General features: G+C 50.5%; 4 protein-coding genes, 1 long non-coding RNA gene and 1 pseudogene across 9 annotated transcripts in view; 5 read left to right on the plus strand and 1 right to left on the minus strand.

Annotated features, from left to right (window-relative positions):
• The first annotated feature begins 8,737 nt into the window (after positions 1-8,737).
• Ss18l2 (SS18 like 2) lies at positions 8,738-98,609 on the plus strand. The gene is made up of 4 exons (XM_051140306.1): positions 8,738-8,741; positions 95,302-95,373; positions 95,502-95,578; positions 98,238-98,609. The coding sequence occupies exons 2-4, from the start codon at positions 95,305-95,307 to the stop codon at positions 98,323-98,325; spliced, it is 234 nt and encodes a 77-aa protein (XP_050996263.1). The 5' UTR covers positions 8,738-8,741; positions 95,302-95,304; the 3' UTR covers positions 98,326-98,609.
• Vipr1 (vasoactive intestinal peptide receptor 1) lies at positions 31,475-57,792 on the plus strand. Its single transcript, XM_051140313.1, has 13 exons — positions 31,475-31,653; positions 42,314-42,422; positions 46,288-46,395; positions 48,416-48,522; positions 49,253-49,356; positions 49,628-49,760; positions 52,945-53,098; positions 53,562-53,622; positions 53,837-53,903; positions 54,178-54,269; positions 56,624-56,753; positions 56,959-57,000; positions 57,541-57,792. The coding sequence occupies exons 1-13, from the start codon at positions 31,573-31,575 to the stop codon at positions 57,730-57,732; spliced, it is 1,380 nt and encodes a 459-aa protein (XP_050996270.1). The 5' UTR covers positions 31,475-31,572; the 3' UTR covers positions 57,733-57,792.
• Sec22c (SEC22 homolog C, vesicle trafficking protein) lies at positions 74,013-84,501 on the minus strand. The gene is made up of 6 exons (XM_051140314.1): positions 84,272-84,501; positions 81,792-81,955; positions 79,261-79,440; positions 77,174-77,292; positions 74,744-74,809; positions 74,013-74,232 (listed from the first exon to the last, which is right to left on the minus strand). Exons 1-6 carry the CDS (start codon positions 84,451-84,453, stop codon positions 74,032-74,034), a joined length of 912 nt encoding a protein of 303 aa, XP_050996271.1. The 5' UTR covers positions 84,454-84,501; the 3' UTR covers positions 74,013-74,031.
• On the plus strand, positions 96,086-96,823 carry LOC127184078 (protein canopy homolog 2-like; annotated as a pseudogene).
• A 4,030-nt stretch (positions 98,610-102,639) lies between the features above and the next one.
• Positions 102,640-103,314, plus strand: LOC127184096 (uncharacterized). The gene is made up of 3 exons (XR_007830098.1): positions 102,640-102,730; positions 102,770-102,872; positions 103,025-103,314. It is a non-coding gene; the product is annotated as an uncharacterized LOC127184096 (long non-coding RNA).
• A 631-nt stretch (positions 103,315-103,945) lies between these two features.
• Nktr (natural killer cell triggering receptor) overlaps positions 103,946-140,257 on the plus strand; it is a 36,535-nt gene continuing 223 nt past the window's right edge. The window contains exons 1-16 of one of the 5 annotated variants that reach the window (XM_051140695.1): positions 112,295-112,335; positions 113,220-113,327; positions 114,226-114,270; positions 116,065-116,152; positions 116,667-116,711; positions 123,253-123,280; positions 125,918-125,947; positions 126,422-126,567; positions 127,624-127,846; positions 128,845-129,000; positions 131,103-131,190; positions 131,793-131,938; positions 133,916-136,762; positions 137,570-137,671; positions 138,282-138,338; positions 138,883-138,981. In XM_051140695.1, the coding sequence (XP_050996652.1) occupies positions 114,229-114,270; positions 116,065-116,152; positions 116,667-116,711; positions 123,253-123,280; positions 125,918-125,947; positions 126,422-126,567; positions 127,624-127,846; positions 128,845-129,000; positions 131,103-131,190; positions 131,793-131,938; positions 133,916-136,762; positions 137,570-137,671; positions 138,282-138,338; positions 138,883-138,981 (4,097 nt within the window). In that variant the 5' untranslated portion in view covers positions 112,295-112,335; positions 113,220-113,327; positions 114,226-114,228. Of the gene's footprint in view, positions 104,035-112,260; positions 112,336-113,219; positions 113,328-114,225; positions 114,271-114,587; positions 114,616-116,064; positions 116,153-116,666; positions 116,712-123,252; positions 123,281-125,917; positions 125,948-126,421; positions 126,568-127,623; positions 127,847-128,844; positions 129,001-131,102; positions 131,191-131,792; positions 131,939-133,915; positions 136,763-137,569; positions 137,672-138,281; positions 138,339-138,882; positions 138,982-140,257 lie in introns of those variants that run through there. The other 4 variants (XM_051140696.1, XM_051140693.1, XM_051140694.1 and 1 more) reach the window with 4 other exon arrangements.

Consider the following 140,257-nt stretch of genomic DNA (forward strand, 5'->3'; position numbering starts at 1 on the left):
ACAGCCTCAATCACACTGTCCTGTGGGCATTTCCTTAATTGCTAATGGATGGGAGAAGGCCCAGCCCACTGTGTTTCCCCTGGAGAAGTCACACAACAAACACACATAAGTTGTCACTCTCAACAGGACAGAGGCAAATTTGTAGAGCAAAACTCACCAGGACAGTGTGGGCGTGGAGTGTTGACTTTTCTTTTGAGGTTGGACGGTTGGCTGAAAATACTCAAGGGAGCCATGTGTCTATGCGAAACTGGCAGAGGCAGTGAAGGCTGACGGGTTCTCTGTGAGGTGTCTGAGAGGACCTGAGACCTCTGCTGTGGCATTCATAGGACCTCTGTCACGGTGATGGAGGCGTCCACTCACTGAGGCCTCTGCCACTGGTCATCTCCTCTTGCTGCTCAGTCTGCCTGTGGTCACGCTGAGTTCTTCATGGGGCCACACTAGGGTGATGAGGTGCGACCCAGGCGTGTGACAAAAACAACAAGAATAGATGTGATTGTCCTGTGGGTGTGTGTGTGGTTTTGTATGTTTGGTTTGGGGGTGGGTTTTTTTTTTTTTTTTTTTTTGTCTTTGTTTTTTTTTTTTTTTTTTGCTTTGGTTTTTGTTTGTTTGTTTGTCAACCTGACTAAGCTACAGTTATTTGGGAAGAGGAAGGAACCTCAGTTGTGAAAATACCAGTTCAAGGCCAGCCCAGTCTACAAAGCGAGTCCAGGAGACAGAGAAACTTTGTCTCAAAAAATAAAAAATAAAAAAAATTTTTTAAAAAGGGAAAGAAAGTACCTCCATCAGATTTCTTGTAGCCAAATCTGTGGGGGATTTTCCTTTTTTTTTTTTTTTTTTTTTCTTTTTTTGGCATTTTCTTGATTAATGATTGATGTGTGATGTGGAAAGGTCCAGGCAACTCCAGGCACTGTCACTTCTGGGAAGGTGGTCCTAGGGATAAGAAAGAAAGCTGAACAAGCTTTGGGTAGCAACCCAGTAGCCATATCCTCTGCTTCCGCTCTGGCCTCCACAGCTCCTTTTCCACACGGTGCCAATGTCAGCCTGGGATAATAGCTGAGTGGACATATGTCAGCACCAGATCAGACAGAGTCAGGCAAGACAGAAGACACTTGGCAAACACATGAGAAAAAAAAATGACACCCACTTCCTTGTTGAGTGCATTTGCGGTGCTGTTTTTTCATCTGGGGCTGCTGCTCATGTCACTGTGTTGGACGGTGAGTTGGGCATTAGGTGTGATTTGAGCTTGCCATGATGCACAACCAGCCAACCAGAGGATGCTATACACTCTTGGACAACAGCTTAGTGTTACACGTGACCATGAGCAACCGAGAAGGAAACAATTTATTTCATGAGGTTAATCAAAGAAGTCAGGTCAGGACACTGGAGGCAGGAGCCTGTGAGGGACTTGCTGGCTTGCTCCTTACTGCTTGTTCAGCGCACGTTCCTACAGTAAGCTGGGCCCTCCCACATCAGCCATCAGTCAGGCCAACCTACCATAGGCTAACCCTCAAGCCAATCTGTTAGGGACATTTTCTCAATTGAAGTTCCCTGTTCCCAGATGACACCGGCTTAGGTCGAGCTGGCATACAACTAACCAGCACAAAAAATAAGGGCCAACCTTGCCCAAAGAAATAGCTGGCCCTCTGCCTCTGGCTTTCTCCTGCGACTTGAAAGCCTTTGCCTAGTGTCTTTGTTCACCCTGGTATCTTTCGATCACCCAGTTGTCCAGCTGGCCCACTGACTAACTTGGGGCACCTTGGGTCACATGGTACCAGCTGGTTGAGTGAGGTCAAACATCGGTGCAGGGTGCAAGCGGCCTTACGGAAGTTGGCAGTTGCCATTGCTTCTTGTGCATTGTCACAAGTTGTTGTTAGACATGAGCAGTGTCCTCATGACTCTCCTGAAAGAGAACAGCTGGAGTTCTGCCTCCCCATCCCGCCTGGCTTTTCCTGGACTTTTCCTCTCTGTGCCTCTTCGTGCTCCTCACTGTAACCTGTATCTTTTCCTTGTGGCAAAAGCAGCCGTGAGTGCAACAGCTCCGTGGATGCTTCCATCAAACGACTGAACCTGGGCCATGTAGCTTGATCTCCCTGCAAGTCCCTCCTCCCACTGTCCCCCAGGAGCCACCGGCATGCCCCACCTCCTACCATCATCTGCAACCCCGTGTTCTAGTCAGTGCTGCCTGTGAGAAGTCGACTGGTCTTGTTGCTGTGTCCTGGTGCAGGTGACCACAGCTGCCTGTGAGTTCACGAGAGCGAGAGCCATGCCAGGTCCAGAACATAGCATGTCATGGCCCTGTTCCCCATCCTCCGACTCGCACATTCTTTCTGCCACACCCTCCTGTGTTTGCTGAGCCTTGGAGGCGTTTTCCTCTTTGGCCAGTTCTGAGTCTCTGCAGAGAGAAGCTTCCCTGGCCAACGTGGAGGAAGATGCTTCATGTAAAACACACACACACACACACACACACACACACACACACACACACACAACCATGCAGCTTTCTAAAGATGGAGCCACCGTCTCCTCCCCAGTCTGTCATGAGTGTTTTGACTGCATGTATGTCTGTGTCCCACATGTGTGCCTGGTACCCAGGGACGCCACAAGAAGGTGTCAGATACCCCTGGGGTTGGTGTTAGAGACAGCTGTAAACCACCATATGGATGCAGAGATTGAACAGTGGTCCGCTGGAAGAGCAGCTGAGACAGGCCTCCCGCCCTCCAGCCCTCCAGCCTTCCATCTTCTCTTTAATGACAGAAACACTGAACAGATTGAAAGACTAGGGAGAATCTGAAAGGTGAACTTGAGGAACGCAGCCCACAGTGAGTCCACTGGCCTGTCTCATTGGCTCTTGGATCTCCTGGACTGGGTGCTACAAACATTTCCAACCCAGAACCGTCAGCAGCACAGGCACACAGTTCTAAGAAACACCCTGTTGTCTGTAGCCCGAGGACCAGGGGCTAAAAGTGGCTTCACAATAGGACACTTTGGCAATACTTCCCTTACTGCAGCCAAACGCAACCTGCCCTTGGCAGTTTCTGCAGAATTGCTCAGGGAGGAGGGGGAGTGCCACCCACCCTCTCCTTTCACGGAAGTCAGGCACAATTGGGTCATCGTGTTAGGTGACATTAGTAAGAATGAACAGGGAGCTAATAGTCCCCTCTCAACTGGCAGAAGCAGGCAGCACTCCAACTCCCCTAAAAGGTAGCATCCAGCCGGAACAGAACCTCAGCTGCCACACAGCCGCGAGACTTAATGAGATGGTGCAAAATAAGACTCGACACCAGGAGCTTTCACTTCCTCCCTTGGTGTCAGCCAGGTCCTGGTGGGCACTGAACCACCAGCCCTACCCTGTGTCGGTCAAACCCATAGAGGCATTGCAAGATGGAAGTCGACACCATTCCGTTTCCCTCCCATCTCTGGTGGCAGTGAGGCCTCACTGAGAGTGGAGCCTCCACTTGTGCCCAGCAGCAAAGAGCCTGAAGAAGGCTGTGTGAGGGAAAGCTAGAAACCCACATCACCACTGTACGCCTCATCAGAACCGAGTGGAGAGTGAGCTCGCCCAGCCCCTGCAGCAGGGACTAGTTCAGTGACAGAATGGACACATGTGCAAGTTCCTTGGTTCAGTTCCCAGCATGAAGAGAGGTGAGGGAAAGAGAGACAGGGGAAGAGGGAGAGAGAGAGCTGGCCTGCTCTGATGTCAGTGGGGATCTGAGTTCAAACTCTGGCTCACAGCAAGACAGCCTGAGTTGGTGCCTATATTACTGTACCACTGCTGTGATAAGACACCATGACCGTGTGTTTGTTTCAGCTTTTAAGGATTCGTGAAGGTGAGGTGTGGCAGCAGGCAGAGCTGGCCAATGAGAGCTCACTCCCCTTTCCCAGAGCGTGAGGTGAAGAAGAGAGAAAGCCCCTGGGAATGGCAGGAAAGGCTTCTTTTCCCAGTGACAGCTTTCCTCCAGCAAGGCCACGCCTACACATCTCCTGAAACCACACTCACTATCTGACTCACTCTTCTATCGCTGTGAAGAGACACCATGACCAAGGAAACTCTTATAAGAGAAAGCATGTAACAGGGGGCTTGCTACAGTTTCAGAGGGCTGGTCCATAATCATTATGGTGGGGAAACAGACAGGCATGGGGCTACAGCAGTAGCTGAGAACTTTACATCCTGATCCACAGGCAGCAGGCAGAGAGACCTTAGGCTTTAAACCTCCAAAGCTCACCCCAGTGACACACCTCCAACAAGGCCACACCTCCTCCCATGAGGCCACACCTCCTCCCATGAGGCCACACCTCCTCCCATGAGGCCACACCTCCTCATCCTGCCTCAAAAGTTCCCCTAACTGGGGGAGCAAGCATGCAAACATACGAGCCTATGGGAGCCATTCTCCTTTAAACCACCAGCAATAACTGGAGACCAAGCACTTAAATGCGTGAGCTATGGGGGACACTGCCATTCAGGTCATCGCAATACCAAACTTTCCGTTGGTCAGGTGTCAGTGGGCCAAATCTTACACCACCCATGGCTAGGGTGGGCATGTGCTTCATGTATGTGTCACCCAAAGATTCATGCACTAGGAAGTTGGTCCTCAATATGGCAATAATGAGGGGAGGAGGGGCGTTAAGAAGTAGGACACGGGGAAGGGTGACTGATGGGTCATGGAAGCGCTGTCTCTAGGGATTGAGAAAGTACTCTTGAGCCTGGGTTAGCCCTCACAAGAATATTTATACCAAGTGAGGCCACTCACAGGCGTGGACCATCCTGCATGCTGCTGTTCCCATAGCCCCCTCCCCCTGCCCCCACCTCCCTCCCCCCTCCCCATGTTATACCAATGCTAGTCCCAGGCTGTTTGGCACCTCAAGCCAACAGAATTATGAACTAACTGAACTTCTTTTCTTTATAAATAACTTAGCCCTGGAAGTTTGTTATGGCAAAACAAAACCAACTACAACGCCATCTCTCTATAAAAAGTCAGTGTTCTGCTTTAGCCAGAATGGTATACTGAAAGCGGGTCCGACCTAAATAGACGAGCTCACGCTGGTCTGAAGCTACATCCAAGCACAGCGAATGCCTCCTGAGAAGCGGGAGCTCAGATTAAAGATCTTACCGCCAAGCCTCAAGGTCTGGGTTCTGTAGGAAGCTGGAGAGACAGATCCGCAGTGAAACGCACTGGCTGTTCCCGGCACAGAATCCACACAGCAGCTCAGTTTGTTCTGAGCCAAAAATGAGTGGCCGCAGCCTGAGAACACGGTCTAGGATTGCCCAAAACGACATAGTCCAGCATGGAATGGGTCACATTAGCTTTTATAGTCCCAAAAGTAAGTCATAAATCTGACAGTTAAACTGGTGGGGACAGGAAGTAGATGAGCTGCAACACAGTGGGGAAATCTCTGTCACAGGTGTCAGGCGCGCTCTGTTGACAGTCTAAGCTTTTGGGCTAGCTGCCTACTGAGAATATACTCAGTTTTACATGGTAGTCATAGGCATGTCAGGTTCCCCTGCCTTGCCTGCGGGGCTTCTGGCTTGCAAAGGTGCCGGAACTCCCAGCCGTAGGAGCCCCCAGCCATGGTAGGCTGCTGACACCATGCAGTCCCTGGCAGCAAATGGCGCTCCAGACTGACTCCATCTGGTTTCAAAGCTATGCTGACACTCTTGATGACTTTGGCATCTTTATAGTCTCTTCTTTATAACATTATAACGAGCACACACACTTGCACAATGTCACTGTCCTGGCTAAAGCAAAGATAATGTAAAGAAAAATATTTATGCCACTGCTTTTGGCTTTCAGACTTTAGAGACATGGATCTCAAGAAATTATAATCTATTCAAGACTGTTATGCTCGGGTAGAGAAAGCCTGGGAGCCAAGAGCTATCCAGAGGAGAGCTTGTGTCCCGGGAAGAGATCTCACACAGTTTTGAGGTTTGCAGCCTAGAACCCGGATAATGATGTGTCATATGCTTAGTGGTGCATATTTCTGGCCTTCTATTTAAACCTGGACCTCCTGTCAGGACCCCAGATTTTGACTTATGGGGGAGGGGCATCTTCTGAACCTCTTCTCAATGTGGCCACATTTTCCCAGCATAATATTTTTATTGACTATTTGGGAATTTCACAGCATGTACCCTGATCACACTCACTCCCCAGTCCTCCCAGAACCATTTCCTCCATTCCTGTGAGCTACACCCTCCACAAAGAGAAGAGGAGGAAGAAGGAGGAGGAGAGGAGAAGAAGAAGAAGAAGAAGAAGAAGAAGAAGAAGAGGAAGAAGAAGAGGAAGAAGAAGAGGAAGAAGAAGAGGAAGAACTATAAGTCTATTTTGTGTTGTCCATATACTCATGCCCACTGGAGCACGGTCGAACTCCCAGTAGCCTGCTCCTTAAGAAGAGCTGAGTCCTTCCCCACGCACACAGCACCAGCAGCCATCAGCTGTGGAGAGCCACACTTCAGCACCCTTATCACATTTTTTTTAAAGAGTTCCCTTCCATGATTTCCTGTCTAGGCTGTGGCTTTTTTTGGTGGGTGAAGGGTGGGGCAGGGGTTGTCACAGAAGCCTACCCTGTCCCTTTTTCTCAACTGTGAGTCTGCAGTCATCGGTACCACTGCAAATTACAGTCAGCGGCATCATCAGGAACTTGGTCACTTTAATAACTTCCTTCCCCTGCTTTCACTGCTGTTTGTTTAACGACAGTGTTGAGGAAGGTGGCTGAGCCTGGCGTGTTTGGGCTGCCAGGGTCCAGGCTCCGACTCTGACATCTGCGGTAACACCAGTGGTGCCGTAATAGAGACAACCATGATCAAATCAGGAAAGACAGAGGCAGCTTCTGGTGATGCCTACTGCACAGCACAACCAAACATGATCCAGCCCCAGGCCTGCTGGGCAGACGATGTGTCTCAAGAGTGAGACCCAGTTCTCTACTACTTGGCCCTTGAATAAAATCTCCCACCTGCTCCCCAAACTGGCTGGCTATTGGGAATACTGCAGCACGCCCTGAACTGCCTCAGATTCCAGGAGATCAACACTCCAGGGGCCTCATCTACTAATATGTACCCCAAGCCTCAGAACAAAGCTCCACCCCCTCTGTTCCTAGACAAGCCAGTGCCATCTAGTTTCTACAAGGAACCTGTTAGGAGCAGGTGTCCAGGGGCAGCTGTCCGTCCCAGGCATCCTTCTCTCTCACTATGGAATACAAAGAGGCTGCTTTGGTGGTGAGGAGCACTCTGACCTTGGGAGGAGACTTCTGGGAGGGTGGACCTGTCTCTCCCTCCTCCCAGTTGGGCCTTTGGCAGCAAGGCACAGTCCCTCACCCCATGACACACCTGACTCACACCTGCTACTTCCAGCCACTTCAGGCTCCAAGGAAAGCCCACTATGCAATTGCAAGTACTGTGTTCCTTTGCAGGTGACAAGCCAGAGAACACTGCTCAGCAAGGCCACATGTGGGTGTCCATTGTCCAGGTCAGATGACCTGGGCCTCAGCCCACAGCCCGAGGGCTTAGGGTCTGCCTCTGCTCCAACATGCCAGCCAGATGTCACACCTCAGTGTGGGATCCCAGTTGTCATGGGGACCCCCACCATCTCACAGGAAGTCCAGCCCTCCTCCAGGGCCACAGGATGGTGATGAGGGGGAGAGGCTTTAAGTCCAGCTATAACTTCAGCATAGTTCCCTGTTAACCAGAGAAGAACACCCTCTGGCTTTGCTGGGAAGATGGGTTTGAAGGTGTGTCCTGCAGTCCTACACTTCTGGAGAAGCTGTCCACAGACCAGTCGCACTCTGAGTGCTGTCTGGCTTTCGAAGATCTGAAGGTCAGCAGAGGTGGGCCGACAGACTCTCCCAGCAGCTGAGGTGTTGACGGAAGATATTCTAGAGACACCTGAGTCCCTCCTCCTGGCTGTCAGACTATAGAGACACAAGGTTGCACTTTCTCCAGGAGCCTTATGCTGGGAGGAGGAAGGGGCTACATCTCTGGGACCAGACTTCATGGGGCCATGACAACTTCTCAGACTGCCTCGTAGGACAGATCAGAGCCAGGATTGATAGGTCAGCTGCTTAGCTGGGCACACCGCTGGCCTTCTATGTAAACTCTACACCCCATGTCAGGACCCTGAAGATGAACTTGTGAGGCTCACTAGAGACCTTGATTTGTTCCTCTTTGGGACGCACCCACATAGACTACATCTTTCTCAGCTGTTAACTCCTCTCTCAGCTGGCCTATGGAAGACAACGGGCTGAGCATAGCTGCCTTAAGAGGGCTCCTGCACCCAGACTCAGACCCAAACCATAACGTAGGGACTGACACTTTTCATTTCTGACTAGATTGTCACCTGCCTGTCCCCCTGCATCGTCCCACTCTACGCTCACATCTGTGGGCAGGCGTGCAAGGCTAACCCACTCTCCACTAGACACTAAGGTCTCAACCTGCTCCCAAGCACAGCCCTCTAGAAGCTCCAGAAGGCTACTGAACTAAGCCCTGCCCCCATCTCTCCGTGTCATTTCCCAAGGAGGATGTGGAACCAGAAAAAGACGGCCAGACAACCACACAAGAGAGAACCAGGCTCTGAAGACCACCTGCCCCGATTTACCACCTGATCTTCCCTGTGTCCCGTTGCTTCTTCCAGATGTGATTTTCCCATCAACATAATGGACGCATATGTGGGCCCAGAAGAGTCCAGACCTAGCACTCACTTGGGTCTGGCCCCTGCCGGCAGATCACACCTCTGTTGCCTCTGCACTTACTGTCATGCTGCAAGAAAGCCCCAGCCCACCAGCATTCCTCTTGAGTTATACAAGACCTGTCTGCCCCGTCACCCTACTGTAGGTGAGTGGCGATCAGGCGCAGCCCAGCTGGTGGAGGTCAGGACACTCCCCTCTGGGCCCAAAGGGAAGTGGCGGTGCTGAGCAGCTGCAGGTGGCAGGCCCTACTTTTATCCTCCACAGGCAGAGCATCATCTCTGAGTGGGAACATACAGATGTGCTGTCAGCTGTTGCTTCCTGCGTATCACAGAGAGAACCAGGGCCCGGTCACTCTGCATTCATGAGGCTCTGGAAAGATCTATGCTGCTTCTGAACACAATCTGATCATTTCTCACTGATGAACCTGAAAAAAAAAAACAGAACAAAAGAAAAAAATTTAAAAACAAAAACAAAAAACAAAAAAACAAAAAACAAAAAACCCAAAAGCATTCTCAGTTCCAACCCAAGGAATCAGAGCTCCACACTCAGGCTTAGACTCAAAGCAAGTGTTGACCTTGACCCAGACTTGTCCTGGCACTGTGGAGGCTGGGATCCATTGAGACAGTATTTATACAAGCAGTGCTATTGTGGGGACAACAGAACGAGGTGTCATATTTTACAGAGATGCAAAGACTCTTGAGCAGTGCTGAGGAGCGCTTTGGAAACGGTGACTCAGTGGACTGGACTGTATGGCCCCAGCGGCCAACACAAGACTCGGGTGCAGAGCATCAGGCTGTGCAAAATGGAACTAGAATGCTGGGCATGTAATCCCAGTACTTGGGAGGCAGAACCTGGAAGATGGAAAATTATAGTCTAGCCCAGGCTACACAGTGTTTCCAAGACACAACGGGAGAAAAGAGGCTGCGAAGGGAGAAGGAGATGGAAGAGGAAGAAGAGAGAGAGCAGAGGAAGAGAGGGAGAAAGGGAGGAGAAGAAACAGGAGGAAGTAGGAAGAGAGGAAAAGGAAGAGGAAAAGGAAGAGGAGATGGAGAAAGGAAATGAGGGCGAGGAGAGAAGGAGGAGGAAGTGGCGGTGGGAGATCTTGTAACACAGCACCCGCCAGGCAAACATAGAGAGCTGGGGCAGACTGAACCAGGCTTCGCAAGTGCTGCACCTGGACTGTCCTATATCTGTCCTGTGTCTGACGATTTACAAGCCCTTAGGTTTTGTAGCACCAGGACCCTGAGCCTCAGAGTGGCCAATCCCACTGGAATAAGAGAGGACAATGGCTTCTTGCTGGAGTGCCAGTAAGATGCCCCAGAGCCAAGACTGCTGGCTGGACCGGCTCTCCCGGTGGCCTCCACAGGAGGAAATGCCCCAGGCTTCAGTAGGGCAGAGCTGGGGCCCAGCCAGCCTGCCAAAATCTAAGCCTCTACTTTTGTCTCAATGCTGCCCTGTCCTCCTCCTCCTCCTCCCTCCCTCCCTCCTTCCCTCCCTCCCTCCCATCGTGTCCTGCCTGCCCCGTGCAGCCTCAATGCCTCCCCTGTTCCGGTGCCACCTATGGGACGTCCTACTGCCTCCTCCACCCCACTCAGGCTAGCTCCCTTCTGTCCTGCCCCTCTGCACTCCAGCCCCTTCAGATGCTGCCCACAGCAGGCTACCTCAGTTTCCCTTCTTCCTTGAGTGAGCCACCTGTGTCCAGGGCTAACCTGTGTCCTGTCCCCTGACCTGCCCACAAAGATGTACTTGGGGACCCCCCAAAAGCATAGACATGAAAACACCAGAAGAGACTATTGGAAAAGGATGAGGGTGTGCCCCCACCTGGATCTCCTATGCACCCCCTCCCCCATCAAGACAGCCCTGTAACTTTTTACAGTCAGCTACCTGCACTTCTTCTCGGCCCCAGAGTATGCAAACATCCCCCACAGAACAGACCTGGGAGCTAGGGAGCTTCCTTCGGGATTAGCCCTCAAGAAGACAGGAGACCATGGAGAAATGACCCCCCCCCCCAGCTTCTTAAACCTGCATATGAAACCCAACGTGGGCAGAAGGACAAGGCCATGAGTCCCAGGAGCCACGGGGCAGAGGGTCTGTCCCCACACTTAGCTGTAAAGATGTGAGAGGAGGCTGGGGAGGGGGTGCATGTGCAACAGCCGTGCCCAGGAACTCTACAGAGATGAAGGGACAAAGCAGGAGAGAACCCCACAACTGAAGGAGGGTTGGAACCCCCTGCTCCATTCCATTGTATGAATTCTTGGTGGGACCTCGTTGTCTACTTGCCCCAGTTAGAGAGGGTTAGCAAAGAAACAATCCTCTCCAGTCCAGCTTGGAATGCCTGGTGGGTTTCTGGGGTTACTTACAAGCATCTGGGACAGCTGTGTGTCCACCTCAGCATGAAAGACAATTCCCAAATGCTGAATCAGTGGACTTCCCATCAGTGCCAGAACATTTGAGCACCTCCCAGTGTAGGTGCGGGTAGCGAGGGTTGCTTGCCTGGTGGATGGACGGTGGAGCTGCAATTGCCAACTACGCTCTGATGGCTCTCCCACTTTCTACAAGGCAATTCTTTTTGCTTGCTTGATTTTTTTTTTTTTTTAGGGTTTTATTAATTTTATTTTACATGCATGAGTGTTTGGCATGCTTGTATACAGATGCACCACATGTGTGCCTCACGTCTACAGAGAGCAGAGGAGGGCACTGGACCCCCCCGGAACTTGAATTACAGATGGTTACTGCTGGGTCCAAAGCAGACTCCATTTCCTGAAATTCTGGCAGTGAGACAGAAGCCAGCATTCCTCAGGAGCTTGAGAAGCTGGTTCCCCTCTACCAAAATCTCCCATCATTGGCAGAAGAAACAAATGGCTCGCTGTGGTGCCTATTAGCACGCCATAGCGCGTGTGCTGACTGTCTGGCTCCCTCAGCACCACAAGTTCCTGTCACGCATTTCAAGCCCATGCTGGCCTCCTGGTCTCCCCTACCTCCTCCCAAATGTTCTGTCTGTCTGTCTGTCTGTCTGTCTGTCTGTCTGTATCTCTCTCTCTCTCTCTCTCTCTTTCTCTCTCTCTCTCTCTCTCTCTCTCTCTCTCTCTCTCTCTCTCTTTCTCCTTAGCCCTGTTCCTTCTTCTCTCACGGCTAGGTCCATATTTAGTCTACTACTTTTTCTCTCTACTCTGGACTCTCCCAGATGCCTCTGGTTGTTCTCTCTCTTACATCTACAATAAAAACTTTCCCCTAGACCACACCATAGCAGTCATGTTGTCAGTTTATACAGTTGTGAGCTGCCATGTGTGTGCTGGGAAGTGAATCCAGGTCTTCTGCAAGAGCCGACAGTGCTTTTAATGACTGGGCCATCATCTCACACTAGCCTCTACTTCTTGGTTTTATAGATAGAGTTTCACGTAGGCCCGGCTGGTCTTGAACTCAATATGCATCTGAGGATAATCCTTAATGCCTGACCCTCCTGCCTCCACCTGTGCAGACTTAGAATTGCAAGCACTCACCATCATGCCTCTGCCTGTGCAGATTTGGGATTACATCATGCCGAGTTTGTGAGTCCTAAGGACCAAACCCGAGCTTCAAGCATGCTAGGCAAGCACTCTAGCAACCGAGCCCCACCCGCAGCCCCCAAGGGAATAAATGCTAATAGTCACAGTTATGTGAGGGCTCCTTGGCTAAGCCCTGCAGCTCTCTCTTTCAAACAGCAATGCCATGTCATTCCTGGAGGTCAGAGTTCAGAACACCCTCCATGCCTGGCATTGGCTCTCAGGCCTGTGGTCAGTCCATCATAAGCACTGGGCTTGGGAAGCCACTAGGAATGCATATTCTGCAGTTGGAACAAAGGCCCAGAATAGACAGTGCAGATTACGGAAGCAACTTCCTGGGCAGCTGAGCGTAAGGGCTGGTGCAGCTACTGAACGCACAGCCCTTGCTCCTTAATGTCATTCCAGGCTGCCTAGGACTGAGGAGGGAGAACAGGCAGAGTGATCCGGAGACCTTCCATGGGTGACTTGCAAAGTTAGCAAAGGTGGAAAGCAGGTTGGCCAAGAGAGAGAGTGGACCAGCCCCCTTGACACGCTTCTACCGGCACTGCAGTGGGAGCTTCCTCGGAGGGCTCTGACATCAGCTGATATCAGGGGCTGTCTTAGCTCCATGGCTTCTGCCTGGGTGACCCCCCCACCTTCAATCAGTACAAAGAGCTCTGCCGCACAAAGTTCCCCCACCATTTCTTCTCCATTTGGGGTGCAGAGCTTCCACCAAACCATCCAGGAAGAGGCCCCTGCTCTTGGTCTCTCAGGGTCCTGTTTGCAGGGCTCCTCTGTCCCAGCCCCACCCTGCCTCTCCCCTAAAGCCGCAGCACCTCTATATGTTAAGGCTGGAGCCTCTTGTTCTTCTCCAAGGTCTCCCATGGAGCATCTGTGGACCAGCTCCATGTGCTGGCAGGTCCTCAACCCTCTCGGCTCACCAGCAGCCAGCCTGGGCAGGGCAAGGGTCTCTAATGGAGCCTTGAGGCCCGAGAAAGCGTCCAACCTTCGAGCAGATTCTCATGGATATGATCTTAGCCCTGGCACCACCAACCTCCTGAAAGACCCAAATGAAACGCAGAGGGTTCCCATATTTGACTGAGAAACCGGCCACTTTATTTAGCATTTTCTCCTACATGAAAGGAGATGACCACGAGCCACAGCTGCGGCTTTGTCCCCACTGGAGACTTCTTCATCACCGGTCCAGAAGAAGCCCTGTTCTACAGAGGCTCTGCTGTCCAGGGCTCCTCATGGATGCCTGAAACTTCACACAGAACCAAACACACTGTAGTGAGCACGCTGTGCCACAGACATTCCGCAGTGTCAGAATTCAGTGAATAACAAATGCGCAAATTACATTTGATTTCACTGCCTGAAACTGACCTAATCATCCAGATTCCCCTTGATGGCCGCCACTGGCGATCACATTTGCTTTTATTTCCATCTTAATTGCTAATATTATCTCTTAGATCATACCTTAACACAACAGTGTGTGTATGGGCTGGAAAATAACTGTGAACGGATTAAAGAGGGCTTGCTGGAGGCCAAGGCAAAGCTGGTATAGATAAGAGAGTCATCGCAGGTGTTTGGATGAGAGAGTGGGGAAGCCAGGGGGAGAACTGTGAGAACAGAACCAAGCTGCGGGCTTGAGTTGAGCAAGAAAGCTGCAGGAGCAGTTGGGAAATTCTCTGCCGGTTGGTCCCTTGACATGCACACTGTGAGGTCAGATGATGGGCCACGGGACCATCCCACAGGTAGGCATCCTTCTCTTTATGGGGCACAGGTGAGTGTTCGACTCCTGATGGTCTGCTGTGTTGGATGAAGTCTCAGGCCTTGTTTTTCTGGTAGGTATTTAAGCCGTCCGTGTGTTCACAATATCCCAATCCATTTTGATCGATGTATAGGTGTCACTTTTTACTTCTAGGAATAAGTTATTAGTCTGTGCGTCCTGGGTACTGGCTGGACAGGTGGTGGTGGTGTCAACATGCACAGGAGAGTGCAAAGTCATCTGCCTCTGCAATGACACTCAACTCAAGTAGGGGGGCGCAAATGGAGTCCCTCAGGGCAAGGCGCAGCCTGGAAGCGGATATTTTACACAATATGGATTGGCTTAGAGCCAGCGCACCCGGTCTCACATTCCTATGGCAAGGTTTAACTTATAAGTCAAGCACAGTAGTGAGACGTTACCAATAAGAGAACAACACACGCAGTAAAACATTATCTGACTTTCCGTCTGCCTCATCCCCCCACCCCACCCAATACCCTGGCTCTTTCTTCGTCTCAGGTGGTGTGAGGTGGCAACATGCCTTCCAAAAGGTGAAACCAAGTGAATGACTTGGACACTGTGACACAGCCTTGAGCAGAGGTTGGCCCCATGCTGAGTCAGAGGAGGCACCACGCTGAGCCTGAGGCACCATGCTGCCAAGTCACTGAAAGCACAGAAAGCAAAAGTAGGGGCCGCTCGTCTGGAAATCCCTGAGTTCTTACCCACCACTGGGTCCTGCTCTGTGTCACATGGACAAGAAACACATAAATAACCAAATGTTTAATGACATTGTTTGGGAATTTCATACATGTATACAATGTTTAGATAAAATCCCTCCCCACATTTTCCTCTCCTCCAACTCCTTACCTGTAACCCCACACACACACACACACACACACTTTTCTGTTTTGTTTTTTTAAACTCACTGAGCCAACATAGCGCTGCCTGTATGTGCATGGGTGGAGGATTATATTTGTTGAGGCTTGCTTTGAGCTCTAATATGTGGTCAATTTAGGAGAAAGTTCCGCAGGCTGCTGGAAGGATGTGAATTCTTTGGCGTTTGGATGGAATGTTATGTAGATGCTGTGATGGTTTGAGTGAGAATGGCCCCATTGGCTCAGATGCTTGATTGCTTGGTCCCCTGTTGGTGGAACTGCTTGGCAAGGATTAGGGGGTGTGGCCTTGTTGGAGGAGGTGTGTCACGGGGAGGGTGCTTTGCGCTCTCTCTCTCTCTCTCTCTCTCTCTCTCTCTCCTCTCCTCCTCTCCTCTCTCCTCCTCATCTCCTCTCTCTCTCTCTGTCCTCACTCCGTCATCATGGATTCTTTCTAACCACAACCATAAGCCAAATTAAGCGCTTTCTTTTATAAATTTCCCGGTCATGGTGTTTTACCACAGCAATAGAAAAGTAGCAGAAAGACGTCTGTTAAGTCCATTTGGTTTATTATGTCATTTACTTGCAATGTTTCTCTGCTTAGCTTCTGTCCAGGTGACCTCTCTACTGGCGAGAGTAGGGTATTGCACACATCCATCACCGCTGCGTTGGGAGCAGTCTGTGTTGGGTGGTGTTGGATTTGACAGTGTCCCCTGTGTTTGGTGTATACGTGTTTAGTATTGTAATCTCACATTGGTGGACTTTTCCTTTAATGAGTTTGAAATGCCCTCCTTATCTCTCCTATTGTGTCAGACTTTGGAATGGCCCCGCCTGCCTCTTTCTTGCTTCCGTTTGCCTGGAACACGTTTTGCCATCCTTCACTCTACGGTGGTGTCTGCCATTGGTCATGAGCTGTGTGTTTCTTGGAGGCAGCAAACCAATGAGTCTTGTTCTCTAATCCATTCTGCTAGTCTGCGTCTCTTCATTGAGGAACTGAGACTACTAATATTAAGTCATTACCGAAATGTTCATACTAATGCCTGCTGTCTTGTGGTGTTTTCTTTGATCTCCTTTGATAGACTATTCTGGCCTTGTTGATTTATTCCCTGTGACTTCTTTGACATTTTTGTTATCTTCAGGCTGAATATTCCTGTAGGATCCTCTGTAGAGCTGGGACACTGGTTGTAAATTCCTTTAACTGATTTTTATCACAAGAAGGTTTTATTTCTCCTCCTCCTTCTTCCTCCCTCTCTCTCTCTCTCTCTCTCTCTCTCTCTCTCTCTCTTTCTCTCTCTTTGGTTTTTTTTTTTCAAGATTGGGTTTCTCTGTTTTGGCCCTGGCTGCCCTGGACTCATTTTGTAGACCAGGCTGGCCTGGAACTCACAGAGATCTGCCTGCCTCGCGTGCCACCATGCCCAGTGATCTCCTTCAATTTTAATAAATAATCTTGCTGGGTATAATAGTCTAGCTTGGCAGTTATAATCTTCTAGAACTTGGAACACATTTTTCTAGGCCCTTTCAGTTTTAAAAGTTTGTGTCAGGTGATCACATGGTGGTCTGACAGGACAACCTTTATAAGTGGCTTGACCTCTCTATTGAAGAATTAATTTTTTTATTTAATCTTACTATGTAAGTATTGCCTGTATGCATGTATGTACATCGCAGGCCTGCAGTGCCTGCAGAGGAAGGCACCAGACCTCCCTGAACTTGGTTGTAAAGCACCATGTTGATGCTAGGAATTGATCCCAGTCTTCTACAAGAGCAGCCAGTGCTGTTAACAGCGCAGCCATCACTCCACCCTCTCTGCCTCCTTTCTTTACTGTGTGTTTTTAATGTTTTGACTGTGCCATGCTCTTTTCCATTTGGTGTGATTATAGACCTCTTCCACTTAGGTTTTGGAAATTTTCTTCTACAATTTTACTGAAAGTAGTTTTGAAGCCTTTGCTGTGGCTTTCTTCTTGTTCTGCACCCGTAACCTAAAGCTCTTCCTGGTATCCTAATTTCTGTTCATATTTCTTTAAATGTATCTTTGGTTTAATTTAAGATTGGTCATTTAGCTGGGCATGGTGGCACATGCCCTCTAATCCCAGCACTCAGGGAGGCTGAGGCAGGCAGATCAAGTGAGTTCAGGACAGCCAAGGCTGTCTCGAAAAAATAAAAACAAAAACCCAAAAGATCATTCATCTTTACAGAGGAATCCAGCCCCATTCCTGGTTCTATTTTCTTCACGACCCGTTCTCTTGGTGTGGCTTTCCGCTTTATTTATCTCGTTGAATTTTTTGCTTCCAGCATCTTTTCACTTTGCGTTTCCTTCAGCAAGTCTATATCAAATTGTCAAATTATATTTTCATATCTGGGGTTGATTCTTTATTTCATTCTTCTTCTTCTTCTTCTTCTTCTTCTTCTTCTTCTTCTTCTTCTTCTTCTTCTTCTTCTTCTTCTTCTTCATTCACTTGGAGTTTATTTGTGGCTTTTTCGACTCGCCTGATCATACAATTTGGTCTTTTGAATTCTTTGTCTGATAGCTTTTCCAGGTCACTTTCATAGGTGTGGCTATCAGGGGTGGTTGTTTGAGGAGGAGATAGGTTTTGGTTTTTTTCACGTTGTTTATATCTCTGTGCTGAGCCTTGCTTATCTGAACGTATATCTGAAGTTAGTTGGTTGCATTTTTCTTTTAAACTTTGTATTTTTAAAGTTCAGTTCCCCTTTTCCTTTCAATGTGGTTTGGTTTTTTTGTTTTGTTTTGTTGTTGTTGTTGTTGTTATTATTATTATTATTATTATTATTATTATTATTATTATTATTATTATTATTTTGCCACCTTAGTGTAAGATTGAAGTACGTCTCCCCCTGAGGGGCTGGTTTTTAGGGCCTGAGGCTCTGTCTGCAGTTTTCATCTGTAGGACAGGTACTGTCTCATTAGTGGGAGCCTCCTGCTTGGATCTGCAGCTTTCTGTTGTAGAACTCTGCGTGCTGTGACCTTACCCAGAGCTGGAGCCAGTCCCCACCCTATGTCTGCAGTGCTCCTGAAGCTGTGCAGGATGTGACCCCTTGCCCAGGCTGAGGTTCCAGCCTAGACTCACAGCTCCGCCTGAAGTCACTGTAAGGTGTGAAATGCCCTCTGCTCCTGGGCTTAATCCAGACTTGAATTTGGTCACCACCCTGGGCCCACAGCTTCTGAAGAAGCCACTTGGGGTGAGGATTCCCCCAAACATTCACTATGACCAAATTTCAACTTTCTTTTTTAAATTAAAAACAAAACTGTTATTTTATAGTTTGTGTATGAGTGTTTTGCTTCCATGTATATCTGTGCGCTGCATGTGTACAGAGCCCATGGAAGCCAGAAGATGGCATGAGATCCCCTGGAACTAGAGTTGCAGACAGCTGTGAACTACCATGTGGGTACTGGGAACTGAGCCAGGTCCGCCATGAGAACGGCTAGTGCTGTTACTGCTGAGCAGACTCTAAGGCCCACTTTTAATGTTTTCATTAGCTATCTTTCAATTGACAGTCATCCTTTATGTTTGTGTTTCAAAACATGCTGGGCTGGGAATGGAGCTCAGGGGTGGAGCACCTGCCCAACTTGTGCAAGCCCCAAAGGTTGATTCCTGACGGCAGAGATAAGAAATTGTAATATGAATTCTAGGCTCTAGAAGATCCATGGTCAAGTCCACAGGTCAAAGCCTCTGCTATGGGCAGACAACCCCTCTACAGAAAATGGATGGGGACACCTTGCAGCTAAGACGGATCCTCACTCAGAGGTGGCTACAGGGCTGGGGCAAGCCTAGGTGGACAGCCTGGAAACAGGCTTTATTCCGTTCTGGATTCTAACTCCTTTTCTAAGGAGCCTGTGTGAATGGCTTCAAGTTTTGCATGTTTCCTGTCTGCCTGGCATTCAGCTGAGCAGAGGAAGGGCTCCTGGCATGAGGGTCGCAGGAGAGGGAGCTTGGTAGGCACAAGCTGTTCTCGCTCTCTGGACTAGGTCTGGTGGTGGCTAGGGACCACACAGCAGCCCTCAGCCTCCCGGGAGGCCCGGTAGTGATAAGTGTGGAGTGCAACCGTTGTGATTGTCCTTCAGGCTGGTGAACACAATGAGGAACTGGCCTCTGGCACCCACTAAGGTACCTGCTCCAGAAAGGCGGTGGATGGCACATCCCGAATCCCAAATCCCCATACAGGTGGGAAAGAAGTGGTCAACTCCATGTCAGGGCTGCCAGGTGGCCACTGAAGAAGCCGGGGTGCTTCTGCACGTTCTTTTGGGGTCCTGTTTAAGAGCAATGCTGTTCTTTCTTTATCCAGCTCACGTAGTCATCTGGCAGAGGTGTGCTGTGACCAGGAAGCGCAGGGGTGTCACAGCTTCTAGCTCTTTCTGGGAGATGTCTGCAGCCTGGGCTCTACTTATTCTCAGCGGTTTGACCAGTTGTGTGTTGTTCATGTCCACCCCCAAGCTGCTGCCATGGAGGCTTCTCTGAGGAAGCTGACAGGCACCAACCCAGGGGCGTGAGCACAGGGGTTTGAGAGGCAATTTGACCAGCACATCCTGTCTATTTAGTGACACAACAGCAGTAGCTATGCCAGGAGCAGGAGGGCCTGTGACTTCCTCAGGCAGGGGATTTTTAAAATATTTTATTTATTTATTTATTTGTTTGTTTGTTTGTTTGTTTGTGTGGGGTTTTTTTGGGGGGGGGTTGTTTTGTTTTGTTTTGTTTTGTTGGTTTTTCGAGACAGGGTTTCTCTGTGTAGCCTTGGCCATCCTGGACTCACTTTGTAGACCAGGCTGGCCTCGAACTCACAGCGATCCGCCTGCCTCTGCCTCCCGAGTGCTGGGATTAAAGGCATGCGTCACCACGCCCGGCTCTTAAAATATTTTATTAATTTATTCATATTACATCTAAATTGTATCCTCCCATTCCTCCCTCCCTCCCGCTTTCCCCCTACTCCGCTCCTCTATGACTGTGACTGAGGGAGACCTCCTCCCCCTGTACTATGCCATAGCCAAGGACAATACGTGCAGTAAACTTCGAACCCCTACCTAGATCTAGCCAATGGACAGGACATTCTCCACAGTTGAGTGGAGAGCGGGGACTGACTTTCACACGCACTCTGGTGCCCCATATTTGACCACGTCCCCTGGAAGGGGAGGCCTGGTGGCACTCAGAGGAAGGATAGCAAGCTACCAGGAACAGGCAGGGGATTTTTAAGTCCCTGATGAAGGCTGTGTTTCCCAGCTGTGATTTCATCCCTACACAGCCCCGTGAACACTCACAAGTGAGACACAAAAAGAGATGACTGTGAACGTTCAAGCCATCTTGTTTCTGGAGAAGGCATGTCCTCTCCTTTCCCCGACCTTTCCCTACTGACTGGAAAGCAGAGGTGGTGGCCAGCTGAGGCCATGGGGACAAGGGGACAAGTGTCTTGTCCTGGCATTCACACCCTTTGGTGCCTCCTCTGTGAGAACGGAGGCCTTCGGTCAACAGCCACGTGAGTGAGTCACTCTGGAAATGGATCCTCTGCCCAGGCTCGCCCCCAGAGGGCCACAGCCATACACCTGAGGAATGAGGCAGGGGAGTGTCTAGCTGACGTTGCTGGAAGTCACTCTGGTCCACAGACGCGGATAAGGACAACACCAAGTTGTCAGAACCACTCAGTCTTAGGGGCGTTTGCTAAATCAGGTAGCTATTGTGAGTTGGAATGCTGAAGCCTTGCTCGGCACCCCCAGGCCCTCTGAATGTGGTGGCGTTTGGAAATCTTTAGTGAGGTGACCAAGTTCAAACGAGATTGTAGGGTGAGCCTCAATCCAACACAACCTTATAAAAAGGGTGTTGTTAAACTAGGGCGATGGCTCCGTCACAAAAGGGCTGGCTGCACAAGGATAAGGGCACGAGTTTGATCCCCAGAACCCAGAGAAAAAACAGTCAAGTATGCTGCTGAGCACTGGAGACCCTGGTGGCAGGCGGCCACTCAGGCCTTAGCAACCAGCTAGCCTGGCTAAATCAGTGAGAGAAGCAGAGCCTGTCAGAAAAAAAGGATGAACAAGATGGCAGTGATGAGTGCTCTCTTTCTCTCTCTCTCTCTGTCTGTCTGTCTGTCTGTCTCTGTCTGTCTCTGTCTCTGTCTCTGTCTGTCTGTCTGTCTGTCTCTCTCTCTCTCTCTCTCTCTCTCTCTCTCTCTCTCTCTCTCTCTCTCTCTCTCTCTCTCTCTCACACACACACACACACACACACACACACACACACACACACACACACACACGGGAAGAACATGAAAAAATTAAATTACAGCAGGGGGAATGTGTTGTACCTCCTCACACCCACAGTACGGCCTGTCTGTTTGCCTGGGGGACATCTTTACGCGCTGCATGTGGTAGAGACCAACACATACCTCATAGGAAGCTAAGCCTCCGTTCCTTTATTCCTGAGCTAGCAGGGGGCTCCTGCCAGGATGCTGAGGGTCCAGGGTGCTCCTGTCTCCACTGTAATGACCACCTCGTGGGTGTCACATGAATCAGCCATCATGGTGAGTTTCTAGGTTTAGCATGATGGGGGATCACAAAGGCAGAAAGGCTGGAACAGCAGGAATTAACCTCTGACATGTAGATGCCTGAGATCCAGATTGTGGTAGAGGGGCTCTAACAAGCCTGCAGGGGCCCACTGCCCTCTGGCCTGCCCTCTGGGAACTGTCCTGCTCCGGCAAAAAGAAGCCTGGGGGTGGCGGGGGGGGGGGGAGTCGGCGGGAAATGGGAGCAGCTGGCAAGTGTCTTGGGTCTGGGGCACCATCCAGGTCACAGAGGAAATGGCAGAGGTGCGTACATGAGGCTATTTTTACCAAGACCTGTGCAAACAGAGGTGCAGCTGGCCCAGCCACATTCTCCCTCTCCTGGCATCTGGCCTACAGGGCCATTACCAGGCAGGCAGTGCCCGCTTGGTTGGGAGCCACAAAGGCAGAAAGGACAGGTAGAGAAAAGGCAGTTAGGAGTGCCTGTAGGTGCCCCCAGGGACTTTCTATCTGAAGGAGCTATTCCCTCTAGGCGAGGTGGGCTCAGCCTCACTAATGTCTGCCGGGGACCACCTGAACCCTCTGAGGTCCCATATCAGGCATATGGGCTTGGCTGCAGTCAGGGTGCAGGGGTCAGAAGTCAGGGTGGGTAGGGAAATCATAGTCCGGTGTGGTTCATGGGTCAATGTGGACTGAAGGGCTCACTACCAAGATCAGGGCTCCATCTGAATTGGAGCTTGTCATCAGGTCAAGGGTCAGGCTGGGGTCAGAAGTGAACTCAGAGTCATGGGTGGCTGGGTGGAGGCCTGGAACTGGCACTGGGGATTAGCCTGCAGTCGTGAGAGAGGCTTGGCTGTGGGCCAGTCAGAGGGAGAACGAGGCTGAGAAAAACTTCCAGCCCGACTTCTTGGCACTCCTTCACTCCATGCTGACAGCCCCCTGGGCCTGGCATCTGCAGTGGAAGACCCTCAGTCTCCTCATAGGCATGGCTGACACAGCCCAGCTCAGAACTGGGAAGCCGGGGTGTAAGTGTGGGGTCCCCAGGTCCCCAGAAGGACCTGAACTAGGGTGAGAGCGTGAGCCCCCTCATTGGAGGTCCTGGTCCTTAGGACCCAGGTAAGAAAGGGCACTGAAGGCCAGAAGGGAGGGCTGAGCAGGGAACCTGGGGCAACTTTAGAACCCTGCAGACAAAGGGAGGGTGTAGTCAGCACTGGGTCCGCACCACGATTGGCTAGGGTATGGTAGCAATCCAGGAACTCAGGCTGTACTCCTGAATCCTGCCCCCATGGTGCTGATGTTCCAGAAATGGAGCAAAATGAAAAAACGTCCTGATTGGGAATCTTGGAGTTCGAGGCCAGCCTGGTCTACAGGGCGAGTTCCAGGACAGCCAGGGCTACACAGAGAGACCCTGTCTGAAAAAAAAGCAAACAACAAAAACAGAAAGATGTTAACACCAGAGAGAGGCAGTCAGCCAGCTTCCGGGCAGCTGATGCTTGAGATGAAGGCAGCGTCCAGGGCTCTGTCTAATGTGTGCAGCTGGTTCAAATCACCGAGCCACTTCTAAAGGCATTGTGAGGCCTTTAGGAAAATTATAAATTAAATGATGGCTGTAGCTCTAGAGCCAGGAGGGATTCCCAGTGTTTCTCCAGGACAGAAAGAGGGGTGCTGCCTGGTGCAGCTTGGTGACAGCCTCTTCCCAGCTCTCATCCTTCAGAGCAAAGCTCCTTTAAATGTGGGTGGGTCACCCCACATGGGTCACAAATGGACTGTGATGGGTAGAAAATTATGTGTCAAACACAAAGGGCTCTGAGCTACAGTGACCAAGCATCATTTCAAAAATCAAACGTGTCAGGAATCTGAGGTGTTTCTGGCTCACCATGTTGCACGACATGACTTCACTGCAGCCTTGGTTCTGAACATACACACACACACACACAGAGAGACACAAACACACACACACACAGAGACACACACACACACACACACACACACACACACACTTTGCTGTCATGCAGGCAATGACAAAGAATGCTAAATATGTACACAAATGCACACACTCAAATCAATATGAATATTCAACCCAGTACTGTGACTACAGAGTTGGGCACCAGGGAGAAGCTAAAAGTCCTCAGGAGAGCAGAGGGCCAGGCAAGGGAGACAAAGGCTGCCTGATCAGGATGCAGAGTGGGAAGGAGGGGACAGAAAAGTCACCCCTTGCTCCTGGCTTCAGCATCCAGCTTCTTCCTCCTTCCCAGATGCCTGTTGCTTTTTTTTCCTTCTGAGCTTCCGTCCTCTGCTCACTAGTCTCCTCTCCATCGCTCCCTCCCCATCTCTCTTCCTTCACGTCTCTCCAAATTCCAGGCCTGCCTCCCAGCCCTGGACAGGGCGTCGCACCCAACAGCATGGTTGTCAGGCAGCTCCACTGTGAGTCCTCTGATCCCCCCGGCTTTGGGCCCCCCAGATCTGCTCTCTCCCTGCTGGAGATAGTTCCTTCAGATCTCTCCCTGCTGGAGATAGTTCCTTCAGGACAACCTAGGAGATCTGGATAGGGCACTCAGGAGTGGCTCATAGGGCCCAGCTTTGCAGCCACAGGTGATGATTCCTGTCATGGATAGACAGTATGCTACCACGGAGGAAAACGGCAGCTGGAGAAAGGCCGAAAGACATTTCTTGCCCAGGCATTTGTTGTGGAGTGCCAAGCCCAGGAATACAAGAGCAGTGGTGGCTTCTCTGTGACCCCTCAGGCTGCCTCCCATGAGCAGCTCAGGACTTCCTTCCTTCTCCTGTCCCCAGAAGTCAGCAGCAGGGTACATAGGACACCAGCCCTCAACCTCACCACGGTCCTCAGGCCCTAGAGTGTCCATCTCTGCCCTTACTAGGATCCTGCAGCAGCCATGGAAGGGGCAGGCAGGAGGTTTGCTTTCCCATGCAAACCACCCAGGGACCAGGAAAGGCTGGAGTTGGGTTTTTTGTAACGTATGGAGAAGATGAAGTCAAACAAACGTGAACTCTAGGAAACGAAGGCCAGCCTGCTCTCAGGTTCCCTCCACAGGGAGGGACTGGCGCCTCCAGACTCAGACTGCAGGCCGCAGGCAGGGAGCTTTCAGACTTTGAGCACTGGGCTGGGATGGCTGAGACATTCAGCCTCCAGGATGAGGAGCTACAGTCCTTGACCTCTGCAGCTTGAGGACCAACCGCCATTGCTAGGTCACCCAGCCCCTGTGGTGTAAGCCGTTGTATTGGCTGCCTCTTACTGTGTATGCACACTTCACCAGCTCTTCCACAGAGCTCTCTGCAATACACAGAGCTCTCTCTTTGTGCTTTTAGAGTCCCCTTTCATGTTAAATTCTCACTCGTTCACGTTGTCCATGAGAAACTATTCCTAATCTGTGATATAGTGTGTCTGTAGACGGTAGAGTCTTGGTTTAAATCTTCCGCAGTGCAGTATCTTATTGAACGGTTAGAATCACTCGGCTTTTTTCTCCCTGTCTTCTTTCTTCTTCTCCTCCTCCTTCCTCCTCCCCTTCTTTCTGCCCTTCCTCCTCCTCCTCCTCCTCTCTTCTCTTCCCCCTTCTCCTGGTTGTCTAGGGATTATATGAGAATTTCTATTTCCCCAGTGGATAGCCATAAGGTTTTGGGTTTTTTTGTTTTTTGTTTTTTGTTTTGTTTTGTTTTGTTTTATTTTTTTGAGACAGAATTTCTCTGTGTAGCCCTGGCTATCCTGGACTCCCTTTGTAGACCAGGCTGGCCTCGAACTCACAGTGATCTGCCTGCCTCTGCCTCCCGACTCCTGGGATTAAAGGCGTGTGCCACCAAGTCCGGCGTTTAGCTATAAGCTTTAATGCTCTTAACATTCTGGTGACATTAATTATGTTGAAACTCCATGTGTGTTTTGTCCCACCCACTCTACACTCCTCTTCCAGAATCTCTGCCCAGGTCACCTGTACAGTAGCTTGCAAGAGCGCAGGGCTGGCGAGGCAAGGCGAGTGTAACTCTGAGCTCTGCTGGGCTGGGGAACTAAAGAGGGGGCCGTTGCCGCAGAAATGAGCACTGAAAGACAGCCTACTTCTGTCTGCTCTGAGCACACTCCTCTAACCCCTGGCTCTTACTCCTAGCTCTCTCATCTCCTGACACACAACCTCTCTCTCAGAGCTTAGTATCACTTGAGCAGGGGACAGAGGGACCATGTGCCCCCACTTAGAAACAAAGCATATGGAACCTGGGGCAGAGGAGATCTTGCGATGACTCGTGGGCGTGGCCGGGAAGCTCAGGGCCCAGTGATGAAAACAGGCACCCTTGGTCCTAGAAGCTGGGGCCCTCTGGGAGGACTGGAGCATGGACACATGATCTTACAGAAACTAGATTCATATTCACTGTACTGGCTAGTCTTATGTCAATTTGACTCAAGCTGAGAGGAGGGAGCCTCAATTGAGAAGATGCCTCCATAAGATCTGGCTGTGGGGCTTTGTCCTAATTAGTGATCGATGGGGGCGGGCCAAGCCTTTTGTGGGTGGGGCCATCCCTGTGCTGGCGGTCCTGGGTTCTATAAGAAGGCAGGCTGAGCAGGCTATGATGGGCAAGTCAGTAAGCAGCACTCCTGCACCGTCTCTGCACCAGCTCCTGCCACGGGTTCCTGCCATGCTTGAGTTCCTGTCCTGACTTCCTTCAGTGATGAACAGTGCTGTGGAAGTGTGAGCCATATCTATCCTTTCCCCCAACTTGCTTTTGGTCACGGTGTCTCCTCACAGCAATTGAAGCCCTAGTGGGCAGCACAGACAGACACATGTGAGTGTCTGCACACATTCGACACTGCCACTGGAGAGTAAGTGTGAGGGGGCAGCCCCTCTCTCCAGACTTCTACACCATGAACCTCATGCCAAGGGGACTGGAGATGGACTTCTGACCCCTGAGTTTTGGGGGAGGGGAGTTCTCAAGCAATCCTTCTGTTCAGATTGGGAGCAGGGCCTCTTCCTCAGTCCCTCGGAGCAGGACTGAACCTCTCCCACTCCCTCCACTTTCCAGGCCTCAGTTTTCTATGGACATACAGGTCAGTCATGTGGGCCTCCTTGGAGGAAGAATTTGTAGGGCTGGGGATGTGTCCTAGTCAGCAGAGTGATTGCAGAGAGCGCATAAAGCACTGGGGTCAGTGCCCAGCACTGTAGAATCCAGGCGTGCCGTAACATGAGCGGTCAGGAAGTGGAAGGAGAAGGAAGCTAACAGCTGTACTCAGCTACGCAGCAAGTTCAAGACCAGCCTGGGCTATGCGGGGGTGGGGGTGGGGGTTAGGGGGCTCTGTTGAAGAAAGAGTGGGGGAAGTGGAGATCTTTGAGTCTCCTGTAGCACACACTGAAAACCTCTCCCAGCTTTGCTTCCTTCTCCTTTACCACACACAAGGCAACAGACGTCCATTCTCCAAGACCCAGCTCAGTCTGTGCTCCCTCAAGCACCTGGAATGACCCGACACGTGTCTGTGTACCAGCCCTCCCCAGAGCTCTAGGCTCCAGCCTCCAGGACCAAGGGTGCCTGTTTCACGGCTACACCCTGAGTGCCAATGCTACGTCCACCAGTCATTACAAGGTCTCCCCTACCCTAAGTTCCATGAACTTTGGCTCCTCGGTGGGCTTCAAGACCCCTCTGGCTCCTGCTCAAGTCACGCTAGGGTCCTTGGAAGGTACAGTCCATGTTTCCATCAGTGACAAGCCTGGTCCCATCACAGGGCCAGACACGGTGATATGTGGTGAGAGGTGGGTGAGTGGACAGACAGACAAATACCCATGTTACAGAAGACACACAAGGGATATCCTTTAAGCGTCTGTTCAGGCCTCCCTGCTCCCCTGCAAACACTGAGAAAGGGCTAGCCCCCCAAAGAAGGGGCATACCGAGAAGGTGGGAGCAGCTGCCAGCACCCTGCATGGATATGGACCTAAAGCTGTCCGTCCCTCCAACTCGGAAGCTCAGGGAAGGTAAAGCTGCCTTCAGTGAGCAGATCTGCCTGTGAGCCCTGGAGCAGCGGCTCTCCGGGCCATGCTTGTCATATGACTTTGACTTTGTCCCATTATGCAGGTCACAGCTGCCCTATCATTCACCAGAACCTCCTCACCATTGACTCATCAGCCACAGCACAAGGCACTGACTGACACATCCCGAGAGGTGGCTGCAGGCCGGGAGGAGGCGAGGGTGGCACACGCCACAGGGATGCAGGGGCTGGAAGCCAGACAGGCTTGGATGAGTAACTGTAGATTCTCTCTGCTGAGCTCGTTGTCACGGGGAATGGCAAGTGACTGTCTCCCCCTCTCGCGCCTCATACGCAGAACCCCCACGACTCTGGCAACTAGAATGGGGTGAAGAGCTGAGCCAAAATCTGGGAACCAGTGGCAGAGATCCAGGACAGATCAGACTAGCACAGGACCCAAGCAAGAAGGAATTGAGAAATGGGAGGTGACCATGGCTCAGGCTCTCTTCTGCGACTTTTCAACATAGATTTGTGAAGCAAACACAGACAATGCAGGAACCCCTTTTAAGGACATGGTCGGGGGGGGGGGGTAACTACAACTACCACCACCACAGGTAGATACTCCCTGGACTTTAGGCGCTTTCTCCTAAGCCTCCGGTGCCTGGTCCCTCAGCCCCAGGTGTCTGCTCCCTCAGGCTCAAGTGTCTGGTCCCTCAGCCTCAGGTGTCTGCTCCCTCAGCCCCAGGTGTCTGGTCCCTCAGACTCAGGTGTCTGGTCCCTCAGACTCAGGTGTCTGCTTCCTCAGACCCAGGTGTCTGGTCCCTCGGCCCCAGGTGTCTGGTCCCTCAGGCTCAGGTGTCTGGTCCCTCGGCCCCAGGTGTCTGGTCCCTCAGCCCCAGGTGTCTGGTCCCTCAGCCCCAGGTGTCTGGTCCCTCAGCCCCAGGTGTCTGGTCCCTCAGCCTCAGGTGTCTGGTCCCTCAGCCTCAGGTGTCTGGTCCCTAGGCCCCAGGTGTCTGGTCTCTCAGCCCCAGGTGTCTGGTCCCTCAGCCTCAGGTGTCTGGTCCCTCGGCCCCAGGTGTCTGGTCCTTCAGCCCCAGGTGTCTCCTCCCTCGGCCCCAGGTGTCTGGTCCCTCAGCCCCAGGTGTCTGGTCCCTCAGGCTCAGGTGTCTGGTCCCTCAGCCCCAGGTGTCTGGTCCCTCAGGCTCAGGTGTCTGGTTCCTCGGCCCCAGGTGTCTGGTCCCTCAGCCGCAGATGTCTGGTCCCTCGGCCTCAGGTGTCTGGTCCCTCGGCCCCAGGTGTCTCCTCCCTCGGCCCCAGGTGTCTGGTCCCTCAGCCCCAGGTGTCTGGTCCCTCAGCCCCAGGTGTCTGGTCCCTCAGCCCCAGGTGTCTAGTCCCTCAGCCTCAGGTGTCTGGTCCCTCAGACCCAGGTGTCTCCTCCCTCAGCCCCAGGTGTCTGGTCCCTCAGCCCCAGGTGTCTCCTCCCTTGGCCCCAGGTGTCTCGTCCCTCAGCCCCAGGTGTCTAGTCCCTCAGCCTCAGGTGTCTGGTCCCTCAGCCCCAGGTGTCTCCTCCCTCAGCCCCAGGTGTCTGGTCCCTCAGCCCCAGGTGTCTGGTCCCTCAGCCCCAGGTATCTGGTCCCTCGGCCTCAGGTGCCTAGTCCCTTAGGCTCAGGTGTCTGGTCCTTCTGCTTCAGACATCTCCTCCCTCAGCCTCAGGTGTCTGCTCCCTCAGGCTCAGGTACCTGCCCCCTTAGTCTCAGGAAGCCCATCTGCTCCCATCTCTGCTTCTGACATCCCCCCACCAGCCTTTTCTTTTGCCTAGGTAAACAACAGATGGCCTCCTCCTCCTTCTCCTCAGATTCCACAAGGCTCCCCAAGAGTAGGCACATGGTTGACCTCCCGATGTCTCAGAACAGAGGAGCTGACAGGTGGTGTGGCCTGGTTTGAGTTTTTGAGGCTTCGTTTTTTGCCATTTTCCTGCTCCTTCTATTTCTCAACATGTCGTATGTCCTTTGATGGTAAGAAAGGAAGGGTCCCCCAGGGAACAATCCAGAAAGAACCAAGAGTGGCTTTCACAGCAGAGAGTTGGAAGGAAAACTGTTCTCCCTGAGCCACCTTCCTCCCCTGGGGTTTGGGTTGGGAAGTCACCAGGAGACCCTGCCTGTCCTCTCAGCTGCAGCCTGGCACCAGCCCTCCACCCTCTGTAGGAAAAAGGATCAGTGCAGCCCTCGGCACCGGTGGCCTCACCCTCCCACCTAATTGCCTCACTTACCTGGTAAGGGGTCACAGAGCAAAAAATCGGGGCCTGGCTTCCTCCCAGCCTCCAGTCTTTCTTCCCCTCCTTGAACCCTACAGCCCTCAAAGACCACTGTCCACAGGGAACAAGATCGTGCTAACAGGCCCGTGAAGCATCGCAGGCGCTTGCTTGCCCAGGCTGTCTGCAATCCACGGCAACCTTCTCTCAGCCTCCAGAACGCTGGCATCACAGGCTTGTGCCACCATGTCCCGCTTGCTGATGGGATATCAGCCTTCTGCAGCTGCCTAGGTGATGTGTGGTGGTGGGCAGGGTTGAGAGTCAAAGCCTACAGGTTTAACATGCCGCCTCAAAAGTGTAAGGCCTGAGATAAGGGTACCCTGAGCCACGAGGGAGGCGAACCCCTGGTTTCTGAGCTCAAGGTGGCTCCCGAAATCCTGACCTGGAAGCCTTGGATGGTAACTACTGAACAGCTCCCTCCTCTGACACCCCCACAACTCGCGCACTGTCCATGAGGAAGCGGGAATTGCAGGAGTGCTTCCCGTGTGCTCTTACCTGCGTAGCAGGGGTCTGCCTCCGATCAGACACCAGTACAACAGGGAGAGAGAGAACTGGGAGAGGTGCGGTAGACTGATGTGGGGAAGGAGGGGAAAAAGAGGGTGGAAAGCTCCGCCCAGCTAGCAGAAAAACGGAGGAAGGCTCAGGGTCGTTTCCAGGCTTTTCAGGAAAGGACCTCAAGGCCACGCCCACAGCCCTCGTTTCCCACGTTGCAGGTTGGGAAGGCCATAGAGTCCTCGGGGGAAATTCCCGCGTTCCTGCTGGCCAGAAAGCGCCCGGAGTCGGACCTTCTTCAAGCGGATTACACACTCCACTTCGCGCAGGGACACGCGGCCCTTTCCACCTCTGCACAGAACTCCGCCCCTCCTCCCTCCTATCCCTTCGCGCCATCAGCGCCCCCTCCCCATCACCTTCTCAGGGTGGCCACTCGAGCTCTCAGAAAGCCATCTGCACTGGTTCCCTAAGAAGTTGCGCGCAGAGGGCTCCGAGCCGGTGACCCCGCGCCCCACGCTAGCACCGAATAATCCGAGCCTTAAAGACAAGCGTCGTGGGGGCGGGGGGAGGGGAGGTGGAGAGCAGCCCCGGATCTCCCGCTGCCCGCCAGCCGGATCTTGGAGACGCAGAGCGCGACGCTGGCTCCCTGGGACTAGCTCCTGGGACCTCAGACTCAGGGAGGCCGGTCTGTGGGCAGTCTGGGCCCCCGAAAGGGTTCGGGCTTCGGTCCCCGCGCGGGGGCGCCGGAACGTCGACTCTGCGTTCCTCACGGGCTGCGCCGGCCGAGACGCGTCCAGCTCCGAGTTCACCATGTGAAGGGCCACGAGGTTCTGCGCCGGCTCGAGAGCGGCCTGGAGGAGTCCCGGGTAGGGACTCCCCGACTCCGCCTGTGCTCCCCTCGGCTTCTTCCTTGTCACAGACGACTCCAGCTGTGCGATCCGCCAGACTCCACTGGAGCCCAGCCTGCAGCCCCGGAAAGCTGCGGCCCTTCTCGTCCAGGAATCTGGGCTACGAGCCAGTGTGGGAACCGGGGAGGTGTGGCTCCTGGTCCGTCCCCCCCGCCGCCCCCGCCCCTGGAGCTGACAACTGGAGGAGCGCGCTGCTGGGAGCCGAGGGGGCGGCCGGGGTTGGGAAAGGAGGAGCGGGCACAGGGAGCGCTGGGCGGTGCGGAGCCCAGCGTCCCCGCAACGGAGCGGATAGACGCCCGCTAGCTCCCAGCTCAGAACTAGGCGCACCTCCAGCGGGACTCCGAGCTCAAGCCCCCGGGGGGCCCAAGCTCCGCCCCCTACCTGCACCGAGGCCCCGCCTCCGCTGCGCCATTGGCTAAGCCCGCCGCCCGTCTGCCGAGCCCCCGCCGCCCCCCCCCCGCCTCGCCCGGAGCTGCGCCTCTTAGCGCCCGGGCCGCTGGCCCGCGCCAATCTCCGGAGCTGCACCTGCCACGGACCCCCGTAGCCGCTCCCCGGCCTCCAGCCGCGGGCTGAGGGCGAACCATGCGCCCTCCGAGCCCACCGCGCGCCCGCTGGCTCTGCATGCTGGCAGGTGCCCTCCTCGCCTGCGCCCTCGGATCCGTGGTGAGTGTGCGCCCCTCCACCCGGATGCCGGGGATGATGGGGATACTGAGGGGGCGGCGGATCCCGGACCATCTGGTCATGAGGGGCAGCAGGAGCGCGGTTCTGGTGTCTCTTCGCCTGGGACCGGATCTAGCCTAGAGGCGTGGGAGCTTGGTGGCGCTGGATTCCTACTAGCGCAGACTAGAGCGCTCACCGCCAGGCGATTCCTAACAGTGTTGGAGAGATTGGGGGCGAGAGGGAGCCCCGACTTGCCTTGCGAGAGGAGTATCTGTGGGGGTACGGGCTGGGAGTGGGGAGAGGAAAGCTGTAGGTGGCAGGGTCGGGTGAGACGGGAGATACTGTACAGTGTTGGGTAGAAAGAAGGCTGTTGAGAGTCTGGAAGCGTCTCTGGGCATTTTGTGAACTTGTGGGATGAGATGGCTCAGCAGCCTACTCGGCATTGGTGCCTGCGGCCTGGAAAGGGGTCAATTGGGATCTGATGGGGCGAGACAATCTCTTCTAACTATAGGATGTAGGTGGGCAGGGAAACGTCACAGTTGGTGTCAGGGACAGACAGGCATGTGCTGGGGAAAGCAGGGGGGCTCACTCTACCTCCGATCTCTGCTTCCTCCCACACCTGCCTCTGTGTGTGTGTGTGTGTGTGTGTGTGTGTGTGTGTGTGTGTGTGTGTTTCTGTGGCTGTGGCAGGCTCACCAAGGCAATGGGGCAGATGCTGGGTCACCTGAGAGTAAGGAAGATCTCAAGACTCAGAGTCCTCCTAAACCCGTTTTACAGAAGGTCAAAATGAGGCCACAGGAGCCACACCTGTCCTTGTCGGCTGCACTTGGGCAGAGGTGATCACCCCCTCCCCACCCCGACTCCCTTTGCTCGGGCCTGTGCAGCTGTTACTTCAAGACCATCTTTTCATAAGTGGATTCAGGTCTGGAACCAGCAGGCTACCTGGAGGAGGGTGGGGAGTCTTGGTCACCTAGTGGGTGCCACCCCACAGTTACCTCCCTTATCATTGCTTCCACCAGGGCAGGAATCAGGTCAGAATCTGTTTCCACCTAGGGTGTCTGGCACACACCACCCTGGAGAAGGCACAGCCCTCTGAGAATTGGGGAGTGTGTTGCCCCCTTCCCTCAGTTCACACTCCAGGCTTCAAACTCTGGCTCTCACTCGGTGTCACAGCCTTCAGGGCACACCAGCAACCCTCCAGCTTTCCCAACTCCAAGTCCCAGCTACTCCGATTTGTTTTGGATAAGCCAGGGGGTCTCTCTCTGACCTCGTCCAGACACAGCTGGAGCCCAGCCCCTCCAGCGCCCGCCTTCCCATCTTCCCAAGTCTTATGCATTCAGTGCCCACTCTGCCTCCTCCTCCACGGAGCCTTCCATGGTTGCCTCGGTTCTACCAGCCTCCCAGCCTGAGCCGTTCTGCCCACCATGTGCAGTCAGACTTGATGGCCTCTTGGCCCAGTGCAGGGCATGGCCAACAAAAAGGAGAAGGGGCTCAGCCCGGGCTGGAGAAGGACCCCAGTTCCTGCTGTGCAGCCTCTCCATTCTCACATGCTCCCTCCTGGAATGGACACCCAGTGTTCCTGCTCCGGCCGGACTGGGGGGGGGGGCATGTTATCAGGGTCATAAAGTGGCAGCTGCAGAGTTCACGTTGAAGGCATAGAGTCTTATCACTCTGTTTATGGGGCCCTGCCTCGGCCTAGGAAGGGAAATCTTTGAACGGGGAAGCCAAAAAAAAAAAAAAAAAAAAAAAAAAAAAAAAAAGAAAAGAAAAGAAAGAAAAGAAAAGAAAACCTCCAGTGTCCCAGAGGAGGAAGTGAAGTGTGTCCCAAGGCCTTCTCTAGCGTCTGCCCCCTGGGCAGCAGACAAGTGCCCAGTGCCAGGCTGCTGGGGACACTCAGACTAGAGACAGCCTGAGATTCCTACCTTGCAAGAGTCTCCACTGGAGGGGCAAGTGACCTCAGATGGATGTGGGGCACAGGGTTGCTGTGACAGACAGGAAAACCCCTGTGGAAGAAGCAAGGCAGCGCCCTGAAGCTTGGCTGCACTGGCCAATCTATTAAAATAGCCATCGCTAGCCTGGCTTCAGGTAGAGAGAATCCCAGTCCCCAGCTTCTCTCAGAACCTGGACGGCTGGGACAGAGGGCAAGGCTGGCCCTGCGGAGTGTTCGCCAGGCAGGCAGAGGCCACACCTCACCGGGAGAGCCCTTTCTGGCCACTACTATCAGCCTTTCCACGGACTGCCTACTGCTGCCCAGGTCTCTGGCCTCGGCAGATCATACTGCGGCATTAGGAAACAGCACAGGACAGACCACCCTCTAAAACAGAGAGACAACCTCAGTTATGCCTGCCCAGGACTCCCAGCGGCACGCTGAAAGACAGAACTCTGTCAAGAGGTTTAAGCTTACACGTTCTGGAATCTGGAGGCCCAGCCTCCTCTGAGACTGCTGTAACTTGCGTGGGAGCCACAGCATGGCACAAGAGCCGTGGACGCTGCCCCACCACACAGCCACAGCTCGTTGGTCTGGGAACATGTTCACCCATTAGAAGGTTTCCTCTCATCTCTGAAGGGACAGAAGAATCCTGGCCCAGTGTGGAAGAGAATGGGGAAGGCAGCGCCGGGCCGGAGCCAGCTCCACTTTCCCAATGGGGCCTGATCTTCTCTGAACCTCAGGTCTCGAGCTAGACAGAGCTGAGCATCCAAACAAGGCCTGCGTGGCCCATGTGACAGGTCATCCCTGATCCTTGGTCCAGAGCTAACCAGGACAGGCAAGTGGAGCAGGTGGGGTGTCCTCATGAAGTGTCTTCCAGGGAGTGACAGTGCCTCTCAGAGGAGAGTGGGCAGGAGTTGGCGTGGTGGGACATCTCACAGTGAGGAAAACCTTGATGGCACCCAACGCGGGCACAATACCTGTGGTTAGGCCTGTACCCAGCCACCCTCCTGCCATGGCCAGTCCTTCCACTTGGCCTCTTGGTTCATGGATGATGGCTGGACGCTGGGAACTAAAGCAAGTCTTGCCATTTCTCAGCCTCCTAGACTTTGTCCTCTGATTTGGACTCCCAGCATAAAAAGAACGCCATTGTACAATGGAGAGCTACAATGCGTAGACACTCTCCTCTGCTTCTCAGAGGTGCTCGCTCCTCAAGAAAAGAGTTCAATCACTCCACTACATGATAGAGTTTTTTTTTTTTCCTTCTTCTACTGTAAAATGTTTCAAACATAAACAAGTAGAAAGAATATTATGAAAAGGCTGTGGGTCTGTAATTCCAGCACTCAGGAGTCTGAGGCAGGACTGAACTCATGGCTGCCTGCGTTCCACAGTGACAAATAAATTAGAGATAGATGGACAGAGTGTATATATGATTTATCAAACAAAGTAAATAAGAATAGCATAATAAAGGACTAGAGGATGGCTCCGTAGTTAAGACTAGCTGCTCGTGCAGAGGACCCATGTTGCTACACTCACAACCACCCAGAATCCAGTCCTTAGGCACCCAACACCCTCCTGTGCCCTCTTTGGGCACCTGCAGGTATGTGAGCATACAAACATTTCCTAGGTCTGACATTGGGTGACTTAAATGTTTAATATTTACATCACTTGTTTATTTTGGCTAAAGTATATCCAAGTCAATTAGAGGAACGTTGACCTTTAACCCCCTTCGTTCAAAATGCATCTCTAAATCAAAGACCGATTTCCTGTACAACTACAATATTCTGGTCACACCTAACACGATTTGCATGGTAGTCTCCTTCATTCCAATACGTATTCTCCAGCCACATGTAAGCACCACAAGATGAACAGTGACACTCAGACGGTTGTCTTATTGCGTGACGCTTCTGTCTGACTGATGGGGTCGCAGAGCCAGCTGGCAGGCATTTGGGGTGAGAGTGAGGTGCCTCGGCAGTGAGCCCTGGACACAGGAGCCCTCTAAGTGTTCTACCTTATGTGGCTCAAGATCCGCATCTCTCAGGAAGTGCCTTCTCCTAGCTACCGCAAAACAAGTTCTTCCTGCACAACAGGTCACTGGAGGAGGGGAAGAGTCCTCAGGCTCCTTGGGTGGTTGGTGTGCAGCACTCTAGCAGCACCCACAGATCCTGGTCCTCTTCCCCAGGGGTACCCAGGACAATAAGGGCTTTACAATGAGCGTGTGCCCCGAAAGGCTTCTTGCCCCAGAGGACTCTCCCAACAAGTGTACTGAGATGGTGCAGGCTGTGCTGAGTCCAGCAATTGTGAGAGCTCTTGAAAGCGCTCTCTGTGTCTCTCTGGCTCTCTCCGTCTCTCTCTGTCTCTGCCTCTCTGTCTCTGTCTGTCTGTCTGCCTGTCTCTCTCTCTCTCTCTCTCTCTCTCTTCATTCTTCATCTCTCTCTCTCTCTCTCTCTCTCTCTCTCTCTCTCTCTCTCTCTCTCTCTCTCTCTCTCTCTATCTCTATCTCTATCTCATCTGTCTGTCTGTCTGTCTGTGTGTTGTTAAACTGAGCTGGGCATGCTGACACCCCTGTAATCCTGGCACTGAGGAGGCTGAAGCAAGAGTCACTAGAGCTGAGCTCTGGATATGTAATCAGCCCCTGTGAGTGCGCACGTGCGTATGCACACATGTGTGTGTGAGTGTGCACGTGTGTGTGTGTTTGTGTATGAGAGAGTGTATGTGTGTGTGTAGGGAGAGAGACTGAGTTTAAAATGAATGATCTGGGATGGTGACACACAGTTATAATCTCAGCACTCAGGAGGCTGAAGCAGGAGGATGGCCAGCATGGTTTCTACTTTGGGGCACTTGTAAATAAGTCGCCACATATATTCACAAAAAAACTTGTATAGGGGCATAGATTGTGTATTCTTGGGTAAATGCCTGGGCTGGCTAGCCAGATGCACATGACCATACGTGGTATTTACACGAGTGCTGAGGACCCACACAGCAAATGCTATACTCCCTGGAAAGCTTTTTAAATCCCAAAATGCAACTCTGTGCCCTGATTTCTTTGTTTCCCTCACACACACATACTACACACACGTGCACACAGGCACACAGGCACACACACTGGTTCTCGCTCTATCTTTTTCACTCTGAGAAAGCAACTGTCCTCAAGAGGAGCCGTGATTCATGAAATGTAAGTTAGCAGGGAGGGAAGGCTCTGTTCTCGGGAAAGAGGCACGAAAATACAAGGAAGGGAAAAGAAATCAAACGTGCTAGAGACGGCAGTGGGAACAGACAGGCTTGAGGCCTCTCCGTGTCAGTGGGTAGGACGTTCAGAGCATCCGGGCATCTGAAAGGCATTCCGGCAGGGCAGACCCGGCCTGGAATGGGGACCAGGACAGGCTTTGTTCATGCTGCCAACTTACAGCGTTCCTGTCTGTGAGGCTGGTGTCCTCAGCATGTGAAACCCAACACGCTATGCTTGTGCCATTGGGAACGAGAGTGCTTGAGGGGACAAGCGCCCTCTGAGGGGAGTACGGGGTGGACTGAGTCAGGAAAAGGGAGAACGTGATGCCGTTGTCATCAATTGTGCAAATATGCTTGGGTAAATCGCCTAGTCACCCATCCAAGTAATGGCCGACAGTCTGATCCAGAACCTGTGGTCCCCTCAGGGCTCTGCCACCCAGAGCCTGTGGTCCCTGCAGAGCTCTGCTGCCCAGAAACTGTGGTCCCCTGCAGGGCTCGGCCACCCAGAGCCTGTGGTCCTCACAGGGGTCTGCTGCCTCCTCAGGACTGCATCTTCCTCAGGGGCTGTGGCTGTGACATATTCTGCCCCAATGTTTGAAAATATTTTTTTTAATTAGAAAAATGTACAGATCTGAAGTGGGAGCTCGCAAATTGTTGTGTGTGTTCGTTTGAGTGTACATGTGTGTATGTGTTGGTGTGTGTGCATGTGCATGTGTGTGTTGGTGTCCATGTGTGTGTTGGTGTGCTTAAGTGTGTGTTGGTGTATGTGTGTCTGTGCGTGTGTGTGTTGGTGTGTCCGTGCATATTGGTATGTGTGCTTGTGTGTGTGCATGTGTGTGTAGGTTGGTATGCCTGTGCATGGGTGTGTTGGGGTGTGTGTGTCCGTGCATATTGGTGTGTGTGCTTGCATGTGTGCATATGTGTGTGAGTTGGTGTGCCTGTGCATGTATGTGTTGGTGTGCATGTTGGTGTGTGTACGTGTGTGTATGTGTTGATGTGACAACTACACAGGTTAACTTTTGCACCTTCCTACCTTCCTGCCAGGCTTTCTCATGCCCTCCCCCAATGAGATGAGGTCTCTACTTAGTCTTCTACAGAGCTTCTCTTCTCCCTGGGTCATCAGTTTCCCTCTATGCTTGTCATCATGTGATCTTGAGGGAGGGAACACTTAATATCGGGTTCTGTATAGGGCTAGTGCAGTGGGAAGAGATCAAACAGGACCAGAGTGTCCGTCCAGCTCTTGCCAATTCCCCATCTCCTCTGATGGTCCCAAGTTCTGTAACAGTCACAACAGCACGGGTCATTCATACTGATTCCTAGTACTTAGCACGCTTTTCCTGACTCAGTCTACCTCATACTCCCTTCAGAGGCCATCTATCCCTTAGAAGGTTCCTGTTGTCCGGTATCCAGCCACCTATAATGTGACAGGTCTTTGCAAAGTGTGTCCCGTACTCTCATCCTTCTGAGGCAACATCTTTGAGAGTCCCCAGAGCCTAGGAGTCAAGGCTCACACTTCAAAACTGGCCCTCCAGGCCCATCCCAAGCCTCACCCTGCCTCACTCCCATTAGGACTCCTCACAGCATGGTTTCCTGCAACCTCCCACATGGTGGGGTCCTATGTCTCCCTGTCTGTGTGTACCCCCGAATGCCGACTCCACCCCTGACTGTCTAAACCTTTCCTCATGCTGTATAAACTATGTGACCCTCTCTGATGCCCACTGTTTACTTAGATCCCACCCTGGAGCTCATGCACTGATCGGCAAGCTTGGCTGTAGTTGACAAGGGAATTTTCCCATGTCCACTGTGTGTCTGAAGTCCAGGAGGACAATGAGGATGTTTAGAAAAAGGAAAGTCCAAGGTCTGCATGAATTCCTCAGTGATAAGGGCCAGAGGGAGCTGCTCTGCTCTGTCCTCCCAAGGGCCAGGGTTGACCAGATGGCCAAAGGCAAATCTCTGGCAAAGGATTGATTTTATACAGACTAGGGCCAGAGACTTGGGTCCTATCTGGGGATGTGACTCACTGGGTGACCTTAGGTTCCTGTGTGGGCCACTATTTTCTCTACATTCCTCCAGACAGGGGTATTTCACTCAACTAAATTTTGATAAAAGCAGTTTAACTATTGGATGCCATAGCTCTTCATGGGTCACAGCTGTCCAGGATTCCAAGTTACTCTGGCCTCTACTGGATCCACGCTCCTCTTCTCCCCTGACCCAAAACCAAGCACTGGGGCAGTGGGTCTACAGGGACAGTTGCATGACATGATGTCAGCCAGAATTCTACTAAGGAGTAGCAAGCAAAAGTGGCTAAGAGCTAGGTGCCCCATAGTGATTAAAGGAACATCCGGGGGGATGGTCATCGGCAACCTGCTTGCCTTCCAAGCACAAGTCCTTGATTCAGATCCCTAGAACCCATGCTGAAAATAAAGGAAGCAGTAGCGGGAATAAAGGATAAGGGGAAGAGCGAAAGAACACAAAACTGGGTGCCTAGCAGGAACTTGAAATCTCAGTGTAGGGAGTCAGAGACAGGTAAATCCCTGGGGCTTGCAAGCCAGCCACCTCAGTCTGCCTGGCACATTCTAGGCCGATGACAGAGATCCCCTGTCTCAAAAAATAAGGTAGATAGTATAGTGCCTGAGGACCAGCCCCTGAGGGTAATCTCTGACCTCTATGTGCACATTCACACATTTGTGCACATGTACACACCACATACACACATGATAGAGATGTGTGTGTGTGTGTGTGTGTGTGTGTGTGTGTGTGTGTATACACACACTGAGGATGTTTAGAAAAGGAAAACAAATGGGAAAGGAAGTCCAAGGCCTGTCTGAATTCCTCAGTGATAAGGGCCAGAGGGAGCTGCCCTGCTCTGTCCTCCCACTTGGCAATCCCTATGGTCATTACTCTGGCTTAAGAGGAGCCCAGTGGGCTGGAGAGATGGCTCAGCGGTCAAAGGCACTGTCTGCTCTTCCAGAGGTCCCGAGTTCAATTTCCAGAAGCCACATGGTGGCTCACAACCATCTATAATACGATCTGATGCCCTCTTCTGTCATGCAGGGGTACATGCAAACAGAACACTCATATACACAAAATTTTAAGAAGGAAAGACTGTTTTTTAAAAAAAAGAAAAAAGAGGAGGCCAAAAGTGAGGGACAGCCATTGTTCTGTCCTGGGATAGGAAAATTAACTGGCTGAAGCATAAACAAGGCGATTGGCCCGTGTTGTGGGAAGATCTTGTTTCAGACATGGCCTGCCTTCCCTGTCAGGCAGCTCTGGGTTTTCTCTGTCTCCATCCTGCCGCCCCTCAGTGGCCTTCATCTTCATGTTGTATATGTCAACAAGATTACCACAGAAACCCCAGCCTTGGGTCCTCTGAGGTTTTTCCAGTCCAGTGGGGAGAATTAAACCCACTTGCCTGCTAGCTTAATTTGAAGTCCCAGGAGTGTGAGCCTTCTGCCTCAGAGGAGCCTGGCTTGGGCTAACTGCCAGGCACCGAGGCTGGGAATGCCGACTGCCTTAAGTCTTGGCCACACCAATCCCCTGCAAGAGGGTTCACCAGGAGCAGTGATTGGCGAGTGGGGGTGTGGGGGGAGGGGGAGTCCTTCCAAATGAGAACCTGGCACCAGGGAAGAGGAACGCTCGTGAGAGCGGCATGTGCACAGAAACAGCAGGTATTCACACAGCCCGTCCTGCTTGCATACCACTGCACAGTGCGACAGACGGTGAAAATATGAGAGTCTGGGACAAAGTCACAAGTCCAAAGGTGTCCGGCACCGGTGCCTGAGAGCGTACCAAACAAGGTGGAACAGTGATGGACACAGCTAGCTGGCCAGTCCCGACTTCCTCTTTCAGAGGTCTCCTTGGGAGTCCCATGACCACCCTGCTCCCCACACCTGAGCATGAGCCAGTCACAGATCCTCCAAGCCACACCACTGCAAGCATTCTGACATAAAGAGGTGAAGCGTGTGACCCCTGAGAGGACACACAGGCAGTGGGTCTCCTTCAACTGCTTCCTCAAACAGTTCTGCTGAACAACGCTCCGTGACAGCTCCGTGCTACTTGCCACATGCTAAGTTGAAAGAGACTTTGGTAGACCGTGTCTGGACCCCCATTGGCTGGGTTCCTGCATTCACTGTGTGGCTTCCAGGCCTTGACAAGTGAGGTGTGGGTGGCCAGGACATGTGAAGGCAGAGGGCAACTGCAGCGCTAGGCTCACAGGAACAGAGACCTGCTGTGGTGGAAGGGACATCATGGCAAGCCGCAGCTTAGACCTCTCTCCTGGTGGACGTCGAGAGCACTCTGCTGCCTGGGTGCAGGTTTGCCACTGGTGTTGACTCTCTTAGGCCACTGGTCAAGCTCTGTGTTCTTTAATGCTGCCAGCCAGATGGTCCCCTTGAAGGAAGGACACAAAGAGAAGCCCCTATGTCCTTGCTGTGTCAGCGGGCTTAACTTCAACAAGGCTTTGAGTCGGGAGGGGAGGGGACTGAGTCCAAGGTAAGAGCGATGCAGAGGAGACTCAGGACCTCTAACTGTGAGGTCTCTCACTGGAGCTTTACTGGACCCTGGTGGAGACTGATACTCTCCAACCCAGGCAGAGATGAGGAGACTGACAGAAGGGTCCAAGAGCGGCAGCCACTTCCTAAAGTCAGAGCAGACAGAAGCTGCCCCAATCCAGCTGCTCATCCACAGAGGCCCTCACCTTCTTCACACCCACAAACCCCCAAGGCCTGGCATCCGCCCCCCCCCATGGATCCCAGACTCCTTAGACTCACGTCTGCCCCTGGTGTCCTGTCTTGTGCTGTCTGCACACCCGACCCTGCTTCCGGGCCAGGGCATGCTGGAGGGCGGGAGAGAAGGAGAGGTCTGGGCCAGAAGGGTCAATGTTCCTGTCCCATCTTCATGAACGAGAGTGAGCAGAGGCCCCGTGTAGGAAGGAGGTGCTGGCAAGCCCTTTTGCCCTGCCTGGCTTGGCCCCAGGAGTAAGAGGCTAATACCCCGAGTCTTATAACAGGGAGTCGCTAGCTTGGCCCTACCCATGCAGGGAAACTGAGGCAGGGCCAGAGTAGCAGAGCCTAGTGATCAGCTCAAGACTCTAGGGACAAGCTCTTTACCTCCCCCGGGGCCAGAAGCCTTACAGTAGCAGCATTACTTGGGGCCCAGGAGGCCTGAGAGGGTCCTCAAGGCAGAAGCTGGGGGTCAGTGAGAGCATTTGGAGGGCACGGTCAGGATCAAGATGCTCCCTAGGGCTGAGGTAGGGGGTTAGTCTGGGGCTTCTGTAGGGTACAAACTGCAGTTGGGATAGGGTTCATCAGGGCCTAGGATGGGTTATAGGCTGAGGTCAGGGTTAGGGTTCAGTATGAGGCTAGGGTGAAGATCTTGGCCAGAGTGGACATCCACTGTGGAACTCAGATCCCCTAGGCTGAGAGCTGGGTCAACCTTGGCTGACCCAGTTTGGCCCTCTGCTCCTCCAGTCTGGATGAGGCTCATGTCCTCCGTCTGCTTTGTCCTCAGCGTGGCTGGGCAGCCAACCCACACCAGGAGTGTGAGTACCTGCAAATGCTGGAGCTACAGCGCCAACAGTGCCTGGAGGAGGAGGCCCAGCTGGAGAATGAAACCACAGGTGAGTCAGGGGAGGGCAGAGGAGTCCCAAGTCCCCTCTTGTCATGAGCCCAGCCCAACACCTGTGCCTTCCACAACAGTCAGCCAGACGGGGATTAGAGGCAGAGATCACACCACAGAGCTCTGGGTCTGAGACACGCAGAAGCAGCCACAAGGCTTCCATGTTTCCCTGACCCCACCCAGGTCTGGGGAGTTCCCAGCTCTTATCAGGGAACCACATGGTGAACCACGGCTCTGAACATACAGAGACAGCTCTGCCTTTAAGGGTCCATCCAGCCATGGCTGCAGGACCGACTATCCACCGAGGAGACATAAGGCACTCAATGACAGAGGTTTTCCATCATGAGTCGGTGGGCTCCAGGAACCCCAGCCTCTCCCGCACCCAGCATGGGGGCCACTCCAAGTCAACTTCCTTGGCCCCTGACTTACCTAGAGCTTAGATGAGACCGCTGGCCAAGGCCTGTAGTGGGCCACCGGGGCGAACAAGAACAGAACTCTGTCTATATGGCTTGGTCGCTCAGGGTTGAGCAAATCTGAAAAGATGGACAAGTCTAGGGAAGTAGCAGGCCTGGAAGGCTCACTGTGTTGGGGAGAGCCAGCACGGCGGAGGCAGAAAGGCAGCTGGGTCTCCATCCCAGCTCCCGAGGCTGGGCTTATGGTTACGAAATGGGAGCAGGAAGCACCTGTCCAGCTTGCTGGCTCCTGGCTCCCAACTCCACTCTGAGGCCCTTGACACTGGTGCACAGGCCTCCTGTGTTCATGCTTGCATGTGGGCATATAGTCTCACAGATGGGCATGGCCTGAGCCACACTTTATGTATGGCACCCCCTACCCGCTCCCCAAGTGGGGACCTGCCACTTTCATGATCCCAATAAGGTCACTGCTGGTATAGGGTTCTTGTGGACTGCCAGCTCCTTGTACACAGCAACCAGAGTAGGATTTAGAAAATGGCAGGTGTAGGTGTCCAAACTGAAGGTCTGCCCTGACTGCCTCTGAGGCTCTGTCTACGCCCCCGTAGTTGCAGGTGGGCACCCCTGGCCCTGGTCTGTCTGAGGTTGTTCCTGACCTTCTCTCTGCCTGTCTCTGGCTCTGTAAGACAGAGGCCTGTATCCGTCTAAACATGGATGTAACCGGTGTGTGGTGTCCCTGAATGTCCGTGTGTGAGTGTTTGGGTGTGTGTTCAGGCTGTGTCTGCTCACTTGGCGGTCTTCCCGTATGCCTGCATGTATGTTTGCATGTATATCTGGGGTCAGTATGCCTGCGAGCACATGTGAGTGTGTGTCATTATGGGTAGGAAGTTCTGTAAAATTGACTCACTGGGGCCTTTGCACCTGCCTGCCTGCCTGCCTGCCTGCCTACCTCTCCATCCCTCATCTTAGCCTCAAGTTGGGTTTTCCTATTGGAGCCTTAGCCGTGAATAGACACATGGAGAAATCTCCTGGACACACACAGTCATTTCTAGAAACCAAGCATTTTCATGACTGTCATTACTCCACGACTTCCAAGCCCAGCTGCCCCAGCAAACCAGCCCTGAGGTGCCCCCTGCAAGGAGCCTCCCAACCCACACCCCTGTAGGCCCCTCTTTCCTCAGTCTTCTTGCCTGCCTGCTGCCCTGGGTACACTGGCAGTTCAGTGTGGCCTTCGCTGTGCTGCACTCTTCTTTCAGGCCAAATGCAGCCTCCCCCCTGGGCAGAGCCCAGTCTCTTCTATTCTGTCCCACCTCTGGTGAAGCTAAGCAAGGACCCAGCATCACACACACACACACACACACACACACACACACACACACACACACACAGGACCCTTCACCACCTCCCCACCCCAACGCACATAACTCTTTAGCTCAGACTGGCAACTCTGAAAGGCTGAGGCCTGGCACAGACCAGACACAATAGCTGGCCTGCGAAACAGGGTGTGCCCAACACTGTCATCGAGGGCACATAAAGTCCAGTGGCAGCCAGATTCCCAGAGAAATGCTACCGAGCCCTTGGAAGCCAGGAGAGGAATGTATAAATAGGCGAGAGACTCGCCACACCTCATCCTGCCACCTTGCCTCCGTTTCCCGCCCTGTAAAATGGGCTGGTTATATAAGTGACTCATTTAAAGGCTGAAACAATGTTGGGACATTCCAAAGCTGGTGCTTGCTGATGTTAATTGAAACAGCTCATAAATCATGAGCAACTTTTCCCGGCTTGGGGGGGCTCCTACGTGTCCTCCTAGGGACAGTGGCAAATGTGGGATAGACTGAGGGACATGTTAAAGTGGTGGCCTACAGGAAGAGTGACTTCATTAGCCTTGGCTGCAGGTGCCACCCAACTGCTGCTGCACCAGGAGGGTCCACCCGCTGCCACCCACTCCCCTTCTTGACAGTCACATGACCACAGCACTGAACCTAGAGGCTCTTCCCCTCCGTGGGTGCATTCCTCCACCTCCTCTTCCCAGGCCCCTTCTTGAGAACTTGTGAACCTTCGGACCTGGGCTGGTCCTGGGCTTGGCCCAGCTGGCATCGACTTTGACTCTGGGGTGGGGTTTCCTGAGCAAATCTGTGGGGCTGGCAGCATTGCAAAGAGACTGACACCATCAAGAGAGGGGTCCAGAGAAGTCATCTCACCACAGGGGCACCCAGTTTCATAGAGCCCCCGAGACACCCCTTGGCATCCTCAACAACCAGTCTCCAACCGCAACAAACCTTTGCTCACTGTAGCGCTTTGCAAGCTCTGTGAGGAGGCAGCTGCCACCAGTGCGCTCCGCTGTCCCCAGGCGTCTTGTGGCAGACATCTCAGGCACTGCCTTTACTATTATAAAATGAAGTTCAGAATGGTCCCTAACAGAGCCTCTTGGGATGGAGCTTGCTGTTTTGAATGTGGGTTGATAGCCTTATTTGTGTCTAGAAGGCAGGCTCAAAACAATGGGGCTGAATTGCTTGAAACTGCTGCCGGTAATTTGGTAATATACGGTTTTGAAATCTAAATGTCTGTTTTCTTACAAACCATAAAAATGAAGGCCACTCACTGTGCTGCTAGAAATATATGTAAGGCTCTATAAAAGAAAAAACCAGAACGGAGGGTGATTTATAATCAAATGCCGTGTGCATGTGCAGGCGTGATGGCAGCGAAAGATAAGAAGAGGCAGTCTGAAGGTTGCGCCTATAAATGTAAGCTCTGGGAACCAGAGAGCTATAAAGGCAGACTGAAGTATACAGCTTGTCACTGACTCAGATACCACAGGCAAGCTGCAGTAAGTGGCACGGCCCCCCAAAACTTTGACCAACTCCCATTAAGGTTCCGAACAAAATGAAACGCAGGCTTTGCTCCCTTTTCTCAGTGACCGCTTTCCTGGAACACCCCGCAGAGTTAAAGCCACTGACTGCTCTGAGAACTTGGATGCCAGAGCGTCAACTCTTGTCACTCAAAAAGACTGACACCTATGTAAGTGCCCAGGAGCTCATCCCAGATGAGAGACAGTTTGCCATTGGGCGGAACCAGCTAGGCCGAGTGCCTGGTATCTCTGGTGCTTGTCTATCAAGTGGGGATGTGGCTCAGTTGGCAGTTAGCGTGCACCACAGGCCCTGGGTTTGATCCCAGCACTATATGAACTGGGCATAGTGGCGCACACCTGGAATCCCAACTCGAGAGATAGAGACAGGAGGACCCAGAAGTTCAAGGTTTCCCTGGGGACCAGCCTGACTAAAATAAATAAACAAATGGTGCCATATAGGGGAGCTCTTTCCTTTATAGTAAGAGGAGCCTCTTCCTGTCCCATCAACACGAGACCTGCTCATGCTGGGCAGGCATTGGTCAGGAGGAGGAAGAGAGTGGCCACCGTGCTCATATGGTGACACGTGCCCTCTGCCTTCACCCCCACAGGCTGCAGCAAGATGTGGGACAACCTCACCTGCTGGCCGGCTACCCCTCGGGGCCAGGTGGTAGTCCTGGGCTGCCCCCTCATCTTCCAGCTCTTCTCCCCAGTTCACGGTAAGAGCCCTGGGCTGAAGGCCAGAAGATGGGCCATGTGTCGTGAATGGGGCCAGCTAGGGGGGCTTTTCCACTTAAGGAAACAGGAAAGCTGTCCAGGGGCCTAGCGGGACCTGGAGGCTTCGTGGCCAAGAATGGCATCAGGTCTGGAGAGGACTCGCGGGATCTGATTAGCTCCTGACCTAGAGATAAGGCTGTGGGACTGGCTCAAACTAAATGTTTGCTCAGCAATTGATAACCGACTGACTGAGTTTCGGCTCCCATGTTCTCGTCATCTTGGTTGTGATTTGGTCTGTCACAGCCTAGAACCCGTGACCTTCGGGGCCCTAGGAAGCCGCCACACATCTTTGCTATCACACCTTGTCATGTTCCAACATTCTCACGGAAGACAAAAAAGGAAAAGGGGGCTCCCTCGGGACCTCTAGACCATACCTAATCAGTAGCTGAGGTGCCTACCTTCTATTACGCCGAGCTCTATGCTACACAGACCGTGGGAAGGGACTTAGGGAACTGCCACCTGCCTGCCCTCTGGGAGATCCAGTGCCAGCTGGAGACACCTTCAAGCGAGACAATAAACAAATGGACAGCAAATGGCCAGGGGCTCTGTGGGGGAGGAAGAGACGAGGTGCTGGTGGTGCTCTCGGAGATGAGGGGCATGAGGGGATGTGAACAAGCTAGCTCTTCCATGGGCGCAGTCATTCTTACCCAGAGTGCACCTGACTATGCAGAGCTGAGGCCCCAGTACCCAAAGCCATATGACCTTGTGAAGTGAACGGCCTGTGCAGCGGTAGACCGCCCCCTCCCCCTCCCCCTTCCCTCCCCAACCGGCTATGAAGCGGGTGGGGAGAAATGCGGGGCTGTGGCTGGATCTACAGGAAAGAGTGTGGAAGAAAGGGTGTAAGCCATTGGCCTTACGATCCCAAGAGGGTCATTTGCAAGAGTGGATAAGGTTGATGCCGACCCCCACTCCTGTGCTTTGGTGAGCATGCATCTCCTCCCCAAAGAGTCTTAGTTCTTAAGGAAGATGAAAATCAGAGGGTTAGAAGGATGTCTACTTTGGCTGGATAAAACACCTTCAGGAGGGCTTGGGAGAAGAGTTCGGCGGGTAAAACTCACTGTGCAAACATGAGGACTGGAGTTCCGACCCTCAGCACCTTGTAAGTACAGACACGTGGCGTGCACCTGCCATCCCAGAATTCTCAAGACAGAGACTAATTAAAGGTGCAAAAGGAAAATCAGGTGACTAGATAAGTTAGTGGGAATCTCAGTTGGGGGGCTACTGGGGGTACAGAGCCCAGTCTGGCAGAGCCCAGACACAATGCTCAGTCTGGTAGAGGTACCAGGCAAGACACAGGACCAGGTACAGATGGACAGACAGGCAGACAAGTGGCTGAATGGACAGGTGAGTGGATAGCAATTTGAGTGGGCCATGCCAAGCAGTGGGAAGCTGCAGCCCCAGGGACAATAAGGCATTCTCTGTCCCTTGAGACACACACACTGGGTGTTAGGGTGACAAGTCGCTGGGGTCCTCCTATGGAGTTCAGGGAGTTTTCCCCCACCCTTTATTGGTCTGGTGTGTTTGACAGTTTCTTGCCTGGCTCCTCTGACATGGACTTAATACATCCACGGGGTCACGTGTTCCTAATGTGTCTGATAAGTGCAGAGCAGACCTTTCTGTTTGCACAGCGGAGTCGGTCATCAGTCTGTGCCTTTAGGTTGGTGCTGGACACTGGTGACTAAGTACACAAACCAGAGTCTTTCTGCCCCTGTGTTTACACTAAACAAGGAGCCAGGTTCTGCTCCTTAAAATGGAGTCACAGTAACATTGGCTCTAAGTGACAACCTGGGCAAACAGGGGCCCCCAGCAGGCCTGCAGGAGCTTCTCCTCGCCTCAAGGGAACCCCAGGGTTTGGGTCAGGGAGCTGGAGCCTGGGTATTGCCATAGTATGGAGAGAGAGCAAGGCAGAGCCCTGTGTCTGCCTCCTGACTCCAAACTCCTCCCTCCGTCCCCTGCTTCCAGGCCATAACATCAGCCGTAGCTGCACTGAAGAAGGCTGGTCAGAACTGGGGCCAGACCCCTACCCCATCGCCTGTGGCCTGGATGAATTGGCATCTGGTCTGGATGAGGTGAGGGCATCGTGTGCCTCTGTACACGCTGGGGTCCACCCTCCTCAAGTTCACATCCCCTAAGGCTGCCTCCCCCAACAGAGCACACACAGGGCTTCTATGAGAATCACACTTAAGGGGAGCTGTCCTCTGAGCCGCCCAAACGAGAACAACCCCGCCCCCCCCGGTCCCCCTCACCCCTACCACCACCACCCCAGATGGTTTGCCTCTCTAGTCTGCAACCCCGCACTTGGAAGGAAGATAATGGGTTTGAGGCTAGCCTGGACTGCACAGGGAGACTCTCAAAACTATTGGTGGCGCACGCCTTTAATCCCAGCACTCGGGAGGCAGAGGCAGGAGGATCGCTGTGAGTTCGAGGCCAGCCTGGTCCACAAAGTGAGTCTAGACAACCAAGGATATAGAGAGAAACCCTGTCTTAAAAAAACAAAAATACCGAGCGAGTGACAAGTGGGAGTTGTGAGGTCTCCCATGGTGGTATCTGTCATGCACAGCAGAAAGAAGAATTCATTTACCTCCTAATTACCCTCTGGGCACAGAATCCCTGTCCATGAACACCAGGGCCTAGGGGGCACCACTCAGGTGCTCTTAGGAGCCCCAGGCACATCTTTCTTAAGCGAGACAGTGTGCCAGGCAGAGCAATAGCCAGCCCATCCCCATCAGCAGCCCCAAGCTGAGCTCCCCACCCCACCCCAACTCCCACCCAAGACCCTTGCCTGCCCTTCCCATACAGCAACGGACCGAGTTCTACAGTGTTGTGAAGACTGGCTACACCATTGGCTATAGCCTGTCCCTTGCCAGCCTCCTGGTTTCCGTGGCTATCCTGAGCCTGTTCAGGTGAGTCCCTGCCCTTACCTCTTCCAGGCCAGCCATCCCAACCTAGCAGTAGGTGGTCACGATGTGGCCTTCAGAGCAGCCTTGTCCCAGTGTCCTGTGTATTGGGCACCAGGTGCACAGGAGGCTGGTTACTGGGCACCTGTCACCTCCAGGGTCAGTAACATGGAGGCCGCATCTCCTCTCACCACCTTGCCTAAAGCGTAGCACCATGCCAGCCAGTGTGGGCTGGTCCAAGGCTCCTTCTGCATCCCAGTGTACCTGTCTCTTGTAGGAAGCTGCACTGTACCCGGAATTACATCCACATGCATCTCTTCGTGTCCTTCATCCTGAGGGCCACTTCTGTCTTCATCAAGGACATGGCCCTCTTCGACAGCGAGGAGGTAGACCACTGCTCTGAGGCCCCGGTGAGGACCCACCTGACTCCCTCAGCTCGTCATCCTCATGTTTGTGTTCCTCGACTTCCTCTTCCTCCCCCTCCTCTTCCTCCTCCTCCTCTTCTTCCTCTTCTCCTCCTTTTTCTCTTTCTCTCTCCCTCATCCCTTCCTCCTCTCTCTCTCTCTCTCTCTCTCTCTCTCTCTCTCTCTCTGTCTTTCTGTCTCTCCCCTCTTCTCAAGGACAGACACACACACACCCTGACCACTCATCGAATCCCACTTCCCTCTCAGTGTAGCAGGAGGCGGCTGGGCCATCTGAGAGTTCATATATCTGCCTCTGTTAATAAGAAATGCAGGCTGGTTCCTCACGGTCAGGGCCCAGAGCCCCCATCTGGCCCCGTGGACCAGTTTCTGATCTAATATCAGGCAACTCCCTGCCTCAGTTTCCCCATCTATGCAAGTCCTCCCCACATTCCTCCCAGCTCAGCCTTCTGCTCCCTTCAGCCAAGACGCTGTCCCCCACACCACTCCGTCCTACCTCCCCTCGCTGACTGTCTCCCTCAGCCCAGCCCTAGGCTGTTTGTTCATGGCTTTGACAAAACACCTGACACAATGTACAGGAAAGGGGCTTGTTCAGCTCGTGGTGTGAGGGGCAGTCCAACATGGTGGGGTGCATGGCGGCCGCAGTGGCGAGAGAGCGGCCATGCTGCATTCACAGTCAGGAAGCAGAGAGACATGAACACTGGCACTCACCTCACTTTGGGGACTGTGGCCCCTGGATTGGTGCTGCTCACCTCCTCAGTTGACTAAATCCAAACCCTCCCCCTCAGACAAATCGGACAATGCTGAGGGTCTGTCTCCTGGGCATTGCAGCTTCTGGCCAGCTGATGATATTAACCACTGTAGGCTCCGAAGGACAGAGCCTGAAGCAGCCAGGAATCCCTCCTGTGCTGTGTTCTGAGTGTGCTGTGTTTCTGAGTGAGGCCAGAGAGGCAGCACGCTGTCTCCAGATCAGTAGTGCCTGCTTCCCAGGATGGTGGGGTCTCAAGTGGGAAGAAAAGCCCAGGGTGACTCCACAAGCTGGGGCCAAAAGAGAGCCAGAGAGAGGCCTGCAGTCTCCAGAGAGCTTGATAAGGCAGGGAAGGACTTTCCAGTCATGTGGTGGAGAGGGAAGGCTGGTCCATGAGGATGCCTGACAGCCAAAGGCCTGAGAGGGAAGGGAGGCAGGCCAGGTTCTGTGTTCAGGGGGAGTGGAAAAGAAATGGTGCCCTTGGGAGGGTAGCTTGACGCTGTGGAGTGAGCGAGTGTTTCTGGGAGGAGACAGAGGCCCAGCAGACCTTTATGCAGGCCATGCCAGGTAGGGCACCCAGAGCCCTTGGTCACCACCTCATGGATCTCCCGTTGCCCTCGCCTGCCTCGGCCATTCATCACCAGTCTCTGTGGCCCCAGAAGGAAGACCCACCCTCCCCTTCTCCTTTCCCCCCACTCACAGCCCCTTCTCTCTTAGTTTCCCGTTTGCTGTGATAAACACTACAACCAAAAGCAAAGTGAGGAGAAAAGGCTCATTTCATCTTGCAGCTGTAGTGCGTTATCCAGGGAAGGCAGGGCAGGAGCCTGGAGGCAGGAGCCGAGGCAGAGCCCATGGTGGAGTGTGGAGGGAGGACTGGCTCACTCCTCGTACTTGCCCAGCTGCCTTCTTATAGGGCTCCTGACCACCTTCTGAAGGACAGCACCACTCGTGGGGAACCGAGTCTCCCATCAGTCATCAGTCAAGAGAGTGCCTTACTCAAAGGCCAGGCTGGTGGGGTGCTGTATCAACTGAGGCTTCCTCTTCCAAACAGACGCCAGCTAGTGTCATGTTGACAGAAAGCTAGCCAGCAGCCCGCTCTGCTCTGGGCCCCCTCCAAAGCCCCGACTCACACCTTATGGTCAAGAAGCTGCTGAAGTCTCCAGCAAGAACTCAGCCTCAGGCTCCTAGTCCTCACTGGAGGCCAGGGAGCAGGCTGTGGGGGAGGGGGAGGAGGCCAGGGAGCAGGCTGTGGGGGAGGGGGAGGAGGCCAGGGAGCAGGCTGTGGGGGAGGGGGAGGAGGCCAGGGAGCAGGCTGTGGGAGAGGGGGAGGGTAAGAGGTGGGGGGGGGCCCTGGGGGGCAGAGAACAAAAGTGAGAGAGGGAAGAAGACAAGGCTGGTAGAGGGAGCAGGTGAGGGGGTATAGAGGCAGGGTCATATAAGTCCTGGCCTGGCTCAAAGGTAGGTGGACAGACAAATGGAAAAATGGCTGCCATGTGGGTGGGGTGGTCAACAGTTGGAGAGATAGCTGGGTGAGTAGAGAGACAGACTTAAGTGAGTGGGTGGACAGACAGCGTAGGTAAGTGGGTGGAGAGACAGCGAGGTGCATGGGTGGGTTGATGGATGAGCAGATAAACAGTTGATGAGTGGATGCCTGGATGACAGATGAATAGACAGCTGAGTTGTCATGAGTGGGACGGGGGCCAGGAGGTCAATAGATGAATAATGACCAGGCATGGCAGCTCACACCTATAACCTCAGCATGCAGAAGGCAGAGGCATAGCTGTGAGGTGGAAGGAAGCCAAGGCTACATAGTGAGTTCTAGACTAGTCTAGTTACAGTGACTGAAAACCCACTCAGGTACACATAATGTGCACACACAAATAGACAAACTCTGGTGGGTGGGTAAATGGGCAGGTGGGTAGACAGGCAGGGAGTGCGTCTACACCTTTTTGCCAGTCTTTTAACATTGTGACAGCATGTTGTCATCAATCAAGCTCTTGCTGGAGAACCTCAAAATTCAATTACCAAAAATATCACACACACACACACACACACACACACACACACTAACATTTTAAATAAGCTTACTATTTTGCGTTGGACTGTATCCATGGCTGTTCTCAGCCACATGCAGCCAGGCGCAGGCTGAGGATTGGACATACCCAGAGACACTGGGATCCGTAGCCAGAAGACCTGCAGAAGACACGTGGACAGATGGATAATTTAAATTACCAGCTTAGCCCAAAGTACCCAAGCATGTAAAGTCAAGATCACAGGAAAAGCCACTATATTTGTCTTAAGAGCCTGGTTGGGAACTGACAACGATGACGTTGGCTGGGCCACAGCTGTGTCTGTCCCCCGCAACCAGAGGTTGGGCAAGGAGGGACCTGCCATCCCTGAGGCTCCTTTCACTCTTCCCTGCAGGTAGGCTGCAAGGCAGCTGTGGTTTTCTTCCAGTATTGCATCATGGCCAACTTCTTCTGGCTGCTGGTAGAGGGCCTCTATCTACACACCCTGCTGGCCGTCTCCTTCTTCTCTGAGCGGAAGTACTTCCGGGGGTACATACTCATCGGCTGGGGTATGGCACCGGGGAGGGGCCAAGGCTGGGGAAGCTCGCTGGGCGGTGGGAGGTGCAACCCTAGTCTGTTTATGAGGTTGGCCACCGATGAATGTCCCCAGAACCTGTGTTCCTGGGGCTACCCCACTTCCCAGCCTCCTGCAGCTGCTTATGGTGCAGAATCTGAGCAAAAGCATCCATTTCCCTTTCTGATCCTGACACAGGGCTACTGCCAATCTCTTAGGGGTTAAAAATCAGAGAAACAAACCCAACTGTCTACGTGGTCACAGACCCTCAGGCCTATAGTCCCACTAACTCTTGGGGAGTGAGTTTTTGCACCATGAACAACCTGTGGCACTGTAGGGAGCAGCCCTAAGCATCCACCCCTTTTTTCTCCCTCCCTCTCTCTGGTCCCTCCTCCAAACCCTCCCCCCTGTGCTCTCTGCCCCTTCCCTTCTGTTCTGTTCTTCTTCGGCCCTACCAGGAGTGCCCATCGTCTTCATCATGATATGGACCTTTGTCAGGATGTATTTTGAGAATTTTGGGTGAGCTGTTGTCCCATCCCCTCCCTCTGGCCGCTATCACGTGGGAGCAGAGTCCCTGGGTTTTACGATGCTGCCCAGGTTTGGCAGGTAGACAGACCACAGGACCAAGCCCAGAGCGAGAGGCTGGAGGGAGATGTGGGGAGTAGCGGGTTCTGGGTTTGGGGACCGAGCCAGAGACACCTGGGAGATGGCCAACTCTCCGTGCTCTGTTCAGGTGCTGGGACACCATCCACTCCCCACTGTGGTGGATCATAAAGGGCCCCATCCTCACCTCCATCTTGGTAAGTCCTCCTCTCACCGCCAAGCCCAGCGTAGGCAACCAACTTGAGAACACACAGGAGCCTCTGGTTTCCATCACTCACCCTTGCTTCCTGCATGCGTGCTTCCCCTGAGGGAGGGTCCTGGGGATACAAAGGAGAGTTTCCAGATGCTGCACCCCAAAGGGAAGAGCTGCTGAGTGGTCCTGTGGAGGGGTGGCAAAGCCTGGGGAAGAAGACAACCCACCTCAGCCTCCTCTCTCTAACTGACCAACACTGGGGCTCTCTCAATCCATAGGTGAACTTCATCCTGTTCATTTGCATCATCCGAATCCTGGTTCAGAAACTACGGCCACCCAACATTGGGAAGAATGACAGCAGCCCATACTCGTAAGTGTGGACCCAGCAGCGCCCCAGCTGCAAACCTCCATCCCGGGTCCTCAGATCATCCCCTGTGCTCACCTCACACTTACCCAACCCCGTGACCAGGCTCAGCGTGCACCACCCATCAGCACCTGCTGTTCTTATACATGCTGTGCTTCAAGTTCAAATCTGCTGCCCCCACTATCCTCAGTCTCTGACCTCGCCTGGTTGGCAGAGAAAGAGGATACAGTAAATGCCCCGCAGCTGATGCTCCAGGGAGCTCCCCGTTCCATGCTGAGGCGACCATGCTCAGTACTCCCCAATGATAAGAATCTTACGTGCCGAGTTCATGCCAGGCGCAGGCCAAGAGGTCTCCATGCATCGGGCCCGGTCACACTCAGGATCCCATGTAAAATGTTCTTCACTTTGTGCAAAAGACATGTGCACACTTGCTCACCTTCTGAGGTTTGGAGTGTGCCACTATGGGCAGGAAGAGAGGAGGTATTTCCTTGTTGCTGTTAAAAAAAAAAAAATAACAAGCAACTTAAGGAAGGACAGGTCTAGTTTAGCTCATGACTCAAGGGTACAGCTGTCATGGCAGACACGGATGCAGAAGCGCAGGGCAGCTAGCTGTACCACATGCACAGTCTTGAAGCTGAAAGGTGAATGTTGGTGCTCAGCTCACTTTCTCCTTTTTATTCCGTCTGGGGCCCAAGCCTATGGAATGGTGGCACCAGTAGTCAAGGTGTGTCTTCCCACCTCAGCCCCACCTGGGAATCCCCTCCCACACACCCCCAGAGGTTTGTCTCCCCCATGATTCAAGTCCTGTGAGGTTGACAATTGATATTAATCACCACAAGACCTTAGCTCACTGCTGGCAAAGAGAGGAGGGCTTTCCCTGGGCTGGGCACTGGGGAGACCAATCAGAGCTTACAGGCAACGGAAAGAAACACAAAACATGACCAGGGCACCTATGCAAAGGCCCACGGGACCCCTTCACACACATGGTGACAGCGGAGAATGGACCCACCATGCACGCCAGATAAGCCTGGAATCCCACAAGGGCCAGCCAGCCCTGGGGTTCTAGATGGTCTTAAACTGTCCTGTCAGGCTGGGAGACTTCCCGCTACGGAGTCACAAGCTGCTGGATCTGGGATTCTGTTTTGGAAGACGGTGACTGAGGCTGGCGCTTCCTCCTCCCCGTTCCTGGCGTGACAGCATTCTGTCCCCAGCAGGCTGTGTGGGCAGAGCATCCCTTTCCTTTTCCAGGAGATGTGTGAGGTTTGCCCACTGCTGAGAGAGGCAGCGTTCCTGACCTGCACACACGGGTACCCTTTACCTCGGCAACTTGCTTCCCAGAAGTCCAGCTGCAGTGGGCTAGACTCTGGGGAACAGAGCCCAAACTGGTCATGGCCAGGTCTGTGTGGGTGAGATGGAAGGGAACAGCTGTCACAGGCAGAAAGGGGGGGCTGGCGCTGCTGATCCCCCAAGGAGGGGTTTTTAGTTCCCACTCTGCGATTTAAAGAAAGCCTCCATCTGTCAGCCTCTGAGTGTGGGATGGGTGTGGCTGGGAGCCAGGCCCAGGAAGGAGGAGAAGGGCCAGGGTGCATCTGCGTAGAACCTGGAGTGGCATCTCAAGGCCACCGCAGGAGAAGCAGGGGCCTCCGTGTGTCCCCACCCCACCCACATCCACCCTGACCTATCCTGTGCCAAGGAATCAGGAAAGCACGGCCCTCACTGCCCGGAGGACCATCTATGAGGTCAGTTGAGTGTACACAGTGGAGGGATAGGAGGGGATGGTGGCCCTGCTGGCCCTCTGGAGCAGGACTCTGTGTACTGCTGTGGTGACGGGGAGGTGGGGAAATGCAAGCTCAGGAAAAGTGGCAACCCCCAGAGACAGACCCGATGACCAGGCGTAAGGCTCGTCCCGGCTGCGAAGACTTCATTCCTAGGTCTTCTCATTCCCCAAAGGAGCGAGTGTATGTGGTACTATATACCCAGAGCACTTCAAGGAGACAGCGTCACCGAAGTGTGGCTGTGTTGGGCGTGTGTTACCCCACTCTTCCGGCTGGGGAAACACACCAGGAGGAGGGGGACCTGGAAGTCTTGCCTTATGTAACATATCATCCTCAGTGGCCTTTCTCCAGAAGGAAGAGAATGGAGGGAATTTAAGTCTCTCACGTGCCTCCCACCCTCCCCCACCTCAGGCAAGGAGGGAGGGACAAGAAAGCAGGACAGCTGGCAGCCAGGGAGCCTGACATGGGGCTGGAGGAGCCACTGTTCGTCTTCACAGGGTCTGGTCACGGTCAGCATTTGGTGTGCCCACATCCATCTGCCAATGTGGATGTGCATGCCCACGCCCTGCCTCTCCCTGTCCCCAGGAGACTGACCAAGTCCACTCTTCTGCTCATCCCACTGTTTGGAGTCCACTATATCATGTTTGCCTTCTTCCCCGACAACTTTAAGGCCGAGGTGAAATTGGTCTTCGAACTTGTCATGGGGTCTTTCCAGGTATGAGTGTGGGCTTAAAGAATTCACCTGGGACTGCCATGGGCCCTGGACCTGGATTCCAGGTTTTCTCCCTGTCAGAAGTTCTGGATAAGCACTTGCTTTGTGTTCAGTGTTCTCCTTAACCCAGGGAACCAGGGGTGGGGCTGGGTGGGACTGGGCATGCCTGCAGTCTCTGCCTCACCTCTGCTGTCCCCTTCTTCCTCAGGGTTTTGTGGTGGCTGTCCTCTATTGTTTCCTCAATGGCGAGGTGAGCACTTCCCAGATTTTGGCGCCTGGCTGGGGGGTGGGGGGAGTGGGGGGCTAGAGGGGTGGGAGTGGAGGGTATCTACAAACCTTGATGGGATCCTTGCCTCTCTCAAGCATGGTTCTCAGACTACAGCACCCTAGTTGCCTAGACTCGCATTTTAAAATGCACCTTGAGACCACTATAAACCTGAGGACTTATATTGGTCACTTTAACAATTCCTCCAGCTGAGTGGGTGTTGGTTGAATTCGGGATAGGACATTGAGGGAAGGTGCAGTTGCTGCCACAAGAATGCATTCAAGTGGGTACCCTGGATGAATCAGGGGTACACTCCCCAGCTGGGCAGCACCACTCTGCCTCCCTATACTGCATTTTGTGACCTTCTGTACCCCCAAGTTCCTGAGTGGACTCTTTGGCTCCCCGCCCTGTTCCAGCCCTCCCAAGATAGCATCGGGGCCTCTCAATTTAAGCTAGGAACATCTGTGGCTAGCTGAACAAGGCGGCGCTACATTATGAGGCCTGACCACCCTTCCCACCCCCCAGGTGCAGGCGGAGCTGCGGCGGAAGTGGCGGCGTTGGCATCCGCAGGGCGTCCTGGGCTGGAGCTCCAAATCCCAGCACCCGTGGGGAGGCAGCAACGGCGCTACGTGCAGCACGCAGGTGTCCATGCTGACGCGCGTCAGCCCCAGCGCGCGCCGCTCCTCCAGCTTCCAAGCCGAGGTCTCCCTGGTCTGACCGCCAGAGGCCGCCAGGCCCCTTCACACCCTCCCCACGCCGGCCCCTGGAGCAGAGGTCTGCCGCGACGCCACTGGCTCCAGCCTTTGGTCCGGACACTCTCCTTTGCTGCAGCCAGGATTGGGTCCACGCTACCTGGAGAGCCGGGAAGCCTAACCCTGAAGGATGCCCGGAGCAGCCAGCATCACGCTCCGCCTCCAAAGGCCTCTCTGCCAGCCGTGCGCACAAAATCTGCATATATCTCCCGAAAAGCAACCGCCTGTCCTTAAAGCTTTGGAACTCTGAGGGCAAAAAGACTCTGCCCTGTTCGTGCCTAGAACTCCACTGTGGCTCATGAGTCGCTTTGGGTTAAGCGTTGCCAATGAGAGCCTCCTCTGAGGATGCAGTCCCCTCCCCGAGCGCCCTGCTTTTATCTGCCAGCTCCTCCCGAGTGGGTGAGTTCCTCTACCTCAGGCAGATATGGTTATGACCTGGAGTTTCGTTTGGGGATCACAACTGTCCCGTGGTCCTCCCTCAGGATGGAATTGTCCCAGTGTATACTTGGACCTGGGAGCTCAGGGACCTTCGTCTGGGAAGCGAGAAGACAGCCCCAGCCAGGATCAGTCACACTAGCCTTATGCACAACCAAAGCAATAGCGAGCTGCCCACCCTGGGTGCTCACCTACATGCCCAACTACTGCAGCAAGGGTCAGACACAGGAACACCCGGGCCCCTTCATCCTGAGGTCTCTCAGACATCACTGGTAGTGAAACACAATCTCAGAGAGAGCAGGGATCTTTTCCCGTCCCCAGTGCAAGCATAAAGACTACTTTTTTTTTTTTTTAAGACTACCTTTTAACATATCATGATCTGCTGGGTTCTCTTGTTAGTGCCCTTACTGCCCAGTTCCTGTGCCACCCTGGAGAGTGGCTGAGTGTGTCCTTGACATAAAAGCCTGGGGGTCAAGGCATCTTGTAGCCATGTGGCTTCTAACCCAAGCTAGTACCAGCAGATCCCCTCAGAGCTTCACCAGGCTTGTATGACAGTAAATATTGGCTCAGACAGGCTTAGTTCCCTCTGGCCACTGTGGGCCTCCTGCTTCCTCTAAGCAGCTGAGTCATCCCTGCTCCAGAGAGAGGTGGCCCACAAAAGCTACCACCCTTTTGGCTTTGGACAGGAGCCCCACATTTCCATGTGAGGACTTATCCCAAAAGCCTTTGACTCACACCGAAGTGTGAAGAGGTTGTAATGGGTCCCATTGTGACCTCCCCGCCCCCACCCCTAAACCCTAAACCCAGCCTGAAGGAGACAGACTCTGCCTCAGGCCACATCAGAGCAGCCAATAGAGCCGTGGGAAACAGCAGAGGTTCACAATCATCCTGGAAAACACAGCGACAGAGAATGCAATAACTGCACACGTCAGTGGGGAGAGGCTGTGTGTGTGTGGCTAATGGAAAGATGTGAATACAGCAGCGGGGCAAAGCAGGTAGCATTGGTCAGTCAGTGAGAGATAGCTCCCAAGGGTGTGTGCAAACACACTTCATTTAGTTCCACTCTGTAAACTTTGGGGTTGTCTTGCTGGCAAAGCCAGAGGTCGATGCCAGGCTGGTGTAAAGAAGCCAGATGGGCTAGCAGAGGCTCAGATCTGTCTGCCAGGTCCCTTCAAAGACTGCCTCCTCAGTACCATCCCAGGACAGATCAGAAGGGACCCCGCGCCTAAATGAATGGGCCTGAAATTCCCCCAGCAGTAATGTGTTGTGGCACTGAGGTAAGGCACAGAGCCCTGGGTGGGGAGCAGTTATCAGCCAATAGGACAAAGAGGGAGTGAAACCCAAAGTGTGTTCAAGAAAGGAAGGGCAGAGTTGGGGCACTGCTGAGAGAAGGGTTAGGAAGTGACCAGCTCAGTGGAGGACGCTCTGGGATAAAGGCAGACTGATAGCCTTGGGTGAGGGGCTAAGGAAACGTGTGCTGGCATCCTGCCTTAGTGACAGCCAGCTTACAGCCAGAGTCACCTGAGTCCCCTCTTCCTCTGCCAAGACCCAGGTCCCTCTGGTCCTGCCCGGCACCTGTCAAGCCAGGCCACCTCATCTCCATTGCCATCTGGGTGGGCACTTCAAAGACTTTACCAACTTTGGCCACCTTAGGCCTTGATACTGCCAAGTAGCTCTCACACCAGCAGGCCTCCATACTGAGCTTCCAACAGTGAGAGAGAGGGTGAGGTAAGGATTGCACCTAGGGCCAACCCCACACCTCCCTTAGATCAAACCACTGATCCCATGTGAGTCCTGCCTGATGTGACCCAGACTCTGTTGCTTCTTAAAACTGCACCCTACACTCCATGCTTCCCAAGGGCGAAGCCCAGTTAGCTGAGGTGGGTATGTCTAGGGAGCTGTACCATCTGAGCCCAGCGAGGCTCCTTCGGCTCTGTGGGAAAGGCTCATTTGCAGGTGGTCTTCCTCCCCGCGAGCATAGCCTGTCCAAGGAGGCTGGTCCAGACGATGGCGGAGCGTCACTGCTGAGTAGATGCCAGAGGCGTGTGCCAGTAGAGACAAAGAGAAAGTCTATCAGATGAGGTCGAGTGATGGTGGGAGGCTGATGCAGAGAGGGATCCAGGGCGCAGGTCTGCGAAGGGAGCCAGACCATCAACAGGAAAGGGAGGAGGTCAGTTGGTAAGACAATGGCCTGGTTTAGGACATGCAGAATGTACCTTCTGCAGGGTATCTGAGGAAAGACCCTCTAAGGCTGTTGGAAACAGGATGTGAAGGAACAAACAGAAGTGGGAAGACCAAGGCAGCCCCTTTGGAAGAAACAGTGAATGTAAGAGCTAAGTCTCTGGGCACCCATGGTGCGTGCTGGACACAGTGGGCTGAGGAGTGTGACTCAACCCCTCCGTCCTAGCTGACACACACTGTCGGTTTCAGTGAGCAGTGGCCGAGCTCCCCTGCCCCCATGTGGGAACAGGACTGGCTCTTATCTCTCTGGGGGAAGGGGAGGAGCCACAGCTGGCAATAATTAAAAGCCCTGCTCCAGCCAGGGACGGCCAAGACATTAATAGCCCTGGGAGTCTGTGGACCTGAAGACACTGCCTCTCAGGAAAGGGACAGAGTTAACTAACCTCAGTAGGCCAGAGGGATGCGCCAAGAGGCCTCCGTGGCAATGCCCCAGCCTCTGCACAAGACAGATGGGATAACCAAAAACTAGAGAAAGGAAGTCACTGCAGAGACTGATGTTGAACCCAGCTCTCTAAATCCCATAGTTGCACCTCAGATAGTCTACACATTGCCAAGGGTGGGCTCCTTTGGGTGTGCCCTCCCGGGAGACGTGAGAAGAGGTGAGCCAGTTAAGCAGTCCTGATTCTGTCTTGATACATTGTTTATCCTGTATTTTTGCATTAATTTTGATATTTTAAAATACTGCATTAAAATATTATTTACCTTGGTTCTTGCATTGCTGTTTTGTTTTACCTGCTCAGATCCTGCGCCTGCCTCATTAGTGTCGTGCTGGTCCTTGTCCCAACATCCCTGAATTCCAGGGTGCCACTGTAGTAGAAGCGCTGAGAGCTCCAGGATGGCCTCTGTGTGTTTCCCACAAAGCACCTGGCCAGAGTGATGCCAACCAGACATGGCAGCCTCAGGGCTAGCCTAGCAGCCTGTGTCAGTGTAGCCCACAGTGTTTCCACTCTCAGCGTGCGCTCACTCTCTCTCTCTCTCTCTCTCTCTCTCTCTCTCTCTCTCTCTCTCTCTGTCTCTGTCTCTCTCCCTCTGCCTCTGTCTCTGTCTCTCTCTCTCTGTGTCTCTCTCTCTTTCTCTCCTGTAAGGTGCCTGCCAATGCCCCAAGCACCCTGGCCTCAGAAGATCATCCACAGGAAGGAAGGACACCCCCTTATCAGGAAAGATAATCCAACTAGCACTTACCTTCTGTCGGCTACAGGATAAGGAGGATAGGTCACAAGGCCATCTTGTCAATGCCCCAGTTTCCACACAAGACAGGAGAGATAATGTGTGTATATCAAGAGAAGGGATTCACAGGGCTGGAGAGATGGCTCAGCGGTTAAGAGACTGTCTGCTCTTCCAGAGGTCATGAGTTCAATTCCCAGCAACCACATGGTGGCTCACAACCATCTACGGCCTCTAATGCTCTCTCCTGGCCTGCAGGTGTACAGGCAGATAGAGCACTCATGTACATAAAATAAATAAAATACTAGAGAGAGAGAGAGAAAGAGAGAGAGGATTCAACTTGACACAAACTAGAGACAGATGGGGAGAGAGAACTTTAATGAGGAATTGTCTCCATCAGATTGCCCTACAAGCATGTGTGAATTTCCTCCATCAGATTGCCCTACAAGCAAGTGTGAATTGTCTCCATGGATTGCCCTACAAGCATGTGTGAATTGCCTCCATCAGATTGCCCTACAAGCATGTGTGAATTGCCTCCATCAGATTACCCTATAAGCATGTGTGAATTGTCTCCATGGATTGCCCTACAAGCATGTGTGAATTGCCTCCATCAGATTGCCCTACAAGCATGTGTGAATTGCCTCCATCAGATTGCCCTACAAGCATGTGTGAATTGCCTCCATCAGATTGCCCTACAAGCATGTGTGAATTGCCTCCATCAGATTACCCTATAAGCATGTGTGAATTGTCTCCATGGATTGCCCTACAAGCATGTGTGAATTGTCTCCATGGATTGCCCTACAAGCATGTGTGAATTGTCTCCATCAGATTGCCCTATAAGCATATGTGAATTGTCTCCATCAGATTACCCTACAAGCATGTGTGAATTGTCTCCATCAGATTGCCCTATAAGCATATGTGAATTGTCTCCATCAGATTACCCTACAAGTACTGTGTCTGTGTGGTCTTTTCCTTGATTGGTAACTGATGGAGGAGGATCTAGCCCACCAACGGGTGGTCACCCCTGGGAAGGTGTGCCTAGGTTATCTGCAGCACAGAGCTGAGCACCATTCCACATGGACTGTTTCAGTTCCTGCCGCAGCTTTCCTCAGATGAAATACCCCGCCTCCCCCAGTCACTTTTGGTCAGTGTTTTATCACAACAACAAAAAAACAAACTAGGACAGCCAAGCTGCCATACCGCAGCCCAGTCCCCTTCTGCAGCTCTCTGGGAACATGCATGGTCCTTGGCCTCACTGACCTGCTCAGTGTCCGCGATAGCGCTGAAGGCGCAAGTCAGCCATGGCTCAGTGCAACTGTTTTGCAGAATGAGAGGCAATGGTGTGCCTGGGGGGAGGGGGTGATAGGGGTGGGGATGGGGTGGGGGGTAGGGGGAGGGAAGTGGTGGTATGTGTGTGTGTGTGTGCAGGGGTTGGGGCGGGGTTGGGGTGGGGGGTAGGGGGAGGGAAGTGGTGATGGTGGTGGGGGTGTGCACAGGGAGTGGGGGCGGGGTGGTGGGTGGTGGGGGAGGGAAGTGGTGTTGTTTGTGTGTGTGTGTGTGTGTGGCAGGGGGTGGGGGTGGGGACGGGGTGGGGGTAGGGAGAGGCAAGTGGTGATGGTGGTGGGGGTGTGCACAGGGAGTGGGGGCGGGGTGTGGGTGGTGGGGGGAGGGAAGTGGTGTTGTGTGTGTGTGTGTGTGTGTGCAGGGGGTGGGGGTGGGGACGGGGTGGGGGGTAGGGAGAGGCAAGTGGTGATGGTGGTGGGGGTGTGCACAGGGAGTGGGGGCGGGGTGGTGGGGTGGTGGGGGGAGGGAAGTGGTGTTGTGTGTGTGTGTGTGTGTGTGTGCAGGGGGTGGGGGTGGGGACGGGGTGGGGGGTAGGGAAGGCAAGTGGTGATGGTGGTGGGGGTGTGCACAGGGAGTGGTGGGGGCGGGGTGGTGGGGTGGTGAGGGAATGGTGTTGTGTGTGTGTGTGTGTGTGTGTGCAGGGGGTGGGGGTGGGGAACGGGGTGGGGGGTAGGGCAGTGGTGATGGTGGTGGTGTGCACAGGAGTGGGGCGGGGTGGTGGGGTGTGAAGTGGTGTTGTGTGTGTGTGTGTGTGTGTGCAGGGGGTGGGGGTGGGGACGGGGTGTGTGCAGGGGGTGGGGGGAATATGGGGGGGAGTGGTAGGACAATAGAAGTCACGGACACAGCACCACAGCATCCATCACCCAGGAAATTCCTTCCAGTGTCCCTGTTACTCATCCACTGAGCTAGTGGCAGAAAACACTGTGACCCACCAGAGCCTGCTGGTGGCTGCCATACTTCAGCAAAAACTGCCTCCACCTTTTCCTGGGGCCTTCTCATAATTGACAGGGCTTCTCTCTAGTAGAATCCAGGGTGCAGGATCTGGGAGGCTTTTCTAGAGCCTTCCAGATGGCGGCACGCAGGAGCACAAAGGGTCCAGAGGAAAGGCTGGATGCCACTTCTAGTGCCGCAGGGTGGGTGAGACTGTGGTGCTCGTTCCCCACAGCAAGGCCTGACAGGGCGTGAAGAAAGCCCACACAAAATGGGGGCTCGTGGCCACTGGGAGTCTGTGCTGCTGCCTGAAGGTCAGGAAAATTGTGCCGGTCCCTAACCATCTTTGCCTGTTGCCCAAGGCGGTCAGGTCATCACAGCTCCAGGCAAGGGTTCTGATTAGTTACTTCTGTTGCTGCCATGAAACAGATAATTAAAGCAGTGTAAGGGGTGAAGTGCTTGCTTTGGCTGGAGAGATGACTCAGCAGTTAAGAGCTCTGTTCTTTCTGAGGGCCTGAGCTCAGTGCCCAGCGCCCGCCTCAGCCAGCTCACAGCTGCCTGTAACTCCAACTCTAAGGGATCTTATGCCCTGCTCTGGCCTCTGCAGGTACCTACACATATGTAGCTTTCTCTTACATAAACTCGGTCACATAAATAAATTTTTTCAAAACACTTTGTAGATAAGGAGGGTAGTTTGAGGCATGCTGGCTGGAGCAGGAGACAGGAAGCAACAACCTGACAGGAAGCAACAACCTGACAGGAAGTGAGTGGTGCAAGGTTGCAAATCCACATTTCACCCCCAGTGACTCACCTCCTTAAGACTCCACAACCTTCCAAAACAGTGTCATTAACTGGGGACAAAGTGCTCACTCAGACGCATGAGGATAGGGAAGACGGTTCACATTCAAACTAGCATAGCCTGCACAAGAGGCTGGGGCGTCCCTCTTGGCACCTCCATACTCCCATGTGACTGTTGTTCACAGGGTCTGGCTGACCCAGCTTCTCTGGGGAACCCCAGATCGCCCCAGTCTCAGCCTAGGTGTGGAACCCCACCGTGCATCCTGTAGCGGCTGCGCAGGCCCACAAGCTCCAGTTTGCTCACGACGCCCTGTGCCCCTCAGGAGGTGCCAGGCCTCTGGGAGCTGACGGGCTGGATGGTGTTCATGCAGGCTCTCTGCCATTTTCTTTTAAGGGGGAGAGTGAGCAAGAATCTCATGTAGCCCAGGCTGGCCTTGAACTCACTTTGTAGTTGAGGATGACCTTGAACTTCTTATCCTCCTAAGTGCTATGATAACAGGCCACATACGCCCACCCACACCCTGCTTGTGTTGTACTGGGAATCGAACCCAGGGCTTCACACATGCTGGGCAAGCACCCTACCAACGTCTGCTAACATCTTCCAGCCATTCTTTACATTTTAATATGAACTTTTTGGAAAAGGGATCTGACTAAGCAGCCCAGGCTAGCCTTGACCTTGAATCTTCTTGCCCTGGCTTCCCACGTGCTAGGCGGTCAGTTGTGCACTTCTTACCTTCACTCAAATCCTCATCTACTCAAGCTGTGGCTTCGGTTGTCCATTAAAGCTGCCTAGGAGTTGGGGGGAGGGGCTTGTTGCTCCAGGTAATGAGACTCCTCCCCTCCCCTCCTCTCCCCTCCCCTCCCCTCCCCAGCTGTTTTACAGTACCTCCTCCACACCTCTTCTGGAGGGGGACTGAAACCCCTCTCCCCACCTTTCCCGGGGGACAGCAAAGGGCAGTGGCTTGCGGGAGTGGGGACTAGGAATCACAGCTCTTTGATGCTTTCACGTTCACTCAGTAGCTCGTTAATCATTGTTTCCGAATTATTTTAACAAAATAGCAAGAGCACCTTAAGGAACCTGTTACTTTGGTGCATGGCATTAGTGGCTGCAGTCCATGGTGGCAGGAAAGTCACGGAAGGAGGAGAGTGGCCGCTGGTGACAGGAAGCAAAGAGAGGTGAATGCTTGTGCTCAATTTCTTTCTCCTTTTCACTCAGCCTGAGACCCCAGCCCCCAGGATGGAGAGACACCCACATTCAGAGCGGGCTCCCCTAGCTCAGCTAATCTTCTCTGGAAATGTCCTCACAGACACCCAGGGGCCCATGCGTCCTCTAGGTAATTACAGTCACTGTTGCCGTACTTTTTATTCAATTTTATTTTGTTGGGGCTTCTTATATCTCTGCCTCTCTTCTCCCCAGTCCCTTCCGACACCCCAACAGCAGGTAGGAGAGAAAGGCTAGTGGGGAGAAGGGGCGTTGGTCTCTTTAGCTCCTTCCTGCTGGCTAGGGGCGTCGGGTTCGTTGGGGCAAGTCCTATCTTCATTTCAGGGCACTTAATCAAACTGCGTCACCAGCAACAGGAGCCACAGCGGGGAACACCAGCAGCCTCCTTTCTCAGCCCCGGCCCACCTCTGGGGTGTCGGGGCTCCGGCATTCATCCCCTCTGCAGAGTCCTCAGAATTCAACTATCTGCAGCTGGCAAAGATCGCGTTCCTGCCAGAGCACGAGAGGATCATAGTTAACAGCTGTGGACAAACTAAAGCAGCCCCATACACCTGGGATTGAGCCAAAAACATGTTTACATGATTTAACTGGTTTTTTTTTTTTTTTTTTAAGAAGCCAAAACTCCCACAAGTCACTGCAACAAAGAGTAACCACCACATGTGCCTACCACTCACCCTGTGCAGAGCTGAGGCACTGAGGATGGGAGGCTGAGACTGTATCCTCAGGAGTGATAAGAGAGGGAAGAAACAGGGTAGGGGCTGGAGTCCGGGCTTTGTGGTGAGGTAGGGGGCTTCCAATGGCAAGACATGGGCAGGCTGTCCCACTTCCTGCTAAGCAGTGTGTTTGTTTCACCGTCACATAAACCAGAACTGAGGCCTAGGTACCTCAAGGTCAAGTTGAGCCAAACTTTCCAGTCCCCTTCATCAGTAGAAGCAGCCTGAACAGTGTCTGAAGACAGAGGGGTGCAGGGTAAGGTCTGAGCTTATGGTCTCAGAGTGCTCTTCCCCGCCGCCCGCCCCCTCGAAACTCAGGGATGCGCTGCAGTAGTGACCGAGGGCCACGGCTCCATCAGCGTGCGTGTAGACCAAGAGGTCCCCACCCCAAACTCAGCGCCCTCTATGACAAAGAGCAGCGGGCAGCTCTTGCAAAGACTAATATTTACTCTACAAAGGGAACTGGCACAGGCTGTTTCCTGTGGCTGGCGTCTGGTTCACCCGAGGATGGACATAACAGGAGGCTCCAGGAGACAAGCAGATGTCCCCTCAGATACCAGCGGTAAGACAGGACGATGCCTGTGAGGACAGCACGTTCTAATGTCCATCTGCGCCCAGCCCCTTGGCTTGCACACCTCCAGGACAGTGAACTCCCCCCTGCCTTCGTGAAGCCTGCTGGACAGTCCCGTGAGAAAGTTCACTCTGGCTGGCCCCATGCTCCTTGCCTCTGGCCCTTGCACTGATCCCTGGGGCCTTGGAAAATGTGCCTGGAACAAGCCCCGGGGGCCATGGTGGTCCTGGTCTGCTTTCCACCACCCTGGCTTCACTTCCCCAGGCTCAACTCTAGTCTCAGGCTATTTATGGGGTGAGAGGGAGGGCTGACTTTAGGGCACCTCTGTCCCCCTGCAGCAGTTCCTCGTGCGAGCCTTTCAGCAGGAGGCTCCTGTGGGAAACTACCTCAGTCCGCCTGGATCTGGGGAGGACAGTCCCTGGTGGGGAGGGGTCAGCCTGGTAGCCGCTACTCTTCTCCCTTTGAGATCGCCTCCTTTTTGCTCTCCTCTTTCCCCATCCCTCATGGTCCCCAGAAGCGCACCCTTACTACTTCAGCCCCTACCCTCTGATTAGGCTCCTCCCTTGGCCCCTGAAGCAGACATGGACACCTTTCGTTGTTTTGACACAGGGTCTCATGTAGCCCAGGCTGGCCTTGAACTCCCTAGTACCAAGGCCAACCTTGAACATCTGTTCTTTGTGCTGAGCGCAGTCCTGAGGCAGCGTACCTGGCTCCTGGGGTGCTGACTCACCCCGGCTCCTAGGGTGCTAGGATTCACCCTGGCTCCTGGGGTGCTAGGACTGACCCTGGCTCCACGAGGGCCCCTCCTTCTCTGTGAGCTCAGCTGTGCCAGCCCTACTGTTCAGCCTTCTGTGTGGCAAAGCGCACAGGTCGAAGGCGACATCTCTCTGCTGTTGTATGTCTGGCCAACGTCCCAATGGCCATCTCTTCTATGCTTACTCACTGGCCTTTTAGGTCTTTTCCTTCGGAGTTTTTATATTGCGAGTGCTGTTTCTTGCTGATCCACATGAATCACTCCTACTCTGATCCTTACTGCTTCTACTTCTGTGACAGGGCCCTCCCGCACTCCTCACCTTTTCCAGGACCTCCTGTCATCACACTTGTCAATCTTTTTTAAATGTTTTACTTATTTATTTTTAATTTAAAATATTTTATTTTTGTCTTGTTCTTTCGAGACAGGATCTCTCTGTGTAGACCAGGCTGGCATCAAACTCACAGCGATCCACCTGCCTCTGCCTCCCAAGTGCTGGCATTAAAGGCGTGCACCACCATACCTGGCTTATTTATTTTTATACCTATAGGGTTTTCCATGTGTGTATGTCAGTGCATGCTGGGTGCCAGCAGATGTCAGAAGGTATCAGACGCCCTGTAACTGGAGTTAGAGACAGTTGTGAGCTGCCATGTGAGTGCTGGAAACCAAACCCAGGTCCTCTGGAAGGGCAGCCAGTGCGGCTGAGCCCTCTCTCCAGCCCCAAGCCTGGAGATCCTTTGAAGGGCTGGGCCTAGGACTTTAAGTATCTCGCCCTTAGAACGGAGCATCTTCTCTTTGGCACTCGGCAAACTCTAGACTTAGCCTCGCCCAGCTGCCCCTCCCTCCGTCTGAGAGCTGGTTTACAGAGCCTCCGCCAGCCCTGAGTCCTCCCTCCTCTGGCGCGGGGTGCGCATGCTTGGCAGCTGTCACCAGGCCTCCTGTAAGGATAAGGCTCAAGGAAAAGATGGAGACTCATCACCTGGCGCAGAAGAGGCTATTGCTATTTACTATTAGCGGGTGCTGTCAGATGGGGGCAGGTCTCTGGGCTGCTCTCTGACTGGCTTCCCAGGCCAGGCCTCGGCTTCTTTACCTGAGCGACAGGCTCTGTTTAACCTTCAAATCCCAGTCCAGCAACTCAAATGCATATTGGAGAGTGACCTTGGCCTCCTGCAATGTCTAGGACTCAGGGCAGACAAAGGAGAGACGTTGGGAGCACACAACCAAAACAGCTGGCCCAAAGAGGCTGCCCCCTAGCCCTTCCTGGGAACTCGGTCAGCTGTTTCAAAGCAGCCGCAGAGAAGGGCAGCCACCCTGGGCTGGGCCCGGGCGATGTGGCTGGTTTCTGCGCCTCCTGGTGGCCATTCCCGGTAGCGCTGGCCTGTGGAAACCTAACCTTCACTCCTAGCACAGAAGGGCAGAACTCAACTCCACTCCTCCCCTGTTCACACCAGGATGTCACATCCTTCCCCCAAATGCCTCCCAAAGACCACCTCAGACCAACAAGAGAAATGGACCCCGGTTCAGCACCGCACACCCACACGCACATATTAGCAAACACCTTAGATTTATTCTCCACACTTCTGAAGCCACCTCATGTCATTTTGATATACACAGTATATATGCCGGGCTATACAAGATTGACACACACTTCAGTTTTATGAGTACGTGAAAGTTCAAAAGTGTGTGCTCAAAGCAGACCTTTGTGGCCCGGCTGAAAAGTCATTTATAATACAGGCAGCACACGCTCAGGAAAACTGTGAGCAGTTACTGGTTTTGCCTTTTAAAGTAGCCTCACATTTTTATGTGCTTAGTAGGGAAAAAAACCGCCATTAAACCAAATCAAATCCTAGAGGCTGAGTCACTAGGAACAGTTCTGCAGCAGTGTAAGAATCCTATCAATGTAACGGCTAAGGTCGCACGTATGCAGCAAACATGGGTCAAAGCGAAAGAATGGGTTTGGTTTTTGTTTTTGTTTTTGTTTTTTTTCCCCATTAAAAGGCAATTGTGGGCCACAGCACTGCCGATCCCTCCATGTAGACAGGCATCTCCCTAGCAGACTAATCCCAGGTGTGAATTACAAGCCCTTTCCCACAGCTGTCCTGCTGACATTTCCCCAGCAACGCGAGAGTGACAGTGCCAGCCAGGCAGTGGTGGCGCACACCTCCAATCCCAGCACTTGGGATGCAGAGGCAGCTGACTGAGTTCAAGGCCATTCTGGTCTACACGGCGAGTGCCAGGGTAGCCAGAGCTACACAGAGAAACCTGCTTAATAAGAGTGCTGGCACTGCTTCCGTGCGGACGGGGTGGGGAAAGCAGGCGCTTGCTTTGCTGAGATCGGACACGGACACTTGAAGTCTGAGATCCAACCTACAGAGCCAGCTTCCTTGGATCCAGCAGTGGGTCGGATGCTGACTGTAGCAGGGGCCCATGCACAAAAGCCACGAGTCAGGCACAGGGGAAGAACGGAGCCACTTTCTGGAATGAAGTGTCTTTATACTGCAGCAGCGTAAAGTGCTGCCTGCTGGACACACCCAGCGGCCTTGTAACCCTCTCCCCCTGCACACATGCAACAGTCCCCTCTGCGACCACCTGCAATCTTCACAGAAGCACACAGGGACTGCAAACTGGGGATACTGCCCTCTTGCAGGGGAAGATGCTGAGGAGGGCAGGTAGGGACTTCCACTGTGACAGAGGACTGAGTGGAAGTGCCAAGCTGATCTCTCCAGACCAGGCTGGCTGACCTGTGACCGTGGTGTGTGTCCCATAGGGCTGTGGTACTGAATGGATGAGGTAACACAAGAAACCTGGCTCTTAAAGTGGATTTGTTGCTTTTAGCATGGCTTTTGCAAAGGAGATATTCAGCATATATAGTATTTATTGGATAGTTATTACTAAGAATTTAGGGCTGGGATCTTGTGTATTTGGGTAGTGATGGCTAACCTATAAAAGCCTCATTTGCTCAGAACTTTCCCCAGGGTCAGTTATGTATTTTCTCTGTCCTTTGCTTCCCCCCACCCCACCTCCACCTCATCTTTCAGTCACGGGCATGCTGGTCTCTCTCGCTCCGTCATTCTCAGCTCTCACGGCACAGGTAGTGTAGCCGCAGACCTAGGTGGGACAGTCAGACACAAGCACCGCTCAGCAAAGGTTTGTTGGGCACAGCTGATGGCAGTGTGCACTCTTAGCCATGCGCGGCCTCACTCGAGTTTGAAATGTGGCAGTGCTGAGGTGAGCGGGCAGCTCCTTCGAGGAGCAGCCCAGCACAGCTGAGAATGAAAGGGCAGAACACAGCCCTCTGCATGCCGAGGGCAGCTGCAAATGGACAGCTCCACTTCCTTTGCCCACCTCATGCCCTGTTTCCTGTACTTCGAACAGCCACCTTCTTGGGCCTGCTGAGCAGACTCAGACACAGTGAACAGCCTGAGCACACCCAAACATTCCCACATGGACACTCAGGGACACTGCACACCTGTTACATCCAGGTCACATGTGTCAACAGGGCTCATAGATAGCAAGAACCATAGCTCTGTGACTCCCAGGAGTCAGTGAGGCTTCTGAGACAGAGAGGGCGCTCAACCCAGATGGCCTAGCTGTCTCCACCTCATAAAAAGGAAAGCCAGGTAGAATTCCTGGCAGGGAAAGGCTCTGTGAGGGCAAAGAAATCCAAATCTAAAGCTTTCTGCCTAAGCACTGGGTTGCTCCCACCTGGCTAACAGCAGACCAACATGGCACATTCAGAAGCTCGGGGTCTGTCAGCAACTGAACAGGACAGCACCTGGAAGGCTTTGTTTTCAACAGTATAGCTTCGCTGGGCAGGCGTGGTGGCGCACACCTTTAACCCCAGCACTCGGGAGGCAGAGGCAGGTGGGTTGCCGTGAGTTCGAGGCCAGCCCGGTCTACAAAGTGAGTCCAGGACAGTCAAGGCTACACAGAGAGACCTTGTCTCGAAAAACAAAAACAACAGTCAACAGTGTGGCTTCATGGGAGCCAGCTGGGCAGGCAGCACCTGCCAGAGCAGTAACCGGTGACGGTGGACAGAGACGCTCCTACCTTGGGGCCAGTTCCCACCTGGCTGCAAACTCCTAAGCCTGAACGGAGGAACCGGGAGCCTGGGCTTTCCTGGAACATTGTCCTCCAGGGAAGTGAGGCTTCCCTCGGCTGCATTCCGTGTCAGTGTTTTCTGTTTCCCTCCATTGATGGGTCAGTCTGGAAGGCTGTCCTAAGACAGCTCCCGAGCCTTGTCAACCAAGCCTGGACAGGGCCTGCCCTCAGGGACTGCTTTGTGGACGGATGGCCACGGGGTCAGGCCAAGAGTGTGCACAGTGTCCACATGCAGGGCAACACAATATCACAAAGCTTAAGAGAAAACAGTGCATTTTTAGGCTAGTTTTTTTAATTACATTAAAATTGTTTTTAAAAATATGTGCTTTGGATTAAAAGAGTTTTCTTCCTCCTCTGGTTTTCTCTTTTGCCACTTTAGAGTTCTCTCTCAGGAAGAGTGAACATTTGCCTGCACAGTATACACAAAATTACACAGGTGTGTTACACAGGTCGAGATCAACAAAGCCACAAGGCTGAAAAGTTCATGTCCAGCAATGTTGCCAATATATTCATACCCAGACGCTGTAGATTTGATTAAAATTAGAAAATTATAAGGAAACAAAATCACAATGTAGATACTTTTTGAATCCATTTGTGAGTCCCGTGAGCTCCTAAACAAACAAACAAACAAAAAACCAAAAAAACAAAAACAAAAACAAAACGACACCTGGTGGCTTAATTAACACACAGTGCCAGTGGCAGCCACACAGCACAGAACTCTCCAACCCTGTGCTCTGGCTTTCCCCACCATTCACTAACGTTTGGGATGGTTTTCTCCTCCAAAAACTACCAAAATAGGGGTTGTCCCTCCTGAGCCAACACACGCAGTTGTAGGTCACTGTTCCGAGAACAAGCCCAGAGGGTGAACCCCAGAGTAGCTTCTTGAGGGCCACCAGATATCCATGCTCAGGGTTAGGAGTGTGTCTTTGTCAGAAGCACACTTAGCTTCCCAGAGCACTAACACCTACTTAATGCCTGTCCAGGGGTCGAGGCCCAGGATCTAATTGAGATGTCACAGGAGGTGCAGAGGAGTCATCAAGCCTATCTAGGAGGTACACAGGGCCACATCTCCAGCGATGCACAGGGACAGGCTTGTCACAGCAAAGGCTGGTGACAGCAGGCGCCCCCATGTCTTTGGAGAAGTTCTGAAACCACTCCGCTCTGCCCCGCTGACAGGACCCTGAAGCCCTCACATCTGCTCACGTCTATGTGCTTACGGCTCAATGATACTAGTTATTAATTTTAAGACACTCCGATAGATCCTGCATATAAATATAAAACCACAGCTGTATCCACATAGTCCCACCACTATAAAAGGTCTCTGTAAATTAAATAAACTTGGATTTCCTTAGCATTTTCTCAGCCTGTTTGCCTTCATTCTAAATGTTCAATTTATATCCAAAATATACTTAAATATTCCAAAAGTATATCGAACCCAAGTTATCAAAAATGTAAACAAAATTTACCTAGCTTATATTTATGAACTGTATCTTCAAGCTTTTAATTTACCCTGTACTGACACTCTACAGGAAACTGACTGAAGTCACACTGAACCTGCAAACGGATCTCAGCTTTAAAGAATTTCCTTGACGCCTGCCGATTACTAAAACCAGCATTATGGGATGTGTGGTCTGCAGTTATCATTCGATTTAGGAGACCAAATATTGCCACCCTGACCATCAAAGATGCTCTGTGAAGCAGCTCCAGCCTTGGCTGCCCTGTGCCCGCTCAGCTGGCGGTCCTGCACAAACGCTCCACACAGACCAAGACTGGCAACCAGCAGCTCTGGGTCCTCCATTGCACCTGCCAGGGTCTGTGACCTCAGGAGTGTCAAGGATGGAAATGTGAGGTGAAGTTGAGAAGCAGGAGTGGAAATGGACTGGCCTTCCAGGAAAAAAAAAATCAAAGGCTCCATCCATGGCACGGTGCTGTGCTCACGCTCCATCCATGGCACGGTGCTGTGCTCACACTCCATCCATGGCACGGTGCTGTGCTCACACTCCGTAGTCGGACTGCCTCTCCTGCAGCTGCCTGGTCAGGATCTGATACGAAGACAGAAAAGCCACCCCTACGTGGAAGAGGATTTGCCAGGTGTTTCTCAGCCCGTGCAGATACACATTGCCCAGGCAGATGAAGGCCAGCATTAGCAATACCTTCAGAGTCCTGGAGGGACTGTAGAACAGGTACAGATGACACTGAAACGAGACCACATGGCAGCCAGTCAGAGAGAGGCAGACCGCCTCAGGGCATACGTAGCCACAGGCAGCTGTATGTATTCAGTCATTACCTGACACCTGCATGCACTCACTAATTACCTGGCACCTGCATGCACTGATTAACTGAATTTGCTGCAGCAAAGATGGGACCAGCTGCTGTCAATCACTGGATGAACGGGAGATTCAAAGGACAATGAAATAGGTGTCACGGGAGGAGGGGTGCTAAAGACACACAGGCAGCTGTCCAGACTGGGGATGCAGAGAAGAGAGGGATACAAGTAGGGGTACACCAGGTGGAGAGGCGTTCCCAGGGCTGAGTGGCCTCTCTGTGGGGTCCTCCTCAGGGGCCATGACAGCTGAGCGAGATGTGAGGGAAAGTCATGCGTTCCTGCTGTGGTTTGCCCTGAGTCTCAGCCACACTGTGTGCCGCACAGTTCCTTCAGGCACCTGCCTGCGGTCTGCAAAAGCCTCAGTCAGGCCCTACACCTACCTGGACAATGCAGGCCACAGAAGGAACGAAGAAAGCCAGGATGTTTCCAACTTCCTCCTGGGCAACCTGAAACAGATCAGGGCACATGGAGGGAAGGGTTGGCTGAAAGGAACCACTTGAGGCACAGATCTGCCTAGCCAGATCCAGGACTGACATGTGACCATTTTCAGTGATTTGACAGCCCTTACAAACTCCTGTCCCAGGCCTTCGTGCTAAGTCCTCAACATGGAATGAGCTCCCGCGCCTGCACCCCTCAAAGCCCTTCTCCTCCATTAATGTGAGGCTTCTTCTCGCCCCTGCACTGGGCTGTCACCCCCTCAGTGCTGTCACCCCCCCCAGTGCTGTCACCCCCTCAGTGCTGCCCTTTCTCTGTACCATGAGAACCGCAAGGCAGGGTCTATCTTGACCCCCTTGCCTGCCAGGCACCAACTCTACTACAAGCAGCCAGCCGGGGCCTGATCCACGCCACACACTGCTCTAAGATGCTGTAACTGGCCTAACGTTATCACCGCTAGCACTCTCCTGATGATGCTCTTCAGAGGGGTCAGTCTACGCCAGCCTCCTGAGTGCAACACCCACAAACCACCATCCTTTACTCTCTAGTCAGCACAACATTGTGGTGAACAACATGACTCTTTTCTTTTTATACTGCAAATTCAAACAACATACTCTGATCACAATTTACAGTCCCCTGCCCACTCCTAGACCCTTCCTACCTACCCCCCAGCCACTCTAGGCTTTCCCTTCCCCCTTTAAAAAAAGGCAAAAGAGAGAGAAGCACAGTAACGCGCACACACACACACACACACACACACACACACACACACACACAGAAACCATAACATACAAGTGAAAGACTAGTAAGATTTAAAAAAATAAAAATTAAAAAAAGCAATATAAGACAAAAAGAAAAAAAAAGAAAGAAACTACAAAAGCATTATGGCTCTATCTTTTTTTTTTTTTTTAATTACCTGCTTGAAATACTTCCAAAAATATTTTTAAAGAAATATTTGAAAAAAACCATTGAATAGGAAGTTGCTTCACCATCTGAGGCCAACAAAAGGAACGTTCCTGCAGCCCAGGACGTGGCTCCTGACAGAGAAGAGGCTTCTGCACGTCACAGATCACTGGCTGGGAGCATATTTCCCTAGGGCCTGACAGTGTGAGAATCACGCAGCCTGGGCTCCGAAGGGCACAGAGGCACCCAAAGCCCTCACAGCACAGCTGTCCACTTAGCAAGAACATGCCAGAACTCCCCAAGGCAGTCACAAAAGGGACCCTTCCAGGGCTGGTCAGCTTCCAACCAAGAGTAACTTTTTGTTTTATTCTTTTATTGTTTGTTTATTTATTTTATGTAAATGAGTGCTCTATCTGCCTGTACACCTGCATGTCAGAAGAGGGCATTGGATCCCGGTATAGATGGCTGTGAGCCACCATGTGGTTGCTGGGAGTTACACTCCTATCCGTGGAGCCATAGTCTCTCCAGCACTCCACTCTAAGCTGCCCAGGCTCTTATGTAGCCGAAGACGAGCTTGATCTGCTCCTCCTGCCTCTATCCCTCCAGGGCCAGGACTCAGGGAAGCACCACCACGTCCAGGGCCAGGGCTCAGGGGAGCACCACCACGTCCAGGGCCGGGGCTCAGGGGAGCACCACCATGTCCAGGGCCGGGGCTCAGGGGAGCACCACCACATCCAGGGCCAGGACTCAGGGGAGCACCACCACATCCAGGGCCGGGACTCAGAGGAGCACCACCATGTCCAGGGCCAGGATTCAGGGGAGCACCACCACATCCAGGGCCGGGACTCAGGGGAGCACCACCATGTCCAGGGCCAGGACTCAGGGGAGCACCACCATGTCCAGGGCCGGGGCTCAGGGAAGTACCACCATGTCCAGGGCCAGGACTCAGGGGAGCACCACCATGTCCAGGGCCGGGGCTCAGGGAAGCACCACCATGTCCAGGGCCGGGACTCAGGGGAGCACCACCACGTCCAGGGATGGTACTCAAGGGAGCACCACCATGTCCAGCTTATGGTTTAAAATTTCAAAATTGTGGTATTTGAATTTTTAGCATTCATAAAACCTCCTGTGCTGGGCAGTGGTGGCACATACCTTTCATCCCAGCACTGGGGAGGTAAAGACAGGTATATATCTCTATGAGTTCAAGGCTAACCTGGTCTACAGAGTGAGTTCCAGAACAGCCAGAGCTACATAGAGAAACCCGGCTGAGGAAAACAAACAGACAAACAAAAAACCTAACAATCTGATAAATAGAATGTTTCCCATCATCAGCTCTGTCACTCGTCTTTCAGTTGTAAAGAAGGGCTGTGGAGGAAGCTTCAGGGTAAAGGGCCCACACCAGGGTGTTCATAAGGTCCTGGGTTCAATCCCCACCATCACCACAAACAAATACATCTGGAAACATGGGTCACCTGTAAAGAATGTTCTGCGAGGTGAACTCCACGGATGAGGTTCAGTGCAGCGCACATGATGTTGAGGACAAGGGAGAGGATCCCCAGGGCTGTCACCGGCTCCATCCGGAGATTCGGAGCTTCACAACGAAAAGAGAGAGAGGAGTGTCTTGTGAGAACTGCCTCCATGACAGGCAGCCAAGGACACTAACTAGCCCTCTGCTAACAGGCCCACGACACCTCACACAGAACCACAAACACCAACAGTTATAAGGCAGCACAAGTTAGCAGGGCAAGCCAGAATGAATGGATCTCAGAAATGGAGATAAACTTCTTTAAAAAAAAAAAAGCTATTTTCATGTTCAACACAAAGTTGCAATTTTTATTTTAACCAGGGGCGACTTGCTCCCAGAGGGAGGTGTCCGGAGACACTTGCAATTGTCAGCAGGAGAGACGAGTGTCATGGCACTGTTAAGCATCCCTCAGGACATAGGGTGCAGCTGCAGAGTCACCCCCTACTGCATGAGGAGAGGTCAGGCTGAGATGCCAGGGGCAGGATCGAGACTCTAGAAGCATCTCCACCATTTGCCTCCATCCTCAGTTTGTAAACTGCTCCTCTCTCTTCCCAATAAGGACGCTCACTGGTCGGTGCCATGTGGGCATCCAGAGACACTCCCAGCAGGCAGCGTTTAAGTTCTAAAATACCCAGGAAGAGGCAGCATTACACCTAGAAGTCACAGCTGTGGCCAGGGCGATCATGGGAACAGGTGGCTCATGGACCCTGGCTCACAGACGCTGTCTAGCCTGTCCTCCGTCCTCCCGTCCGTCCTCCTGCTGGGCTCCTTCCTAAGCATCCTTTCTGGTCCTGGCATTTCCCTGCAAATTAACACGCACAGGCATGCCCAGCAAGTCACCCCCAGCTAACGCCTACTGTTAGTGTGTTAGTTCCCACAGAGCAATTCAAGTTCCTGTTAGGAAAGAGCATGCTACCTGCACGGACTCTAGCCTTGGGACAGTAAGGTGAAGCAAACCACAGTAAAATGTCCTAGGTGAGCAACTTGGCACTTTCAGGATTTGCTCCTCTTGTCTAAGTGTTTAAAAAAACAAAACATGTCACAAAGGTGTCCCTGTGCTCATGCGTGACAAGGGAGACGCTTGGGCTCAATTACCCAGTCTCCCCCTCCCAAGGCCCAGTGTCCCCCAACATGAACTGGAACAGCCTGCTGACTGACTGGCAGGCCAGCCAACCTGGGGACTTGCTAGCTTAAACACATTAAGTCAAAACAAAACATTTCTAATATGCCACTTAAATTTAAGCCATAAGTTTAGAACAGTTTTAAAAAGTAGACTGTTATGATGTGGACAGCTCTTCAGGAGATGCACCATGGCCTGTGTGCAGAGGTCAGAGGGCAAATGAAGGGAGTCTCCTCCTATCGTGTGTTCTCCAGGGATGAAACCCAGGTGCTCAGGCATGGAGGCAAGCCACGTCACACAGAGCGACGTCACATAGAGCCGTGTCACACAGAACAGTGTTACATAGCCACATCACACAGAGCTGTGTCACACAAACCATGTCACAGAGCCATGTCACATAGAGCCGTGTCACACAGAGACACATCACACAGAGCCGTGTCACACAGAGACACATCACACAGAGCCGTGTCACACAGAGACACATCACACAGCCGTGCCACTGGTCCCCATTGCAGAACTGTTATGTTAGATGCTACACAAACACTCTCCCTACGGCCTTCCTCCAACAAAAGGGTCGGGCCTTCCAGAGCAGGCTTCCAGGGTCTCAGGAATGCGAGGAGCCAAGGAGGAGCAGCACAGCCCAACCAGGGGCTCCCAACAACATAGTAATTCTCGAACATGTCAACATGTAAACTTCACCTTGAATAACCTGCCGAGTCAGTCTGGATACTACCAGTTCGCTCCCCTGAGCCACTATCACTAGAGTAAGGTTCCACTTTGTTCTGGGTAACAAACATCTGGAAACAGGGTCCATCCATAGTCTCCTCGATGCACTTGACATGCTACCACCAAACCAGCCCATTCCTAGTGGACACGCATCGCTGCATCTTCACCAGAGAGCGGCAGGCACTTACCAGGCTCGGAGTGCACTGGGGCGTGGCCGTTCAGCACGCAGTTTGCCACATCTGTGCCCTCCAGGGACAGAACTGCCGGAGGCTGTAACTCAAGCTCCTGCTGAATCTTTTCTAAGCCACTCTTCATCTGGGAGGAGCTCATATGGTTAAAATGCCACTTTGTTTTCTGAATGACACTGTCTGCAGAAAGAGAGAGGCCCGAGCTGAGCATCATCAGAACGGTGCATATGGGAAGTGAAGCCCGTTGCTAAGCAACCAGTAAGTCAGCCAGATTCTGAACAGAGTCAGTTACGGCCGTCAGGTGACTGCTGTGTACTAACAGTCTGATCCACTTCTTCAAAGCAGAATTATTCAAGTGTGGCTGCAGAGAAGAGGATCAACTCGGGGGGGGGGGGGGGGGGGGGGGCGGGGGGGGGCGCTGAGTCGGCAGGAGGCACTGGACCTGATGCAGCAGACCGTTCCTAACCTTGAGAATGGGAACGAGCTACTCCTGGTTGTCTCGTATCAAAAGCTTTTTTTAAAAATCACAAATAAATATGACTGTGTGGTACAGGCCGGGAAGGCGTGTGTGGACGGTGTGCTGGTTGTGCCTGCCAACTTGACAGGAGCTAGTGGCCTGGGAAGAAGGGGCTTTACAACTGAGAGGTGACTCATTGTCTCTACTTACAGTGGATGTGGGGGGACACAGGCCACTGTGGTCAGTGCCGCCGCTGGTGAGGGAGCCCTGAGCTGCGGAAGAAAGCGGACTGAACAAGCAATGGAGAGCTAGTCTGTAAGCAGCGTTCTGCCAAGGTCTCCACTGCAGCTCCTGCTCCAGGCTCCTGCCTTGAGGCCCCTCCATGGTTGGCTACGCATGTACCCCTGTAAGCCATGGCGTTTGCCGCAGCAGCGATAGCAAGCCAACTAGCACAGAAGGGTCAGCTTTGACCCTCTTAGTTATGTTATCGTTAAGCCGCTCCAACTCCAACACATCTCAGCACGGTTTTGTTTTGCTTTATTAAGTCAAGGGCTTGTGCACTCCAGGCTGGCCTCAAACTTGCTCTGGAGCCAAGGATGGCCTTGAACTCCAGATGTGTCCACCCGCTAGGATCACACTATGCCGCCACGCCCAGCCTCACTCACATTCGGAAGCCCAAGCACATACGGCTCCGCCATCACTGTTCTCTGACTCATTCTACTCCCATACACCATGGAGCCACATGGGTGGCGCTGGACAAGGTCCCCTGTCAGACCCAGCTCTCTGCTTTGCAGGGAAGGCACATACAGCGATGAGGGGGGAAAGAGCACAGCCTCACGCTTCTCCAAACCAACCGATGCCAAGGGAGCTACAGCTGTGGCCTGCCTGGAGACAGCCACACCCCCACCCCACCCCACCCCCCACCCCCCCACCCCCCCCGACAGGAAGAGGAAGCCCAGGGCAGCTGCTTTACAAAAGCCTCCCAGAGCACCCCAGATCTGCCACAGTGAGGCCTGCACCCCAGATCTGCCACAGTGAGGCCTGCACCGCAGAGCACCCCCAAGATCTGCCACAGTGAGGCCTGCCCCTGAGAAGGACACCCAGGTGCTTGCGGCTCCCAGCGACTCCCGATAGCCAGGCTGGAGGCCCAGAGGGTCAGCATCAACTCTGGCAGTCCTAGCCAGACGGCGTCCATGCTGGCTTCACACCCAACAGCCTATACCAAACCCTGCCGGATCCCTGCCCTGGGCCATCCCAGACACCGAGTACCCATCACCCACCCCTCTGGCTCCCTAGAGCAGAGGTTCTCAACCTTCCTAGTGCTGCGACTCCAACGGTCTTAGGCAAAGGGCTGTTCCGCGGTCCCCCCCCCCCCCCAAGGGGCTGAGGCACTTCCCTACAGCTCAAGATGACAAACTTTTAGCCCAAGCCGAGCACACCCCGTGACGACCAGGCTGTGTTCTGTAGACTTGGGACCACAAAGGCCCACCTGGCTGAGCCTGGGACAGAAATGTCTTCTTCCGAAGCCTTGCCAACCTGCTCAGGGAAGCACCATCATTTTCTCATTTCTCCCCTGTTACATCCGGAAGCTTTGACAAAATGCAGGAAAAAATACTATAGAAACGTGAGAGCACCACAGAAGTGGGAAACATTGCCTCTCTCCGTGGAAGAGCGCCCCGAGTGGCTCTGGCCAGAGCTGCTGTCGACAGAACTTTCCGCAAGTGTAGGACAGTGGACACTTCAGGGTGCTGGGCACACCCTGCCTTAGACAAAGCATCTGCGCACAGATAACAACCCCGACTCACGCGGCTCAGCTCTGGTCTATACGGGCTGTGGTTTGCTGACCCCAGCGTCAGGGGCCTGTGGGGAACAGCCCACACAGGCTTCTTTCCTCCTCCACATCCCCACAGGGGAAGTGTCTGGAGACACGGAAAGCCACTGTGGTTAATTGCTATGAAATCAATGGCATGTGGTCACACCTCCCATGGTCTCCCTGGACGGCTAAAGCCAAACCTAAACTTCAGTTTCTATACATGTAACATTTGAGAAAAGCAAAGCATGAATAGCTACGAACCGAACTCAAGAAAAGCATAGGGCCGGGAGGCCAGGCCGATGCAGGCGGTGTCGTAGGAAGCTACGAAGTCCCACCACAGAGTCTCCAGGAAGCAGAAGGCCATGGCTGCTGGGCACTGGTGCAAGCAGATAGCCATGCAGGCCACGTCCCCCGACGATAAAAAACTGAAAGAGAAAGAAAGTGCTGTCTGAAGTGCCAGGAAACAGACCAAGCGTTCCCAACTCACCTTTGTTGCTGTTCTTTGCATTTTTATTTTCTTTGCTTTAAAGATAAGATCTCTCTATGTAACTCAAGCTGGCTCCAAATCATGTAGCCCAGGCTGGCCTTAACTGACAATCCTACTGCCTCAGCCTCCTGAGTGCTAGGATTATAGGCATAGACTTGGTGCACACATACATATATATGCAGGCAAAGCACTCATACACATAAAAAAAATCTAAATTAACTTTTTAAAAAAGGCTGATAGGATAGCTCAGCTGCCAAGGCTGAAGATCCCAAGTTAATTCCCCAGAATGCACATTGAAAAGCTGGATGTCAGCCGGGCGTGGTGGCGCATGCCTGTGATCCCAGCACTTGGGAGGCAGAGGCAGGCAGATCTCTATGAGTTCGAGGCCAGCCTGGTCTACAAAGTGAGTCCAGGACAGTCAGGGCTACACAGAGAAACCCTGTCTCAAAAAACCAAAAAAAGAAAAACAAAAAGAAAAGAAAGAAAAACTGGATGTGGTAGCACCTGCAATCCAAGGACTCCAGAGCAAATAGGAGATGGAGACAGAGTTGTTCAGAATCTCACAGGGCTCGCTAGCCTGACACCCAGTGCAGCAGAAACAACAAGATACCTCTCAGCAAGGCGGAGGACAGAACCAGGTCCCAAACGTTGATAGTAGACCTCCCCATGCATGCTGTGGCGTTCGAATAACCACATTTATGTGTGCACATATGTGCGTGTATGTGCACATTTTCTGGTGTGTGCACACATGTTCTCCTGTGCACAAGGCTCTGGGGTCTAGCCTCGGCAGCATAAAACAAACAGAACAAGAAAAAGCAACAGAGGAGAATGCTTTATAGTCCTGATTTGATTGTGATGTTGTGGATTTTCCCCCCAGGAAAAGGGTATCCTGCACAAACCAGATTCTCTAAGCTTGGTGTAGAAGGTGTGCTGAGGGTGGCGCACGCCTTTAATCCCAGCACTTGGGAGGCAGAGGCAAGTGGATCCCTGTGAGTTTGAGACCAGCCTGGTATACACTGCGAGTCCAGGACAGCCAGGGCTACACAGAGAGACCCTGTCTCCTGTCTCGAAAAACCAAAAAACAAAAAACAAAAAAAACAAAAAAAGAGTCAGCAACTCAGAAAGGGAGTCTTCCCCAGGAGGTGGAGCTCAGGACTGCAGCCATCACTCTGCCGGCCTGACAGGACCCTTCAGCCTCACATCCAGCTCGACTGGCACCGTCTTTGCTTCCATGATTCTGAGACCAAACGGCCCTAAAATGACCCCAACTTCTTGGGCCAGCTATACGAATTACAAAAAACGGAACGCGAGGGACCTGGTAAACGAAGACCTATATAAACTCGCAGGTGCGATGTCTGCTAACAAAGCCACTCTATTTAAAAGCCTGCCTTGGCCCTGAGGGTTTCTTGCGTCAAGTCTCAACATAAGGAGGATAGCACAGCAGACCTGGGGTCCAGCTGGCTGCCCTCAAATCCCAGCTCCACCACTGGAGCCTTGGTTAAGTCGCTTGACCTCAATTCCTCTCTGTAAAACACGTGAGCCGGCCTCACCCACCTGACCCGGCCATGTGCCCCGTAAGCCACTGGCATCACAGGAAAGCTGTCAGGGTACACAGGAGTCACAGCCTCTAGCACTATCGCTGGCACCCACGCTACCATGGGTTTCCCCCTATTGTATTAATCACTAATCTATTTCTCACTTGAAGTTCTTTGAACAAGAGACCTGCCCTCGACCCTTTTCATTCCCCTGTCCCAGCCCTGTAAATAGAAAAGCTGGGCTGGGGTCCAGGCTCAGCCGGTAGAGTGTGTACATAAACCCAGTGTGGTGTCACATGCCTGTAACCCCAGCACCAGGGAAGTGGAGGCAGGAGGATCAGAAGTTCCAGGCCATCCTTGGCTACAGTCCAAGTGGCTTAGGGAGCTCTGTGTCTGGGCTCGTCCACTCCTTTTCCACCACTGGCTTTTAATAGGTTCTTCCTTCCACTGTACCTAAGTGAAAAATAAAACGGGCGAAGTGCTGCCTAGGGGGGAGCCAGGTCTCCCCCACATTCACAAGTGCTCTATGACAACAGATGAGTCAACAGTGCTGAATGGGAGCTCTGAAGATAGACCCCTACTCCCTCCCTAATCTGCTGTAAGCGTACACAACCTTTGCCTGCCGGCTGGGACCAAACCTTCCTTTAACCCACGCTGCCTTCAGCACTTGGGTAAAAGCACCCGAGTCGCACTGACGTCCCGGAGAGGTGTCCACTTACTACGTATGGAAGTCACGGCTTTCAGCAGAGCCTCGGCCGGGATGCTGGGCCAGCCTCAGGGCTAAGGTCTTGAGCTGCCTCCTGCATTCCAGGAACTCCTGGGCGTGGTAAAAGTCAGTGGAGGCTGAGAGGGGTAGGCCATCCCTCACCCGTACTATGCTGGCAAAGAGGATCATGGACATGGTCTGCAAAAGGAGTCATGAGGACACCTGAGGAGAGCAAGGAACGCCTTGTCAGTGAGGCCAGGCAATGGTGTCAGAGACCCCACTGTTAGAAATGCAAATCACCTCCCCTCTGCCACTGTGGGTCTCTCCACTTTGTTTTCGTCCCTCTTTCATTTGCAGCCTTCCTTCTCTCTACTGAAGACTCCCTTCCAGGAACTAAGCCAATGCGGCTGGGGGACAAAGGGACAGAGCAGGAGGTGAGGCCAGCAGGGCTCAGAAGCAATTGCAGCAGCAGCAGCAGCAGCAGCAGCAGCAGCAGCAGGTAGCCGGTTGCAGAGTTCAAGACCCTAAAGGGACAGGAAGTGGCAACACTGTGGCAGGGTGTGTGTGTCAGGTTACCCAAGGAAGGAGTGTTGAGCAGTTCAACAGCCACACACATCAAAAAAGGAGGGGCAGGGGAGTCTGGGTACTGCAGCAGTGGTGACGGTGACAGGCCGAAGGCGGCTGCGGCGCTGAGAGAGCACATCCTCCAGGATTTCTGTTATCTGACACAAAGCCAGTCCTCAATATTATGACGGAGCCCCTACAGATGGCTGAAGGGAGTCAGTTAGCAAATCACATTATGGTAAGATATTAAATATTTGGTCGCGCTACGTGAACACATTAAGAAATAGATCTGGGCCTCGTAGTGCCTTTGGCAGATTAGAAAAAGGTGGCCCTGAGGGAGGAAGGAGACCTGCGTTAGCAAAGCCACGGAGCCCAGCAGGGGCTGATCTACCCGCAGACTCCCTTGCACATCTGTACAGGTCACACCTACACATCTGTGTAGGATTCTGCCCTGCAGACAGAGTTACCCAGGCGGCCAAAACAGCTCTGGCAGGTCATTCCGTGCTGCATGTCCCTGTTTGTTTTGTTTTGTTTTTTTATGGTTTTTTGAGACAAGGTTTCTCTGTGTAGCCTTGACTGTCCCGGAATCACTTTGTAGACTAGGCTGGCCTCGAACTCACAGCGATCCGCCTGCCTCTGCCTCCCGAGTGCTGGGATTAAAGGCATGCGCCACCTCGCCCGGCTTCGTGTCCCTGTTTGTGATCCCGTCTGTTGGGCCCTCTGTTTAGTGGGATTAGTGGGCACACTAGCGGAGCTGCCCCTGGGAGACAGCCTTACTTTAACACCATCCCTGGCTTCACTCAACCTGCGTCCTTCTCAGAGAACTCACTCACTGCTCACCCACCCGCATGCACAGACGATCTCGACCCCTTATGCCAAAGCCTTCCTGCCCTCTGTCAGATATAACCACTCCTCATCCCAGAGGCCCCCACCAGTTTAGCACTAAAGTTGCTGAGAACAAAAGTCAGGCCTCAAGTTCCCTGCAGCCGCTGCAGGGCCAGGCCGACCACCAGAGGGCACTGTAGGCTCTGTAGCCTTACAATGGCCGATGCTGTGACTGACCCCAGGGAGGAAGTGCGCTGGGCACTGAGGCCAAAATCTGCCACACTTCTGTGTTTGCAATACTGATTTTTAAAAAACATCTTTTAAAAGTCCTGACTGAGAGAGCAAGAACTCAAGATCAGTTTGAGAACAGAACAGGCCAGAGGTTCAAACTCCAAACCAGGGCCTTACAAGGTCAGTATGGCCTCACATGGCACAAGGAAAGAAGAATAAAAAAGACAATAGAAAAAATATATATATAAAAGACAATGGAACAAAAATATACCTGAAGAGTTAAGCCACGCCCACGCCCACGCCCAGGGCAAATACCTTCCATATGTTAACTGCCCACTGAGACTGCAGGACCTAAAGGGTGCTGTTTCCAAGCAACAGAAATCCTAAGAACCTGTTTGGCCACTATCAGAGGGACCCTGAAGACCTCAACTGCAACCCATAAGACTTTTTACTGACCAAACCTGCTTTTCCTCAATCAGGTAACTAAAAGTGGTAGCTGCTTACAGCTCTGCCCAGTGGTATGAGAACTACCAAGACTTCAAATCCTTCGAAATATCTTCTATGCTCAAATGAAGGCGGCATCACGGATGTGTCACCACGCCTGCCTAAGGGGCTGAGGGTGCCACACCCACCAAGGAAGCCTGCAGGCTGGGGGGGGGGGGGCTGGTGCAGTCAGTGGTTGCGGTGCAGTCCTGTCTGGTGTGCACGAAGCCCTCAGTGCTGAAGCAAGCACGCAACTACAGGTCGGAAACGCGAAGAGGAGACTTTAACACTGGGAGGGCTGACCTTTGGGGGATCTGTTTGTGAGCTTGGGGCCTGAGCTACCATGACTCAATCTGTATGTGAGTAAGAAGGGAGCCCTGTTGTTCCCCGCCCCGCCTGGTCCTCCCTGTCCCCTGTCCTCCCACCCCCTACCCCCTTACCCCCTGCCCCCCACCCTATGCCCCCAGAGGCTGAGAGAGGAGGCTCCTGAGTTCAAAGCTGGCTTGGGCTACACAGTGAGACCCTACCTCCAAAACACAGATTAGAAAAGAGGCATCAAGGGGAGGTGTGGCTGCTTGGGCCCTGGAAGCGTAGGGTAGGGCTTTTCCAGCCCTATGGAGTGCAGACAAAACCCTGGACCTCTGTTATAAAGCAATCTTCACAGGCTTATATAGCACATCTTAATCCGGTTCCTTCACCCCCTAAATTCTCTTTCGTGTGTTTGCAACTGTCACACATCACAGATTTCCCTGCTCCATCCACAGACTTTGGGCCTATACCAGAAGCCACTCTTTTTGTTTGTTTGCTTGTTTGTTTGGAGACAGGGTTTCTCTGTGTAGCCTTTGCTGTCCTAGACTCACTTTGTAGACCAGGCTGGCCTCGAACTCACAGTGATCTGCCTGCCTCTGCCTCCCGAGCGCTGGGATTACAGGCATGCCCACCATGCCCGGCTCAAGCCACTCTTTTATTGTCATTTTCCCCCCACTTTTACTATTTAGCTCCCCCATCCCCCCAACCTAAGGACATAGGGGGAGGGGCAAAATACAAATTTAAATGAACAAAACTAGCTGAACTCTGTAGAGTCAAGTACAGAAGCCCACCACAGGCACGCTGCTGAGAAAAGCATTCTGAGGGGACAGTGAGCCTGATTCCCAACTCCAGATCCTGTAGGCTCCAAGTTGCTTGGGGATGGGTGTACCGGCTGGTTCTGTGTGTCAACTTGACACAATCTAGAGAGGGAGGAGCCTCAGTTGAGGGAAGGAAAAAAAAAGCCTCCCTGAGATCCAGCTGTGAGGCATTTTCTCAATTAATGATCAAAGTGGGAGGGCCCAGCCCATTGTGGGTGGTGCCACCCCTAAGCTGGTGGTCCTGGGTTCTATAAGGAAGCAGGCTGAGCAAGCCATGAGGAAGCAAGCCTGTGAGCAGCACCCTCCATGGCCTCTCCTTCAGCTCCTGCCTCCAGGTTCCTGCCCTGCTTGAGTTCCTGCCCTGACTTCCGCCAGTGATGAACTATGACCTGGAAGTGCAGGCCCCTGAATCAATCCCTTTCCTCCCCAACTAGCTTCTTGTTCATGATGTTTCGTCGTAGCAATAGAAACCCTGACTAAGACAAACGGGGCCGGGAGGGAGACGGAGGTTAACTGTGTCATCTTTAAGAGCTGTAAACAGAAGGAAGCTGAACTAGACAGGGCGTGTGCAATATCGTAGCTGTCCCTCCACACTTGATCTTAGCAAGCACCTGCAGAGTCTAGCAACCTCTGATGGAAAGTATGAAAAACAAAAACAAAAGCTGCACCTGCAACTGAACATGTACAGACTTGCCCTCGCTTGCCAGACAATAGCATGCAGCAAGCACATCCACAGCGCACTATGTAGACCTGATAGTCAAGGCAGATGTCATCGGAGGCTCACAGGAGCATGTGCACAGACTACACACAAACACGATGCCCGTGTGTGCAGTGGGCTGAGCCCAGTCTGCCAAGCATGCAGAGAGTCTGGGACCTCCATGTGGATAAGGCTACTAAGTGCCCAGAGCTTCCTTCCATCCAATGAACAGGCAAGGAAACTGCTACTGTAATCTCAGACTCCCACGTGCCTTCCGTGGCGTGTGACCTCTGGACCAAACCTCTGGGCCCCCACCTAAGTGGCATGTTTAAGGCCAGTTTAGGCTACATGACACCCTGTCTGAAAAGGAAGTGTTGGAGTTACAGCTCAGTGGCACACACGTTTAATCCCAGCACTTGGGAGGAAGGGGCAGGCGGGTCTCCAGGCCAGCCCGCTCTACACAGTTAAGTTTCTGACCAGCCAGGGCTACAGAGTGAGGCCCTGTCTCTAAAACAAAATAAAGCCACTTCCTCTTACTGTGATGTGAGAACCAGACAAACTCCATTTTGTGTTAAACCTGGCCAAGGGCTGAACCAGATTCCAGGAAAAACCACTAAGTAGTCTAAACAGAAAAATTCCCCTGGTGTATTACACTCTAAAGTCAGCTGTCTTGTCTGGCCATGCACTGTGTCTACCTCTGCCACCTGAGTGCTGGGATTACCGTACCATCACTGCCCGGCTTGCTCTGAAATTCTTTATGGGACCTCAAGATGTCCTTTCTGTTGTCCGTAAACATTTAAGTGTTCTCTCCGGGGGCTGTCTACAACTGCCTTCCCCAGAAAGCTGCTGTGCGGCTGAACCCTTGCACATCAGTGTTAGAGCAAAGCTGTGCGTTTTCATTTCCCTAAGTCGCTCCACACGAAGAAACTCTTTGCATAGACTTTTACAGACGCCTGCCCTACCCATTGGTTCTGCGCTGTGTGTTGCCTTTGTTTTTCTGATCTTGTCACCAGCTACATCAACGGAGTTGGAAATGGAGGACACACACACCTGTGATCCCAAAACGTGGGGGCAGGGGAAGTGGGGGTGAGGAAGAAGGATTCTGAGCTCAAGGCCAAACTCCAGTTATATGGGACCACATCTCACAAAACCACAAGCTGTACGAACTCCTTTCATCAGTGGCAACTCTTCCTTCCGTGGCTTGGACTTTCTGCAAGCCTGACGCCGCCCTGCTCCGTAGGTTCTTTGTCCTGGCGTTATTCAAGTCCAGGAAAGTTAGTGCAGAGGTGACCAGGCCTTGAAGAAACCAAGTCCTGCAAGACCAGCAGGCTAAGGGAAGTTTGCTGTCAAAAAGGAGCTACTGCCAGGACTAGAAAGCTCCGTCGGAAAAGGGCACACCGCCCCGCCCTCCCGGGACACGCCCCGGCCCCGCCCCGGGCAGTGAGCGCAGCGGGCGCAGTGGCAGCGCATCCCCGCAGGTCCGCGGCGCGCAGGGCGGACCGGGCCTCGGCGGAGTCCCACGGGCCCCGAGCTGCAGCCCGATGGCCTGGCCCGCGACCCTGCCTCCCCACGCCCGCCTGGCCCGCCAGCCTCACCTCGCCCCGCGGCCGACCTCCGCCTCGGCCACCGCAGCCCACCCGGCGGCGGGGTGCAGGTCACCCGCGGCCGGGCTGCGGGCGGTGGGATGCGGCGCGCGTGCGCACACCCTGAGCTCCCCATTCGCTGCTGCTAGGCGACGTTCACACCCAAACACACCAATCGTGGGACGTCTCTGCGGTCCAGCCGTTCAGACCCCGAATTGCGTGAGCCTTAAAGGGCTGGCACCCGCCCTCTCCCCGCCGTCCGCGTCTCGTCCGGAGGTCCACGCGCGAGTCTCACCTCGAGCGGTGGGAAGAGGCTCCGACGTCCCCTCGGTGCCTGGCCAGGAGCCGACAGAGCTGTTCTCCGGAGGCGTCCAGGCCCCTCGTGACTGGAATGGCACTCCCTGGGCGTGGGTTCTTGCAGGCTACGCAGCTGGGCTGGAGGCCCGAGATAGAGGATCCGAAAGAGCACAGCCTCTTGCCAGCCTGGAGGAGGTGCCAAAGTCCGGTCCCCCGAGCGACACACCCTCGCGGTTAGGTTGGAGGGAGATCTGGCTGCAAAGGTAGACCCTTACTGTTTTTGACAAGTGCTCCTGGCAGAGAAAACGAGTCAAGACAAGAGGGCAGGGTCTAAGCACCAGGCAGGAAGGCCGGTGTCTGTCTAAACACGAATCATGCTTTCTAAAGAGAATTTAAAGGAGCATTTGGCTTCCTCAAATCGCAGCCCATCGGGCAACGGAGAGTTGGTGTGTTTCAGAGACGTTGGCTTGTGCGGAGTACTTCGTGGGGCTGAGGATGTAGCTCCGTTGATAGAACACTTGAACTACAAAACCAGGGGTCAGCCCTGTCTTCTCCGTGCGTCAGAACTCCAAGCTCCCCGGCCTTTGGATCTTGGACCGTTCATCAGTGACTCCGCCTACCTGGGTCTCAGGGGCTTAGCTTCTTACTAAAGCTAACCAGCAGCTTCGCTGATTCTTCATTTTTATGTCTTGAGACATATCCCAAGCTGACCTCGAATCACTCTGCAGCCGACTGTGACTCAGAAGTTGATCCTTCTGCCTCCGTTTCTTGGGTGCTGGGATTACCCACATGTGCCTCCATGACCAGTTTATGTGGCGCTGGAGCTCAACCCCAGGGTCTCCTGCCTTCTAGACAAGAGCAGTGCCCACTACACCACAGCCCCAGTCCCAGTGTCCCTGATTCTAAGGCAAGTCAGTCAACCCCAGAACTGCCTCCCCTGGTTCCCTTCCCAGCCTCCGTCAGCACATGACATAGACATGTCAAACAGACAGAGATAGCCTGCTGCTTGTGTCTCTATGGAGAAGCCTGCTGCAGCTGCCGACATAGCATGGCAGCTGGATAGCCAGGCTGTGGTTCCCGGGAGAGACCTGAGCTGAGTGAAGACTTACTTCTAAGTGGTATTTCTCCTGTGGGCGGAAATGGAAGCAGGTTTTATATAACCACAGACAAATTACAAAACGAACACAGGATCTCCTTCGGGCATTTACTGTGTCTTGGCCATAGTCCCCTCCCACATTGAGTCAGGGCTGGTCCGTAACAAGCCTCAGCAAGGCTGGGTCATAACATTCACAAAGGAGAAAACCTGGTAGATACAGGAGTCTGACGCCTCTGTCCACTGTGTGCCCTGTCTAGGCGAAGAAAATCTGGTGCTAGACCTATAAAAGTCGACGTTTAGGGCAATGCAGTAGACCACACCGTGTTGGCAGAATTTAGGAGGCCTACCACAGGAGTAAAATCATGAATTTGAAGCTAGCCTAGGTGAAATTGTGAATTGTAGGCCAGCTTGACTATAGTTTGAGACCCCATTTGAAAAAAGAAAGGAAGAAAGAAAGAAAGAGAGAAAAAAGAACAATCCTAGCGAATTGGCCTGGGAGTGTAGAACACTTGGTACCCTTGCAGAGGACCTTGCCTTGACTCCCTGTACTGGCAGCAGCTCACAGCCATCTGTAACTCCAGAAGGATTTGACACCCTCTCCTGATGTCCACAGACACCAGACAGGCAAGTGTAGGTGTTGCTTTTTAAACTCTTCTTTATTTGGGGTTCCTTAATGCCTGTTCCTCCCTTCCAACCTCCGACCCTAGGTAGGAGAGAAAGAAGGGACGGGGACGCAGACCTCTTTAGACGTAGTTCCGGGTGGTTAGGGTCACCGGGTTCTTTGGGAAAATACCAATCTCAGTCGTCAAGATACCCAGCAGTCCAGCAGCAGCAAACGGCAAACGCAGCAGGAAGAACAAGCAGCCTTCTTCATCCTCCATCCATCTCCTCAAAGCCCCTTCCTCTCTCTCTGGGCTCTGGTATTTATACTCTCCCAGAGTCCTCAGAATTCCACTAACTCCAGCTGACAAAGACCACATCCCTTTCCAAACCTCACGAGGCTGTTATCAGCTGTGGGTAAACTAAGGCAGTCCCATATCACACAATTGAGATTAAAACAAAAACATACTTTTAATTAATTTATTTATTTTATGTACGAGAGTGTTCTGTTTTCTTGCACACCAGAAGAGGGAATCAGATTCCATTACAGATGGGTTGTGAGCCACCATATGGGTGCTGGGAATTGAACTCAGGACCTCTGCAAGAGCAGCCAGTCCAGTGCTCTTAACTGCTGAGCCATCTCTCCAGCCCCTACAAAAACATATTTACATAACATAACTGAGTTTTTAAGGAAACCAAAACTTGTTCCACAGGCATGTGCTGCAATACATGTATGCAGACTAAACATTCATACATATAAATAAATCTTTAAAAAATTTGTTTTAAAAAGCAAAAGTAGTAGCCGGGCGTGGTGGCGCACACATTTAATCCCAGCACACGGGAGGCAGAGGCAGGCGGATCGCTGTGAGTTCGAGGCCAGCCTGGTCTACAAAGTGAGTCCAGGATGGCCAAGGCTACACAGAGAAACCTTGTCTCAAAAAAAAAAAAAAAAAAAAAAAACCAAAAAACAAAAAGCAAAAGTAGGGCCAGGCCGTGGTGGTACACGCCTTTAATCCCAGCACTTGGGAGGCAGAGGTAGGCGGATCTCTGAGTTGGACACCAGCCTGGTCTACAAAGTGAGTCCAGGACAGCCAGGGATGTTACACAGAGAAAACCCTGTCTTGAAAAACAAAACAAACAAAAAGAGAGAGAGAGAGAGAGAGAGAGAGAGAGAGAGAGAGAGAGAGAGAGAGAGAGAGAGAGAAACTCCAGGTTGGGATGTGGCTCCTGTGGGGAGTGTTTATGGAGCGCAAGCATGAAGTTTTGGCTTCTGCCTCCAGCACTACAGGCACAGCTGTAGTCTCAGCACTCAGAAGATACAGACAGGAGAATTAGAAGTGCAAGGTCATCCGTTGTGAGACACTATCTTAAAACCACGCCCGCAGGAAGCTGTCACACGCTCCTTAGGTAGGCTAACCCTTTACATGATTCAGATCAGTCAGCTAAAGTGATGTTTCTCACAGCTCTGTCCCTCCAGACCTATTCATGGTTCCAGACCCAACAGCCAGCCATGAGGTTCAGTATTTTCACATGGGATGACCTCAGACTACATTTCTGTTGCCTTCAGTTTGGCTCCCCAACACCTGTTCCCCACCTCCATAAATGCATCGCAACTCTCTCAGATGCCAAACCTGGAACTCCCAAGCACCATCCGCCCAGCCTCCCTGCATTACCCTCCCACTCAGTCCCTGAGGCCTACCAAGCCTGCAGCCTCAAATGCACATTTCTCTCGCAGCAGTATCCGTTTTCTCTGGGATGCACACCCGTGGCCACCTTCTACCTGCTCTTCCCACCCAGCTGCCCTTCCTACCTTCCATCGCACTACTGCCAGGGACGTTCTCAGGTGCACCTCACACTTTACCACACTTCTACCTAACAACCCTTGTGGTTCTCAGGAGGAAGTTCAGAGTGGTGTTCCGTGAGGCTCTTCCCTGCACCCGCCCCTTCCCCACACCACCTCCTGTGAAGATCATTGCTCTACTGTCTAAACTGGAGTTGTTGAGGGCAGAGTGCTACTGAGCAAGGTCTCCACCCTGCTTTTGATGGCTCCGTGGCTCCTCTTCTGCCCATCCTCCCTTCTGTGGAATCCCTGGGAGATTTGAGTCTCAGGAGAGAATTTGAGAAGCAAGGAGCTCTGAGTCCTGACCCCACCTCAGGCACATCACCCCAACTTCTCTCACTGGACCCCCATGCTTGGGAAATAGGTGGGAGATGCTGCTTTATAAACCTGGATAGGGGCAGGCAAACCTGCTCTAGGGCGGGGGAAAACCCCCCAAACTCTAGGGAGGTCCTCAAAATCTCCCCCTTAAAGGAAGTTCTAAAGTCACATGGCCCTGGCTCAGAGTGTGCTGGTCATCTCTGGCCAATAGGACTTGAGAAAAATGCATTAATGGAGAAAATAGCACTTTATATGGGTAGCAACAAGCAATCAATATGATTTCATAACACGCTTTTATTCATGTGTACATGTGTGTTTGCTGCATGTGTTTGGGTGCCCACAGGCCAGAGGAGGGTGTTAGGTCTTCTGGAGATGAAGTTACAGATGTGTGTGGAGGTGCTGGGAGTCAAACTCTGGTCCTCTGGAAGAGCAGGCCCCAGTTTTGACAACTAGCCCCTGTGTTGGCATAATGTTCATATGGACTGTGTACAGTTTAGCCTTTGTTCATTCATATGTTAATTTCTCTACCCCACTGCCTGGTTTCAATCCGGACTGCACTGTGGTGTTTATTCCTAGTATCTCCTGTCTTAAGTTTGTGTAAACATGTCACCATTTGTTCTCTGTATTGCCAATAAAAGCCAACTAGCCAATGCTGAGCAAAACAGAGAATACAGTGGGACATCCTGGGCCAGTGAGGGGAGAAGAAAAAGCGGGAAAAACAGGAGGTATGCACTTGGAGAGGATCAGGAAACACTAGGAGAAGTGAGCTAGACCTGGATATGAGGGAAAAGCGAGCATAACGTGGGAAATCTGAGTGGGAGGGGAACTACTAGCTTGGCGGTTTAGGATGGAGTAATTATTGCTCAGCATTGTGCTCTAGGCTAATTAAATACATCCTAGTCTCTCTGTGTGGTTATTTGATAAAGCTGATCAAGGAGTAACCAGCTTTACTCCTTGGTTTATTATTTATTAATATAATAATAAATATTAATAATCATGCAACACCCCTGATCCACATTTTCTTGATTCCCAGAGAGCATCTGGGTACATTCATATATCTTCGAGAGAAGAGAAAAGCTAGTATCAGTGCTTTCGGATTTGATCTGGCTGGAGGCAGCACCCTCGGGTCCCACCGCACTGGAACACGGAGCCATCAATCATCAACCAAGTCCCGCCTCCAGAGCAGCGTCACAGACTACGCAATAGCAAGCTGGGCGCGTCCAATCACAGGTTACGCCCCGCCCCACAGGCGCACCCAATCAGCGTCGATTCTCCTGTGGGTTTTCCCCACCCCCTCAGGGGGCGGGGCACGCCTCGGCGCAGGCTTGCGTCAGCAGCGCGCGACCCGGCTGCTCCCGGCTGCGGATCCCGAGCTTGCTCTCAGCATGTCGGTCATCTTTGCTCCTGACTGGCTACGCGGCAAGGCCAAGGTCAACCAGGAGATTATACAGCGGGTGAGTGTCCCGGAGGCGGGGACCTGGTGCTGGAGCTGCGGGGCCGGACCGTGGTGGGGGCAGGCTGTGGGCCGGGAAAGGACCCCCACCTCAGGGCGCCCTGCGCTTCCCCTTCGCACGTCTTTCAGCTCCTGGCGGAGAACGACCAGCTGATCCGCTGTATCGTGGAGTATCAGAACAAGGGCCGAGCGAACGAGTGCGTCCAGTAAGTGGCACGGGGGCGCGGCAGTCCTGGGTGGTGGAGCTCCGAGGGGAGACGGGGGTGCTGCATGCCTGTAACCCTAGCTCTGGGCAGGCTGCGGCCGGAGGCTAGCCAGCTAGGATTACATAGTAAGACTCACTCACCTCCCTCTCCCGCCTGCTGAAGGGTATTTACTTACGAGTCAAGGCAATATAGACAGTTGGTAGAATCTGGAGTTTTTCCATATAAAGCCCTGTCTACTGACGACAGGGGGAAGCATCCAAAAGCTAGGTTCAGGTAAGAGCCGTGGCCCCTTTGCTGTCTGTGGGAGATACACAGGACCAACAAAGGTTAATTCAGGATAGAATTAATGTGTTCTCTATTGGATATCAGAATGAGAAGAAACAGAATCTGAGAGCTTTTCCTAAGAAATAGGAAAATTTTCTTACAGAAAATGTTTTATTGTTACTTAAATATTTAAAAGTGCCATACTTTTTTCTGCCTCTTAAAAAAAAAAATCAGGCGGGTCGTGGGAGCAGAGGTGGGACAGATGCGAGCATCAGGGCAGTGGGCGCACTGAGGTTGGGGACGGAGCCTCGCGGGAGCTACCCACATTCTGGAGGTGGAGCGACCCCGTTACGCTAAAGATGAAAGGCTGGGGTTGGCTGGCCCTACTTTTGGGGGTGTTGCTGGGAACTGCTTGGACTCAAAGGAGCCAGGATCTACACTGTGGAGCTTGCAGGGCTCTGGTGGATGAACTAGAGTGGGAAATTGCCAAGAAGACCATTCAGATGGGATCCTTCCGAATCAATCCAGATGGCAGCCAGTCAGTTGTGGAGGTGCCTTATGCCCGCTCAGAGGCCCACCTCACGGAGTTGCTGGAGGAGGAGTGTGACCGCATGAAGGAGTATGGCGAACAGATCGGACCCTTCCACCCACCGTCGTGGGCCGGAACGGAGAATCCAGCGAACAAGACTTAACAGGGCATCCGAATTGATTCAGATATCAGCGGCACCCTCAGGTTTGCGGTGAGAGCATTGTGGAGGAGTACGAGGACGAACTTACTGAATTCTTTTCAAGAGAGGCTGACCATGTTAAAGATAAACTTTGCAGTAAGCGAACAGACCTATGTGACCATGCCCTGCACAGCTCGCATGATGAGCTATGAACACTGGAGCAAGCAGCCTAGACCGACATGATGAAATACCCTCAGGAGGGGAAGATGGTGGCATTACCTTTTATATTATGTTTTTATGGAAATGAACTGAAAAAAAAGTCTGAAACCAAAAAAAAAAAAAAAAAAAATCAGCCAGGCGTGGTGACACATACCATTAATCCCAGCACTCAGGGAGCAGAGGCAGGCGTATCTCTGAGTTCCAGGCCCGCCTGATCTGCAAAGTGAGTTCACAACAGCCAGGGCTAAAACAGAGAAACCCTGTTTAAAAAAAAAAAGTCATCTACAACCCTTCTCCAAGTATCTTAATGGATAGCAGAATGCCATTTTGAGGTGTTTATATCTGACTCCAACATTTGATGATTTGCTTTTTACAGTTTGTAGAAACATTCTCAGCTTCAGAAAATGCCTACAGCACATTCTCCTTGGCATGCTGACTCCTGTGCAAAGATAGGAAAGTACTACAGATCTCCTATTCTGTTTTTTTTTTGTTTGTTTGTTTTTTTTAAATATTGTAAAAGTTGCTTCCCATGTCAGATGACTCCTAAACAAAAAAGCAGCTAACAGTTGCTGTGTCATATGCTCACCTTGGTCATAGGACACCCCCCCACCCCCCCACCCCCCCCGCCTCCTGTGTGCTGAGACTAAAGGTGTGTGCTACCACACCCAGCAGCGGTGCTATGGGCTGGAAGGCAGTGTGTGATGTCCTGGGGAAAAGCAGCACGGAAGATTCCTACTCTTGGAAAGCTGACATTCTAGACTCTGGAATCCAGAGGGAAGACTTACAATAGGCATGTCATGATACATGCTTTGGGCAGGATGAAGTCAGGGGTGTGGTTAGAGGGCTTGCTGTGCATGGAAGTCCTGGGTTCAGTTCCAGCACTACAGAAACCAGGCAGGGTAGGTGGGAGGGAGGCAGAGTGCAGGGCATCTCTAATAAGGCAACACTGAGTGAAGCCAGGCTGGCCCCAGAAGTAAGCAAGTCAGCGTGAGGTGCTGGGTATCCTCAGAACCAGGAGATGAGAATGCAGGCGTAACCAGAGACCCCATCACGTAAGACACAGGAATGAGACAACATCTTGAAGGCTTTTTTAACAGCATGACAGGACCTTGATTTAAACTACTGTGGTCACTCTAACTCCGTAGCAGAAGCAGGCCTGCAAAGTAGATCATGGGGAAGAGGAGACGGCCATTGTAGTCCACACAAAGAACATCCTAGTTGCTTGATCTCGAGGGGTAGACGTGGAGTGATAAGTGGGAACGGGTGAGAAGGTAAGTTAAACGGGAAGCTTGGGGAAGCCAAGTGGTGTCCTGGAGAGGCAGAGGCAGATGGATCTCTGAGGTTGGAGACAGCCAGGGCTATATAGGAAGACCTTGTCTCCAAAAATAAAAAGGGCTGGTGGCCTGTGCCATCAGTCATTGAGCAACCATTGCACTGCAGCGGGCAGGCTCTCTTGTGGCTTGCGTGGTGAACACAAACACGCTTCTAATGTTCGGTTCCACCCCTAGGTACCAGCACGTGTTACATAGAAATCTCATCTACTTGGCTGCCATCGCAGATGCCAACGCAAGCAACCTTACAAAGGTGGCGGAGTAGTCTTCCAGGAGGCCGTGATGAGCGTGACTGAATGCAGCCCTTCTCCTGTGAAACAGAGACAGAATCAGTAGCAACCGAGCTACGTAGGACATGGGCAGAAAGCCTGTGCTTCAGTTTACACTGTGAAGAAAGCTGCTACTGACTCCACTATATTCTTAGTGTAAATATTTTAGTAATAAAGCAGATCCCACGGTAAAACTCTAAGGACCTGAGGTATGTGACAACAGTGCCATTATTGTCAGTAAATCAGTAGTGCTTCTTAATTATCAGATAACGTTATAATAAATGATGTGCACTTCAGCATCCTGAAATGTCCCTCTTCAACTAATGCCATCCTCACAGCCCTGTCTTCTCTCTTTCACTCTTCTAGGTCATACATGGTTTCTTCTTAGGGAGGGAGGTTGAGGCAGGTGTCCTTGCTTGAGGCTGAATTACACACACTGAAAAGAATCAAGCAAAGGGAGTGTTCCCAGCTAAGAAGGAAAACAAACAAACAAACAAAAAACAGCATAGGCACACGTTGGACTGGGACAGGAGTCAAGATCACCCTAGGCCACATGCGACCCTGAAAAAGGGAAAATGTTTTTTTTGTGTTTTGTTAGTTTGTTGTTATTGTTTTGAGACAGGGTTTCTCTGTGTAGCCTTGGCTGTCCTAGACTCACTTTGTAGACCAGGCTGGCCTCGAACTCACAGCGATCCGCCTGCCTCTGCCTCCCAAGTGATGAGATTAAAGGCGTGCGCCACCACGCCCGGGCATGGGAAAATGTTTTTGTTAGCATATACACAATAGGTTTAGCGATGGCCTTTTCTTACATTGAGTCATATGCTTTGATCATATTCACCCTTATCTCTCTCCTTTTGTCTCCTTCCTGCTTGGAAGCTTGATGTACAGCATGGGAGAACTTAAATATGTCTTGTGCTGTGAGACCAGCCAACCGCAAAGGCAGACTCGTCTGTATCAGTTTGCTCTCTGTGGCTGTGATACCACACCAGGATGAAAAGCACCTGGTGGACTTCCTGGGGCCTGCAGCTGAAGCAGAGACCTTGGGAGACAGCGGCTCGCTGGCTTACTCTCTGAAAGACTGAAAATCAAGTTGCTCAGCCCATGAGGCTGGAAGCAGTGACAATTCTGGAATTTTGGTTTCTTTAAAAAAAAAAAACCACAAGCCGGGCATGGTGGCACACACCTTTAATCCCAGCACTTGGGAGGCAGAGGCAGGCGGATCGCTGTGAGTTCGAGGCCAGCCTCGTCTACAAAGTGAGTCCAGGATGGCCAAGGCTACACAGAGAAACCCTGTCTCGAAAAACCAAAAAAAAAAAAACCAAAAAACAAAAACAAACAAAAAAAAAAACCCACAGAAATAAGGATTTTGTTGTTGTTGTTGTTTTAACCCCAGATTTGGGGATGTAGGGCTGTTTCAGACTGTCCAAAGAAGTTGACTATGATTTGTGCTCTAGGAGAGGCATGGGTTTTACCAGCTGAAGATAGTTTCTGAGACTGTGACATTTGGAATTCGGTGAGCTTTCCCAAGTATATATAAATGCTAGGGCCCTAAGAGGCAGGGTTGGTGGTTGGTGGTGGTTCAGGGAGTTGGCTGCGGCTTGTTAGTCCTGCTTAAAGAAGAAACAGAAAGAAATTTGATTCAAGACTCTCTCTCTCACGCTATTCCTTCTTTCTCTCCTATCTAGTGATAGGGGGCGAGATGGTGGGGAAAATAAAGAGTAGGAAAAAGAAGAACCCACAAAGTAGCAAAGACCAACCACAGCCCAGGGTCTCAGCTATCCCAATTTTTCACTGAGGCCTGAAGAGTCCTGGAGCTGCTGGTCGTCTGTCTCTGTGGGAAGCCTAAACAAGCAGAAAGGAATGACTGGGCTGTGGGAGAGATGAACTGGCTCGTGGTAGGCTGCAAGCAGGCAAAAGCAATGCTTCCTCCTTCCGTGCCCTTTATAATCTGAGAGCCACTAGAAAGTGCGGATCAGATTAGTGTGAATCCTTCTCTTTCAAATAGCCCAATCAGGAAAACTTACAGGAATGCCCACCAGCTTAAGTTTAGTTGGTTCCAGACGCAATCAAGTTGACAACCACAGTAGACCTTCAACATTGTGATTTATGCACGGGAAGAAGTATGATTATACATGCGGAGAAAGGTGAGGGGAACGAGCTCGAGGGTGTTATTCTATGTAACAAACTATCTAAGTTGGTTGATGGTGATGGCTACACCATAAGGAAAATGTCCTTCATATCACTAAACTGCACTTAAAGCTGGCCTAAAAATGGTAAAGATAGTGCAAGTTTTACAATTTTATAAAAGCAACAGCGTGGCACTAATAATTATATGTGGTCATAAAGCCGAGCAATTCATGGGTTAAAAACATAGTCTTTAACAAGTGGACATTTGTTGAGGCCTCCAAGATGTGAGTCCCACCATAGCTGACACATGAAGACTAGATTTAAACACAAAGAAAAGATGTAAATTCCCAGATGGAAACGGAGAATGTTTTAATGAACTTGAAGTCTACACACGTCCATTTTTTTCTCCCCTCCCCTTCTCTGCCCTCTTCCCCTACCTCCTCTCTCTGTTTTCTGGTGGTGCAGATGCAACGCAGAGCCTCACACACTCTAAGCTACATCCCAGCCTCCAGGGATTTCTGAGTTCAGAAGCACAAACAAACAAAACACTGGGTCAACTGACCACCAAAATAACAAACTTTGGTAGACATTCTTCTCCAGGGTCTAGTGTAGTTTTTATCCCTCTGTTGATGTAAGTTTAAAAGTAAGGCTTAGTAAGTATTATTAGGCTATAGTTATTACGGTGGTATTTTCTAACCCGTTATCAAAGACATAGATACCTGTTGTATTTAGAATAGCCTTGGTTCCCCTGGGGGAGGGCAGATACTAATCCCCTACCTTCCATTACCTCCCAGCCTCCATCCCATGCTATCTGCTTCTGGTAACTCCTCCTGAGCTTCCTCCCATCCATACCCCATAAATACGTGCTGAATCCTCTATTCATGCCAGTCGGGCCACACCCTCTCCATCCGACCCATCAAGGTGGACCTTTTTTCCTCCTCCGCACCTGTCTTCCTTTCTCCTTTTGCAATAAGCAGAGACTGTTACAGAAAACCACAACCAATTGAAACTCAAGAGCTGCAGAGTCCAGTCTAAACAGATACATCTATAAAACAACTCCTGCACCTGAGGTTGAGGGAACATTTCCTGTAGAGGGAGGGACAGAGATTGTTGACAGCCACGGGATCAGGACGTTTGCTGTAAGATTGAGTCAAGATTTCGTCTTCTAGCACATCTCACCAACGTGACAGCCGAGGCACAAGCTGAGCACGGGAGAAACAGTCCTCCCCGGAAGGCCGCACCAAGTGGTCAGCCCTGAAAACATACCGCAAGTAACAGGCAAAGCAGGTTGTATTTAGGGATACGTGCAGCACCAGTTAGTGGAAAAGGCCGTGGATTTGACGGAGAACAAAGAGGGTTTATAGGAAGACTTGGAGGAAGGAAAGGAAAGTGCAATGTGGTATAAGTCTGTTATCCCCAAAATAAAGTTTTTACAAACAAAAATACTATAAAACTCCTATAGTGTTAGCTCTAGGAAAGAACATTTTTTTTTCATCGATAAAAGGACTTGAAAAAATAAAATAGAAACCTCTGGCAGAAAACAGTCGAAGGCAATGAGAAGTCAGGGCCAAGATTGTGAGAAAGTGCCACCTTATATGACAAGGGTTCCGTTCAGAGCATTCCTGTGTCTTCCTACCAAGGCATCTGTGTCCTGACCCCTCATGTTCCATAGACCGGGGCCTGGGCTGCTAAGGTCAACACGATCCTGGAAGTGACACCTGACAGAAACAGCTGCCCACCAACACTGAAGCCAAAGCAGGAACCAACCCTCCAAACCTACTACGTTTTGTTTTTTACATTTTTATTTTAAAACTTAGGTGGCTGTGTCTCCAAGAGTTTATGTCTGTGTCTGGGGAGCCTGGGGCACTACACTGGCTGGAATCCAGAACTGAGGTCGGGTGGTTGTGAGCCACCTGGTGTGGGTGGGTGCTGTGGTTAGTGTGTGCCGCTACACCAGCTTTCAGGAGGCTCTCTAACAGCTGAGCATCTCTCCAAAGGCGACATCTATCTTAATATGTGCTTTTTTCTTCTTAAAATAGGGCCTATGTAGCCCTGACTGGCTAGGAAGGCAATATGTAGACCAGGCTGACCTCAAACTCAAGAGATGCACCTGTCTCTGCCTCCAGAGTGCTGAGATTAAAAGGTGTTATCGCTCACAGACTTGTCAGGGGTTTTGAGTGTTTTGCCGGCGTGCATGTCTGTGCGCAGTGTGCATGGCCAGGTGCCGGCGTGCATGTCTGTGCGCAGTGTGCATGGCCAGGTGCCGGCGTGCATGTCTGTGCGCAGTGTGCATGGCCAGGTGCCGGCGTGCAGGTCTGTGCGCAGTGTGCATGGCCAGGTGCCGGCGTGCATGTCTGTGCGCAGTGTGCATGGCCAGGTGCCGGCGTGCATGTCTGTGCGCAGTGTGCATGGCCAGGTGCCGGCGTGCAGGTCTGTGCACAGTGTGCATGGCCAGGTGCCGGCGTGCAGGTCTGTGCGCAGTGTGCATGGCCAGGTGCCGGCGTGCTGTCTGTGCGCAGTGTGCATGGCAGGTGCGGCGTGCATGTCTGTGCGCAGTGTGCATGGCAGGTGCCGGCGTGCATGTCTGTGCGCAGTGTGCATGGCCAGGTGCCGGCGTGCATGTCTGTGCGCAGTGTGCATGGCCAGGTGCCGGCGTGCATGTCTGTGCGCAGTGTGCATGGCCAGGTGCCGGCGTGCATGTCTGTGCGCAGTGTGCATGGCCAGGTGCTCGCGTTCGGAGTTGAACCCGGCTCCTCAGCCAGCGCTGGGCCGTCGCTCAGGAACCCCGGTCGGGCAGCCCAGGCTGACCTCCAGCTTGTGGGGCTCCTGCCTTCACCTCCCACGTGCTGGAGCTGCGCTGTGGACGCCACGTTCGGGGTTTGGTTTCCTTGTGGTTTTTGAGAAAGTCTCAGTGACCCAGGGTGGCCTCGAGCTCGCGGCCAGCCTCCTGCCTCAGCCTGACAGGCGTGAGGAACAACCGGTTCCCGCGAGTCTTTCTAACGCGAGACAAACGGCGTGACCGTGGTGTGCAGAAGCCCGTTCCCAGCGGGCGCGCACGCACTGGCCGGAATGCCACGTAGTCTGCGGAAGCCTTGGCTCCACACCGCTTTCGTTCGCGGGCCCGAGAACACGAAGTCTCGCGATGCTCGCACACGTCCGCGCGCTCGGGATTGGACCGCCGATCCTGAGGGGCGGGGCACGAGATTGGACTCTTGCGAGACTTGCCACCAGTCTCGCGAGCTTTGGCGTGCCCCCCCCCCCCCCCCGGGCGGGAGGAGGTGGCGTTCCGTTGGTGACGTTGGGCTCCGGCGGCGCTGACAGGGCGTTCTCCTGCGCTGACCCGGAGCTGTGCGGCCAGGTGAGGCTCTCCCCGGGAGTGCGGGAGGCCGGGCGGGCGGGCGAGCGGCCTCCCTCCTTCCCTCCCTCCCCTCGGCCGCGCCCCCACCCTGCGGCCCCGCCCGCCCGCCCGCCCTCAGCGCTCTCCTCCCGGTCCGCAGCTTCCGCCGCCGCCGCGCTCGCGATGGGCGCCCAGGACCGGCCGCAGTGCCACTTCGACATCGAGATCAACCGGGAGCCGGGTGAGCGGGGCGTGCTGAGGGCGGGGCGGGGCGGGGCGGGGCCGCTGCAGCTCCGCCGCGGAGTCGCCGTGCGCGGTGCCCGGTCGCAGCCGGCTAACTGCCTTCCGACTTGAGTCCCTCGAGAGCCTTCGCCTAGAATGTCCTGGAAAAGCGGCTTAGGGGACAGAGCGGCTCGTGTGTGCTTTGTAGCCCGGGAACTGCAGCGAGCATACGCTGCAGCCGTGGTGTTTTATGGTAGGAGTTCCATAGTGTCCGGCCACTCATTAATGCGCAGACACACACACGCACACACACGCACACACATGTAAGCATACGTGTACCCAGCCTAAAGATATATACACATGTACAGACTTACACACATTTTCCTGAAGTGCTTGTTTCAAGGCGCAGAGTTGTAAACTGACGTTTTACTTGGAGGTATGTGGTGTATGCCACATTTTGTTGTAGATTGGTCGGAGAGCTTGTCCTGGGCGCTGGAGTGGCAGCACTGACTGAAGCAGAGCTGCCTCTTAGGTTACACCCTGTTGGAAGAAGGTGGGAGACGGGAAGTAAACAAGGGTGAAGCCATTCCCTCTAGTGCTGTCTTAGTGAGGTGGTGAGAAAAGGTCGTCTCGAGAAGATGACATTTTTAAGTAGGCAGGAGACGGAATAGTAGTGTGCCTGTGTCTGAGAACCGTGCTTGGTATTGACACCACTTAGCTCAGGCTCCGGGACAGCACTTGTGTTTTTGCGGGAGCACGGAGAGCCTAGTGTGCCTGGAGTAGAGGGAAGAGAAGGAGCACTTGACCCCGGATAGAGGAAGACGGTAGGGCTCCAAACAAAGGAGCTATGGTTTTCCCATTTAACACTTAAACCCTTACTGGATCTGCAGTTTATTCATCATTTACCAAATTTGTTCTCGAGATTTTTGCAAACCTAAGGTATGAGCATACTCAGCAATAATTGGTTAATTAGGAGTGTAACTTGGAAGTATTTTCCTAGCAAGACCAAGGACCTGGCTTTGATCCCCAACACCGCAGATACCAGCCTTGAAAAGGAAGTGTTTGACATAGCCACACAATCTTGACTTTAATGTCTTGTCTTTTTCTTTTTCTTTTCTTTTCTTTTTTTTTTTTTTAAGGGCATCTTCTAGTTTTATCTTTTTTGTTGTTTTATTTTGTTTTCAAGACAGGGTTTGTCTGTGTTGACTAGGCTGGTCTTGAACTCACAGAGCTCCAAGTGCTGGGATTAAAGATGTGCACCACCACTGCACAGCTTACTTTTAACTCTTAAAAACAAAATCCCTGTTTCTGGAGTATGAATTAACTGCTGAGCAGGAATGAAGAATTAAGAATCAGCCAGGAATATAGTTTAGTGGGAGAGTACTTGCCTAGTTTATTTAAGGGTCAAAGTTCAATTTCCAGCACCACAGATAAAAGTATCTGATGTAATTTGATAAGCAGAGGTGATACAGAAATCAAGATGTATGAATTGAGAACAGCATAGTGTGTATTTTAATTACAGTCAATACAGAGCAAAACAGATTAACTTAATTCAGAGCATCAGACAATTTACACTCCAAGGATTAAGAAGAATCACCTGAATACAGTCGCAAGGACAAGCCACATATGTCAAAAACATGTTTTTCATAGAGGCAAATAGACACCAATAGCTAGTTATAGGGAATAGTTTAAAGTGAGCCCCTGTCCAGCACACCCGGGAGAGTCAGTGGGACGCACATTCCAAGAATAAGCCATGTTTGAAGAAACTGAGGTCATGATTCCTAGAGTTTTCTCACAAGCACTCAATTCTTTCCATTCTTGGACAGTGTGCACCTCTTGTCTTTTTTCCTTAGTCAATCTGCCTAGAGGCTTACCAGGTCAGTTTTCAAGAACCACACTTTAGTATATTCGAATATTTTCTGCCGTCTTCAGTTTTATCAATTTTTTTTAATCATTTCCTTCTAATGCTTGCTTTGGTTTTTTCTTTTCTAGTTTCTTTTTTTTTTTTTTTTTCTTTCCTATTTTTATTTTATGTGCATTAGTGTTTTGCCTGTGTGAAGGAGTTGGGTCTCCTGAAACTGAAGTTACAGACAGTTGTGACTCACTATGTGGGTGCTGGAAATTGAACGCAAGTCCTCTGGAAGAGCAGTCAGTTCTTTTAACCACTGAGCCATCTCTCCGGCCTGTCTTTTCTAGTGTCTTAAAGCAGAAGCTTCAATTGTTGCTCACTTGATTCCTTTTTTTAATATAAAGAGTGTTTGTGTCTCTGTGTGTGTGTGTGTGTGTAAATGTATCCCATAAATTTTGATGTTCCTCAGTCTCTTTCAGCCCAAAATATTTAATTTTCTCTGAGATTGTCTTTAACTCATGAATGTAGAAGTGGCTTGCTTTTTAAGTATAGATTAGACAACCTTTATTTAGAATGCTTGAGATGAAAAGTAATTGAAAATTCAGATTTTGCTTTGAAGTTTGCAAACCTTTGCATGTATAAGATGTTTTGGGAGAATTTATTTCTGTTTCATATACATGACATACATAGGGCCATAAGGTATGTCATGTTGGTGTGTGTGTGTGCTGTGGCTGCTACTACATCAGGCAGGACTTTGTCACCTGTGCTGCTGTGTGGTGCTCAAATTGTGTAGGAACTAGACTTTTCTGGATGGGATGCTCAACCTCTTCTCTCTTACCCCATCTCTCTTTTTGAGATGGGGTCTTTCTAACATAGCTCTGGCTGTCCAGCAACTCTGTATGTAGCCCAGGCTGGCCTCACGGATCCTTCTCCATCTGCCTCCTCAGTATGTAGCCCAGGCTGGCCTCATGGACCTTCTCTATCTGCCTCCTCAGTATGTAGCCCAGGCTGGCCTCACAGATCCTTCTCCATCTGCCTCCTCAGTGCTGGGATTAAAAATGTGTTCCACCAGTTCAGGCTATATCAAATTTTAAAATAAGTTACTTATAGATAACAAATGACCTTTTTAAAATTCTGACCACCTCTTCTTTTATATTTTAACTATTATATATAATAGTTCTGTGTTTGGAATTGCCATTCCCTTTTATTGTGAGACCAAGTCTCACTGTTTCCCAGGCTAGCCTTACATTGCTCAAGGCTAATGTGTTCTCTTAACAGAAGTCATTTTTTTTTTTCAGAAGTCATTTTTATTCTGACCATGTCCAAGGGTGTTTACATCATGGTTCTTTACTTTGAAATACTTTAGTGTGTATGCCTAAGTATAGGAATATTCTTCTGCCAGGCATGGTGGCATAGTCTATGATCCTAGCTGAAAGAGGAAGATCAGAGTTCCAGAACAGTTGCTCCTACTCAGTGAGGCTCTGTGCATGCTAGTCCAGCACTGGACAACTAAGCTGCAGTCCTAGGCCCAGGATGATTTCTTTAAAAGGGTTTTCTGGCTTTATGATTCCTTTCTGTGGGCCCAAGAGAAAGATCATAAACCCTTGGCAGTTTATCAAAATGGATAAAAATGGGGACATGATTAGAATGAATGTTTGTTGTTGTTTCGAGACAGGGTTTCTCTGTGTAGCCTTGGCTGTCCTAGACTCACTTTGTAGACCAGGCTGGCCTCGAACTCACAGTGATCTACCTGCCCCTAACTCCCGAGTGCTGGGATTACAGGCGTGTGCCACCACGCCTGCCTTAGAATGGATGTTTTACTTTCCTGTTTAAGATTTACAAAACACTACAGTATGTCCTTAGAAAACAGTGTAAAGTATTTGAAATTTATATCAAGAAATTAAACGGTAATGCCAGGCGCATGCCTGTGACCTTGGTCTTTCTGTGGTTCTAAGGACAATAGTGTGGGAGTTTACTTACCTTCATCCTTACTCTTTAAACTTGAGACTCCCACTCAGGATAGAGTATGAGGTCAGATCTGTACTGGGGAACAGGAGAAACGTCTCTTTTAAAATTTATTTATTTATTATGTATATAGTGCTCGGTCTATATGTAGGCCTGCGGGCCAGAAGAGGGCATCAGATCACATTACAGATGGTTGTGAGCCACCATGTGGTTGCTGGGAATTGAACTCAGGACCTCTGGAAGAGCAGACAGTGCTCTTAGCCTCTGAGCCATCTCTCCAGCCGGAGAAATGTCTCTTACATCTCACCTTTATTACTACATTTAAACGGTCTCCACTCTTTCATTGCTCATGAATTAAATAAGACTTCTTTGTGATAGTTCTTCTATGATAAGGGTGTTGAAGAGAGTTACTAAGAATATAACTTTATGAATATAGTTTTGTATCATGGATTAAAGGGGTACATTAATAACTGAGCACAATTTAATTAGACAGAATATTCTTTGTTATAACACAATTAGATAAACAGCTAGGGAAACTGGTGGTGTGGGAGGAAAATCCGTTGGGCAGCACTCGTGTTCTGATTCACTCTTGTCCCAGCAGTGCTTTGAAAAAGATGTTTTTAATTAATGTATTTAATGTGTGTGGGAACATACATGTGACGATCAGAAGACAAAAGGCAGGGAGTTGGTCCTCCTGAGCACATGGGTCCTGGAGATCAGGCTCAGATGGTCAGGCTTGGAGGAAGCACTTTGACTTGCCCAGACGTCTTAGCAGCCCCTCTTTTAGTTTTCTTAAAAGTTTGACCTGGACTGGAAGACTGTATGTTTAAGGTCCCCCTGAGCTACAGATTGAGTTCAAGGGTCAAGGCCAGTCTGAGCAACGTAAGGGAGACCACCTATCAAAAAGCATAAACAGGGCAGGACAAATTGGCAAGTTTTGAAGGCTAATGAAAGAAGGTTTGGGTGGGTGTGTGCATGTTTATTGAAATTTTGAGAGGATAAAGTTTATTCTTAGTTTATTTTATCTTTTACTCAGACCCAGGGCATCAGGCGCACTAACAGGCACCCTACCTCTGGAGCTACCTCCCCAACCTCTTCTTTCTCACCTGCTCTGAACCCTGTTTTGTTTTTTTGTTTTGTTTCATGATCAGAGCTAATGCCTTGCCACTGAAAAGAGCCTACTGAACCACATTGACGTACTTTTCTTCAGGGATCACACCTGCAGAATGCCTTCTGTTTCATGTTCCAAAAACTAACATGTCAAATGTTACCTATTTTCTATAAATAATACACTGCCATTTGTTGAAAGCCTACAGTTTGTCTCATTAATGAGCATAGTTCAGGTTAACGTTTTCTCTTTTGTTTTGTTTGTTTGTTTTTTTTTTTTTCAAGACAAGGTTTCTCTGTGTAGCCTTGATTGTCCTGAACTTTCCACCCTTTTTTGGCCCAGGCTGACCTCAAACTCACAGCAATCCGCCTGCCTCTGCTTCCTGAGTGATTGGATTAAAGGTGTGTGCCACCACGCCCGGCTTTCTCATTTGTTTTTTACAGAGGTCAGTTTCCATATATTTTTTGCTATGTAGTGAACTGATTCTCGAGTTTCATAGCAAGAAGCCATGGCAGTTCTTTTCTGGTAAGGTTCAATATGGAAGGCTAGTCATACCCTTCAGTGCTGGAGTGTGGACCACGTATGCCCTGTCATGCAGTAGGAACCTGATTGGGTTAATGTGTTTATCCTAGTGTGTATGTGTGTGTAACATGCATGTGAACTCATGTGTGTGGGTCTACACATATATAGCATGTGTGGAAGTCAGTACAATCTTGGGTGTCAGTTCTCAGGCACCTTCCTTTTTTTTTTTTTTTTTCCGAGACAGGGTTTCTCTGTGTAGCCTTGACTGTCCTGGACTCACTTTGTAGACCAGGCTGGCCTTGGGCACCTTCCATATTTTTGTCTTGGGACAGGGTCTTTCCTTGATTGGAATTTCATCACATAAGTCGCATTAGTTCCTTTGTCCCTAATTTGCATCTGTCATTTTACATGGGTTTCAGACTTAGGTCTTCACATTTGTGGTCTAAGTGTTTTGCCCACTGAGCCATCTCCCTTGCTCTAAGACAGTGGCTTGCAACCTTCTGAATGCTGTGACCCTTTAGTACGTAGAGTTCTTTAAGTGGTGGTGACCCCCAACCATAAAATTATTTTCGTTGCTACTTCATAACTGTAATTTTGTTATTGTTGTGAATGGTAATGTAAGTAGCCAGTATGCAGGAGAGCCACTGCTGTTACACAGAGGAACTCTGTCTCAAGAAACTAAAAAAGCAAGCAGGCAGGCATAGGGTACTGTGGTCCTAAGACAGTCCTAGGGTGTCATTCTTTTCTCTGTTCCTTTTCTTTTCTGAGACAGGGTCTCTGCATAGCCCTGCTATCTGTAACTCACTGTAGACTAGCCTGCTCTTTAACCTATCGAGAGATCTGTCTTTGTTGTTTGATTGCTGGGTGCTGGGATTAAACACGAGGTAACAGTACCCGACCTTGTTTGTTTGTTTGGTTTGGTTTGGTTTTTTGGGTTCTCTGTAAGCCCTGGCTCTCTTGAAACTTACTCTGTAGACCAGGCTGGCCTTGACTCACAGAGATCCACCTCCCTAGTCCTGGAATTAGAGGCGTGAGCCACACCCAGCTTGTTTTATGTCTTTTTATCCTGCAGGCAAACATTGTACAATGGTTCCAAAGATAAGTATGTTCTGACTTGCAAAGCTTATGATTGTGGACTTGATGTCTGCCTCAGCCATCTCAGGCATTTCTGAGAATAGATGCAGAGATCCCTACTGCACTGGTAAAGTATTTCCGTGTTTCTGGTGTTAAAGGCCTTCTTGAGCTATCCTGACGTGTCTTTACACACATTGGTCATTCAGGACCTAACAGTCTTTCTTTTAGTTTCCTTTGTACATCTTTTTCTTCAAAAAACAGCTACAGCTTTGAAATTGTTTTACACTGTGACTTTGTTGGCGTCGGTTGTGGAGTGTTGACTTAGTAGAATTTCCTCAGCCGCTTGAGCAGTGGCCGCTCTTCTTACTCATGGCAGGCATGTGTAGTGCCCAGAGGACACACAGGATAGCGAGGGATGGATTAACACTGTTAGTGAGAACAGCAGAACTCAGTTTCTGTTTGCTCTAAACAGGACTTATATTCGATCTGCAGTTAATTTTGATTTATTCTGTCAAAGTCTTTAAGTAGAATATCTAGCTGGGTGGGTGTGGTGGCGCACGCCTTTAATCCCAGCACTCGGTAGGCAGAGGCAGGCAGATCACTGTGAGTTTGAGGCCAGCCTGGTCTACAAAGCGAGTCCAGAACAGTCAGGGCTACACAGAGAAACCCTGTCTAGAAAAACAACAACAACAGCAAAAGTAGAATGTCCATAAGGGAAAGGATTGTATAGAGTGAGGGAGAAAATGAGGTGAGGAGAGGATGGTAAACTGAAGCTATTTCTCAGGGCCAGGAAGATGGCTCAGGGGGAAAGGGACGGCCTGCTGCTCAGCCTGGCCCTCTGAGTTTGATCCCCGGAGCCCACACAGTGGAAGGAGAAAACTCATTTTGGCAAGTTGTGCTCTGATTTCAACACACGTGCATACTTCCCAAATAAGTAAGAGGAAATGTAATAAAATTTTAAATATTCTTTTACTGATATTCCTTCAGCAGATCTATACAGGCAGAACTGTCTTTATGATAATACTAAAATAGGATTTTCCCTCAGGAATATCTCACTGCACTGACCTGTGGGCTAATGGACTGTGTCTTAAGGAAATGTCTCAGTTTTAATTTATATATATGAGGTAACAAATGTAAACACATAATCAACAGCTTAGTCATTTTAAACAGTTGAAAAGAATCTTGAAACCAGAATTTGAGAACTGTTTTCCAGGGAAAAGGAGCTCAGATGCAGACCTGTTCATCCTCACTGCTGTATTCTGTAGGGAGCATTGGCTCTTCTGAGCAGCCCGTTCCCCTGGTTGTCGGGGAGTGCAGCGCGAGCCTTAAGAGTGAGGAGTACCGTTGAGGTGACTGGCTCAGGGAGGAGAGCTGGAAGGGTCTGGTGAGAGGAGGCTAGGGAGGGATGTGCTCATCTCTGACAGGGCCTGACAGGCCACATAAATAGTCCTGAAGAAGAGCACTTGGAGCTGGGGCTGTGTGTAGAGTGTGCATACATGAAGTACTGGGTTTGGTCTTTAGCCTAGCAAAGCCATTGTTACTTATCTATTAAAGAGGTCTAATGTACAAGAAAGCCTGCTAAAAACACTTCAGATCCTGCCATTTTTGTGCTAGAGCCATGGGTTTTAACACTAACAGTGTGAGGGGTTGATCTCCAGGACTGTTTAAAGAAAAGTTGGTGTGTTATCAACTTGCTCACTGTTGGTTTTCCCTCACGTATTTTTCAGTTGGTCGAATTATGTTTCAGCTCTTCTCAGACATATGTCCAAAAACATGCAAAAACTTCCTATGCCTGTGCTCAGGTGAGTGAGCTTTTAATGTGTTTCTAGTGGCAATGCCTGGCTACTTGCAGCTGTATCTGCTTTAAAGCAGGGGAACCATCATAAAAATATAATGGCCCGTGAAGTGAGTTTTAACGCTACAATGTTATAGTTACTTCATATGAAATGAAGGAAGCATTTCTTTTAAAAGGACAGGAGGAAAAAGAAATAATTTTAAAATAATAAGGATCTACTTTGTAATACAATCTTTATATATTAGTTTGTCAAATGAGACATTTTAAAAGTATGTCTTGGAAAAATGTTATCCAAATTTCAATTGTTTAAATAAATTTAGCACCTCAAATTATAAAAAAAAATTGCTTTTCATTATGTGTCATTGCATATACCCTAGCCAAGCAGAAAAATTGTTAATGTTAAACATTAAAAATGGCAAACTTCACATTTTTTAAGGTTTATTTACTTATTATATATACAGTGTTCTGCCTGCATGTACACCTTCACACCCCAAGAGGGCACCAGATCTCACTGTAGATGGTTGTGAGCTACCATGTGGTTGCTGAGAATTGAACTCAGGACCTTTGGAAGAGCAGACAGTGCTCTTAACCTCTGAGCCGTCTCTCCATCTCCCAAACTTACCATTTCCTTGACTTTGTTCTTTAGTGAAATAATCACCATTCTTATTTCCTGTAGCACATAAAATTGTTTCTGGATCAATTTAATACACACATTGCTTTGCATTATTTACTTGGTTTGTGCGTCACATATGTGTGCTACATACATTGTGTGTGTGTCTTGTATCTCTCATAGTATCAGCTCATGGGAGGGATTTGACCACAGATTAGCTGGTTGGTTATTCCCACGGAATGATGGGTTTGTAGCTAAACTTCTCTTTTTTTTTTCCCCAGGGGAGAAAGGCCTTGGGAAAACAACTGGGAAGAAGTTATGTTATAAAGGTTCTACATTCCACCGTGTGGTTAAAAACTTTATGATTCAGGGTGGGGACTTCAGTGAAGGTAGAGATAAAAGTTATATTCCTAATAAATCCATCCATCAGTTTTTAAGGAATCTCATTGTTGCTTTTAATTGTAAATAATCATGTCACATATTGATGAGAATATTGTGTCTTCAGTGCATCCTTGTTTTATGAACAGATGTTACAGACCTAGAATTTGTGAAAAAGTAAGCACTATGGAATCTTATTTTATGTAATTTATTTTTAGTGACATTATAATGATCTGATAGATTACCTTCCGGTGAAAACCACAGTACTGTCCAATTACATCTATTCTAGAAAGTTGTTCATGCGAATACTTGAAATAAATGGGTTATAGAGATCATTTTAATGATAGTATTTATCATAATATTTTAGAGATTAAGTAAATTGAATGTGCCTAGAATAATGGGGGAGGGGAGCGTGTAGCAGTGAAAAGGCTGAAGGGTTCCTTCAGCATATTGAGGCCATCAAAAATATTTTATTAGGCTGGGACTGTAGTGGAATTGTAGAGCACTTGCTTGGTGTGGACTAGGCCCTAGTGTCACTCTCCAGTACTGCAGTGATAATTACAGTAATAAAGGGGTATGTGATGGCACACACCGGTAATCCCAACACCAGGAATTTTGAGCTTAAGGTCACCCTGACCTACAATAGTGAGACTGTGTCTCAAATTCAAAACAAATGGAGCCGGCAAGGTGCTCTCAGGTAAAGGCACGTGTGACCAAGCCTGATGAGCAGAGTTCACTCCCAGGGACTCACATGGTGGAAGCAGAGAGCCCACTCCTGCAGCTTGCCCTCCGACCTCCACACTCACGCTGTTGTGCACATGTGTGTGTGCGCACACAATAAATGTTAGAAAGATAATAATTACTATGTGTTGAATATTTAAATTTTTCACTGTGGCTCATTGTTTTCAGGTAATGGAAAAGGTGGAGAGTCAATTTATGGTGGATACTTTAAAGGTAAGGCCTGGTATTTTTTTGTTTTTTGTTTTTACTTTGTTTCAGTTCTGATGTAAAGCAAGTTTGGTCATATACTTTAATGAGAAGAGGTTTACTTGTAGTTCACGTTTTGCATGGAACTAATGCTGCATGAAGATACTTTATTTGCATGAGTTTGGGGATAAATTATATTGTAATATATAACTTTTAATCGACAAGATTAATTAAGGCTAACTTTAAGGTTAAACATGACTTTTCAGCATGGAGGTTAGGCAACTATATACATGAAAACTCCTATCTTCCTGCCTAAAACTGTCAACATATTCTTTTGTTTATAGAGAATGTGGTCTTTTGCAAAATGAAAAGGTAAGAGAACGAAGCTCAGTAACACAAACTCCACTCTGCTCCCTTGTGCCCTCCTAATAAATCCACGGACAGTCTGGTCAGGTTGTGCCTGGATTTCTATATTATTTGAAGACTTGGAAAATCTATGTGACTCCATACATGCATCTGTGCCTTTGTTTCTTTATGATGGGTTGTTAGTTCTACATCAGGGAAAAAAAGATCTAGTTGTGGTTCCCCCCCCCCCCCAAACCAAGCAGTTTCTTTGAATAAAGTTGGTATTTTTTCTTTCCTCAAAGGTTTGTATGTTTTCTTTTGTGTACTAGAACTATGTGGTTGTATTTTATTCCTACAGTAGTAACGTTTCATTAAGTCTAACTACTGCACTTCCCCAAAAAGCCTTAGAAAAGTCAGTTGCAGGGATTCACCGTGGGCCCCAGCGCTGCAGGGCTTGAGCACGTCACCGCGTCAGTGGGTGATGGTCCTTTATATTTCCTTGGGGGAAATGGATCACTGCTATTTCTCAGAAGCCTGTCCCCAAGGTGATCGTTTCTTTAAAGTTCTATGATTTGTTTGTATGAATGTAAAATGAGATTTGGTTTTAAAGATTTTTCTCCCTTCCAAATACCTAGCAGGCCTGACCCTGGTCAGCCTCTGACGTTAGAGATCAGGCGCTTTCAGGGTGAAATGGCTCTATAGCTTTAAAGACGCTTCTGCTGACTTAAAGCCATCCCTGTCTCTAAGTGATGCTGATGACAATTTTCCCCTTTAGTGGCATGTGGCAACTTACACTTAATGCTGTGGGCTGCTGTAATGTGGCTACTCTCTGTGGCAGATGTTTTTGTATCCTAAAAATATATTTTGCCTTTTAAAATGTTATTTTTATACAACTTTCTTCCTAGGTAATTTTGTGACCCTGTTGTTGTTTGACATTTTCCTAAAACTTAACATATGTAATATGTTTGTTCTCATAGACCAGCTTGACTTCAGCAGGGTAACACATTCACCATACAGACATTAAGTAGGGTGATACATTCACCATACAGACATTAGGCATCTGACCTTAGGCACATTAAAGCTCACCTATGTGCAGCTCATTTGTCAGGCTAATTGGAAACTTGAAGGAAATACTTTTTTTCTGTAGAGAGTTTTCTAAAAATTTCTTGGCTAGTCTCCTCTGGAGTCAGTAGTTTCTGTATTATTTAGCCACGTATGTTGTTGCTGGAAGTGACTGTTCTAAGGCTGTTTGTACAAAGTGTTAAATATCTGCTCTTTTCCTCAAGGCTTTAATTAGTATCTTTTCAGCCTTTTTGTACTTTTGTTATTTAATTAGTTAATTTTTTTTCTAAACATTGACAAATACTTACTGACCAGAAGAGGAATTTCATCCTTTGCTTTCAATTTAGTACTTGAGCATTACTTTAAAAGCCACTTACAATTGGAGACTAACAAATTTGTGTTTTCTTCAAACAGATGAGAACTTTATTCTCAAACATGACAGAGCGTTCCTTTTGTCAATGGCAAACCGAGGGAAGCATACCAATGGTTCCCAGTTCTTCATGTGAGTAGGCGTGGCGCAGGTGTGAGCTCTTCCACAGAGAAGCGCTGCTCATGAGACGGGGGTGGGGGGCTGATGCCCTTGTACTGCTGTGATCTCCAACGGCCTTCAGCACTCAGCACACACCTGGATTTGGAGTTTGGAGCTTAAAACTGTAACCTGAGGCCACAGTGTTGTCAGAATGTGCTGTCATCCTGAGAAAAAGAATGTTACTGTAGCCTCTTCCTCATTTGAAGGCTCAGTTTAAAAACCTAGATTGGAATATGGCAAAAATTGTCCATGGTGTAGTTAGGTGCGATGGTGCACACCTTTAAACCCAGCACTTGGGAGGCAGAGGCAGGCAGATCTCTGAGTTTGAGGCCAGCCTGGTCTACAAAGTGAGTCCAGGACAGATAAGAGAGCCCCATAGTGAGACCCTGTCTTGGGCGGGGGATTGACCATGTGGTAAGTCCAGATGGTGGACCCTAGGCACAAGAACCATCACATGAGCGTTCTTGTTTTCTTTTCTCACTGCCAGCCAGCCCTGAGAGAGGTAACATTGTTTCCGATGAGGTACAGAAAAGTGAGTCAGCATTTTTAACTACTCAAAAATTATAAGTTCTCTGTGTATAACGAATTAACCCACTGTTGGCTGTCATTTTTGCCAGAATGCATAGCTATTACTCAGCAAACTTTATAAGTACTAAATCTACTTCTCAAGAGCCAAAAAAACCTTTTGGACTGGCTATATGGCTCAGTGGGTAAACCACCTGACACACAAGCCCGGCCGGCAACCTGCGTTTGATCTTCAGCACCCACATAAAGGGAGAAGGGGGGAACCAGCTCCTCAGTGGTCTTCTGATCTTTACATATGTACACACACACACACACACACACACACACACACACACTTTACACATGCATGTATGTCATACACAACAATATATTTTTTTAAAAGAACATACCTTGTTTGTATATGCATAGACAACTAAACACTAAATTCTTATCTAAACTTATTTTTGTATTATCTCGTCATATAAAATATGAAAGATAATTGTCCAGCATGTACCTTAGTACTTGTGGTAATCTCTATTGTTCTGTGTATGTTGGAGAAATATCTTACTCATGATTTATCACAAGTTTTCTTTTACATCTTTCTGAATGGATAAATATGAATGGCACTTCCCTGTCTTTAAAAGAGTCAGTTATTCATCTAAGAACCTCACAGTCTAAGTTTGTCTGAAAGATTCTCAGCATGATGTGAAGCAGCTCAGATCGGGGCGTTCTGTTCCAAGGGTGTCCTAAAGTGCAAAGCTGGTGGGTGATCGTGCCTGAGATGGCTGGTTACACACTCCTTCACTGCAGTGCTTACTTATTCTTAGCCTTTGTGGGGGCTGGGCCAGTGCAAACTAAAGAGCTGCCTTGTCAAAAGCTTGTCGAAGTAACTCCTCCATGCCAAAGCTGTCCGCTCTGAGGCCTCTTTGTTTCCATGTTTAAGCTTCTCTGAACTGTGAACATGAAACACTGACGATCCATTGGTCAGGACGGAGCTCTAAACTTTCTTTTTTATATCATCACGTTTAAAATGTGCCTTACCGGGCAGTTGTCATTTCTTGCCGTCATTACACATAGACGTCTGTTAGAATCTAGGATATGACGTACTCTATCCTCTTTATCTTACTGCTTACTAGCTACGTAAATCTCTAAGAAAACTTAGTAAAAGCCATTGCTGCATTGTATGTGGCCTAATTTTGCACTGGACTGCTGTTTGAAGAAGAGTGCCAAATGAAGCATTTAAATCAATAAATTAGGAATAAAAATTTTAAGCTAGTTTCTATAATTAACTGTAGATAGCACTAAAATCACTGAATGCATGATAAAAGGAAACTTTCTGTCTTTAATTTGGTGAAAATCTATTTGAAACTTCCTTGTGGAGAGGAGTTTGCAGTCTTGGAGGTAATTGAACATTGTGCACCCACAAAGTTTTTCTTAAAAGGTAACTTGTGTGTCTGTGTGCTGCTTTAGCTGGCTGAAAATTCCACTTCCCAATGAATGGCAAGATAAAATCAAACTAATGTTCACATTTCTGAACAAAATATATCCTGGCTTTTATGGAAAGGATAGATTTGACAGAGATGGCAGCCAATAGAGCGGAAATCTTTGAGACTCTTATCTTGCAAGCCTCTGTCCTTGTGGCGCTGGAAGTGTTGAAGGAATAACATACTGTCGCTGGCTTGTGTGCATAGCCCTAGCTGAGACCTGCCCGGTGGCTTCCCAGGAGCAGCTCTGGCTTTCCTTCCTGTCACCGCACACTTGGTGTGGCACCATGCATGCTTGCAGTTCTGAGCAGAACGGGAGGTGGAGGAGGGGCTTCCCATGTGTCTTATGGACTGTTTTATTGCCCTTGCAAGGGCCTGCAAACATGTGCACAAAACAGTGCTCAGTTTGTATGCCACAAATCTCCTACAGTTCCTGGCCAATGAATTTAGTTCTGTCAGTGTGGCACATGGTGGTCCTGTGGATTGGTGTGCTGTGTGCTAACTTGCCTTGAGTCTCACATTTAATTTAGCAACTTGCCTTCCTAAGGTGTGCGCTGTTTTCTTCAACATAATTTTACACAAGTTGTTTTCTTTGGTCATAACTCTGTGTTTTTATGTGTGAAGAAAGAAAAAAATATATACACACACACTAGCAGGTAGATATATTTATATTTTATGATTGTGGAGAGAATTTTTTTTTTTTACAGCTATCAGTGGTTTTACCATTAACTGCTTGTATTGACTGGTGTATGAACTGTGGTGCTTCTGTTTTGGGAGAGTATATAAAAGAAGAGGCGTTGTTTGGAATGGTGCTGCTTGAGAAATGGGGAGGAAATGATATGTGGCTCCATCCTTATAAACTACTAAGGAAATAAGAAATAAGGGTTTGTTCACTTTGAAACATTAGTTAGACTCCTGAGACTGCGCTCACCACCTGCATTAGTGGTTCCTTGTTTTGTCACTTTCTGCTTTTTTTTTTTTTTTTTGGTCAAATATGAAAACAGAGCTTGCCTTGTATGTGCAAGGCCACAGCTCATCACTAGCACTGCAGACAACGGGAAGGCATGGGTTGGAGTGAGAGTAGGACAGAGCTCAGAGCTCATGTGGAACAGAGTCTACATTCTGTAGAGGATGAAACCAAGGAGGGAAGAAGAGCATGCCCAGTCCTGGTCGCTCTACAGTCCTGTCTCACCATCCGGAAGAAATTGTCACACAGGGGAAGAGAGCTGCTGACTTGGTGCAGGCTTTATAAGCACTGTGTTCTGAGTCACTGTAGTTAAGTGTCAGAGGCAGGGGCATTCTGCTGAGAAAGAAAAGGGCAGTTGTTAGTGATAAATCTGGTATTAATTTTTATTGTCTCTAGTCATTGAGAAGACAGGAAAGCAGTATGGAAGACAGTGACTAGAAAGGCTGCTTTATAACGCACTTCTTTCCTGGGATGGAATTGATACCTAGCTGTCAGGAAACCTTGGTGTTAGCCAGGTGCGGTGCCTCATACTTGAGATCCAGCACTCGAGTGGCTGTGGAAGGAGAAGGGCTGTGAAGTTGAGGACAGGCTGGGTTCCAAGTCAGAGTAGGACGCACAGAAACAAAACAAAACTACGCACAAAAGAAATCCTGGTTTTAGCTGGATTTTTTTTTTTTTTTTTTGGTACTGAGTTACTATTTTAAAAAATCTTTTATTTATAAAAGCTCTGTGTGTGTGTGTGTGTGTGTGTGTTCCCACAACTACATGAGGAGAGGAGTTAGAATTTAATATTAGGTGTCTTTGTTAACCGCCTCACCCTTGTTCTTGTTTGTTTGTTTGTTTGTTGTTTTTTGAGACAGTCTCTCCGTGACCCTGGACCTCTGGATCCTCCTGTGCTGGCTGTCTGGCAAGCCCCAGGGGTCCTCCTTTCTCTGCCCTCCCCATTGCTGATGTTGCAGGCACATGCTGCTACACTTGGTTTTCAGACGAGGGACCCTCATGCGTAACTGAGGAAACAGCCCCTGAACCGTCTACCTGGCCTCAATAGGCCTTGCTTTTAACCTGAACTAGAAACATTTTGGCAGAAAAAATGTCATAGAAGAAAGAGCGTGTCTTACAGAGAGAGAGCGCACCTTTCTGAATGAACTGAATGATTTATATGAAAACATTCTTGTCTAAAAGAAGTTATTCTGTAGCTACCTAATTTTCACCAGTCTAAATGCTCCTCAGAAAGTCGTGGACTCATTTTGTCTAAACCAGGGGCGGTGGCAGCCCCTCCCTCAGCTGCGACTACAGCATTCGTCAGTGCTGACCTTTTTTTTTTTTTTCTTTCTTTTGTGTATGAGTGTTTGTGTGGATTGTCTGTGTCCCGTGTGCATACAGTGCCCTTAAAGGCTAGAAGAGGGTGTTGGAGCCCCCTGGGACTAGACTTATTGTCGTGAGCCAATGTGGGTCCTGGGGACTTGAACCTGGTCTACTGAAAGAGCAACCAGTGCTCTTACACAGAGCCGTCTCTCCAGCCCAGGATAGGCCTCTTACGGCTTCAAAGAATAGGCTTTCACTGGCCACTGTTCTGGTCATGTTAATTTTTATGAAAACAAGATAATACAGAAAAGCCCAACTTAACCTTAAAATAAGATTTCTGTTTTTTTCTTTTTCTCAGTGCTGGTGATCAGACTCATGACTTTGTAAATCTAGGTGCCAGTTCTCTAAACTGAGGCTGGTCTGGAACTCAGAGACCTGCCTGCCTCTTCCTCTTAGGTGCTGTCATTAGAGACATGTGCCACCATACCCCACCCATTGGTTATTTATTTATATATATATATATGTATATGTATATGTATATGTTTATATGTATATATATATATGTGTGTGTGTGTTTGTGTGTGTGTGTGTATATATATATGATTCTCTTCTTCCCCTTCATTTATTTTATTTTTACTCATTTTATTTTGTGTATGTGGGTGTTTTGCCTGTGTGTATGTCTGTGTATCACATGGATACAGTGCCTCTGGAGGCCAGAAGCAGGCATCAGATCCTCTGAGAATTTCTCATAGCTGGTTGTGAGCTGCCATGTGGGTGTTAGGAAATGATCCTGGAAGAGCAGTAAAGTGCTTTAACCCGCTGAGCCCTGTCTCCGGCTCCCTGTTTATTACAGCAGTCATAAGTAGGGGAGGGGCACACGATTTAGGTTGTTGAATGGGAGTGTGTGGTTGGTTATTTTTTTTCATGCCCCCCCCCACCCCCGAGACAGGGTTTCTCTGTGTAGCCTTGGCTGTCTTGGACTAGCTTTATAAACCAGGCTGTCCTTGAGTTCACAGAGCTCTGCCTGCCTCTGCCTCCCTGAGTGCTGGGATTTAAAGGCCCGCGCCACCCGCTGCTGCTGCTGCTGCTGCTGCTGCTGCTGCTGCTGCTGCTGCCGCTGCTGCCGCCACCCGGTTCCTAGATGCTCTATCATTTAAGAAGCAGACAAGTAGCTCTTCTAGTGAGCGGGGAATGTCACACTGAGGTAGGAAGCAAGTAGAGGAAATAGGTGACTATTGAAGGCGTTTGTACATCTTTGTTGAAACACTTTGGCAGGCAGAAGTAAATCTGGGGTAGGAATGTCTCACACAGTCAGAACCTGAAAGGAAGTGGTAGTAAAGATGTCGTGACCTCAGCCCACTGCGGTTCTTTGTTGTTGTTCTAAGTTTGCTTTGGTTTCTAGAGATGGTGATAACTTCATGCTAGTCTCTTTCTTTTTTTTCTTTTTGAGGGAAAGAGTGTGTGATATTTGAACCTCAGCACCACTTTGACTGAATATCAGATGTCATCCCAACACCACGCTTAGAATTATTCAGTGTTTGTTGATACCCATGTTAGCAGTCAGGGGCAATGTTGCATCCATCTATAATTTGTATATTTCTTTTATATGAATGCTGAAATTTAGAAGGCTCTTGTGTCTGAGTGGCATTGGGAGCACAGCATTGTGGTTGCCCACTGCGTGAACACCAGCTGCGCCACTCGAGCTGGATTCCCGGCTTTGTGACAGCTGGAGTGTGTCAGACTGAGAAGAGGTGTGTGTCAGCGGTGACATTAGAACAGTTGCTTTTAGTGCCCTCTTACTTTAGGCCTGAAGTTCCTTTCTGTTTTACCCTCTGGAAACTGCATGATTTCAAATGGTTTTTGTGACACTAACGCATGTATCCTTGCCTACAGAAGAGATTTTAATTTTTATAACATTTTAATACTTAGTATATCTAAAATTCTATCAGATTTTTGTTCATGGTATAATAGGGTTTTGGGTTTGTGTAGTCATTGATTATTTTTAGCTTCATTAGTTAAAATTCATCAGAGTTATAAATTCTCAAAAAGGGGAAAAAAATCAGACTAGAAATCAAAATCCTCTGGCCAGGATTTGACTTGGTGGTCTAAGACTGTCACCTCTGTTGCCTTTTGAGCCTCAGAAGATCCCTAATGTTTCCATTTTGCCCTTGTTACTGTTCTTTTATTAATTTGTCCAGTGATTAAGAGCTGGAACACATGCACCAAGCAGTGAGCGCAGCGCAGACCCCACCCAAGTCACTCTCAGGGCTCTGCTGCTGTAACACACAGCCAGCAATGGATGGGAAAGGCAGAAGCAAGCATGAAAATGGAGTGAATTGGCTGAGTTCCTCAAGTTTTGTTTTAAATGATATAAACTTGGTTTTGGGTGGGTGGGGGGGGGGAGATCTTTGCCTTCTACCAGAAGTCTCAATCTCTCAGTATTAAGATTTGTCTATCTGTGTCTATACTCAAGATGCATTACCTTTTTGAGAAAGATGGCGTAGCTAGCCTCTGATATTATAAAAGGAGCTTTAATTAATGTTTTATGAGCTGTTAAGCCCCCTGTGTTAAAATACATCAAATATCATGGGTCTGAGAAGATTGCCACAAGGCCTTTTCAAAACAAAATTTGTCTCTTCATAAATACCTTATGAAAGAAAATTTAGAGCCCTCCATTTTTAAAAGCTTTCTTGCTTTGCATAAAACTCTAAAATTTTAATTTCAAAGTTATATTGATATTAAAACATAAATTCAGTCTTGTATTTAAAGTGAATTACAATTTATTTCTTGCCATTTTTGTGTAAAATTTACAGAAAGAGTGTTACATCGTGCGCTCCAAAGGTAATGTCTCACTCCTCTAAGGCTCTCTTTCTTTGCCTTTGTTTCTTTTATCCTAATGTTGTGTGTATTGAAACATGCTAAGGGGGAAAAAGGTTTATAAAAATGGGTGGTGTTTGCTGTGGTTAACCTAGGGAGGACAGTTTGGTTTCAGTGTGCACCATAGCTGTTTTACATTAGGGCTTTAGGGGCTGGTAAGGTCCAAACACCGCTCTGATGATACTGTAAGTAAGTTTATTCTTAGGGACAACAGCAGTACCTTTCAGTTTCTAGAACTGGTGACTTAAATGACCCTTGCAGTAACCTCTAAGTGACAGGAGAAAATAGAAACTTGTGAGCACTGAAGCTTCGTTGGGTCTGTTTTAGTAAGTGCATGTAAACGTGCACGTGCACGTCTCTGCTTGGCTCTGGTCTTCTAAGTCTGACTTCCTGCATGCACATCACTGTCACGAGTGAGGAGTTGGTGGGCAAGGCCACTGAGCACGTGTCTTCCCTGCCCTTGTGTCACCTGCTTGACCGTTGTGTGTACTGTCAGCATAGTGCCCTGGAGCCTGCTGCACGGGGAGGCCAGGGATTTGTGGGCTCGGGTCCAGCGAGTTCCTTTTTTGTGAAATATTTTCCAGGTTCTTACTGTGTATTCTGTCCCAGTGAAGGTGCAAATTGATAGCTCTGATCCTGAATTGTAGGTACCGGTAGATTAAATGATTGACATTGATTTGGACCCTGGCCAGATTGGAAGCTGTCCTCAGGGGGCATGGCTCTTTCCTCTAGTCATGGTGTGCTCGATACTCAGTGCACCAAGGCCTGAGCATGTGCTTAGCACACATGAGCGACCTGAGTTCAGTCTCACCATGAGACAGACAGGTGGTGTATCCCAGGCTTGGATGCCCTAAGATCACTCTTCATCCTCAGGTGGCCTTAGTGTGTGTTGCTGCAGCTAGCTAGATACCATGTTCATTCCAGGGCCGCCTTACAGGGCCTCACAGCATTGTTCACTAAGGTGGCAGCTGATTTGGACTTCATGTGTGCTAGAAAAACCTGTAGGCTTTTCTCAATGCTGATGTCTGAGAGTGAGGTCCAAGAAAAGGGGGGAGGGTGCATCTAGTCAGCAAACAACCTTTTACCTTTCTGGAAGCACCCTACGCCTTCTCATAAAGGGTTTCTGTCTAGCTTAAGACAGTTTCTGTTTTGGTGACGTTGCAGAAACATTTTTGTTTTAAAGCTGTTGTCACCATGACCCAGGTGCTTGGTTCCTAGTTGAGTGTCTGTGCTCACCAGGTGGTTGTTAGGTTGTCTTCATGTCTTTCCCCTTTGTTTGTTACCTGTTTTTATTTTTAAAATTACACTGGCTTAATTTCTACTCAATTTTCTAAGAAATATTTGAGACTTGTGACTTTAAAACTCAAAACTTCATTTAAAGTTCTGAGACTTAAGTTGACATTAAAAATTTTAAGTTAAATACTATTTGTAGTCCTCTTACAGAACTGGATATTCTTAAAGTAAGTATAAACATTGCAAACTCCTGTGCAGTGATGTTTTTGTCATTGTTGTAAAGATTAAATTGTGCTCTGTTTATGTGTCTTAGAACGGCTTTAAAATGCACATTAAAATTCATGAGAGTTTTTCCTTACACAAGGGACTGCTTTAATATGGCCTGATAGCTAGTAGCCTTGTCTGTGTCGTGAGTTCATCCTTGCTAGTTCAGGTTCTGGTGGCCTAGTGCTCATCTAGCGATCCACTTTTACAGGTTTTGCATTACAATTCACATGTAAAGTTCTTTGAAAATGTTATGGGAAAACCAACTTGCGTTCAAAATATCTTAACCAAGTGTACCCACAGATATCCTGACAGTGGGGCCTCCGCAGAGCAGCTGATGGGGTGTTTTCTGGGCCATGGAAAGTGAAGATGTCAATAGTGCTCCCTCATTTCTCATCTTCCTACAAGGACCATAAGCAGTTTAAAAGCCCTTTCCTATTGCATTTTCAGAATGTGAGCTGTAAACTTCATTTCAAGTGAAAGAAGAGGGGCAGGAGGTTCTGTAGGCAGCACTCCTGAGGCGCCTCCATTTGCCTGCCTTAAAAAAGAATAGGTGGGCACATCTCTGAGTTTCAGGACAGCCTGGTCTACAAGGAGAGTTCTAGGACAGCAAGGGCTGTTACACAGAGAAACCCTGTTTTAAAAAAGGATATGCAGTCTGGCTCAGTCTTAAGTAACAAATAAAAGAGCCCAGTGGATGTGTGGCCAGTGTCCATCACTTCTTCCCATGGGACAGTGCCTTCCTCCTTGTCTGGGAAGTTTTTGTTTTGTTTTAATGTTTGTTTTTGTTGACTTCTTATTTTAGACTAAATTTAACCTCAGTGTGTATGCTATATATTTCTTTCTGTAACTCAAATGAAACCTATTTCATATACTCTATTAGAATTGGTTTTATAGTTCATTGTAATCGTGTGTTTTTAGTAAGTGAAATGGCTGCTATTATTAGTATGTGGGTCTTTAAAGTTGGATGTATATTATGCTTAACATTTTTCTGTCTTTTTATCTTTACTTCTTTGTTCACTACGTGCTGTGTCTAAACCTCTGCTTTCTTCATCTGAATGCATCATGTTTGATACCATCTTTGTGTTGATGTTTATTGTACAGAACTACAAAGCCTGCTCCACACCTGGATGGGTAAGCATCAAGCGGTTAAACTCCTGGGGCGTTGTCTGGGCGGTGAGCCTGAAAGACAGGTCAACAGGTTAGGCTCTCGTAGCTGAGCCCTCCCCACAGGGGCATCGGGCACAGAGAGCCTGCCTTGTGTTACTGAAGGGCCTCTCACTCTTGCCCCTGGTAGGCTTCTCAGTGTAAAGTGTACTCTGTTAGCACCAGGTCCTTAGCCCTAAAAGGGCTGGGAGCCATTGCAATAGCAGCAGAAACCGTGTCCCCTTTGTCTCCAGATGAGCTGTGGCTGCCTCCTCGTGTGAAATGACCTCAGGCTGTCATTACCTTCTGGTTGCTTCATGACACTTCAGATCTGCTTCCAGTTCTGTGGGGGTGTTTTTTTGTTTTGTTTTGTTTTTTTAAACAGCAGTTGTCCTCAGTTACTGTTCATGATGTGACTATTTACCAGACTAATTTATGTCTTGAATTTATGAATTACGACAGGGTTCATGTTGTCTTTGGACTGGTTATTTCCGGTTTTGAAGTAATTGAACAGATTGAAAATCTGAAAACGGATGCTGCAAGCAGACCTTATGCAGATGTCCGAGTTATTGACTGTGGTGTGTTTGCTACAAAGTTGACAAAAGACGGTAAGAGAGTTTAGAGGGCAGAGAAATCTAGACAGAGGTGTAAAGCATATGGCACCTACCTTCTGAATTTAAGTATAGACCTTGGAAGCATTGGTGTTCCTATGCCATGGTTTACCCTGTCCACCAGCAGATGGTGTCAGCTCCTCCTCCTTGCTGCTGCCCGGCTGCTGCCTGACCCTGCCCTCCCATGTCTCGGTTATTGCAGTGTCCTCACAGCTGTCTACCTTATCTGTGTCTCCCTGGTGTTTTGTTGTTCGTTTGTTTGGTTTGTTTTGTTTAAATATTTATCTATTTATTTATTGCATATGAGTGCTTTATCTGCAGAAGAGGGCGCCAGGTCCCATTACAGATGGTTGTGAGCCACCATGTGGTTGCTGGGAATTGAATTCAGTACCTCTAGAAGAGCAGGCAGTGCTTTCAACCTCTGGGCCACTCTCCATCCCCTCCCTGGCTTTTTTATGACCACTTATCAACAGGAGTGTGCCCACTTGTTTCCTTGCTTGTGTCCTTGTTTTACTTTGGTTTGTCTTAAGTAGCTACCAAAGTGATCTCCTTAAGCCACATTTCACACCCACATCCCTCCTGCCCAGGCACCTGCAGTGGTACCCTCAGCACAGAGGCCTGTGGCACTCTGTTGTCTGACTCTTCCCCACACTCACTGCCTTCAGCTACACTGACCTTTATTATGACATTAGGGGACTTGGTGCTTGCCCTCATGTTTAGAGCACTCTTTGTCAGACATCTGTGTGCCCCTCTCTGCTGCGGCGTCATCGTAAGGTAGCTGTGTCTGTGTTCCCTTACACTGTTTGCTTCCTGTCTCAGCTTTCGTCACATGTCACGCTTGTTTAGATCCAGGCTTCATGTTGGGTAAGGGCTTTGGTATTTTCCAAGTTTGCAGACAACTGTATTGTACTTAACTGGGGAAAAGTTTAGTTCGGTCTTAGTTTGGTTTGCTGTGCATGAAGCAATTACACTATAGCCAGCAGTCGCAGATTTCACTCTAGGTGACATGCCCTGGACTCAAGTACTAATGTTTTTGTTAATATCTGTTAAAAGTTTCTGAGAAAAAAAGGAAGAAACCAACACATTCAGAAGACTCGGACTCTTCTCCCAATTCCTCTTCCTCTTCAGAATCATCCTCAGAAAGCGAAGCTGAACGAGAGAGAGTCAGAAGGAGGAGACGTAAGAGGAGGCCAAAGGTCAGACACAACAGGAAGAGACGGAAAGAGACGAGCGGCTCGGAGGAGCCAAGGAGGAAGCACGCCGTGAGCCCTGAAGGGTAAGTGTGCCCGGCAGGGCCGCACAGACACTCTGTAAGCTCGGCACGTAGAGGGGGCGGTCTGGATTTACACTGATGTTGTAACAGTCTGAGAGTGGCTTGGGCATCCGTTTGGTGTGGTTTTCAGGTGAAAATAAATTCTAGACACACTTTGTTGTTGTTGGGTTATTCTTTTGTTGGTTGGTTTTGGGTTTTTAGGTTTACAGTTCTGTCTTGTGTGTCTGAAGACGTGTGTAGTACACTATGTGTGGTGATCAGAGACAATTTGGAGGAGCCGTTTCTCTCTTTCTCCCAGACGGGTCTATTCACTGAACCGTCCTGCCAGCCCTAATGTCTGAAAGTTTTTCTCTTAATCCTCAGTATTTTTTACTTTATTTTTGAGAATTTCATACATGTCTACAAGGTAATCTGATCCTCCGCCTCCTAATCCCTCCTTCGAATTCTCTACCCACACACTACATCTCCCTCCTCTTTGTTGTTTGTTTTTTCTTTCAATAACCTTCAGAGTCTACGTACTGTGTCCTATCTATGCAGGGGTACAGGGCTACCCACTGCAGCACAGGCAGGTACCAGAGGCCACACCCTGGAGGAAACTGATTCTCCCTAAAGCAAAACTTGGGCCATTGAGCTCAGGGACTTCTCGCCTCCAAACCAGGGACACGCGGTGCAAGGGGAGGCCGTCCCCACAGGTTGTCACCTCATCTCCACACCGTGGCGTGCACCACAGTAGCACACACAAAGAAGTGAGCAAACAGAGACAAAGGCTTAGGAAGGAACACATTATACTTAGAATAATTGACAAGTTCTATTTCAAAATTTTAGTATTTGGTTTTTCTGGTTTTTATTTTTCTCTTTAAATTATTTCTTTGCTCTGGATTTTTCACCTCGTTGATTTATATATATATAATCAACACTTAGAGTTTTGCTGTTGTTTTATGTGCCTTTATTTTATGAAATACTAGCACTGACATCTAAGTTGATGACTTGATTTATTTTAGTTATTCTGAGAGGAGTGATGTGAATGAAAAAAGATCAGGTGACTCAAATGCTAAAAGAGAAAAGCCTGTTGTCCGCCCAGAAGAGATTCCTCCAGTTCCTGAGAACCGATTTTTACTTAGAAGAGATATGCCTGCTATCAAAGTGGAGCCTGAGCCGTAAGTAGGCTGGTGTCATGTGACTCTACGCACTCTGTACAGGACCTGACAGAAGCATCTTGTGCATGCTTTCACTGCAGAGGAGCAGCTCCCAGTGCAGTAGACAAGAAGCAGGGGGAGCAGGGTGCTGCCACTCGGCTGCCTTCCCCTGCCTCCTTTGATTGGTGCTGGCCCCAGCACATGCATAGTTAGTGTGCCCAGCTCTGTTAACGAGGATGCTTAGTTGTTGCACTGTGTTTTTTGTTTGTTTTTTTTTTTTCCCTCTGAAATGGATAAGTCTGTGAGCTCATTGCAACTTGATACTCGCTCACCATGACCCATGCTCAGAGTACACACAAATTAATGAATGGTGTGCACCTCTTTTTCAGACTCCATGCTTGAGCACATGAGCAGGTAAAGGAGATCGGGCAAGGTTGTCAGGAGGCTCTGTATTGCTGCTCGGTGTGCTGTGTCACAGGCTAGCCTTGAACTTGCAATCCTTCTGCTTCATTCTGCAGAGTACTAGGGTTGCAGGTGTGTGTGCTGCCGTGCCTGGCGGGTTGGGAAGTGCTTATTAGAAGTCTGGGAAGGTTATGTTACTGATCTTGCTGCATTGGCCCTTGTTAAAGAGTTGAGTCTTTTCAGAATAGATCTCTAAGTCCAACTAAGTGGTGAAATCTGTTTCAATTTTTTTATTTTAAGATTTATTTATTTATTTATTGTTTATGCAGAGTTCTGCCTGCTTGTATTGCCTTCAGGCCAGAAGAAAGCACCAAATCTCATGTGTTTTTTTTTTTGTTTTTGTTTTTTTTTAAGCCACCATGTGGTTGCTGGGAATTGAACTCAAGACCTTTGGAAGAACAGCCAGTGCTCTTAACCTCTGAGCCATCTCTCCAGCCCCATCTGTTTCAACTTTAATAGGGCAAAGTAAATTACACGGTAGCTGGAGATAAAATTTAGTATCATAAATATGATTGTAGTTAGTTTCCCTACACTGTTTTTAGATTTAGTCTCAGAAAATGCTATTTAATGTACTTTGTATATTAGAGTTAAATTCAGAAATAGTAAAAGGACATGAGTAATCCCAGCACTGGGGAGGCAGAGGCAAGCGGATCTCTGTAAATTCTAGGCCAGCCTGGTGTACAAAGCGACTCCAGGACAGAGAAACAGAAAAACCCTGTCTCAAAAAACCAAAAAGAAAGAAAGGAAGGAAGGAAAGAAAAGGACGTGAGCCAGGCATGGTAGCATATGCATGTAGCCCTAGCTCTGGAGAGATCCTTTGCCCACAGGATTGATGTCCGTCCTGAACATAACAGGGTCTAGACGCATGAGAGAGGTGTGCAGAGGGAGAAGGAGAGAAGAGCGAGTGTGTGAGCAGAGGTGCTGTAGTGTCTGGTGTACGTCATCAGTTCCTGTGAGGAAGAGTTTAAAGAGCTGAGAAGCGGAGCTGAGCTGAGTCCCAGCCCTTCACAGTTCTTTTTCTTTGCTTGTTTACTCGCTTCCTTCACTAATTTTTTCATTTAGCCAGGCGTGGTGGTGCACGCCCTTAATCCCAGCACTTGGGAGGCAGAGGCAGGCGGATTGCTTTGAGTTCGAGGCCAGCCTGGTCTACAAAGCGAGTCCAGGACAGCCAAGGCTACACAGAGAAACCTGTCTCCGAAAAACAAAAAACAAATCTTTCATTAAAAAAAAAAAACAAAACACACCCCACCCCACCCCCCAAGTACATAATTACGAATGGGATGAACGGAGTTCTCCTGGGGCAGAGTCCTCCTATCTAGAGCTCAGGTTAGTGTTCTCAGCTGTTACCTGACAGTCCACAGTGAGAGCTCGTACACCCACCTCATCTTTGCAGGGTCATGTTTGTGGTACAGGAAATGCTAGTCACTGCTGTATCTGGAGATGTGTTGGTGCATCCCACAGCCGAGTGAGCCCTGAAATGTGTGGATAGATGTGACTCAGCACCTATAAAACTTGATATTGACCTCAGAGTTTTGTGTGATTCTCATGCCATTAAGTATAAAGCTTTATATTGTAAAGACTGTAGTTCTGCATCTGAACGTTGGGAAGACATTCTTTAATGACCACTTACACATTTTTCATTGTCAGAACAATTTTTTCAGGAACATCCCAGATGTTGCACCTGTTGTAAGTGATCAGAAGCCATCTGTGTCAAAGTCTGGACGGAAAATTAAAGGAAGAGGCACAATTGTACGTATATTAAAGCTTTCTTCTTTCAAATTATCTAAATGCTAACTTCTTAACATTTTAATAATCAAAGGTTTAGTTTTAGATAGACTATTTCTCCTACTCAAGGAATTGTTTTAATTCCCCTAGTTTTGGGAAGGTGCCGCTATTAGTAGACATAGCTGTAGTTGTATTTAATTATCCAGTGATGCAGCACAGGCAATAATGAGTGATGGAGAGCTGGAGAGATGCTCGGAGATTAAGAGCACTGACTGCTCTGAGTTCAATTCCCAGAAACCACATAGTGGCTCATAACCATCTATAATGAGACCTGAGGCCCTCTTCTGGTGTGCAGGCCTACATGCAGGCAGAACACTGTATAAATAATAAATAAATAAATAAATAAATAAATAAATAAATAAATAAATTGTTCCTCTTTTAAAAAGTGAGTCAGTGGAAGCTCATGAATGTGTAAGGACTTCAGAGGGGACTTTTCAGGATTCCAGATGAGTGTCTTGCTGCTTCTGCAGCTCCATGTTTTATATTTGAAATAACGTTAACGTTATTGCCCAACTCTGTCCCACAAGAGGCATTCTTAGAACCGCTACTATCCTCTCTGTTTAAAGCGCTATCACACACCTCCAAGGTCAAGATCCCACTCTGAGTCGGAAGATGATGACAGCAGTGAGACTCCTCCTCACTGGAAGGAGGAGATGCAGAGGCTGAGAGCTTACAGGCCACCGAGCGGAGAGAAGTGGAGCAAAGGAGACAAGTAAGCACCTGGAGCGTGAGCACAGCCGGGGCTCAGTGCTGCGGTCACAGTCAAGATGGCCAGGCGGCAGGCCACTAGGACAGCACTGCTGCCACCAAGACCTGTGCTGAGCCTTTGCATGGACTCTTAGCTGAGAAGTGATTTGGTCTTAGGCATCACATGGTAATGTCTGACTTGACAGGCACCTTAGTCACAGGTAGGAGGATTGGCCACTAGGAGAGCCTGCACGGCATGGGAGTTAATTTCTGACTCTAACATGTTCTGAAGACAGCGGTGCCCTGCAGTGGAGTAGGAGTAGTCATCTCTTTCCAGAGGGCCTGGCTTCAGAGTAGCTAGTGGGAAAGTAGTTCTTCATGGGGGAATTCTGGTTTCTTTGCAGGCATCTTAGAATGGTTTTGAACGCAAAAAAGGAAGAGGTAAAGAGCCACTTTGTAGACTAGCACTGACATGGTGGTGCTGAGGGCTCTCATCTGCAAGCCTGGATTATAAATTGTTTGTCAGTTTTCATGTAGTTGTATTTGATTTCTGTTTTATTTTTTCAAAGATTATTTAGCCAGGTGTGGTGGCATATGCCTGTAATCCCAGGACTCATTGAGGCAGAGACAGGGGGATCTCTGTCAGTTTGAGGCTAGCCTGGTCCACAGTGTGAGTCCAGGACAGCCAAGGCTACACAAAAAACCTTGTATAGACAGTTCTGAGCCCACTATGTGATTGCTGGAAAGTGAACTCAGGACCTTTGGAAGAGCAGACAGTACTCTTTAACTGCTGAGCCATCTCTCCAGCCCATGATGTCTGTCTTATTAGGAGCTTAGGAGAAAGTGTTAAGTCCACAACGAAGTGGAGAGTATACAGTTGTCATGCCAGCATTTAAATAGTTTTCCACTAAGACATGTCTGTGTTTATGTGACTTACATAGTTAATAAGTCTCTGAAAGGAAAAGAAAAGAGAGCTGGGTGCTGTGATGCTTGCCTTTAGTCTCAGTATTTGGGGAGCAGAGGCAGGGTCATGCATCTTTGTGAGTTCAGGGCCAGTCTGGTCTACATGGTACAATCCAGGCCAGTTGGGGCTGTATAATGAGACATCTCAAAAATAATCAAATTTTAAAAAGAAAAACAGCTCTTTTAGCCAGGCCTGATGGCTCTATAATCCGAGTACTTGGGAGGTTAAGGCCAGCCTGGACAACATAGTGAGTTTCAGGCCATCCTAGGCCGCATAATAGCATCTTGTCTCCAAAGAAGGAAAGGGATTAGGGAGCTCGTTGGTAAAGGGCTTGTCCTGTAAGTGTGAGGACCTGAAATTATGTGTGCAAAGCTAGGTGTAGCAGTAAACACTTTATACGCAGTGCCGGTGTAAATAAGCACTTTATACCCCAGTGCTGGGGAGGAGAGGCAGGAGGAGCCTTGGGGCTGAGCCATAGGGGCTGGGCCAGCACTATTGCTGGCCCCTAGGACGATGAGAAACACTCTGAAAGAAATTAGTGTTCCTAGGAATGACACCTGAGGTGCTCTCCACATGTGTATACACACATACACACACACAAGAGAGAGAGAGGGATGGATGGAGGGAGGGACAGGGGAGAGGGAGGTGCATGTGAATTAAAAAAAAAAAAAAATGAGGAGAAACTCTTAAAAATGACGTTGAATCAAGGCTTGGGTGTCTGGCTCTGTAGTGGAGTGCTTGCTTAGCGTGCATGAGATCCTGAGTATGGTGCCCAGCACTATAGAGACAAGTGAGATTGCTTGGTGTCAGCAGATTATTTCAGGAGCTGTGTGTCTCCACAGAACTCAGGGTTGGTTAGTGTGGTTGTCACAACTTTTCACTTAAAAACAAGGATCTTTTGTGAGTCTGTGAATAGTTGTCATTACTCTGGTTCATGTAAACGTATTGGAGGAGTTGGGTCCTCTGTTAGTAAGAAGTGTGTTGTAAGACACAAAGGGTTCACAAATAACTGCATGCACGTTATGCCCCTGCTTATAGGCTAAGTGACCCTTGTTCAAGCCGATGGGATGAAAGAAGCTTGTCCCAGAGATCTAGATCGTGGTCTTATAGTGGATGTTATTCAGATCTTAGTACAGCAAGACACTCTGATGGTCACCACAAGAAACGCAGAAAGGAAAAGAAATTTAAGCATAAAAAAAAATCTAAAAAGCAGAAACATTGCAGAAGGCACAGACAGACGAAGAAGAGAAGAGTGGTTATGCCACCTGACTGGGAGCCCTCAAGGTCTCCCACCCGCCGAGTGAAGTCCTCTTGTGATAGAGAAAGGAGATCCCGCGCTTCCTCCTCGTCCTCTCATCGCTCGTCAAAGCAGGACTGGTCTAAGTCAGACAAGGATGAGCGGAGTGCTTCAACCCGCTCAAGCAGGGGCACCTACAGATCCAAGTCTCCCTCACGGTCAGACTCTAGAGGGAGCTTGCGATCGAGGGCCTTGTCAAAGTGTTCATCGCGGTCTCACAACCGATCAAAGTCCAGATCTAGTTCCAGGTCAGGGCACCGAAGAACAGCATCAAAATCACCCAAAAAACCCACTTCGCTGAGTGAAAATAAGCCAGTTAAGACAGAACCTTTAAGACCATCGATGCCACAGAATGGAAATGTGCTGGTACAGCCAGTGGCAGCAGAACATATTCCTGTGATACCCCTGAGTGACAGCCCGCCCCCTTCTAGGTGGAAGCCTGGACAGAAGCCCTGGAAGCCCTCTTACGAGCGGATTCAGGAGATGAAGGCCAAAACAACCCACTTGCTGCCCGTCCAAAGCACATACAGCTTAGCAAATACTAAAGAGACTGCAAGCGCATCATCCTACCACAAAAGAGAAAACAACTCAGAAAGTGATGGGAGCGCTTATTCAAAGTACAGTGACAGAAGCTCCAGGAGCTCAGGAAGGTCAGGGAGCAGGTCCTGTAGGAGCAGGTCGTCCTGCAGGCCCTACACGAGGTCACGCTCGCTGTCCAGGTCTCCGTCCTCTAGGTCTCGCTCACAGAATAGGTACAGTGATGGTTCCCAGCGCACTAGGTCATCTTCATACACTTCTGTTAGCAGCGACGATGGACGACGACGACGGCGAGCCAAGAGGACACTCAGATCCCGTGGGAAAGAAAGTGTCACTTCAAACAAAAGGAACCATAGCAGCTCTGAAAAGACACTTGGCAGCAAATATGTCAGAGGCCGAGAGAAGTCCTCAAGTCACAGGAAGTACAGTGAAAGCAGGTCGTCTTTAGAGGACTCTTCAGACAGCGAACCGTCACGTGTTCAAGGAGTGCACTCAGTCCCAGAGAAGGAAGTCTTGAATGATAAGCCGGGGAAGGGCAGAGGAGAAGGACACGCCAGGCTTGAATGGGAGTGTCCTCATTCTACGAAGAGAGCTCTGACAGAGCGCCTTTCTGCTCACTCTAGAGACGACAGTAAGCCCAAAGGGAAGAGCTGTGCTGGGAGTAAGTGGGACTCTGAATCAAACTCAGAGCAAGATGTGACTAAGAACAGGAAGAGCGATCCCCGGACGTGCTCCGATAAGGAGGAGGGGGAAGCCTCCTCAGACACCGAGTCAGAGGTTGGTCAGGGTCACAGCAAAGCCAAACCCCCAGCCAGACCTTCAGCAGACACTTCTCTGCCTGACAGTGATGGGGCCCGGAGGTCCAGGAGACCACGGTCTTCAGCTTCTGAGTCAGAGAGTTCCTGCTCCAACTTGGGGAATGATAGAGTGGAGCCTCAGAAGCAAAGACACCCAAAGGGTAGTCTTAAAGGGGATCACACAAAAAAGGTGAGAGAGAAACTGAAAGCCAAAAAGGACAAAACCCGTAAGGCTCCAAAACGGAAGCCAGCGTTCCACTGGCAGCCTCCACTGGAGTTTGGTGATGACGACGACGAGGACATAAGTGGAAAGCAAGTTGCCCAGGAGCCAAAAGAGACCAAGCATGCTTCTGACAAGTGTGAAGCTGCAAAAGACAGTATTCCAAAGCCAGAGCAAGCCTGTGAGGAAAGCAGCTGTCCAAGCAAACCCAAAAGGGGTTCTTCAGAGCAGGGCCCACTTGCAGAGGGTGAGCATGACCCCAGCTCTTGCCCTGTACCACCGAAAGTGCAGGAGAATGCCACCAGCTACCCCTGTACCACCCAGCACATTGAAGAGCATGTCCCAGGCGGAGGGGAGGATGTGCTTCAGACAGATGACAACATGGAGATTTGTACCCCTGATAGGAGTTCCCCTGCCAAGGGAGAGGGAGCATACCCTTTAGCAAACCACAGAATGGACAGCCCAGAGGTGAGCAGTGTTCCAGAGCAGGGTGAGCACATGGCACAGCCCAGAGCAGGAGGGAAGCAAGAAAGCAGTAAGCCTGAAAGCAAAACCTTGGGTGAAGGTGGAAAACAGGACAGCTCTGCCAACTTGGCAAGCCCTGTAGAAATTGCTGCAAAGACGGAGGGGGCTGAGAAGAACCAGATGAACCTCACAGATAAGTGGAAGCCACTGCAAGGTGTAGGGAATCTGGCAGTGCCTGCTGCAACCACATCCAGTGCTCTGGATGTGAAGGCATTGGCTACTGTGCCTGAAGTCAAACCACAAGGCTTGAGAATAGAAATTAAAAGCAAAAATAAAGTTCGGCCTGGGTCTCTCTTTGATGAAGTAAGAAAGACAGCACGCCTAAACCGGAGGCCACGGAATCAAGAGAGTTCCAGTGATGAGCAGACTCCTAGTCAGGATGGTGATAGCCAGTCCAGAAGTCCACACAGATCGAGAAGTAAATCAGAAACCAAATCTCGACACAGAACAAGGTCTGTCTCCTATAGTCACTCAAGAAGTCGATCTAGAAGTTCCACATCATCTTACCGGTAAGAAATACTCCTTTTCCTCTTCTTCCCCCAAGGAGTATCTGTTGTCATTGAGCTCAGGAGAACACCAGCGTTAGAAGTCTGGTCACTGTCTGCAAATCTGTGACAAGGGAGTAAGAAGTGTTAGTCCATGTGACCAAAGCTCCCAGTAGAGGACGTAGATAGGAAGTGGACATGCCAGGGTGTCAGGACAGGGAATATGGGCTCAGCTGAAAAGACCGTCATTATCTCTACTTTCATCACTTGTACCATAATGAATGGTCTTGCCGTGGCTGGTGGCGAGTTCTCCACATTCAAAGGTGTGATGTAGCTGGCTGTCTTGCCCAGGTTGCCATGCCTTTGCAAAGAATCCATTGAGCAGACCCTCCAGGGCTTACAGGTGGCTGATGTACTACCCTTTTATACATGGAGATGGTCCAGGCCGTAGAGGCAAAGTTGCTGTCCAAGGCACACATCTAAGTCAAGCTTTGTGATCATGTTCAAGTTGTTGTTGAGGACCCACCCAGCATTTGTCATCAGGATAGACTGAAGAGTACAGAGAATGAGCGTGAAAGCTAAGAAAAGGGGTCACGATAGGAAACAGGAAACCAATAAGTAGTTGTGTTCTCGTGGGCATGTAAATGTACCTAGTGCAGTCTTTTGATCAACCCTTGGTGGCTTCTGGATCTCTTCCTTTGCTGTACATGACCGTGTCCACCCAGCATAGTTTGTAAGCGACCTCCCCCTGCTTGTGTCCCCTCCTGCCCTACTGTTCATCCCAACAGTGGGGGTGCACACGTTGTTTGCTTTCTCACCCATCCCATGTAGCTCAAGAAGCTACTCGAGAAGCCGGAGCAGAGGCTGGTATAGCAGAGGCCGCAGCCGCAGCCGCAGCCGGAGCAGTTCCTATGGAAGTTTCCATAGCCACAGGTGAGCTTGTGGTCTCTCACCCTGCTGTGTGGGGACCGCTTCTGGGACAGAGCAGGACAGCTGTTGATGTGTCCTTGGCCAGTACCACACTGGACTGTTGTCACCCCACTCTGGGATTCTGGGACGCTTCTGCTGTCCTTGCTGGGATTGTATGCGAACCAGGCAAAGAACCAGCACCAAGAGGCCATGCCCCGTGCCTCCTCTACGCAGGGATGCTACTGAGGGGCCACAAGCACAGCCACCTCTGGACTTGGGGGTTAAGACAGGTTCTAGCGAGGACACCAAGAGTGAAGTGTGTGCTCCAGGGACGGGCGTGCATAGTAGCTTCCCAGCTGCCTCTCCCTTTGACCGGGAGGTGTTTCCTGTGTGCCCACTCGTATAAGTGGCCTTTCCCTTTCCTTCCAGCTGAGAGTCTCCCCAAAGAGCTACATAAAGTTTAACCTTCTTACAGAATACAAAGGTTTTAAAAAGAAAACCCAATACACTTGGGATAAAAACAGTAGTTACAGGATTTCACTGTCTTTTCACTTTGATGGACAAAATGTCTAGATTGTCACTGTGGCCTGTGCCCACAAGCACAAGGTGATGGTCCCTCTGTGATTCACACTAGGACGTCCAGCAGGAGCAGGTCCAGGAGCACTTCCTATGACCCCCGTAGCCGCTCCAGGTAAGTGGGAGTGGGAGGCCCCAGGTTGCTGGGTAGGGGGTTGTCTTGGACTTGGAGTTGATCCCAGACCCTTAGGCATAATACACAGTGCATCTCCTGCCACTAAACTTACCTCCTCAGCCTTTTATGTTGCATTTTAAAATTAACTTTAATGCCTATGTTTATCTTCTGAAATAACACTCTTAAAAAAAAAATGAGATCTTTCTGACAATTTTTATTCTGTTGGCCTATTGTGCTCCAGTGTCAGAAATGACCGTGTCAAATTGTAATGGTAGGTGCTTGTGACTATAATTGCCTAATAAGAAAGATCCAGATTCAGTCAGACCAACTCAGTGTTAATTTTGTGATATTTTTCAATGCAGAAAATAAATTAACATTTTTCTCTTTAACATGGTAAGTCCGTTTGGGGGCAATTGCTGGATATTTCTAGAACTTCTTATGCAACTGTCCTCACACCTCAGTAGGGTGCCCATGTGAGCTAGCACTCTCAGACAGCCCTCCAGAAAATACTTTGTGTGCTTAGTGTATGTCATTGCTGTTTAAGCAGATCCTACACGTATGATAGCTACTACAGCCGCAGCCGCAGCCGCAGCCAGAGGAGTGACAGTTACCGTCGGGGTAGAAGTTACAAGAGGTGGTCCAGGTGGGTCCCTGCTTTGGAGCACTGTGAGTGGCTGGACACTGGTGCAAATGGCCATCAGCAGAGCACAGACAGCCAATAGCTGTTAAATGTTGTTTTATGTTGTTGTTTTATAGTTGGAGCTAGAGTGAGTGTTCAGGTACTCACACAGCTTTGAGTAAACGTTTTTGTGGAGGGCATCAGAGGACCAGACCTTAGCTCACTTCTGGGAGTCAGGCTGGTTTACTACAGTAGCCAGGTGGTTGTTTTATTAAACCAGTTATAGTTATTTTGTTCCACCAGCAGGGTTAGGGCTTGTATCTTATAATGACCTTATTAATGACTCTTGTATTGTCCCTTGCTGGTGGTTGCTGTCATCCTCATCCGTTGCAACCTCAGAAACCCTTCTACAGTCAGTGCACATGGACACTCCTGTGTTTGAACTGTTTCGGGCTGCCAGCTGTCTCTCACAGGCCTAGGTGCCGTCACACTCACTGTACATGAACCACTTGCCAGCTCCAGCTCCAGTTCTTCCTGACTTCCATTCTCTAATGTTCTAGAACCTTTCCTTCTGCCCAGAATCCCAAGTGCCATCTTTATCACTTCTCTCTGTGTCTTGAATCCCCTGTGCCCCCCATCCCCCACTCTCAGTAGGGCCCCACTGCAGCCCATTGCCCTGGGAGCCCCCTCCCTCAGTCACACTGCCAACTCAGAAGTGCATCCCTTCCTGGAGAGCCCGTGTACCCCTGGGGTTCTCAGTGCACTGACCTGCCTGTCCACTGCCTTGGGCCTTCCTTGTACTTGCACTCATTGGTAGTGGGGTGATGCTGACCATGGACGTGTGAAGTAACTCTCAGAAAGTATTTTTAAATGAGCTGAGTGACGACCATAACCAAGCCCCTTGGCTAGGCTCCTGATGGTTTTGTTCGCATGCAGACACACACCCACTTCTTTATGAGACGCTGTACTTTAAGCCCTTCCAGCTTTAGTCTAATGCAGTGCTCACTGGGGCAGAGTAGAAAAGTAGTTTGTTTGTTTGTTTGTTTGTATGAGTGGATTTCAAGTAAATTTTGCAGTGTTGTGAGGTTTCTTTATTGTTATCTTATTCTTGCTTTTTACTACCATTTACCATTTAAAACATTATTTGAGCCTTGGTGCAGTGTCATATGCCTACAATCCCAGAACTCAGGGACACAGAGGCAGGCAGATCACTGTGAGTTCAAGGCCAGCCTGGTCTACAAAGTGAGTCCAGGTCAGCCAGGGCTACACAGAGAAACCCTTTCTCAAAAAACCAAAGATC

The sequence above is a fragment of the Acomys russatus genome, chromosome 32, assembly GCF_903995435.1.
Source record: "Acomys russatus chromosome 32, mAcoRus1.1, whole genome shotgun sequence".
NCBI classification, from domain to species: Eukaryota; Metazoa; Chordata; class Mammalia; order Rodentia; family Muridae; genus Acomys; species Acomys russatus.

Excerpts from the sequence above, each read along its gene's own strand:
- Sec22c (XM_051140314.1), bottom strand. The coding sequence starts at position 84,453 with ATGTCCATGATCCTCTTTGCCAGCATAGTACGGGTGAGGGATGGCCTA. Across the intron at positions 79,441-81,791 it reads CTATGCTTTTCTTGAGTTCG|ACAGTGTCATTCAGAAAACA; the intron begins GTTCGTAGCTAT and ends CTCTTTCTGCAG. Across the intron at positions 74,810-77,173 it reads TCGCAGAACATTCTTTACAG|GTTGCCCAGGAGGAAGTTGG; the intron begins GTGACCCATGTT and ends GATCTGTTTCAG.
- Vipr1 (XM_051140313.1), top strand. The coding sequence starts at position 31,573 with ATGCGCCCTCCGAGCCCACCGCGCGCCCGCTGGCTCTGCATGCTGGCA. Across the intron at positions 53,904-54,177 it reads CCATCCTCACCTCCATCTTG|GTGAACTTCATCCTGTTCAT; the intron begins GTAAGTCCTCCT and ends CTCAATCCATAG. Across the intron at positions 56,754-56,958 it reads TTGTCATGGGGTCTTTCCAG|GGTTTTGTGGTGGCTGTCCT; the intron begins GTATGAGTGTGG and ends CTTCTTCCTCAG.
- Ss18l2 (XM_051140306.1), top strand. The coding sequence starts at position 95,305 with ATGTCGGTCATCTTTGCTCCTGACTGGCTACGCGGCAAGGCCAAGGTC. Across the intron at positions 95,374-95,501 it reads ACCAGGAGATTATACAGCGG|CTCCTGGCGGAGAACGACCA; the intron begins GTGAGTGTCCCG and ends CACGTCTTTCAG. Across the intron at positions 95,579-98,237 it reads CGAGCGAACGAGTGCGTCCA|GTACCAGCACGTGTTACATA; the intron begins GTAAGTGGCACG and ends TTCCACCCCTAG.